Source organism: Pteronotus mesoamericanus, unplaced genomic scaffold (genome assembly GCF_021234165.1).
Source record: "Pteronotus mesoamericanus isolate MK-2021 breed Mesoamerican mustached bat unplaced genomic scaffold, CSHL_Meso_final scaffold_21, whole genome shotgun sequence".
NCBI lineage: Eukaryota > Metazoa > Chordata > Mammalia > Chiroptera > Mormoopidae > Pteronotus > Pteronotus mesoamericanus.
The window spans coordinates 1107846-1251669 of NW_026555310.1; the positions used below are offsets into that span (position 1 = coordinate 1107846).

Sequence of the window (143824 nt, forward strand, 5' to 3'; positions counted from 1 at the left end):
GAGCAGCCTGGGGAGAAAACCTGGCATCTGCTCCCCCAGCTGCCTACCGTCAACAACACGTCCAGAGCCCAGGGGGCCCTTTGCTCATACTCCTAGTAACCTACCCTCATCCTGTCCTGTGGCTGGGGAATTTTCCATCCCACCCCCAAGTCAAAGTCATTAGATTTAATCATTAACAGGGCGGGCGTTAATTAGCAGGGCAGGATGATCATCCATGCTGATGAGGACACAGCTGGACATGGAGAACAGCTGCTCGGACAAAGGTGGAGAGGAGCAGAATGTGGCTGAGAAGAGGCAGAGGTGTCTACCCCCGATTCTGAAAGCCTTGAAATCCTCATTTCTTCTTCCCTGATTCTTCCAGAGTTAAAAGAAAGATTAGCTAAGATGAATGAATTCCTCCCTACTAATGTCTATTTTTCAAGTGTTTAATGGGTGCAAGGCATTGAGCTAGGTTCTTTATGGACACTACCTCATCCACCATTCATTACAATAATAGACATGCCTGCCATTTACAGGTGAGGAAACTGAGTCTCAGAGAGGTTAAGTGACATCCCCCAGGCCACAGAGCTACTCAGTTGCAGAGTTGGGATTTGAACCCAGGCAGACTGTTCCAGAGGCTGGGTTTTTAATCCCCATCCTGGAAGGAGCTGGATGCAGGGGGCAGTGTGTATCTGACCAGTCAGACGTCATGTTCCCCTTCCTTCCTCCTTCTCTCATGTGCCTCATTCTTATAGTACTTCTACTTTTTAAATAATTTATAATTACTTAGTCATCATTTATCATTATTTAATCATCCAATTCCACACTGACCCCTGCCAGGCTGTAAGATGCTAGTGGACAGAGATTGTACTTGTTTTGTGCTCCACTGTATCCCCAGGGCTTAAAGTAATGCCTGGCACATATGACTACCCCATAAATACTGGTTGGAAGAATAAATTCAACCTCTTAAAGAGCTGGAGGTGGAAGGGGCTAGCTAGAGGCTAGCTAGGGATTGGGTGTCCTAGACCGGCGATGGCCATAGGGTTAAAGGTGGATCTCAAGGGGCCATCTGGTCCATGCCCCTGCCATTGCCCTGCCACAGCCACCAAATCTGGTGGGAAAGTGTTAGAATGGGTTCTAGCCCTTGCGAGAGCTGCGCTCTCTCTCTCTCCCCCTCTCTCTGGGACTATTTCCCTTCTTGAAGGGGGTGGATTTGCTGATTTTTAAGTCTCTTCCATCTCTACCAGTTTATGGTTCAAAAAGAGGCAAAGCACTCGGGAAATGAGCATCCCCTAGTTTGAATCACCAGCTCTGGACCCGTTCCCGAGAGTGCCAGCTGCAAGGGGGTGTGCACCCAAGTCTGGCAGGGTTGCCACGATGGGCTTTTTCAAGGGCAAACCAGGACGTGCATAGCTGGGGGAGGCTGGGCCTTCCAAGTTAGCACCTGAGAGACCGCACACCTTCTCTAATGGTGCTGGGGGGCTCACAAGAAGCTCTGGAAACTTCTCTTGCAGAAAGGCCTTCTAGATGGGCTTTGGAGCCCCAAGGGACACAGACCCTCCCCACAGGGTACCCACCCCTCTGTTCCAGATCAAGTTCCACTCCTCCCTGGCCTCCTTCCTTCTTCACACAGCACAGCCCCCAAAGACTCTCACTCATTTCCAGAAGAACCAAGCCACTCTGAAGGACAAAGATTCTCTCCCCCATGACGACACTCAGAGCATATGCCACAAGCTCTGCGATGACTCCAAAAGAGTCCAGGAATGTTGGATAAACTGCAGCAAAGCGGTATAAGCGTATGGCTTCCCAGGGGGACCACTTGGATGGGCCATCGCTCCTCTGAGTGTATAAAATCAGTCTTTAGACTCACCTGCTCAGAGCTGGGTACATACAAAAGTGTGCACGCATCTTGCATTCAACAAGCAGGAGTTTACTCCTGCCACGTGGGCCTGGCAGGCAGAAATGCAAAGGTAGAGGCAAGGGCCCAGCCCCCCTGGGGTTCTCAGACTTTCTGCCTGTGTCACTGGAGCACCCCAACTCAGAATGACAAAACATTAGAACAGGAAGAAACCTATGCAGTCATAGGTTTCTTCCTGTTCTAACCTGGCCCCCTCTTTTCACAGATGAGGAAACAGACCAGCGTGTGCGCATTGGGGATGGGAGGAAGTGATTGCCCTAGGGAGGCCCAGACAGTTGGTAGCAGAGGGAGAGGTTGAACTCTGGCCTCTCAAACCCCAGGCCAGGCAGCCCATCCCAGCATTACCTCTCGACAGGACTCTGCCCTTAAAAAGCAAAATAAAGATCACACCACCTGCTCTCCTTCTTGGTCAGTTTTAAGGATTAGTGATAATGCATGAGAAGGCATGAGAAGGTTCGTGGGGGGTGAGGAGGATAGATAAATAAAAGCAGAAAGTGCTGAGAGCAACAAAGAGCAGCCTATTAGAGCAACCAGAGTCCAGCTCTGAGAGTAGGGGCAGGTGGGAGCCCTTAAGTGACTGCATCACTAAGTCACATTTCTGTAACCTTAAATATTTCATTGACCCAGAAGTGTACCATGAGGAACAGCTATTGCTCCTCCAGAAGGGGCTGTGACTGCGCTTGCACACATGAGCACACCTTGCACAGACACGTGCAAGCTGGGGGAGGGGACTGGGACAGGCAGGCTCCAATTCTCACTCGTTCTAGAAATGACTCCAACAACAGGCATGAGGCACTCAGCAACTCCCCAGCCCTGCCGGTGAGCCTCCCACACCTTTTTCCGCCCACATGCCCAAGAGACACTCAATCACTCACCCAGCTCTGGGCATAAAAAAAGTCAAAATGTCATCCTCACACCTTCACAGACAGACCCATGACAGCTCACATAGAGACCCCAGCACCAAAGGCTGCAAGCCAGTCACACACCACCTCCCCGCTACCCAAAAACGCTTTGCCACCCACCCCCAGCCTCCTCCAGAAGCCAGTACCAGGAGCTGTCTCTCCTCCCTCTCCCTGCTCTCTCCTCCTCTGCTTCCACCCCAGCACCAGCTGCTCCCCGGGCCCCTCTTTCCATGCAGCCCCCTATCAACCATCTCTCCAAGGCCTGAGCTCTCTGGACCCCTCTTCTGACCTACAGCTTTTGGGCCAAAGAGTCTGAGACCCTGGAGCTTGAGAAAATGGCATGAAGTATGGTGTGAGACTTTGGGAAGAACTTCCATGACCAGACCGAATTTGAGAGGAGGAAGGGACTAGGAAAGAGGCCTAGGCAACCTGGATGGCTAGGGTGGCGGTGGAAGGTCTTATGAGAGCCTGGAGAGGTCATTCTCCTAATTCTGCTGTCCTTTGAGGAGATAACACGACAAGGAAAACTGCAGTTATCCATTCATTGAGGGCTCTCTGTGCCAGACCCCTTACCTTAAACGATACTCAACCCCACCAGAGAGGGACTCTTCTGCCCGTCGTACAAATGAGGAACTCGAGGCTCAGTAAGGAGAGTCTGAGGCCCCAGAGACAGGGGTGTGGGAATTCAAGTTCCAGTGTCCTGATGGAAGCAGGTAGGGGATAGATGAGTCAGCTATTTAAAGGATACTTTGGACCCTGCTCTGTGTATATGTGTTTAGGAGGTGGGTGAGTGGAGAAGTCACAGAAAGCACCTGGGCCCTTCTGGGCCCTTGTATCCCCCACCCCATCCTTCTCTCGGCATCTTGCCCTCACACCCTTCCCTCTGCTGTCACATCTGGGGGTGGGTAGCAAATGACCTGAAGAGGGGCTAAGGACTCCGATCAGCTGTTTCCCAGGCTGGCCCTGCCATATCACAGAGAGAGCAAGGGAACCCTGCAAGTACAGGCTGGGTGTAGGCGGTCCTAGAGTCCAAATGACAGCAAAACAGGGGCCAGTTAACAGCAAATGGAGGTCTGGCTTGCCCACTGGGTCCCTATCACTCCAGCATTGGCCTGAGAAAACTGAGATGGGCCTGGCATGTGTAAAGTGATATGGCTGGTGGGGGCAGAGCAGATGAGGTTATTTTGGGAGGTAACAGGGGAAGGGACCATATGAAATCCAGGCCAAGGAAGAGCTGCCTGGGAGAGGAGGCAACTGAGGGTTGAAGCTGACCCTTTACAGGAGAGGATGGCCATAGGGTCCCCAGAGAAGCAGGCGTTGAGTGATACAGAACTTCCCAGTTGCTCAGTTTAAAGCAAAAGAAAGAGATCTCTGGCCCTGGTCCCTACTGGGCCCCTCCCTCAGAACTCCCTGTCCCTCCTCCCCTCCACCCTCAGTCCTCTTCCCCCGAGAATGTCCAGCCCTGCCCCTCCCCAGCACCTCTCCTCTACCTACCCAGTGGCCCTCCCCAGCCCCTGCCATAGTGCCACAGCTCCTATGAATATTCTATCTCCTTTACTCTCTAGCATTGATTGACACCTTGGTCCTACACCCAACTAGTAAGTTCTTCACATAGTTTAACTTCCATTCCTTCAGTTACAGTAGATCATTTTGTTATTCTGTCCGTGTGACATCAGAAACCCAGGCCATCTGTAAACAAGCCACTCCACCAAAGGAGTTTCCCTCTTCATTCCCCAGCATCCTCTTCTTGCAGGCCTTTCACCTGCTTTCCCATCCCATAATTTAGCAAGCAGAAAAAGAAATCTATTTCACAAGCATTATTGGCTTGCCATCCCTATTACGCCTTCTGCTGAGTCCCAGATGGTTCTCTCTCTCTCTCTCTCTCTCTCTCCCCCTCCCTCCCTCCCCCCCCCCCCACCAGCCCTCCGACCACCGCCAGCACTTCAAGAAGAGGCTCTGTCCTCAGGAGTCCCTCTAAGGTCTTCAGATCCCCTCCCTGCAGCCCGGAGAACACAGGACTGGTGCCCATACCTCACACCTCCCCTCCAAATTTCTGTCTCCGCTCTAATGTGTTCTTCTCAAGAGAAAGTCCTTCTCCCTGTCTAGCCTTAATCCTTCCTGCTGCATGCTTAAATCCCCTTTCCTTCTTTTCTCTATGAGACAACTCCCTTTAATGTTATAAACGAAATCTTCCTTTTGCTTTTGCTGCCACCCTTCTCGCAGTGTCCTTCCACCTTCCTAGCCCCTAAAACCTGCCCAGGCTTGGAGTTCTCGGTAGCCGCTCCTCCACACCCCTCCCTGCCCAGAACTCCGAGGACACCTGCACGCCCGCCGCGCTGTCCACCGCGACTGGCACCGGCCACACCCCGCTCTCCCGCCCGCGGGGCGGGGACCCCCGCAGCCCGCCGCGCAGCCACGACGGGGTTAAGGCTCGGGGCTGGGGGAGGGAGGGGGGCCTAAGGGGCGGGTGCGGAGCCAATAGGCGGCCGCAGAGTCCCGGGGGCCGCGAGCTAGGAGCGCGGAGCCGGGAGCCCGGAGCCGAGCGCGCCGGGCTGGGGCCGGAGTCGGAGGGGAGCGGAGCGGAGAGGCAGCGCGGCCGCCCCAGCCCCGAGTCCCGTCGCCTTCCCTCCCGCCGCAGCGCGGGCCAGCGGCCGCCGCCCAGCTATGGAGCCGGACAACAGCCCCCGGAAGATCCAGTTCACGGTCCCGCTGCTGGAGCCGCACCTTGACCCGGAGGCGGCAGAGCAGGTGCGGAGCAGGGCGGGGCGGCGGTGACTTGCCCTGCCAAGGACGAGGGATCCCTGGACTGCAGGATCCGAGATCTCTGCTTGGTCCTCCCCTAGCCGTGCGCCACTGAAGGCGGAGGCGCCCGGTTTGGGGGTCTCCTATTCCCTCCCCCACCGTCGGAGCCACATGTCCTTATCTGTGCTTCTTCGAGACAGAAGGACGAGCGCCTCCACTCGAAGCTTGTCCCCGCGAGAGTCGCTCCCTGCCTCCCCAGCCTTGCGCGAGGGGGCTGCCTAAGGACACGACCCCTCCCACCTTGGCCACTCCCGCATCCTCCACCCAGGCATCCCCGCCAGAGTTTCTGAGCTCCGTGGGGGAGCTGAAGGGTACTCGCGGCAGCGCGGGAGGGGTGAGCGGAGAGGGCAGGAAATGGAGGGAGCCTGGTGCAGTAGCAGTGGAGAGAAGAGAAATAGCCCTGCCGGGCCTCTCCTAACTAGGGGCGACCCTGCTGGATCCCAGAGAGTGAGAGCAAGCAGGGGCTGGGGAACACTGAGAGGGCTGGAGCTCTGGGAGGGGAGGTGGTCCAGTCTGCAGGCTGAGGCTCCCCTTTCTGCAAGTCTGGACACGTGGGTCCTTTTTCCCAACTACTGCCTTTTGGAGCAGGGAGTGGGGGTGGCATAAAGAGGATGGCACTGGGAAGGCAGGGGATTTTGAGGAGCTGGGGTTCAAGTTGAGCGATAGGCAGGGGAGAAGCACTGTGCTGGCCTTGGCTCAAGGGGTGGGAGTCCAGGGCCGGGGCCCAGCCTCCTGGCCTGGACTATTTTTAGCTCAGAGCAGCCTGGCAGAGGCGGCAGCAGCGTGTGAGAGTGTGTGAGCAAGTGTGTCTCAGGGAGCGTGAGCGTGAGTGGAGACGGTGACCACCTCGGTCACTACTACAGCCTGTTTGCCAAATATCTGTTCGTTTGCTCGGTTTTCCATCTCCTTTGTGTTCTCTGTCCATTTGCCTAGATAGCCCTTTTTCTCGAGAATGCCCATTCCCACAAGGTCAGTTCTCTACTTCCCCCAGCTGGCTGCCAGGGCTCTGCTGGGCCTCCCCACCTGAGAAAACACCGCGGCCTCCCAAGATGGGCTGAGACAACGTTCTTTCTGTTGATCCAGCTGTTTGGTAGAGTAAGGTCTAGATGGGAAGAGAAAGGGAAGGTGCACACTCCGTCCCTGTAACTTCAGCCTCCCAGGGGTTAGGTACCTGCCTCTCCATCCTCTCCTCGGCCTGTGACAGTCACATCTCCAGACCTCTGAGGTGGGACAGTAGAGAGATTGTGATGAGACTTCAAAGCTCCTGAGGGTGAGGAGGGTGGAGAGCCAGCAGCATGGGGAATGTCCCCTGCAGTCTGCAGAAAGGCAGCTGTGCCTGCAGGCAGGGGACTGGCAAAGGGAACCTCAGACCCAGGAAAAAGGGCCCAGGAGTGTGGACTGTGGGGGTTAGGGATGAGGTTTCAGGCAGAACTGCTTTCCATTGGCACGAACAGGTATCACTACCTGACACCTGCATCTGTTTGGTGTTAGAGGAGGCGGGTATAAGTGTATGTTGAGGGGGTAGGCCAGCTGGTTCGGGGAGGCTGGGAGACGGGAGAGGCGTGAGGCAGTGCTAAGGAGCCACAGGGACCAAGAGAGCTGGGACTTGAGCCTGCTTTTCTCTAATCTTCAGAAATCTGTCTACCAAGCCTGAAATTTTACCTGCAGTCTAACCTCAGCCCCTCCTGCTGTGTTACCCAAGTGTGCAGGCAAAAAGCTCCAGGTTTGGCAGGAGCTCCTAACCCAGACGGACATGGGAAGGCAAAAACAGGTCAGAAGATCTGATCTGGGAAGCACAGAGTGTCAGGGGATAGGGAGGCGGGTCACAACTACCAGGTCCTTGGCATGATTCGTTTGGAAATGAATCAGAGACAAAGGCACCAGGTGTCCTTGAAAGCTAGGATTTGGGATAAGTACAAGAAAGAAAAGAGAGCATCTACTAATTTCCTACTAGTTCAGGTGCCTGGGAAGTGCTTCGGGAAGTCTTACTTTGTTCCCTCGCAATTCTCAAGGACACTGAGTGCTTAGAAATTTTGTCCAAGGTGGGGAAATTGGCTAAGGAAGGGACCTGTGCAAGATCACAGAGCCCTACTGTCCTTTCAAAGGCCCTTTCTGTCACACTTGGAGTCTCCTTCTCAGGCTCCCAACTCCCACTAATCTGTACCCCACCCTCTCTCTGTCTCCTCCACAGCCAGCCCCCTCCCCCAGGGCAGGAAAGAAATAGGAGTTCCCTCCTAGGAGAAGGATGGCCCACACCCACCCACATGAAGCACACATGCCTGCCTGCTGGCACCCAGTGCAGTTGCACCAGGAATAGCCAGAGACAGGCTCAGCTAATGTTTGTGCAGTGCGTGCGTGTACGTGTATACATATACACAGGACTGTTAGTGCCAGGGACCTTGATATGTCACCAAAAACAAATGCCACTGGATTCTGCAGAGAAAACAGTGCCCTACCTCAACATACCCCCATTCTAGGCAACCCATTTCTTCTTTGGGGAGAGTCCTCCTCTCAGACTGACACTGCCTCTCTTGCTATGGCCGGTACCCATTTTCTGGGCATAGAGAAGGGCAGGCATCCTACCACCCTCACCCCCAATGGTTATGATACTAAATAATGGATATGCAAAGATAGGAATTTGATCATTCAGCATTCTCACCCTACTCCTCTCAGCCCAGGATAATTTTAACCCCTTTCCCAGTCCCATTAGCCTTCCCTCCCTTCTGCTGCCCTGGAGGGAGCTGCTGAGACTCCAACCCCACCTTTCCCCTTACTCTCAAGCTCCTAAACCCCCCAAATAAAGGGCAAAAACTACATGTCCCAAGAGTCCTTAGACCGACTTCAACAACAATCAACTTTATTGGCAGCATGACAAAAGAATGGCAACAGGAAAAGGGCTCAGAAGCCCAGCAAGTAGCTCTCATATGTTAATTTAGCAGGAGACCCAGAGCCCAGGATAAGATTTTTTGGCTTAGCTTTAGGCCCTGACCAGGCTCCAGCTCATTTATATTTACCATGACAAGGATTTCCACAGACTGTATTTCCTGATCAGTCAGAAAGGCAATGTGTCCAAACATAGGAAAGACATTAGAGAGTGAGGAGTAGAGGCCCAGGGAATGAACACTCGGACCTACAATTTCTGTGCTGTCTTCCCAGGCTTGGGGGTGGGGTGGGTGGATGGGGGGCGGGGCAGTCTGCAGGTGCTTGCCCACAAGGGGTTAATGTCTGTTTGAGGGGTGGGCTGGGAGACTGAGGGAAGAGCCTTATGCCCTCTCAGGTTATTTCTGACCATTGATCCAGGATGGACGGAAGGACAGCGGGCCAGAGATCGATATGCTAGAGCAGATACAGCTGCTGAGATGGAGATCTGGGGCCAGGACTGAAGGAGATGCAGAGACAGAAAGGGGGCAGGGGATGCAGAAAGTGGGGGAGGGCTTTTGGGTCCCCAGCAGAGAGGGATGGGCCCAAGAAAGTTCACCCTGAGATAGTGGGTTCAGTGTCACATGACATGTTTTGAAGTGTAACTGACTGACCTGGATTATGTTGCTGAGTGGTATTGGGTGGGGCTTTGATGCTTCCGCATGTACTTGACCTCTTCCCTCAGATTCGGAGGCGTCGCCCCACCCCTGCCACCCTCGTGCTGACCAGTGACCAGTCATCCCCAGGTAACCTTTGGGATGGCTCGCTGAAGGGGGTGGGGGCTGCTGGAGACAGCTGGGTCTGGTGAGAGAAGGTGGGCATGGTAGAAGAAGGGCAGATCTAAGAAGTCAGCGATCTCCTCAACCCTGGAAGCAGAAAAGTGGTGGCTGGATTAACAGGAGGATTTCCTTCGCTCTGGGAAGATGAGCAATGCAGAGAAGGGGAGGGAGACCACCTGGTTCCTAAGCCTCCCAGGAATTGGGGTGGTCAAGTGAGTGCTGGTTGCTTCGCAACAGCCTTCCAGGTTTCTCCCGCAACTGAGACACTGCTGCCCCCACCCCCAGAGGCAGTGACAGCTGTGGGGGGAGGGACCGCCTCCACCAGCTATCTTCACAGCCCCTAGAGGGGGAAGGGAAGGTTAGAAAAAGCTCAGGGAGCAGCTGGCATTCTGGTCACCAGTGTCCCCATCAAGGTCTGGGGTGGAACAAGGTCTCAGAGAATGTCATGGGGAGCTTGACGGGAGAGTGGAAGCGAGGTGGTCATGCTAATAAACTACACGGGAGTTCAGGATGCCTGCAACTCCAGCTTTCCTCCAACTATTGAAAATGACTGTACCTTCCTGGCCCCTACACAGGATAAATTTGCTCTTCTTTTTCCAATATTTCCTCCTTGCAGGGTTCAGTTCAGGACCTGGAATGAGGGAATGGATGGAAGGAGAAAGAGATATGCATACTTCAGGGGGAAGCAAAGTGCAAAGGGATCACAAATCCTGCAACCTCCAGGTCTGAGGCAAGATGTAGACACAGATAAGCCTGTAGAGTCAAGGACAGAATTAGATGCAGGCAAAGCCAGCCAGCGGAACAGGAGGAAGCTGGAGGGAGTAGGTCTAGGGAGCCACCAGGGCTAACTTCCTAAGGGCAGATGTGAGGGACAGGTCAGGAAGGAGCCGATTTCAGAGGCTCCTCCCCTTGGAAGTCTGCTCTGTGGGGACCCCCTGGGTCTCCCATCCTCATCACTTTCTCCTCTCCTTGTTCCCCTCAGAGATAGATGAAGACCGGATCCCCAACCCACTACTCAAGGTGAGCTGGCCCCTCCCACTCAGCCCAGCCCAGGAAATCCACAGACTTATTAGAGGATTATTGATCAGAACCCTCCATCTGTAGAACCTTAGACTCCCTCTTCCCTGCACGCCCAAACGTGCATGAGTGGACATACACACGTATTTTTCGCAACATAACCCATACACAGTCTCCTTGCTCACCATTGTAGGGGGGTTAGAGAAGCAGTAATTTTCTTCCCCCACTTTCCAAAGTCCATGCCCACCCCCATTTGCAATCCAAAAGCATGGCAAGGCAGAGGAGGCAGGTGCAAGGGCTGGCACCCACCTGTGTTCTGTCCTTCACAGTCCACTTTGGCCATGTCTCCACGGCAACGGAAGAAGGTGACGAGGACCACTCCTACAATGAAAGGTTTGGAAGATCCTTCCCATCTCTTTCTTCCCTTCTGTGCCTGAGGTTGAGCATTTGACCTAATGACCCTTTTGGAAGGAATCCTTGGGAAGTATTAAGTCTGTCTCTATTATAATGGGGTTGTTGCTGGACAAACTGGAGCTGGATTCCAGCTCTGCCTCCGACTAGCTGGGTGGCGTTGGGGAACCTGCTTAACCTACTGAGCCCCAAATACTACCTCACTATGGCAGTTAAGTTAAAGAAAATATATGAACTCCCCCACTATTTGAGAAAGTACTCAAATATTTTCTCAATTACCGTTGACATTCAATACTATTTTATATTGGTTTCCAGTGTACAGCATAGTGGTTAAACATTTATATAATTTACAGAGTGATCCCCTGATAAGTCCAGTATACACCTGGTACCATACATAGTTATCACAATATTATTGGTTATATTCCCTATGCTGTGCTTGACATCCTTGTGAGAATTTTGTAACTACCAATCTGTGCCTTTTGATTTCTTCACCTTTCTCACCCATCCCCTCAAACCCCCTCCTATCTGGCAACCATCAATTTGTCTTCTGTATCTGTAAGTCTGTTTCTATTTTGTTTATTTGTTTATTTTGTTCTTTAGATTCCTCATATAAGTGAAAGCATATGGTATTTTTCTTTGTATGACTTATTTTACTTAGCGTAATACCCTTTAGGACCATCCACATTGTCACAAATGGAAGATTTCATTCTTTTTTATGGCCAAGTAATATTCCATTGTGTATTTGTACCACATCTTCTTTATCTGGTCATCTATTGCTGGACACATAAGTTACTTCCATATCTTGGCTATTGTAAATAACACTGCAATGAACAAAAGGGCACATATATCTTTTCAAATTAGTGTCTTGGGTTTCTTCAGATAGATACCCAGAAGTGAAATCGCCAGGTCATAAGCCAGTTTCATTTTTAATTTTTTGAGGACCCTCCATACTGTTTTCCACAGTGGCTGCACCAGTCTGCATTCCCACCAAGTGCACAAGGGTTCCCTTTTAGCCACATCCTTACCAACACTCACTATTCATTTATTGATGCTAGCCATTCTGACAGGTGTGAGATGATATCTCATTGTGGTTTTAATTTGCATTTCTCTGATGATTAGTGACATTGAGCATCTTTTCATGTGTCTGTTGGCCATCTGCATGACCTCTTTGAAGAAGTGTTTATTCAGGACCTCTGCCCATTTTTTAATTGGATTGTTTGGTGGGGGAGGGGGGTGTGTTTAGTTGTATGAGCTCTTTATAAATTTTGGATATTAACCCTTTATTGGATGTATTACTGACGAACATCTTCCTCCATCCAGTAGGTTGTCTTTTTGTTTTGTTGATGGTTTCCTTTGCTGTGCAAAACCTTTTTAGTTTGATGTAGTCCCATGTGTTTATTTTTTTTCTTTTGTTACTCTTGCCCAAGGAGATATATCAGAGAAAAATATCACTAAGAGCAATGTCAGAGAGTTTACTGCCTATGTTGTCTTCTAGTGTTATGGTACATTTAAGTCTGTAACCCATTTTGAATTTATTCTTGTATATAGTTTAAGAGGATGATCTAATTTCATTTCATTTTGCATGTGCCTGTCCAGTTTTCCCAACACCATTTGTTAAATAGACTGTCTTTATCCCACTGTATGTTCTTGCCTCCTTTGTCATATATTAATTGATCATATAAATGTGGGTTTATTTCTGGGCTATTTTGTTCCATTTGTCTATGTGTCTGCTTTTATGCCAGCATCATGCTGTTATGATTTCAAATATTTCTTGACTCTAACTTGAGTCTTTTCTCCTCCCCTCAAGGGAGACCAAGTATCCTAGCAAGTTAGGATGATCTTTTGTTCTTAAAGGCTCCTTACACCTTTTTTTTTAACCTCTGAACGAAATATGTTCTATTGTCCAGCTTCAGTCCCTCCTAATTGCCTAGCAAATGTCCCTCCTTTTTCAAGTCACATAGGATGGGAAAGTCAAACCACACTGGCAGTGTGTGATGGCCATTTGGCGGGGCTGTTGAAGTTGAAGGTCCACAGAGGAAGCCCTGAGCAATCCTGCCCACTGTCCCCTCCCTTTCTCTGTGACTCCAGAGCTCCAGATGATGGTTGAACATCACCTGGGGCAACAGCAGCAGGGAGACGAGCCTGAGGGAGCCACTGAGAGCACAGGGACCCAGGAGACCTGCCCACCTGGGGTCACAGAAGCGGAATCAAGGCTGGGCGCCTCCAAGAAAGTACAAAGTATGTTCAGGCTGGGGAGGGACCAGCCCAGGAGAAGGCCAGCCTTATTATTGTGCGAGGGGGGGAGGTCTAGTAGTAGCCACAAACTCTTCAAAATACAGATATATCTGCCTGTATTGCATATATTTGCATCTCTTCACCTTTCCTTACTAAATGACCCCAACCCCTCCCACCTGGACTTCAGGGCTCCCTGTCGTGGCCGTATGGGGGCAGCCCCTCATAATGGGGACAGCCCTCACAGGCTAGAATCCCCACGCTGTCCCCTTCCCACCCCAGAGGCCTTGGGCAACTTACTGAACCTCACTCTATAAAATGGTAATGATGGTGCCTATTTCACTGGGTTGTTTGTGAAAATTAAATGAGACTGCCCAGTAGCTGACACAGACAAAGTGTGCAATAAATGCAAACTGCTGGGGGTGCTGTTAATACATGTCCATAGTCACTTATCCCAATTATTCCAGAAGTCAGAATTTCTGCAATTTTATGAAGATGATACAGTACGTATCCTGTGTATTACATAATGCCCCCAGCAGAGCACCCTGTAATCAAACACATTAATATTTCTACAGTGAAATGAATTGTCCCACTGAGTGGGATAAATAAATAGCTTCACATCAGTTCAGGTTAGATTTAGCCATACATTGAGATGGTACCCAAACTTTAAAACTTTGTTTGAGGGTTTTTTTCAATTTATGATTGCAGATAAATTTTAAATAAATAAAACAGTGATCCTAGAGTAAGAATTGTGGTCAGAGAAAACCCTGTTGGTCTTGCCCGCTTGCTCCAGCTTGGTCTTGGCTCCTCTCTGGTCACTGGAGTATGGGATGGGGTGAGCAGAAGCACTGCCCCTCTCTACAAGCCCTCATGAATACCACCTCTCCCTCCCACCCACCATTTTCCCTCCTTAGAGCCTGCAGAATCCACCCCAAAGACTCAGGAGAGGGACAGTGAGAAACCCAGCACAGAGGACCCTTCAACCCATATACCACCATTGGATTCCCAGGGAGCCAACTCGGTAAGCCACCAGGGCCAGACTGTGGGTCTTGCAGGAGAGAAGGCCGTGTGGGAAAAGGCGAGGGCTGAGATACAGAGTCAGGGAAAGGAGGACAAAGTACCAGCTTTAGTTGCTGAAGGGTTATTCTCTATGGGAAGAAGATGGAAAAAAAGAGAAGCTGCAGCAGAAGGGATCGATGTTAGCCTCTGTGTGAGGACTTCTGGCTCCTAGAATAGGTGGTGGAAATAGACCATGGGTTTTCTGATAAAGGGCATTTGTAACCCACAGGAAGATCCCCACCTGTCCGGGTTAGGTGAGCAGTGGTCCTGCCTGGAGTGGAGGCATTGATAAAATTACCTTGGGAGCTTTGATTTTAGTCCTTCCTCCCCTGTGCAGACTAGACAAGGGGCAAGAACTGGTGTCAGACAACAGAAGTAAGATGCTTGACTAACAGGATAGTTGGGCAGGCCAGCAGGGGAGGGGACGACAAGCCCTCTCGCCACTCACTCAGCCTCTCCTCCTGCCTCCTTTCCCCACAACAGGTCTGAGAGTGAAGGGGATATCCTGGATACACGACTGCAGTTGGGAGTGTGTGGACACTGGATTTGTTTCTTATTTCTCCACTTTTGGGGGGAAAATCTCTTGTTTTTAAAAAGTGATAAATTTGGTGTTAGGTCCTTGGCATTTTCCTTCTTTCCCGACTTGGAGAATCACTTCTCCCTCCCCTCTTGTCCTGCCCTCTCTACAGCCCTCTACCCTTCTGCCCAGCTGCCTCTGGAAGGGAGAAAATAGGAAAGCTGCGCAGAAGACTTGAGAAGAGGGTTCTTTTCCATCCCTGCCCTTACTTACTGCAGGAAGGGAGATGGGAGTCAGAGAGTTGGAAGGACTAACTTCCAGGGTGCCAAGAAGAAATAATGGCCCCAGATTCTCTTTTCCTGTTGAAAAAAATGTATCACCACCTGGCAGGGCTGCCCTGCAGCTGTGAAACCTAAGAGCTCTAAGGTCGGTCCACCTGTGACTTTGCTGTGGGCACCATCTGCTGGACAAAAGGGGGAACTGCACCCTGGCACGGCCCATGGGAAAGGTGGTGGTGTGTTTGGGGGATGCTTCCTTGTCTGCCCTCCAAGCTCCAGTGATTCCCAAACTTCAGGATGTGTTCTCTCCTCCACCTCTGAGGAGACCACCACCCCTATTCCAACCCATTAGCAAAGATGTATTGAGATCACAATGGCTATTAACTAAGAGGCCCTTGCTGGGAACAGGGCAGGTCACCTCTCCTTGTCCTAGACACAAGGAGCCAGGGTAAGAGACAAAAGCCAAGCAAAGGTGAAGGAACTTCCTCAGACCCCATAGCCAGGCCTCTCCTGCCCACAGCTTTGATTTTTCCAGTTAGTGACAGGGAGAGGGAAGGAAGGAAAGCTTCCCCACTCCTTACTTAAGAAGCAGTTTGATGGAGAAAAGAGAGCGTAAGTGTAAGTGTGCACTTACACTCAGAAATGTAAGGTCCCACATCTGCCCTCCCTACTCTACGCCCCCAGGCAAGACCTCACCTCTCTGGGCCTAAGCTTGTCATATATATATATATATATATATATATATATATATATATATATATATATATATATAAAAATAACGGGGGGAACACCGACCACACCAGGGTTTTACCGAGCTTAAAAGAGACAATGTATGAGAAGATACGCAGTGGACTTCCACTCAGTGAACACTAAACACAGCAACGCCTGGTCTCCCTTCTTTATTGATCTCTGACTATAGCAGGGTTCTGGGAGACCAAGGGCAGGGGTAAGTCACATGCATTTCTGCCCCACTCAGGGTGGGGTAGGAGGGACAGGTGGCAGGGTGGCAGGTCTAAGAGACCATGGATATGGACTTCACATGAACAGGACCCACTGTACAAATGCATGGTTGGTATTCACAAGAAAGGAGAAGGGAAGTCACCTGGTCTTGAGCCTTTCCTGGGACAAGGTGGGGCAAGAGGAGCCTGAGGAAAGGAAGGGGCAGGGGGCCTGGCTGGGCTCTTCAGACTACAGGACAGCAGCAGCCCTGAGCCCCTCCCATCTGCCTTCTACCCGCCACTCCCCACTTGTCCCAGAGGAGGGGCCTCTTGGTGCCAGAAGGTGGGTGGGTGGTGGAGGGTGAGAGCGGACGGATACTCTGTGGGTAACACAGTATTACTGGATTATATCTCACCCCCACCATGTACCCTTGACCCTGACCCACCTTCTCTCCTGCCTGTGCTCATAAGGTGCATCCTGAAGGTGCTTTGTTGGGGAGAGTCAAAGCACTTTACAGACATTGGTCGGATGGGAGCCTCTCAGCCCCAGGGGAAAGGAAGGAGGCAAAGGGCTCAGGCATCAGCCATAGCAGATGGCAAGCCCCAGGGGCCCAGACCCCGTCCCAAGCTCTTGAGCACCCCAGGAAAGACCTCCTCTCATCCCCTGGTCCTCTTCTCCAGTTGCCATTACAGAATGGGAGAGAGGCAAGACTGCAAGGGGTTGAGCTGGGGACGGGGCTGAAGCAGCGCAGGTCTGGGGTAAAGAGGCTGTCCCCTCGTTCCCAGGCCCCAGAAAGATACCATGCCCTGAAGGAGCCCTCTCCCCTCCCCATATATAGGGCTCTAAAACCCCCCAGCTTTCTATCCTATTCCAGCCCCTCCCAGGGGAGGAAAAGGGGGACCCAGACCTTCCAGCTAAGATCTGGGGTGGGGGGCTGAGGGAACCCCCAAAATGTATTGCTTAGAAACTTGGAGGCAAAAAGGATGGGGGAGGGCCCAGGGGCTGGCATCTCTGACCCTCCCCACAGGCCCTGGGAAGCCTCCAGAAAGCTCCCCTTTCCCACACAGCCATCTGGCCGTAGGGGGAGTCCAGAGGCAGGGGCTTGGGCACAGTGACCATTGGGAGCCTGAAGTTCCCCAGTCTTGCTGCCGGGAGATTAAAGTGCGACCCAATGGATATCGGGTGGGGAGGGGCCGTCCCCCAACCCCACAATCTCTGGCATTTGGCCTTCGGGTGGGTTGTCTGTTCCTCGACCTCCATGCTGCCTTGGAGCAGATGGGGGAGCCAGTCCCGATGGATGGTGCTGATGACATCAAACATTTTGGACTTAATGAGGACCTGGGGAAAGAGGGAGAAATCTCAGTGCTTTGATCTTTGCCTTTACCTCCAGCCTGACTTACCTTCTCCAAGTCCCACTCAGAACCCTACTCAGTCCACATATAGTTGTATAAAAACATGCCCTGCAGAAGGGTGCCCAGCCAAAGTATAAGCAGGAGCTGCCATTGAAGTCATGCCAACTGACCTCATAGAGCCTTGTACCCAGGCTAGTTCCTTTTCCCAAACCCTCACAAAGGTGCTACACAGGATGGCTGTACCCTTGCTCAGGACCCACCCTGCTCTAATGAGCTACCTGCTTTCAACTGCAGGGAATGGCATAGAAGAGCTGGAAGTATTTATCTGCTTCCCTCTCATGCCCTGAATCAGTTCTATGTGTTCACTCCTCCACTTTGTTGCCTGGAAGGAGACCGAAAGAACCTCACATCCACTGAACTCCAGAGAGTCTTCAAAATGCCATGTTGGACACACAATTCTCCCTACTTCCTGCCCAACATCAAGACCCTCCCCACTCCACCATGACAAGCTCACCTGGGCCAGCCCCAGGCTAGTCCAGATTCCCATTCTGGTTGTGTTCATCTTTGGCAGGGGAGGGTGGGGCCTCCTCCTCAGAGGGAGACAGCTCATCAATAGACATCTGGTTGGTGATGCCTGCAGAAGGGCATGAAGGAAGTAGGTACCAGACCAAGAAGTAGTTTTCCACACAACCCAAGGAGTACGTGGAGAAAAGTAAGGGATTCTCGAGCATCCTCCTGCCTTCAGGCTGAGCTATATTCAACCCCTGCCCACTTTGCCCACTTGGGGAGAGCCTCCCCAGCCTTGCTAAAATTCACAATCCTCAGTTCCCACACGAAGGAAGAGATTTCCCAGACAGAGCCACCAACTGAGCCAAATCCACAGGAGCACGCTGTGAAGGGCGCTCCTGGTCACACCACAATGTGCATAGGGCCCCTGGAGTTGTGAAATATGGTTGTCTCTGTTCTCTCTCCATCCCTCATTCTAGAATAGTCTAGGCCAAGCAGCTAGTCAGTCTTTCCTGTGATCTAACTTCAGTCTGATCAGCTCCGTTCCCAACTCTAGGAGTCAAAGGGCTGCTCCAGGAGCTGAAGGAAAATGGATCTGCTCCTACTCCATTAGCCACCCTCCTCCCAAGGCTTCATTCCCCACAATGGTACCCACCACTCGCTGCCTGTTCCTTCCATTTCTGCTTGTTCTCCTGAATGTATTTGGTCCAGGTGGAGCGGAAGCTGATCACATCAGGGTTGGGGTCTCCTACTTCCACATCCAGAGAAGGCTGGCGCCACTGGAAGCTAGAAGCAGGCCCCCCCCACCACACACACAACTCCAGAGGTGAGACCCAGCCCACTCCAGAACCACCTTCACAACCCTCTGGGTGGAGGGGGTGGAGCACCAGGAGGAGGCTTAGGGAGCCTCTTCCTTCTCTTTTCCCTCTGCTAGGTACTCTCCAAGTCCCTGTCCCTCTCCTCCCAGATTTCACCCCTCCCTGATTTCACCCCTCCCTTTCCACAGCTTCCCTCTTACTAGAAGGAAAATAACAAGATTAGCAGAAAGGCAATAAAAGAGCTAATGGAAGAGACAAAAACACGGTGGAGAGAAACACAGGTGCAAGTCACATGCTTCTGGTCCCATGGTCCCTTCCGCCCCATGTGATACACTGCAGAGGGGCTCCCATGTTTTGGAGGAGCCTGCTTCTCCACCACCCCCACCATGGCTGCACCTCCTCCTTGTGAGTTGGACCTGTCTGTGAGCCTACCTTTCCTCCCCCAGAACCAGGAGACCTGGCTATGCCAGTCATCCTCACCTGGGCTGATTTTTTGACTTGGAGTCCTCATCCACCAGGGGCTGGACACTCTTCTCAGCCACATCGGTCAGCACAGAGAATGTGGGCTCCACAATGAAGTCAATAAAACCTGCAGTGAGGGGGGTAACACCGTAAAGGTGTCTTACCCAGAGGGCTGGGAAGTGGATATGGCTGGCATGACTGTGACCCGTCTGCATATAAAACAGCATAACCTGTGGCTGAAAAGTTCCCAGTGGAGGCAGCGTTTGCAGTGATGTCTTCATGACCCCAGAGAACTCCTTGCCACCATCGCACCCCCAGGCCCTCCACCCCAGGACCCCACGCTCTCGCACAGCAGCCTTGCCTCTGTAGGAAGGATAGTTTTGAGGGCTGGGGACTTGGTCCAGTCCTGGCCCAGGCCAAAACAGCATTCTTTTCCCTTCCCAATCCTCCCCTCCCTGCAGGAAAGGACACTCACCAATCTGGGACTGTGCCACGAGAGTGGAAGTGCGATCACACAGGGGAGAAAAGGGCAGACCCAGCTCTGCCTCCTTGTCACCCTGGGGGAGAAGACACGGGGGGAGGCTGGAGAGGGTACCTCAGAACACCAGATGCAGAGGGAAGCTGTGGGCGGCAGGAGGTTGTTGTGGGAGAAAAGGAATTTCTTTGCCTATCGCCTGGAAATGAGTGGTATGCAAATAGGGTGCACCTGTTGTTAACTATTGTTCAGCTTTTAGGGCGATGACATTTTATCCCACGGGTTTGGGGGTCAAGTCAGAAGCTGCAGGTAGCTGAATGAAGATCTGGAGTAGGAGTATGGAAAACGTGGAGAACTAAGGGGGCAGAAGGGCCCACGGGCAGCAGCTGGGCAAAGATGCCATGCTACCTGGCGGAAGAATTCCTCCATGAGAGCCTTGGTCCAGCGGCTGTGAACTGACCACTGCTTGGTTGGGTGGCTGATATCTGCAGCGTGCAGCAGCAGAGACAGGGCCTTGGACTTGTCAATCCTGGTTGAAGCAGATAGCAAGAGAAGGGAGATTGATCTTTTAGGAAAAGGAAACCTGGACCATTTCTAATTTCCCATCCCATGCCTTCTCTCAGATTCTCTCAGGCAACTTCAAACACCCTCTGAGGCTACACACACATGAACACACACAACTACATACATATAGCAAGCAGCCCAGGCTCTTAGAATCATAGGTCTGGGTTCAATCCCCACTATAGCTATCACACACTAGCTGTGTGACACAGAGCAAGTTACTAAATTTGCCGTATTTCATTTCCCTCAATCCTAAGTGGAAATAATGGCAGAATCTGCCATGTAGAATTGTTCTGAAAATTAAATGACATACAACACTGAAGTATTTAGAAGAGTATCTGGCACATACGTAGTACTCAGTAGATGTTATCTGTAATTATTGTAATTATTATTTTCCAACAATGATATGCTCTGACACTGCACACGCTCTCACACATAGACACATCAACACACACCTTCAGGACACACACAGAGTCCGTTCTCTCTTACACATTTAGATACTCCCACACATTTAGGTACTCCCACTTTTAAGCAACATTATATGTAATTATGGCTTTTGTTCTGGGTTTTTGTCTTTAACCTCACATGACTCTCAATAGGCTTCTTGGAGTTGGAACTGGTGGCAAGCTGTTAAGGAAGGAGGCACACCATTTTCACGTTTCACAGCTAAAGGAATGAGTCCAGAGGGCTGAATGATTTTCCCAACATTCCGGAGTAAACCTGTCCTGAAGCTGAGATGACAACATCCATCTCAGACTCTCAGCCCAAAGTGCTCTCCAGTAGACCAGCTGCCTGGGCTGTACATAAACCCAGGGCCATGTGCGTGCACACACACACACACAGATACGATCAGCTATCTGGCGCCAGGAGGGCTTGTACATCCAGGTAAAGACCTGGCACACCGGTTACCCATGTGTATGCCCCGCAATGCACACTCCCCTCGCTCTGGCCTAGCCCCGGCCACACCCCACCAGATGCCACCTCTCCAGCTGCTGCAAGGCTGTCTTCATGGATTTCACTTGCTGGAAGTGGCAGGACATGTCTGTGGCCAACACCATCTCAATGACCAGGGCCCGTAGCTCTCTGAATAAACAGAAGCAAAAAAGTGATCAGCCGCACTGTTGACAGGAGGTCCAGGAGGTAGAAAGAGAGGGTTGGGGTGAGGGGGTCTCTTCAGGATGCCCACTCTTGGCTTCTGCTCACACAAACTCATCCTTGGTGAGGTTGATGAAAATGTTCATCTCGTCATCCTGCATCATTCGGAACACAGAGCTGATGTGGTGATTCTCCAGCACTGAGCGATCATTGTACAGGATGGCACATTCTGACCTGCAAAGCCAAAGGGGATTCAGCCCGCTGTAAGTGCAAATTCAGGCAACCTCCCCATGTCCACTCCTGGTCTGCCACATCCCCGCCCCCCTCACTTGGTCTGGATGTGGAAGCTGTTGGTAGTGCCTGTGTGCTCATAGTCGTGGATGGCTGCTGCAAAGATGATGGCCAAGATCTCGATCTCTGACAGGCAGTGCTGGGAGAAAGAGACAAAGGATGAGAAGGGGCCAACGCTCTGTGGGTCACTGCCCAAAGACCTCCACATACAGGCTAGACCGCTCAGGCCATCCCTTCCATTCTTCAAGGCCAGCTCTTAAGCTAATGCAGCCAGGTTTCTCAGCTCCTGGAATGGCCAAAGACCCTCCTCCATCCCAACCTGCGACATTCCCACTGCATCCTGGCACACGTCCCATGAAATTATGGTCCACCCAGGAATTCTCTAGAGTAAGTCCAATTTGACTCTGAAGGCTGTGAGATGCCAAAGGAGAGGAACCAAAGAGAGGAAGAAGGGAATTTGGAGTATAGCCTACATGTCCGATTATGCAGCCATAAACCCTGCATCACAGAAGAGAGATCTCCAGGACACCTACCACCATCCCTGTGCGAAGCAAGAAGCAATGAACTGTCTGGGTGACGTCAGCTGCATGGATCTGGTTGTGGTAAGGGTTCTTGTACTTCCCATAGCCTGTCTCCAAAGCATCCAGGAAAGTCATCAAAAATACCGTGGGAATCTGCAGTAGGAGGGAGGAAATAGAGATACATGGAGGAATGCTTCTGCAGGAATGGCAGGAGGCCCAGGCCTGTCATCAGCAATGCCATCTTTCTTTAGGAGGCGGCATGGCTTAAGGGGAGAGCGCTGGCTCAGCAGTCAGGTGAACCTAGGCTCACATCCTGGCTCCACCACCTGCTGGCTGTGCAACCTTGGGTATATCACGTGCCTCCCCGTACCTCAGATACTTAATTGCAGAATGAAGATACCACCTCCTACCTTGAATTTAATGAGATAAGTACAAGGCACTTAGTAAGTGCTCTCTAAAGAGTAGCTATAATTATTATTATTTCCCTAGAGATTTTTAAGAAAAGGAAAGACAGTTTCCCTCCTACCTTCCAACCACCCCACCCCAACCCAATCCAATATCATGGAGAAGGGCTCAGAAGTACAGAAACGGCTAAGATAATAAAAGGATCCTTCTTCCCCTAAGAAGCCTCCTCCCCACCCCCACCACACACACACATACACACAAGCACCAGGAGCCAGAGCTTTATCCAGCTACTCATTTCTGTCTCTGTCCTGCATATGCTCTTGGGGTATGTGTGCCTCCTTCAAAGGTTCAAGGCTCCTGGAGGGCAGGGCTGGTGTCTGCACCTGTCCCTGGAGGCTGGGAGGAGAGCAAGACCCAGGGAAGCTTCTGTAGAGATGAGCAGTAGCAATGAGACACAGAAGATGTGCCACTCATCAGTCAGACCCTAATATCCCCCACCCCCACCCCTAGAGGGCTGTGCCCCAAATTCAGGAAATTTTAGAGGACTGTTTCCATGACAACTGCCCTTGCTTTTGCGTTGCCATGGCATCCCTGGAGGGAAGGGAAGGGAAGGGAAGGGAAAGGAAGGGAAAGGAAGGGAAGGGAAATGATGGAGCAGGAGAGGAACTGGGTGCCCAGGAAGGGAATGTGGAATTTGAGAAGGATGGCTCCAGCTGTGGACTGTACTATGAGTGAACACCAAAGCACTAAGCGCCCTCTCTCTTTGTCTTGGAGCAAGGCAGACTGGGGCTGGGCCAATCCTAACCTGATGTTATTACTCCTAGGGTCCCCCCAAAACCAGTCCTTCCATGCAAGAAGCAGAGTTTAAAGAAAAGCTGTTTCCTGGAGTATGTCTAAGAACCAGTTTGAAGAAACATGAGCTAGGAAAAGTCTTAGGAAAAAGAGGACCCTGCTGTTCCCTGCCCAGAGAAAATCCCAACTGAGCATCTCAGGAAAGATCTGGAAACCCCCTTGGGAGTTATTGTAGAAGGAGGAGTCAGGGCAGAGGAAAGGCTTACATGCACTATTGGTCTGATATCGTGAAATGGAGACACAGGATGGCAGGATAATCCTCCAAAGCCCTCGGGAGGGGCCCCTTCAACTGGACTCCTTTGACGCCCTGCCCCCCCCAGCTGCCATGGACCCCTCAGAACCCAGTTTCTTCTGCTCTAATATCTACTGCCAACCTATCCCTGCTTAAGTCCCCACTGCAACTCTTCAACCCCCCTTCACCCTCTACTTCCAACTGTGGTTTTTCCACATGGAAATGGTTTTTTCCAGCCTGAATTCCCAAAAGAAATTCCTTCCTGGCACAGGATCTGGAGAGGACTTTAATCCTATATTCTTCCTGGCCAGCCAAGCTGAAAAGCAAATGGAGTTCACATACCCTCCCTTCCCTTGTACAGTCCTCCCCAGCCCTGCCAAGAGCTGATCCTCTCCACAAATTTCCTTGGACAGACATGAGCGTGGGGGCAGGGAGGAGGGGGTGGTGGCCAATTTCTTTTTTAAGATTTTATTTATTTATTTATAGACAGAGGGGAAGGGTGGGAGAAAGAGAGGGAGAGAAATATCAATGTGTGGTTGCATTTCGCGCACCCCCTGCTACAGGCCTGGCCTGCAACCCAGGCATGTGCCCTGACTGGGAATCGAACCAGCGACCCTTTGATTCACAGGCCAGTGCTCAGTCCACTGAGCCATACCAGTCAAGGTATGATGACCAATTGTATTCCCTTCCTCCCCCACCCCAAACACATAGAGACACAGTAGTCCCAAAGGACTGACAGCATCTGGACCATAGGCCTCTTGTGTCCACAGGCAGGAGACAGGACAGCTGAAATGGAGAGGTAAACATCGAGCCAGCCTGGAGAGGTCAAATTAGGGGAAAAAGCAAAGGGAGAGAGGACAGAGTCCTAGGCTAGACAGTTACAGACCTAGAATCTTAGCCTAGGAAGCAAAATAAGATCAGAGGCTGGGACTGCAGCAAGTGAAAGAAAGGCTAGACTGGGATGGGCATGAGGAGGCTGCCCTGATGGTGACAGTAAGTGAGGGAGCCTGTGGAATCTACTTGTTGGGAATCTTCTAGAACAGAAGTGATGGTAGTGGAGAATCATGCTCAAAGGCAGGGATAGGATACTGCCCAACCTTAAAGCGACTGATGAGGTTATGCCGAGTCAGCAACTCAAAAACAATGGTCCTCAGAGCGTGGTCATCTGCTGCCCGGTTCAAGGAAAAGACATCAAAGCACCAGAGGTCCAGGTTCTGTGAAGAAACAACAGGCTAGGCAGAGAGGTTTCCAAGGGGAGCATCCAAGCAGCAACAAGGGTTACAGTTAGACTTCAAGGAGGACTTCCCAATGATTACAGAATCTTGGGAAGCAGGTAAACAAAGAGGTGATGAAATGGGCTTCTTTCTTCCTGAATATCGCTCAGTATTAGACAGACAAAAAGGCAGGCATTTGCCTCTAGAGTGGGCAAAAGTTGTTTTGAGGAACATGACAACAGTGGTTAAAAGGGAAGGCAAAAATCACCCCATAAACAGGGTCCAAAAGTCTCAATGGCTATTTTCATCCCCCAACCTTTTCCTTTTTCCCATAAACCCAGGAATCACCTTGAGACAGTTGAGGACAGCAGTGGAATAGGTGGGCCCCACAGAGGTGTACGTTCTCCGGAACATCCTAAGGAAAAATAGTGAAAAGATGCCCAGGTAGGAAGGTCTGCAGAGTAGGGTCTGATCAGGTGGATATGTGGGGCCAATACCACTGGTGGGGCCTGGAAGACCAGGGTAGCTGGGAATGAGGGATGAGACTAGAGGCAGAGGGAGGCCGAGTGTGGGAAAGCCTCACCGTTCCACGAAGATCCCAGCCTGCACAGCGTGCACGATGCTGCGGAACTTGGGCTTCTCCTCTGCTCGGCGGCCTTTGGCTCGGGCCTGCTGGGTGAAGGTGGAGGCCAGCCAGTCCCGCACCTCTGAAGGCACAGCATCTGACCGGAGCTCCTGAAGCTCGTCCTCTGTGTCCAAGATTTGCCTGAGGCCCAGAAGGGGCGGCACAGAGGAAAGACAACAAGTGCTTCCACAACCCACAGCTCCTGGGCCCAGCCACACCCCACACCTCAGTAACTCTCTGGCCAGCTCTCTCCCTTCTCTGACCCTCCCTTGCCTTTCTCTCACTATGTCTTTTTATTTCTGTTTTTCTGTCTCATGTCCCCACAGTCATAAAACAGGTCACTACATGAGGTAATGAGCAACACTACTCTGGAAGTGTTCAAGCAGACACTGGAACACCACCCATCAAGGGTGCTATGGATCAGCAGCAGTGTCCAGCAGAAATAAAATGCAAGCCACATCTAAGTAACTTTAAATTTTCCAGCAGCCACGTTAAAGAGGTAAAAAGAAACAGGTGAAATTCATTTCAATGATTAATTTTCTTTAACCTATTACACTCAAAATATTATCATTTCAATATGGAATCATATATCGATGAGATATTTTACATTCTTTTTTCTAAGTCTTGGACATCCAACATATATTTTACAAATACATACACGTCTCAGTTCACAGTTGCCACATTTCAAGCCCTGGGAGCCACACAAGACCAATAGCTCCCATATAGGGCCGTATAGGTCTGGAGGGATTCTGCACTGAGAAGAAGGTTGGGACTAGATGAGCTTTAAGGTAACAGTCTCCTCTCCTTTTTGACACCTGTGTTTGCCTTTGTCTCTACAACCGTGTCTGTCCCTGTGCCTCTTTGTCTCTGCTGATATTCCTACCTATACCCCTTCCTCTCTGCCCATCCCACTCCTCCTTCCTGCTCTGGCCCTGTCCGCATCTCTACCTCTGGCTCTGTCTGACTCCCAGTCCCTGGGTTACCGTGTCTATCTGGTATCTTTCTCCTCTGTGGGTAGGTCTCTCCCCGCTGCCCAGCGTCACCACTGCCACCACTCTCACCGAGTCTCATCTATATAGACAGCCTCCAGCAGGGAAGCTGTGTACTCCAGGTTCTTCTTCAGCTCCTCAATGTTGACCTCCCCATTATCCAACTGCTTCACCATGTAGCGTAGCCTGGAAAGGGGTTGGGGGCGGGGGGGGCGAGAGACATCCTGCTTAGGCACTGCTGCCTAGGACAGGATACCTTCTCATAGGATGTGTTTTAGAGAAATAGCTTCAATCTTCCATAAATCATTAATCATTCTAACAGTAAGACTAATAGCAGCTAATGTTTTTCACCTCAGGCTACTGTCATTGCCTATATTAAATTTATCTACCCCGTCCCTGCCCAAGTTGAATACCAGGCTTTACCTAACTCCACTGTCCCCATCCACCTCTGACCTCTTAATTCTTCCCTTTGGTCAGTGTTTCCTGAACATTCTTATTTATAATATCACCTGGGGCTCAGCAGAATTAGACAGGTACTGGCCCCTGGGGTGATGTTTTGGGGATGGTCTCTTTCATAGTCTGAAAAACCAAGAGCTGGAACTGCTTATTTCCCCCAGGAGAGAGGGCTCTGGGATCAACAGCAATCAAAATCAGTACCCAAGATTCTTTCATTATGTCTCTCAGTCATGGTGGGGAGGGAAGTCCAGGTCCACAGCCCCTCTGTCCCTGGCAGAGATGGCAAAGACACAGAACAAAGAGCAATCTGAATGCTTTCGCCTGGCCTCGCTCCATCCAGGCAGAGCTAATGGATTATGATTCGAGAATCCATCAACCAGGAAAAAGCAGGATTAACCCCTGCCTACCCAGTATCAGAGAGAACCTCTGGCAAAGGGTGACTGTGCCCATTCCCTACCTCAGCCCTGCAGCAGCTTCCCCCAGAGCCAAAGCAGGGTGGGGCGGGGGTGGGGCAGGGGTCTCACTTACTGAATGTGTTCCCTGCAGGGACAACTCCCCATAGTTTGCACTCATGAATTCTGGGGGGTGGTGATTAACTGGGAGGCTTCTTAGAAGTCTGAGGAGTCCAGCCCAAGCAGGTGCAAAGCAAACAATGCTTTCTGACTTTAGATGGTGATGTTAAAGAAAGCAATTAAACACTCCCCTCTCGCTCTTCCCCCCAGCTATGCCCCCACTGCACCTAGATGGGGGTGAGATGGTGGCCATTACAACTCCCCCCCCCAGAGGGGCTGCAGAAACCCAAGGTCACCCTCTGAGTCAGGGAGGAGAAGAGAATGAGTCAGGGACCAGAGGCTGAAATTAGCATCAATTCCCAGGGATGCCAAGGGAGAAGAACAATGGCATTCCTGAACAGAAGCAGCTCTAGAATCCCAGGGTCTCAGCAGCTTTGGAATAGGGGTACCCAAAATAGCCAGCTCCAGGAAGCATCACAGGCCAACTCTTACCTCAGGGACCAGCAGTCCTGGCCGAAGACATGTCTGAATGCACGTGGGGCAGAAGGGTAAGGGGGGATATAGGAGGGCGACACTGCAGCCTCCTCAGTGGACTGTCTTCAAGCCCCATTTCCAGCTTTCCTGCTGCACCCGTTCCATGTGCAAACAGTGGGATCAGTAAAGCTCAGACACAGCTGGGGTTTCAGTAGATAGGTAGGAAGAATAGAGGCTAGACAACAGAAAAAGCTTTCCAGGCCAGTGAGCTAGAAAGGGGGGCCTGAGCCAGAATTTCCCAGGGTGCCGCCCAGCCCTGGCAGAACAAAGAGGTGCACTCTGCTCCTGGGGCCCAGGCTCAAACCAGCCTTCCCTCTCCTGGTCAGTCCCTGTGGCCAGGAGCCTCAAATCTAGAGACACACTACCAAGGAAGAAAGACCTATTGTCCCACCCACAACTAGATTCCTCTACTAGCCCTAATCTTCCACTTTGGTCAGCTTTTTACAACAAAAAACTCTGCCACAAGGGACCAATGCCCTTCATCAAAGTTTTTCCTCGACCAACCTCTTGAAACTGGCATCCCAGCTCTCTAAGTGAACAGTCAGGCCCACGAGTGCTCATTTGCATATATTCGCATAATCACTAACAATGCTGCCAGCTCTACATTTGTAAAAGTGCTTTCTCCTACATTATCTCATTTTGTTCTCACAATGGGCCTGGAAGGAGGGAGGGAGGCGGGAAGGAATTGCTATCCCTATTTCCAAAGCAGAAACCAAGGCTCCAGGTCTGGGAGGCAGCAATTTTGGATTCAAACCTATCACTTCTTGGCTCTGAGCCCTTGAGCAAGTCACTAAATCTTTTTTTTTTCTTTTTTTTTTTAAATATTTTATTTATTTATTTTTAGAGAGAAGGGAAGGAAGGGAGAGAGGGATAGAAACATCAATCAGTTGCCTCTCTCATGCCTCCAACCGGGCATCCTGGCCTGCAACACATGCATGTGCCCTGACCAGGAATTACACTGGCAACCTCCTGTTTTGAGGGATGATGCCCAAACCACTGAGCCACACCAGTCAGGGCAAGCCACTAATTCTCAATCAGTAACTATCAAAATGTGACCTGTAGACCACTGGCATCAGAATCACCTGGGATACTTGTGAAAAATTTAGATTCTAGGTCTCCCGGCACACTTATGAACCAGAATATCTGAGGGTATGGTCCCGGGATCTGCATTTAACCAACATCCCAGATTCTCATGCACATTAAAGTTTGAGTTCCTTTAAGAGCCTCAGTTCCTTCATCTGTAAAATAGTGAAGATGATAATAAACCACCTGTGAAGGGCTGTTAATAAGAGGATTAAATGAAATAATGTATGCAAAAGGCCTGGCACATACAATGGGTCTTTATAAATGTGATCTGAATTGGAATTAACTGACCGGCATCATGCTGAACCTACCCAGCTCATAGCTCACTCCCTTCAAATACAACAGCACCTGCCTTCTCTATCCCAAGTCCAGAAAAGTGAGCCTAGTTTGGATGGAGACTGGTAATTAGAAAGTCACCTAACAGAAGAAATGGAAACGTGAAAGTGGTCACGATCTCTCCTTTACAATTGCAAACCTCATTTGAGCCTCATGATCACCTGATGAAGGAGGCTGAGTGACGTGTTCAAGGTCACACAACTTGTCAATTTCAGCCAGGTCAGCAAGCCTACAACTCTCTACTGGAGCTTTAACTGTGCCCTAAACACCAAGGCGTTGGGCAGAGGAAACTCAGTCATGTAATTAGCTTGGAGGAGGCTGGAACCAATTCCATGACAGCATCTTCAATCTCAGTCATCCATCCTTCATGAAGTATTGGTGTCCATCGACCCATAGTAGACTGTGAGTGTCTTGATGGCACTGACAGTGACTTGTTTATCCTGGTTGCTGTGTGCAGAGCACATAGTACGTGCTCAGTAAATGTTCGTTAAACAAATAAATGGGAAAGAAAGCAGGTTGATTAGGTGACGAGCTATCTGCAAAAGCTCACAGCTGAGATCTCTGAGCCAGGGTTTCTCTCTGATGGAGAGCCTGGGGAGAAGATGGAGATCATGGGCTGGCTTTCAACATACCCCTCCCTCCAAGTCCCTCCAAGTCCACTTCTAGATCTTGTTCAGGAGCTCTTTAATAGCTCCTGTTGAAATCTGAACCCAACACAATCCAGATACCACGAGAGAGAGGAAAAGAAAGATTAAAGAACATATTTGACAAATGGGGAGTCCAAGAAAGGGAGCCTGGCCTCAGGCAGCTGGAAGGATCCAAGTGCTGAACTTTATCTTCCTGAAGTTCTATAGTCCCAATACGGCACTTTCTGGTCTAGCTAGCAGCCTCTCTGATTCTAAAATCTTCGGAATTAAGATGTCCCCTGACTCACCCAAAGTCCTCAGCTCACCATTCTTCTGCAGGAAATCCTACTCCCTACTCCCACATCAGTTTTAATCCAATCCCTCTGATTCAATCCTCAGAAAGTCAGAAAGAAAGGGAATGATCCCTTAACCTGCATAACAGGATGCTCAACCCTGTCCAGTTCTCATCCAGACCTAAGGGAAACTGGAAGCTTCCCCCACATTTCTTCCACATCCACCCCTAGCCCTGTTTCACTACCGCCACTTCTTTCTCCTTTACTTTCAGTCCCTGCCCCATGGGAAAAGCCTCAGATCCTGACCCTTGGAAGACCCCCGTGATTTCCAGCTCTGGGCAGCCAGCTAAAAGAGAAGATGCCAGGCAGTAATAATCCCAACACCCCAGGAAGAGCTGAAGTTTCCTCAATCCCTGCCAGTTTTGTTTTTTGTTGTTTTTGTTTTTTGTTTGGTTGGGTTTTTTTCTTTCTTGGATTACCACATGGCTGATGATCTAGCCATTTCCAAATACCCCTGCTACTTCTTCCATAACCCACACTCCCAAAAAGGTCACTGTAAGTAGGGGGTTCAGCACAGGGCAACCTTAAACCAAGGGGCTGAAAGTTGTGAGGAATCCTATTTCCCTTTTTGGTTCTTAAGACCAAATGAGATTTCAGAGGAATGTGAGGTCTTAAGGATGCTGGGGGTCAGGAAGGAGAGAAAGGGGGAAAACTCTGCTAAGTCCTCTATCGTGGTCAAGAAGATGTGATAAAAAGGAAAGGGAGATGGATAAGAAAGAGAATAAGATGAAGGACAAGATGGATGGGGTAAAACACAGAGAAGTACACACGCGTGCGCACACACACACCCCCACAAGATATGGGGAATGTCAAGTCTTGATCCCTCCCCTCCACCAAATTACAGCTGGCGGACCCACAATAACCTGTCATCCTCTTTCCCTCTCCCTTCCATATCCCTGGTGCCTACCGGAGAATGGGACCGTGGAGGTGGCTCCTCTGCACAGGAATGGGGTTTGCCATGGGAATCCAAGTTTCCTACTTTCGAGCATCAATATGCTGCCCCCAGGGTCTCATAGCCCCTGATGGGAATGAATCCCACTTGGGCCCCTGACTTAACTCCTCCAGGTCTCAGCAGAATTGACTAACCCGCCAGAGGGAACTTTGTGGAGGGAAACAGGAGGAGCCCGGCTGGAGAAAGAAGGGAGTGATGAGGAAGAGACCTAGACCACAGCAACTGGGTGAGAGGCCAAGGGAAAAGTTTCACATCTGAATCAGACTGAAAACAAGAATCTGTTCTCAGAAGAATCCCAGAAAGGACAGAAATAGCACAGGCCAGCGCCCTGCTCTGAGGAGGAGGGGCTCCACTTTGAGGAGAAGGGGTTAGTAGGAGGCTTAAGGGAGCAGAGACTGGGAACCATCTTGAATCTGTCCTAATAAGAAGTCTGTAGTGGGAGGGGGAGAGACCCTGCAAAGGCCCGCCAGAGGGGCCAAACTCAGCTCCCTCCCAGGGCCTTTTCCTGAGGCCATTCTTCCAATTGAGTTTTAACCCACCTGAAAAAAAAAAAAAAACGGAAGCAAGACAGGAAGAGAATTATAAACTGCAGGGGAGTGGCTTGCTGAAGCTACGGATCAGGGGATCTGTGACCCTTTCAACCAGGAGGGAAGCCCCCATCCCCCACGCCCACGCAGTGAATGAAAATCAGAGGACTTGCTCACAGAAACCAAGAGGTTGGGCAATTTACGTTAACACTCCTAGTCCCAGTTTTCTCATCTGTAAAACGGGGGTTGGGGGATAACTGGACTATGTAGAGAGGGAGAAGAGAGGTGACCAAGGAGAGACGTGGAACCAGGACCCCCTCTACCGCCTCCAGACTTTGCTCTTGCTCAAATTGGGCAACAGAAGCTGGCCTCTGCAGAGTGAAGTAGACGTGCGCACACAGCCCCAGTCCGCCTCCGGATTGGCTGAGAGATGACGTCACGTAAGTGTATTGGGGCTGCGATTGGTCATCTGAGGGGCTGGGCGGGGCTAAGGGTGAGAGCTGGAGGTGAATCCCAGCACATTCAGGGAAGAGGGTTCTTCGCTACTACAATCTCCTTAACCTGGGGTCCAGGGGCTGGGGTTTTATGGAAATGAGGAGAGGGAACTAGTGGGGGTGAGTAGGACAGGAAAAAGAGAAAAGAGGAGAAACAAGCCAAGAGCTAGGATTTTATGACAGGAAGTCTTCCCCCAACACCTCCCAAAAGCAGGGAGAAATTAAAATACCTTCTCACTGTGCCAAAGCCTTGAAGGATTGTAAACAAATGAAGCTTGGGAGCCTGCTGTTATTCAGCCCCACTGAGTACTGGGACAAGTGAAAGTGGGCCTCAACAGCAAGGAGAGGAATAGAGGTTAAATATCTACAAGTTGTTTTCTAGTGAACTCCTGGTAGCCATGAGGCTGGGCTGCTTCAGGGTTTGGAACGACTCTAAACCCACACCCTCTGCACCCATCTCATTCTCTCTCAGCACACACACACACACACCAGCCGGTTAGTGGTTCTTGAAAGAAAGGACTGGACCCAGAGTCAGAGACCCACAACTGCCACCCGGGAGATGAGGGACAAGTCATTTGGCCTGTTCTGTGGACAGGCTTGCTTGGAGGGACAGGGATGGCGGTGGGAATGGAGGCAGCTGCACACAGCCTAGTGCAGTAACAGACACCAAGCCAGGCCAGCTCCCCTCGCTCTCCTGACTCCAAGCCCTCACTGCAGTGTAGGCACTAACCTCAATCCTCCTACTAAAAAGCAGAGATTTCTTATACTAGAAAAGCTTTGGAGGGGATGTCCATCCCGCTACTCTCCTGCCCAGTAGAACCAAAGCTGGCAGGACAAATGGCTGTTTACCACCTCACCCCCAAATACATACATGCTGCATCACTCATTCCCAGCCTATTATTATTATTGTTGTTGTTGCTGTTGTTGTTAATTATTCCTAATAAGGAAGGATATCAGTAAACTACCATCTCTTTCTGGCAAAAAAAAAAATTTCACACATATCCACTCACCCACATATATAAACACACACTACACTCTACCTCTGTCCAAGCTGAGGAGACTGTCCCCAAGGTGGTAGGCAGGGCATAAATGTGATGACTCCAATGAAGAGTCCAGCATGGATTTTAATTTAGCCCTTAAATTTAGTTTTAAAATAGCAAGGAGCACAATGATAATGCCTCCCTCCTGGCCCATCCCCACTTGCCCTGGAGGCTAGGATTTGAGAGATGGGATAGACAAAGGATAGGAGACACTGCCTCTGGTCAGAGAAGAGGGATGTAAGCAAGGGTTGGGGGAGTTGGAGAGGGATGGGGATAGGATGGGGGTGGAAGTTACAGAGGAGGGGTTAACTGGCTGATCGCAAGGCTCCAAAACCTCAGAAATTGAAAGAACCAAGGAAATTATCTGAATCCACTAGAAAGAGGATATCAATTAAAATTAGGTTTCTTTTGCCTGGACTTTATCATTAAGTGTGACCTTGGGCAACACACTTTGAGTTCCAGCTTCTTCTTCTGTTAAATGGGTAAATAATACATGCTTCACAGAATTCTCACAAGGATCAAATGAACTCATGTAAGAGCACCTTGGGAATTATAAAGTGATGCATGAATACGAAAGGTTGTTCAGTCCAATCCTTTATTTAGTTAGTTCAGCAAATGTTAATTAAGAGTCCTACATGAACAAAGTCCCCTAAGCCCAGACCTGTACCCAGAACCCATGATGTGGAAAAGCCCTGCTACCACCACTCCAGATGTTGGGGACTTCTCCCTGGCTCCTTATTCCACAGGGTCCAGGCGGCAGTGGAAGCAGAAGCTGGGGAATATGCAGAGCATGGAGGTCCAGAAGCCAAGAACCACCAGATCTGTACCTTCTCCAAGCACTGGTGCTCCCCTCGCTCCCCTAGCTTCCCATTGCTGTATAAGCAGCCCCAATTCCTGCAGCTGGCTGAGCACGCTGGCGGGGGTGGCTCCAGAGATAAAAATAGCCCCCTAGTGGCAGAGCTAGGGTGCCATCCTGGGAGGTGGCAGGCTTCAGGTTGACATGGCAGCAGTCTCTAGGCACTGGCCAGAGGATCTGGGTGGCGGGAGGGTGGGGGAGAGTGGGGTAGGGCCTATGGAAGTCAGGGGATTAGTGGGGGAAAGGCAGAAACGAGGTGAGTGGAGGGAGGTGAGGGAGAGGAGCAGGCATTACTAGGGGACATGGAAGGAAGGAAGGGAAATTTGAGAGGTGCTGTAGAAGAGAGTCTGAGGAACACCGAAGAGGGAAAAGAGTCAGCTCACTCCCTGCCTGTGTCTGAAGGCAAGGCCCCTCTGCCTCCTGACCAGCAGCCCTTTCTAACACGTGTTCCTAGCAACAGCCCAGCACAGCTCAGGTCAGAGGAGGAAGAGGGCAATCTAAGCAACCTGAGCCTTGGTCCAAACTAATAAAGACCGAGTACCCTAGCTCCTAGCCTATCACACAGATGAGTCTCTTCTCCCCCCAGGCTTCAGCCCTTGAGAGAGGGAGGATCTGGGAGGGGTGGGCAAGAAAGTCAGAGGAAAGCAAGTCAGAGAGGAGGCTCCTAGGACCCAGTCCAGAAGAATTCTTTCTCCAGTTCAGTTATCCACCCCTCTTCTCCCTCTCCGCTCTATTTAATTCTGCTCATTAACCACCTCTACATGAACCCCCCTACCAGCCCTCCAAACCACATCCCAACAGATGTTGCTAGCAGATGCCCAGCTTCCAGGGGCCTAACAGATGTTAAAGGCAGCCTGGGATGGAAAAGTGAGTTGGAAACTTGGCAAGGGACAGACTGCAGGTGTTGATAGGAACAGCACTAAACAGTGCATCAGCGGCATTTGGGTCTGGTTCCAGCCCTGCCCCTCACCTTACCAACTATCTCTGGGCATCAATTTCCTCCTCTGTAACAGCACCTGGGTTGGACACACTAGGAAAGTAGGATGCCTGGGTCTCAATTCATACTGGGTTCAAGTTCATCAATGCTTCCCCCAACTCAGCCATAACCTGATTCTTAAAGGACAGTGGCTTTCTTCTTCACCATAGAAAGGTCACATTCTAACCTCCTTGAACTTTCCACGAAGTCCTTCTGCATATCTATCTTTAACCCATCTTGCTGCAATCAAAACAACAGCAAATTTTCTTGGCATCTCAAAGAAAAACAGAAAGGAGGAGAACAGGCAGGACAAAGAAGTTTTGGGAGGTGAGTCTGGTACAATTTGACTTATTTTATTTCTTTCAGACTGGAATTTCTAAAGCTACTGCTTGGTAGAGAGCGGATCTGGGTTTAGGAAGCTTGGCAATACTGCTGGCACATGTGATCACTCAGCCCAGACCCCAATAAGTTTCCAAACAAGGTGGGCATAGAGGAGAGAACCAGGGAGATAGTGCCAGGTTACATACACAAGAACTGATAAAAACGGGGAGCAAGGAAGCCAAGGAATAAGAATGAAAGGAAAAACTTCTCCAGCCCCCAGGTCCCGCCTGCCAGAGAATCACTAAGCCCCCTGGAAGCCAAGCTCCCTTCCCAACCTAAATGATGCCGACACCAGCTGGCAGCCTAATCATTCCACTGCAGCCACCATAATTATTTGCAAATCTACCATTTCATTGCAGCTGTGGAATCAACTGACCTGGGAGCCTAGCTGTTATCCAACAGCACCACCTGAAGCCCCCCTTTCTAGCTCTTCTCCCAACCTATGCCCCCAGACCTCCCCCTGGATATGCCCTGGCCCTTTGCCCACCAAGCCTGCTTCTCCACCAAAACCCCATTCCCACTCCCTCAGAGGATTTCTGCCAGGTCAGGATGCTGAAGTAGAAGGCTAACCTGATGTTTTCTTCCCAGACAGGGATAAGCTCCATAGATGCAGCAGGAGCTGAGGGGAGAGGAGCAGCTGCAGGACTGGGGGTGGGGATGCTGTTAGAGACAGAGAGGTGAAAGCACTGGCATTAGGCACCTTCCTGTGCTGAACAGATAACATCTCGGTTTTCTCCTTTTCCCTTCTCAGGAGCCTTTCTTCCTCCTCAGTTCGCATCTTTGCCCCACTCAGTATTCCCAGGATTCTCTCCCACTTCTCTCGGACTATTAAGTGTTCCTCCCTTAGGGGGACAATCTCGTTATCTAACAACTTCCAGTCTCCCAGCTGTCTCACCTGCACCCCACCTGCTGCCCTGGTTTCGTCCCTCTTTCTCTGCTGCTGTCCTGAAGAGAGTTGGAAAATAGCTACTCAACTTTGGTACCTGAGAAAAATCAGCCCCCAGAGATCCAAAGGCAATTACTTGGCTTCCTTCCCAGAGGTGCTGGGAGGATGAGGTCACTGGGAAGGCAAAGGAAAGGACCTACAGAATGCAGGGGTTGAGGCTGGGCTCCTAAGGTGGCCCCAAAGGGCGCCTGCAGCACACTTACCCTGCACCATCACCACAACAGCACCGGGGTGGGGGGGGGAGCCCCTGGGGCCTTCTGACTCCTAGCCAAGGGGAGGGCGGAGCAGGAGCGCTGAAGCTGAGAGTGAGAGGGTAAGTCAAAGGGAATGGGAAGAGAGAAAGTGGGACCGGGGAGGGAGCAAAATGAAGCCTATCAGAGACCAGAGAAAGATGTGAACAGAGGAGAGAACAGGCAGAGGAAAGGATGCATGAAGAATCAAAGAAGAGGACAACAGAGGGAGCAAAGAAAGTAAACAAATCTTCAATGATTCCTTTAAAGACTTAAGAGAGGAAAGGTGTCTTGGCTCCTCCATTGCAGTCTCATGAGTGACCCAAAAAAGAAAGGAAAGATGGAAGAAAACCACTCACTGCTTTGATTTCAGGAACTCCCTGGGCAGCAGGTAGGTAGAAAGGATCTAGAGACATCCAGGCTTCCCTTCTACTCAGTCTTTCACCCGGCCTTCCAGTCCGGTAACTTCCCAGCCTACTTTGCTCCCCTTCTGGCAAAGGTGATAAATGCAATCACGAATGTAGGAGGATCTCCTCTCTGTTTTCCCAACCGGCCTCCTGGGGCTCCTGAGCAGGCAGAGTGATATTTGGGTTGTAAGGGACTTCAGAGATTCTCTAATACAGGATGCAGCATACGTGGTCATATTATATGCAGAGCCTAGGGAATTAGGATAAATGCTAGAAGACAATTCCTCCAATGCTCACAGAACCCACCAGGAGCAGCCCCTGGGCTCCCCACACCCACCATGTCTTAAAACTGCAATTGCTCCATCCACTTCTAGTTTTCTGGTGGGAAAAGAGATGATAAGAAGTCAGACCCTTTCTTTCTTTCGACCTCAGTGGCCCACTCTCTTTCTGGAACAGTCCTTCTCCAACCCCACCCAGCCTTCTATTCTCTAAGCTCAGACATCTGCCTCACTGGCTCCAGACAACCATTCATCAATAAGACTCTTCTGAATCATGTCTCAGACACCAGGACTCAAACCTACTAAGTAATTCATATTCCTGCCTCTTGAATCTTTACTTTCTCCCCATCCAAGCCAATGGTCACCCTTTCATTCCTATTCCCCTGCTTCTTCACAAGGCACACTCTCCCATGCTAAAAGAACTCCAGACTGTATCATTTAAAAGCCACTTTCATATGGATGATAGCAAATGAAGAACTGAGATTCAGAGAAGCTGTGTGACTTCAAGATCATGCAGCGTGGGAACATGAATTCCACTCAAGTCTCTCAATATTCACAATGATCTTCTACGACCACCAGCATGTCTCCCTGATTCCCTCCAGCCACCTATTCTGACCAGAAGTTTACGGAGTTCTTTCTTTGTTCTGAATTTGATTTCCCCTATTTTTGCACCTCCTCTCAGCTTAGTGCAGAAATTTTCCACCCTCTACCACCAAGGATGCTCATTCAAGACAAAGCTGATGGGGGAAATAGAGAGATGGAAGCCATCTGATGGGAGAGGGGGGTATAAACCTAAGGGGGAGAGAGTCCCTCTGCTATGATGGGAAATAAAGAAGGAAGGGCTGATCAGGGGAGGAAGGCACTAAAAATCATTCCCCCCAAGGCCTGGGAGAAATGATGCTCCTTTTTTCTCCCGAGGTCCAGGGAGCCCTGCAATCTTCGCAGCAGCTCCACAGCCATATGCAGGGAAAGGAGGACGGCAGCACGGTTTTCAAAACTGGTAAGAGCCACAGGAGATCGCTCATGAGAATACACAGAATAAGGACAAATGGTGGGATAAATCCCAGACCAGTCCCTCAGCTTCCTCCTCCTACCCATTTTTCTCCCCAGAACTGTCAAAAAATGTGAGCGTCACAAACACATACACAAGATCACTCATACATATTATCCCATTACTTACACACATACTCACATACATTCATACATCTCATTCATAGATAGAACAATTTCAGGTATTCAGCAGACCTTCCCCACATATTTATTATCAGTGTGCCATTTATAAACATAAAGACAAAGAGACATCGTCAGAGAGCCCTGACTCTATAAACTGTCCCTGGCATGCACATCAACCTTTACCCAAACACATATGTATACATGCCAGGCATTCACAATCATTCTGATACATCTCATTCACATGTCCAAATAATGTCGTTTATGTATCCTCTCTGTAACTCCTTCAGTCCCAGGTTCTGTTTTAGGTACTCAAATCCCACACCTTTTAAACATCACCTTCTCAAAAACAACAACAACGTCTCCCTTTCTTCCACCTCCATTTCCTACTCCCCGCACCACCCCTCCCCCCCCCCGAACGCAGGAACACACGCACCGCAGAATCAGAGATAGAATTGGGCTCCATGACATGTACACATATAATCACTAATTCATTTGTGCATTCTTTTATTTATTGAGTGCTTATTATGTTTTAGTTACCACACTAGACTCTGACAAAACAAAGATAGGCAAAAATAATCCCCAACTGGTCCTTGCTCCAGCTCAGCTGTAATGACCTTGAACCACAGCTTAGGACATTGAGCATAGACCTTGAGAGTCCTGAGTGTGTACCATATGAAGAAAGAAGAAGAGAAAGGGGCTGTGTCTATACTTTCCCAAAGGAAGAGGAAAGTTCTGTCTGTAAAATTCCAGGATAAACTGGAGCAGAGAGAAGAGAGTGATGCTAGTGATGCTTGTACTATCCTGGAAAAGAAAAGGGAAAATATATATATATACACTTTTTATATATGTATATATATAAAAAATATAAAATATATAATATAAACATATGATGTATATGTGTGTATAAAACATATCATGTAATATATACATATATGTATAGAACATATATATCATGTGATGTGTGTGTGTGTGTGTGTGTGTGTGTGTGTAACCCCCAAAGGAAAAGATTAAGCAGAAACCAGAGTGGTAGATGGTAGAATTTTACCACTTGAGTGGGTGTATTAAAATGAGGAACAGGGTACTTCCTCCACTTGATGGAGTTAAACAAAATTACAAGCTCATAGGCACAGGGACTGTTCCTTTTGTCCAGCGCCATAGCCCCAGCATCCAGCACATCACACGGTCAGCTGGAGACAATGAAGAGTTGTTGAATTAACAAATGAGCTAACGATAGCAAATCTCTGCTCATGGTTTTTCTTGATTCCCAAAAGACAGAAGAAACCCCTTCTACTCCTACTGACACTCCCCCACACTCCTGAAAGCTCTCTGGTCTCAGAGAAGTGGGGACAGGCAAGTCAAGTCCTTTATCTTGCAGTTAGAGATGACGAAAGTCATCCTGGTCAACCCATCATCTCCAGACTGCCTGTCCCAGCCTCTCTCCTGTCTCAGCTTGAGTCTGCTTAGTTAGGAAAATTTTCCTGCTATGTAGAGTGAAATCCCACAGTTAGAGACTCTCCAGCTCATATGCTCCTGAATTTATCTTGGCAGAGTGCTAGTGTGAGAAGCAGAATTCCTGAATGCCCTTCCCAAAAAGAAATTGCCCTGCACAATTATATTACACGGCTTTTTAATCAGAGGTAAAAACACCCAGGCCTGGCCTCCCAAAGAGAGTCTAGATGTCCTAGATTAGAAATGAAGAGTATGGGGGTGGGGGTGTTGAATAGGGGAATCAAAGCCTTTATATACTTATAAATACATTATTTATAAATATATATATATATATATTCCATCTGCCTTCATTTCTGATCTGTACTCAGTCCTGAGATAATTATGTTCACCATTTCCAGCCTAAACAACCCCCTCCCACACAAGCCCTTTTGGGAACAGGTGGAACTGGGATTCGGGGAAGGAGTGTTCTATTTCTATTTAAAAGAGAGAATGTCTTTTTGTTCACCTCTTCAGACACTACTGGACCATGAGAGTTGGGGACTTTCTCTCTCCTACCCAGCAGAAATCCTAACTCCTTTTATTTCCCTTCATCTGATTGGCAAAGCCTCCCAATATTCAAATAGGGACAAATCCAGTAAGCCATCAACTTGGGACCTCCCTTGACACAAAGATCTTTCTCTGCTTTGAGAAAGTGAGATTTGGAATCTATCTTGGTGATTAATAATGAGGAGATGGTACTTTTCTGGTTAAATTAAGGTCCAGAATGCTAAAGTGAGTGAAGACCAGAATAATCTAATCAATATGATTAGTGATCCTTGTTCACCATCATCCCTCTAAGGACATGTCAACTAACATACTTTGTAGGGGAAGCGGCCTCCGCTCCCTTCTTTCCCCAGGTTTCAATGCCGCCTCTGGGGATTCTCTTCTCTCACTTCAAAGGAAGAAATCACAACCCAGGAAAGACTCGAGTAGCCAAAGAACACATATGCATGGCCCATGGACATGGACAACGGTGGGGGGGGGCGTTGCCTGAGGGACTGTGGGGGGGTGGCTGGGCAGAGGGCGCAAAGGGGGAAAAGTTGGGACAACTGTAATAGCATAATCAATAAAATATAATTTTTTTTAAAAAGGTATGACAAAACCTGCTCTTTTGCAGGACATGTTACCTGGAATAGAGGCAGGAGAAGCATACGAAGACCACTAGAGCTTGGAGGAGTCATCCCAGGACACCTTGTATTCTCCCATTCATAAACCCTGGGGCCCCTTCTTTGCCTTTCAATCACTTCCTTGCCTGCCTCTCTTCCCAGTTTAGTTACCATTAACAGAGCATCAGTTTTCTATCAAGAAGCAACCAGTGCTCCTCCCAACAAAAACCAATTCAATCTGGCTTTCCATTTCTTCATCCCAGAACTCATTCCAAGGCTGTGCTTCATAGATCCCACACCTGCATTGGCTGGAGGCAGTAAAAGGGGTGAACCGCGAAGCACATTTGGATTCCAAGCCTTGTTACCACTACGCCTCAGTTCTCCCTCAGGCCTCTCTAAGCAGCTAGTATATAAATCAGACCCACCAATCCAGTAAAAAAGCATCATCTTATTGCCGCAAGTGACGTGTTTTTTTAAACAACACTATTATAAGCATCTACGTCTTACCCCATCTCTCTTTCTCTCTGCCAGAGGCCAGAAATGGAAAGCTTTGGTGCTCACTCTTAAGGATACTGGGTAGGAACTGGGTTTAGGGGCTATGTTTCCTGTATTTCCTCATTAAACATCTACAGCATCTTTGCTATGTCCATGGGGAGTCATATCAGGAACAGGAGCACCTTCCCTTGTTCTCTGCTTAAGAATCAACAGACTGCAGAGATTACCCACTGGCAGCTGACTGGGAGGTAAACATGGTACATGGCATGTATTTGACCAGATTCTCTCATCTGAGGAGCAAGAAGAAAAGTTCCTTTCCTCCCTTGGGACTGGAGTATGGGATGCCTGAGTCCTTACTTTCCTCATTTATTCCTCCCAACATGCCCTCATCCTGCAACAATAAAAAAAGATGGCTAAATGTGCTTGGAGATCCTTGAAATACCCGATAGCAACAAAAAGGCTTTGACAGTTACCTTGCCCTTGTCAATTATTCCTCACCACTCAGCTCCCAGGTAAGGGATTTACCCACCCCACCCCCGCCACTTCCTCCAGATCCCAGATAGGGGTTCCATCACTTCTCCAGATCCCAGGAGGGTCCCCCATCATTAATAGGCACAGTGGAGTTCCAGGCCCCTAGAGAGATAAGCATCTCAGGTATGGGACTCCCCCCACCCCCAGCCCATTTAGGATGTAGGGGGCAGAAACCACCAATCCCAGCAGAGGTATATATAACCCACAGGTTGGCACAACTATCCCCGAGCACTACATCTGCAGCTGTGTGCAATCATTCTACAAACATCTCTGTGACCCACAGACACTCATGCACACACATGAATATGTGTGAGTCAGCCTGGCACCTGAATGCTGCCCGTCTGCAGCCCTGCCACACTGCACCGCACATTCTGTGCCGCCTCTCCACGCTGCGTGTGTCACGGGGGGTCCACAGGCACATCGTTATCTTTGCAACTCCAAAACCTGCTCTAAACAGCCAGCTGCTCCGCACATGCCTTGCACATGTGGCCTGGCCACTCGTGTCAAAGCAGCTTATTTCCTCTCACCTGCCAACATGTGTGCCAGAGAGAGAATCCACCAGCCCGACTTCAGCTCCACCACCACCCCCCCTCCACGTTTCCAGGCTCCCTAAGATCCCTTCCCCCCCTCTCCGTGCCCGGGGACTCACAGCGACCGAAGCTTAATCCACATCTTCTTGCTGGGGGCTGACTTCAGCTCCAGGGGAGACGGGCAATCGGACTCCAGCATCTCGGGAGGGCTGCGAGGGGACAGCTCCATGCTCAGCCTCTGTCTGTGGAACAGAGGAAGGAGACAGCACCGAGGCTCAGCCTTAGCCCCTAACCGAAAGACCCTCGCCCCTATCCCAGCCCCTTCCCACCTGCGGCTGGCGTGGACCAGCCAGGCCGACGTCTCTAGGCTCGGCCCGAGCTGGCAGAGCTGCAGTTTCTCTGGCTCCTCCTCTCCCTCTGCCCAGCCGAGCTCTGGGCTCCCAGTCCGAGCTCTCCGCGCCGCCGCTGCCGCCGCGCGCTGCCAGAGCCGCCTCCTGTCTCTCCTCCTCCTCTGGCCGGTTCCCCCTCCCTCTGCTCCCCCTCCCTTCTTCTCTGCCTGCCGGCTCGTCTCTCACTCCTCGCAGCCACTCCTCCCCCTCCCAGAAGAACGATTGGAAGCCGGGGGCACACCCAGACCGAAGCGCCCAAGGGCGGGCACAGGCACCTAGGCGCCCGGGATGAGCGCTGTGCGTGCCCGGCGCAGTGGTTGTGAGTGCGTGTTTACAAAGTGCAGCACAGGCGGCGGCCGCAGGACTTCGGTGTGGGTGTTGCGTGGGTTCTCTTAGTGTGTGTTTTGAGTTTCTTTGTACGTGCAAGTGGCTTCATGTATTCACATGTGCCTAGCGTCCCGTGTGAGAGAGAGGGGTAGCGGAGGAGTTCATTTCTCTCTGCTTGGGGGCCTTCGCACTCTGGCTCAGTGAAACCGCTCACCGTGCGACCCTAGTCCCAGACCAGAACCTCGCACTTGCACTCCTGCTTTTGAAGGGAAAAAAGTTCGGGGTCTGCTCTGAGTTTCGACGCCTTTCCTCGGTTCCAGTTCCGTTAGCTTGGACTTCCTGACCTGTCCCCATCACCGTGGCCTTCCCTGTGGTGTCACTAACTTCCCTTCTGGAGGTGGAAGTTTCTCCCAAGGTTAAAGCTTTCCAGAGAGAATCCGCCACTGCGGGCAGCACCACATCTTCTTTTGATTAAATAGAGCTCCCTAAGAGCCAGGAAATCATTCTCAGTATCTCAGCCCCTCCTGTAGCCTTTCCAGATTATTTCCTCTTATTCTGTCTTCAGTGAAAGAAATCCAGCAAAAAACAGCTGAGCCGCCTAAAACATTTGTAAAATGACCTGGAATTTGAACTCAAGACTTTGTAAGAGGACAAATAATCTTCCATCAAACTAAGTCCTACTTTGGACTGACAGGAACCACTTCAGCCTTCCTTAGAATTGTTCTCTTTAATGACCACCTGCTTTGGCACTGAGGAGAAGCCTATGTAAACAGAAAGTGGAGATGTATTCACTAACTAATCCAGGATCCCAGAATGTGTGTTTTAACTTTAAGGACACTGGAGGCTGGAAGGAGACTCCCCACTTCCCAGGCAATGGAGTAGAAAAGAACAGATGTGAAGTGGCAGGGTAAAGACTCCCAACATTAAAGAGTTGGTTTTGAGGCAAGTTAAGCCAGGCCTTCAGATCTGGCAGAACAGAAAATTATCAGGAGAACCAGCTCCCAGAAGTACAGAGTCAGAAGGAGATGGCAGAGTAGGAGATGGAGGGAAAAATTGAAAAGAATACCGGGACTTCCCCTCTCTGCCCATCTAACTTCAGCGTACATGCCCCTTTCCCCCCCTTACCAGGAACAGTCCCAGCCAAGATGTAGCTGTATCCGAGACCCCCAGTCGGACTGCTACACAATCTAATTCTCAAAATGTGAAAGCAATTGACTTCCTTATCAATAGAAAGAGAATGGGCTGGCAACGGCAAAAGAATTGCAAATTAGAATTAGAGCTAAAGAGCTCTAATTAGAAAACTAGGATTAGAGCTAAGGAGATTCCCAAATTAGGCAGGTATTCCAACTAGAAGTGGGAAAGAGGCCATGATGTACTTCCAGAGGAACCTCTCAGCACTTCATGTGGACACAGTGGTACACCCTGTCCCTGCTCTCCCAGGCCTCCATCTCCTAACCCATTTTAAGAAAAGAAAATTTCATACTCCCCAAAAGTTATTTGCAAAAGGAACTTTAGACTCCTTCGTTTAACAAATGGGAAAACTAAGGCCAGAAAAAGTATGTGGTCCCACAAAGAGTAAGCAACAAAGCCTAGGCTAAGTCTCCCAACCTTTTTCTAGATCTTTTCCGCTCCGTGGCTCTTTCTCTTTCTTTAGGCACCAGTCCTGGTGTTTAACTTCAACCCCATTCCTCTTGCTGAAATCCAACCCCATTTCTGTCTTACCATCCCTCTAGTCAGGGTATATCTGTTTCATTCATAGGCTCAAAAGACCCGCTATTCTTTTCTCCCTCTTTTCCTCCTGTCCCCTGCCCCAACCTTTCCCAGGCTCCTTCTGCCCAACCTCATTTCTCTCCTTTTCAGCTTCCAAACTGCCCCTGTCCCTTGGAGCCCATGCCTCCTCACTCCCCTAACCCCACAATCCTTTCCAACCAGCTTGGAGTTTGATAGAGACCAAAAATGACATTTTGGCACTGGTGACGGATGGATGTGATCTGCCTCCTACAGGAATGCTATTTAAAGGGGCAGCTTCACAATCCTCTCCTCCCAAAGTGACAAGAGAAAAGCCTGCTCCTCAATCTCTCCAGAGCTGCAAACTCAGCTCAAGTTAACTTGTGACTTCCTCAACCTGCAACGTGGCCTGCTGCTCCTGCTTCCTGTTCAGGTGGGCGGGAGAGTACTTGACAACTCATTGAGGTGTGGGGGCTGTGGGGGGGTTCATCTTCATCTCTTCTGATGACAGGTACTTAAGAGGAGCAGGAGGCCCTGTGGGGAGGAGGACTGGAAGAACACTCTTCCCCCCAAACCCCGTGAGTGCATTTCAGCCATGTGCCAGCCTCTTCTCAAAGTGAAACTTTGTTGAAGAACTGATATAGGCATGAGGACCTAACATTAAGGAAGCCTTGTCCCTACCAGGGACCTCCTTCTCCTGGATTAGAGCTCAAACAGCAGCTGTTCTCTACCTCCTGGGCAAAGTGCCAAAGGGTAAGACCTCCCCCACCTCCCGCCCCTGCATCAAGGCCCCAGACCCACTGCATTTAGAAGCTTCCCTCACCTGCCCACTGAACTGAACATCATAGTGTCTTTACTGCCCAAAGGAATGGGAGCTCCTCTGCAAGCATCTCGCCGCAGGCCTGGTAGGAGGGATAATTCCATCTCTTTGCTGCAAACAAGTTAATGGAGATTGTAATGAAAACACTGCACTAATGAAAATGCTGAAGCTAAAACCTACTCTGCCTGTAAGACAAAGCAATCAAAGTCAGAATTTCTCCCTGATACTCATTCCTCAGTTCCTTTTAAGCCTGAAGAAAGCAAGCTGGGGATCTGAGAGCAGAAAGCAGTTCATAGTTGATTGTGTCCTAGGCTGTGAGGGGTCTCTGACAATTTAGGCAATTTAGGAAGCAAATTGCCTAAAGTGCTGATGGGCCCTGTTACCCCTAGACATTCACGTTTTGTTTCAGGTGGTTAAGGTCATCATGTCCTTACATCCTCTTATTTTTGCTTATTCAAGGGTCTCTGGGTTCTAACAACTAAGTCTGTACAGATGAAGAGGCAGTCTGTTCAGGGAGAAAATGGCTAGGACTGAATATCATACTCGGCTCCCAGTCCTGGACGTACTGCTAAACATGTGACCTTCATTAAGTCATTTAACATTTGTGACCCTGTTTACTGGTCTGAAATAAGGAAGCCTCCTCTGGCTACCTTGCAGAAATGTCATAAGGATAAAAGAGCACTTTGAAAAAGTACATGTCATAGATAAATGTATGTGTAATTGTATATTTACAAAAAAGATATTATAACAAATGACAAAATTTTAGAAAAAGGGAACAGATTTGTGTTGCCAGGGTTAGGGAAGGGGAAGAAGGTTGCAGGAGAGAAGTGGGTGTGGTTACAAAAGAGCAACCTGAGGATCCATGTGGTGTTGGAACTGTTCTGTATCTTGACCAAAGTGATGGGTATACAAACCTACACGTGATACAGCTGCACATAACTAAATACAGACACACAGAGAAATGAGTATAAGTAAAACTGGGAAATCTGAATAGGATCAGTGGATTGTATCAATGTCAATATCCTGGTTATGATGGTATACTATTGTTTTTGCAAGACATTACTGTGAGGGAAACTGGCAAAGATGCACAGGATCTCTCTCCATTAGTTTGTTGGATTAGCTATCTCAATAAAAATTTTAATTAAAAAAATAAAGTTACTATGTCTACCCTCTACTCTCCTGCAGCAACTTGTCTTCTGCACTCTGGGAGGCTCCTATTAAGCATTTCCACATGCAGGTGAAAAAGAGGTCTCCATCTCCTCAAGATGATGATCCCAGCAGAGATGTGTTGAAGAGTTGTTCAGACAGTTTTGATCCTTCTTGACCTCATCAACTTTGCCCTCAGTCTCAGTAGGTCTGATCCTGAATCATTCCTTAGAACACACTGTCCTTTCCATAGCAAGGAAGGACAACTTGCTGAGGCTTGAAGCAGGATCCTCTGTTGCTTCTATCTTAAAAGAGCAGACAATTGTTGCTAGGAAAAGCTCGTGTATTGATTAGGGGTGCGAAGTTTAAAAAGTAGGGACTAAGCCTGGGTCTCAAGAAATAAAAATCAAACACACACACAAAATCCAAACACAGCCATTAAATAGCTTGAATGAAGGCCAGACGGTTTTGCTGAAAATCAACAATTGCTTCACTTTATTATGGAAGTATGAACATGACCCTGATTAATCAGCTAGTTAATTATTTGCCCATTCCAACCACTCTAAACCTGTGACATACATGATCTGTTGCTCCAGCTTCCCTGGCAGTGGGTGCACAGAAGTGATAGATGGAGGCCACTGTTTCCTGCCATGAAATGAACTAAACCTAGTTTAGTGCTATCTTGAATGCCCCAGGCTTTGTGACACTTGAAATTCTAATTAGTACGGAAAAGGCTAAGTTGAAACAGCTTGTACTCCCTCAAGTATACCCACTCTCCGGGCCCTACAACCTAATGAGGTCTATGAAATTTAAGGTCTGGAAGAGAAATCCCTGCCTGGAGCAACAGCCGCACCAACGATGACAAAGGGATTGGGGTTAAATCCAGATCGGAGGACGAGTACCCCAAATGGTCCCAGAAGGAAACCATGTGACTCTGGTCCAATTAGTTGTCTTGTGACCTGGAAATAACTAGACTGACCCTCTGCTGTGGGTTGTGGCAATGTCAGAGAAAAAGCAGGAGGGGTGAAAGTTAAGCAGGTGAGAGGACTTACTGTCCCCACAAGGTATGTAGGGCAGGTGAAAGGGTTTGGGGCTGTGAAAAGCTCTCAGGTGTACTTCCTCAGTGCCCTTAGAGCCACTAGAGCTGGAGGCAGAGGAAGAGACCTATGACTCCTAACACTGTCCCCACAACAGGGAAAAAAGGGGTTCCTTTGCAACAACTTTGTAGTATGAGAAGACTGAATGTTTGCTGAATACATTTGGGGGAAAAAAGAGAAGAGATAATTGTCCTAATAAATGTGCAAGAGACAACAGCAGCTCCAGTGGGAGGATTATAAGCTCATTATGGTTTAATATGATGATTGATCACCTCTGCCCGCCAGCATTATCCTAGAATAGTGATGAAGGTCGGAGAGGTCCATGCCAGTCAGAGCTCAAGCTCCAGTCACCAAAAGATAGAAAACATATTTGTACATCACTAAGTGTTTTCATTGTAAAAATTCACACACTCGGCCCCAAGCCCCCAACTTTCCCTATCAGCTGTCCTCCATCCCCCCAGCCTGCCCCAGTTGTCTATGATTTCTCAGTCCTGGACTGTTCGTCCATATGCCTGTTCATCTGCTCTGGCTCCAGACTCCACCCCATTCCCACCCCTTGAGAAAAATGACCACAGCTTCCAGAGTGGCGTGGGTTCAGGGAGGCCCGAAGGGCCCTTCAGTGGGCACTGGCCAGCACTCGGTTCAGGAGGAAGGCCCGAGATACCTCCCGGTAGGCATTTCGAAGCAGGACATAAGGGAAACACGACTCCAGCATGTCTAGGGTCAGGAAGGAGGACTCCTCCACCACCTGAAAAAGAAGAGGCAAGAGATGAGAACCTCAGGCATGGCGTACCTCCATAGCACCCTGTTCCCCTTCATTCAGTCCCCTGGGCCTCTGAGGCCCTCAGAGTTACAAGGAAACAGGGTTCCAAATCACACTCCCCTTCCTCCCCCACTTGGCGTAGCTCTAGGAAAGCAACGTGTCCTCCTCACCTCCCTTATAATGGCCCCTGTCCCCCTCCTCAGGGTTATATGAAGGGCTCAGAAGCAGAAGGCAGGAAAGAATGACTTCCCTTGTGGCAGACAAACTCCCATTTTCTCCCACTCTGGATGCTAAAGCATATGTGGGTGGGCAGCACAGATGCAGGTAAGGATGAATAAAAGTGATAATGACAGAGCTTGGCAGAGAAAGAAACCATTGCCACTGCAGGCCGAGAAAGACGGGCCTAGAATCCACATGGGTCCTCTTGTGCTGGGCCTCAATATCCTCCCTCCCTCAGTACAGTGCTTGTGGAACAGTAAGGATGCCGAATAAAGGAGCAGGCATGATTAATTAGTTTAATTAGAAGCCTGTGTACTGTGGTAGTCTCAGCAGCCACCACAGCCCAGCAGAAAGATAGATCAGGATGCCTGGATAAGACTGGGTCGGGGGCATATTAGCAAAGAGCAGTGCAACCTCGCATTATAAACTAGAGGGTCCCCACCTCTGAGAAAGAAACAGGGTGTATTTCCTTCAGGACTCCTCTCATCAAGAGGTTTGGGACTAAAAGGCACACTCTGGAGAGAAGTGTCCCATATCCTCTGGCAATTTACACAGATGGGCCTCCCCCAATATGGCTGGTGTTTCAAGTCCTGAAAATTCACTCAGAAAAGAGAGCCTACCGTATCCATATCTATTCTAACATGTTTCTCTCTCTGAAGTCCTTTCGGTTTTTAAAATTTGTAACATTCTGCTATTCCCAAACACATACACACACAATACACACAACAGTGCCAGAAAAGCAGACATCGCAGGCTGAAGGGAAGGAAATCTGCCTTTAAAACCGTAGCTCTGATCTAAGGTTGGATAGTGGAAAGAATTCTTCCTAGGCAAGACTTTCAAACCTTAAGCCAGGACAGAGATAAGATCTCTTTTCCTCAATACAACCCTCAGGCACCCTGGGATGAGTGACAGCTTTAAGAAGGGTTCACAGGCCCAAGACTTCCTATTCTTTGCTCCATTAAGCACAGAAAATAACAGGGCTCCTTGCTGGTTCTTAGCAGTGGAAACAGCCGTAGAGTGAAGGCCAAATCTGCCCGTATATTTTGAGGGAAATCTTGAATGTCATCTTTCCCTCTCTGTCCTCGGTTTCCTCACCTATGGATTGTAAGGACTGGACTAACCCCCAGGATCTGGCCTCATTCTGACAAAGATTACATGATTCTTTCCCCTGTGAAATGGAGGGAACTGGCTGGCAATACTGGGGTGGGCACTGCCCAGTCTTGACAGCCAAGACAGAAAGACTCAAGGGACAAAAGTGCCTGGCTAGAACTTGCGGGGGGTGTGGGGGGGCGCTATATCAGTAGCCTCTTAATAATGCAGCTCTTTCCCCTTCGGTCATTTCCAATTTCTCTGTGGAAACATTTGCATTTAAATTGCTTTGCAGCAGCTAGTCCCTCTGTCACTCCAATAAAAAGTGCCTGGTCTTAGCTGTGTTTCAGCCACTCTGCAGGCCTCACTGCAATACTGCAAGGGACAGACACCTCCTCTCACTTTGGGGTTAGTAGGAGAGGGTGAAGCAAAGCAGAAGGAGAAGGTCAGGCAATACAGAATCACCTCCAACCTTACAGAGGTGAAAACTAGGCAAGGAAATGGAGAGGCAAGCCTATCCATCTAGAAACTAAAATGAACAGGAGAGAGAAGGAACTACTAACATTTCTCAAGCATCTGTTACGTACTAGGCACTTTCACATATCTCATGAATCCTAACCACTCTATCATAAGGATTATTGTCCATTGTTACGGATAAATAATCAGAGCCTCACAAAGGTCAATTAACTTGCCGAAGGTCATGATGCTCCAAGAATTGTTCTCCCTCTGGCCACTACTGGCATTTGCCTTCATTTGCCTACTCTGGCCCTCACCCCTCACCACACACACCCCACACACATACTCTCATGTCCATTCTCTTCTTTTCTCCATCATAATCCTTAATCAACTCAACCTAGGCTTTTCTCTAAGAAGAGAAACTAAAACACAGATACCACCCAGTGCCTGTGTAGTTAAAGGAAACCAGGCACACTCCCAGGCATGCCTTCTGCTGACATTTATGGTCCTGAGCCAAGAGTCCAAATGGAAGCCCACATAACATATGACAAAATAAATCAAATAAACTATTATATTCTATATTTCAACCTTCACGATATACTTTTATAATTTTATGGAAGGCCAAGTTTGAATTAAGAATTCTTAGGCCCTTCAGAGATCTGCACCAGGACAGAGGAGCAGGAACCAGCCCCATTTGAAGGGTTTTATATGCATACGTAGACTGCTATCTGCACAGCTAAGCTCCAGCCACGTATTCCTTGGGTAGTAGAGACACATCCACCCGCAGCAGTCTGCCTCAGTAGGGCAGACTTAGGGAAGAAGTTCTGCACAAGCCCCACAAGTAGGCTCGGGCTGCTTAACAGAGTTCTGAGGTCCCAGAAATCTTTAGTGTGGACTTCTAGGTGGAGCACAGCCTCCAGGTGGGCATCTCCCAGTGGCCCAAGGGTGGACCTCTTAAACACAAGGGTCCAGGGCAGGAGACTCTCCTATTCATATCTCAGTACAAACTTGGAGAATGAGAGTTTTAGAGCAAAACAGTGAGTAACTGTGTTGAGGAGAGAAAACAGGATCATGAGGAAAAGATTTTGTTTTTTAATTAACTGAGTCAGAGTTACCAGAAGTTTCTGCCAAAGTAGGAAAAGCCCATAGCTTGGGAAGAAAGGAGACAAAACAGCAGGAGCTGCCTGATGCATGGTTCACCTGGCTCCTTGCCTTACAGCTTTTCATCTAAAATCCCTTCTACCTCTTCCCTGGCTGGTGTGGCTCAGTGGACTGAGCGCCAGCCTGCAAACCAAAAGATTGCTGGTTTGATTCCTAGACTAGGGCACATGCCTGGGTTGCAGGGCCAAGTTCCCCAGTTAGGGGGTGCACAAAAGGCAACCACACACTAATGTTTCTCTCCCTCTCATTCTCCTTCCCTTCTCTCTAAAAGTAAATAAATAAAATCTTTTCAAAAATAAAAATAAAATCCCTTCCTCTCTTGAGCCCTGCTGCCCCCTCCCTCAAGCTCTGTGCTATTCAGCACCCTCTTCATAGTACTCTTAAGGACAAGAAATACAGTGGTAGGAAGTGGTCGCATAAAACCAAGCATGCACTGGACAGGTATGAGGGACACAGCTGCCCCACCAGGTCAGACTCGAGAACATTGCAGGAAAAGGGACCCAGTCACTTAAGGGTCAGGAAAGCCCTGTCCTTCAGAGAAGCCCTCAAAGACTCTACCTTGAGATTACAGGACAAGTCTAGAAAGCTAACCAGGATATGAAGACTAGGCCCAGAGGGTTAGACAAAATTAAGTTTTTAGTTAATGCTTTTTAGTGATGACAATACCAGGAACCAAAAGATCTTAAAGACAGTCTCACTGACATGGCCAGGTGGCTCAGTTGCGGGGGAGCATTGTCTGATACCCCAAAAGGCAGAGGGTTCGATCCTCAGTAGGGGTGAATACGAGAAGCAACCAACTGACGTTTTTCTCTCTCACATTGATGTCTTTCTCCCCCCTTCTCTCTCTCCTTCTTCTCACTCAAATCAATAAACATATCCTCAGGTGAGAATTTTAAAAAAGCCGGGAGTTTCGTTCTGGCTCTCCCTCTCTCTTTCCCCAGAGCAAATTAAATAAGATACATACCAAGCGCATGAGCAGAGAAATGGATTCCCGATTTCTGGTTTTAATCTTGTCAGTCTCCTGGCCCAGCTGCAGGAGGCTGACAGAAGCCACCTGTAAGGGAAGAGTTTATAAGGGAAGCAGATTTTTTTGGAGGTCAGAGTAGGACAGCCTCAGGCTACAGGAAGTTAAAAGATCAAGGAGGAAAGTTAAAAAGTGCTGGGATGTTTCTGGAAATTCAGGGCGGAAAAAGTGGCAAATTCCCTAGGCTTCAGAGACACACATTGCCTGTAAACTAGCCAGTTTGGACAACAGGAGGTTGCCTGGGGTGCTGGGGGAGAGGTTGCAAGGGCGAGGCAAGAACTCAGGACAAAGGCAGGTAGTACTGTAAACCAGGAGATTAATCTCTTTTCCTAGGCAGCCTCCAGACACCACACTTCACCAGGCTGTTTACAGTTGACTCCCCACCCACCCAGAGACATTGCTGGGTCTCTGATTCAGGCACAGTGCTCTTGGTATCCTCCTGCTTTTTTCAAATTTTTTTTCAAACAAACTGGACTTAGCCTACAGTACAATTAGCTGCCTGGTTGCAAGTACCAGTCCCTAGAGATGTAGACCAGTGGCTCTCAAAGTGAGATCCCAGGATGAACAACATCAACATAACCTGGGAACTTAGAAATGCAAATTTTCCAGCCCAGCCTCTAATCTACTGATTTAGAAATTCTCTAGGGAGCTCTGATTTATGCTAAAATTTGAGAATCTGAAAAAAAGTTTGGCTTTTTATCAGTCTTAGAGTTGGAAAGGGCCTTATGGATTATAAAACTCAGTGTCTCTCCAACTTTATTGTGCTTCAGCTCTCCTGGAGATCTTATTAAAAACAGAGGCCTGGACTCACCCTAGGATATTCTAATTCAGTAGAACGGGTATAGGACTGGGAACCTGTATTTGAACAAGCTCTTTGGGATTCTAAGGCACACAAAGATAAGCGAATCATGCATTCAGTTTATTTAATAAATGGAAAGACTGAGGCCCTAAAAGTTTGGCTCTTCAAAGATCATACAAATTCTTAGTGGCAGATCCAGAACTAGAACTCAGATTTTCTGACTCAGTCCAATGCTCTTTCCAAGTATTTGGGCAGAGGCTGACATACTAGCTGTTGGGGAACTTAGAAGAAACTCTTGTCTTTCACAAAGTGGCCTCTCACTACTTATTGAATTAGGTGGGAGGTGAGACTCCAAGTCCTGCTGAACAATGACTGTCTCTAAATTTAAGTCAAACCATTTCTCACCAGACTTTGCAACCTTCCATTTCCTATCACCTAGACCCACTCACCACCAGAAATTCCTTGAGGTGAGTTTCAATGTTCTTGTTGTAGAGTGTGAAGAGGGCAGCAGACACCTGGATGATGGCTTTGGTCAAGCAGTGAATATTGTTGTTGTAACCTATGTTATTATTGGGGGGGGGGGGGGGGGGGGGGGGAGAGAGAGAGAGAGAGAGAGAGAGAAACAAAAAGGAATAACAAAGTGAGTCACTCCAGCCCTGACCAGTATGGTTCAGTTGGTTGAGCATCATCCTGTAAAGCAAACAATCGCTGGTTCAATTCCCAGTTAAGACATATGCCTGGGTTGCAGGCCAGTGTGTAAGAGGCAACCAATTGATATTTCTCACCCTCTCTTTCTCCCTGCATACCCCTCTCTCTAAAAATAAATTTATATATATATATATATATATATATATATATATATATATATATATATATATATATTTAAAGTGAGTCACTCCAGGCTGACCCTAACTGGGAAGTTTTCATTTTTTCAGTCTGGGCCACCCCTATTTAACACCTACAGGATGCATTTGGGGATTAGGAGAAGGTATTCCTATGAAATTTCACTGGAATTTAATTTTATGGATAGCCTTCTCAAGTGTCTTTTGAAATAGAACTTTACACCTGAGTCAGAAGTCTCTATTTTCCAGATAAATAACTGCCTCTATCTCATCTCCTTAACCCAGGACAGTAACCTAAATAGCACTGGTTCCTTGAACCTACTCCTTACTTACCATCCTTCTCAATGCTATAGAAGGAAGAAGGATCTGTGGCAAGGAGTGGGAGGGAAACTGCAAGAAAGATCAAGAGCAGGCAGGCCACCTTATATTCTTCCTCAGGGGATGAAGTATCTGGTAGGAAGGAAAAGAGGAGAAGTAAGGTCAGCTGATAGGAATCATCCTCTACACGGGTCCTATTTCCAGAAGTATGGAGAATCATATGAGAAAATATCTATGAATACACTTTATAAAGCAGTATAGGCAAGTCATTATTGCTGGAGGGGACAGGACTAGCCTCCACTTACAGCGAGGGGCCTGAGTCCTTGGAGGCCTCCTCTGGTGTCTGAGCAGAGCTCTTAGCAAAGAACTCTACTGACAAGCAGTCCGAGAACACTGTCGCCTGCGATGGGGTGGAGAGGCAGGGAAGAAAGGAAAGAATCTCACCAAAACCAAGAGAGAAGAGGGAGGATCAGTCTGGAAATTTTGAAAGGGATTAATAGTGGCCCCTTGGTTTCATCCTCTTCTGAGTATATATAAGTATGAACATGCTAATCAGAGGAAATGTGGAATGGAAAATACGAGAAACAAGTGTGAAAGGTGGGGAAGAAGTGAATAGTGTCATGGTGATTACACGGGAGGGGTGAGCACTAGATCAGTCTGGGGAACTCAGATGCTATACCACACCATTCAGCATGAAATTATGTACTACTGTGTATTGTCCTCTTATTTGCATTCATCTTACTTCCCCAACCAGATTGTAAATTCCTTCAAGCACTTGCTGAGCATCAAACAGACTCACTGAATACTTCTTAGCTAATTGACAGGTCAACTGACTGGATTCTGACTAGAAATCTAAATTGCCTACGTAACAATTGATATTCTGTAGGGGTTAGAGACCACACTTTAGTTCCCAGCTTAAAGCTTCTGAATTCACAATCCCAAACAAAAGACATCTTTGCCATTGGCATTTTCCACCCAGAAATATGGCCCAAGCCTTCCCTTGCCCCCTCTCCCCTACTTTACCAGCTTTCAGATTAGCAATAGCAGCCACCAGGGCTGGGTCAATGTCACAGCCCACTCCTGCAGCAGATGCCAGCTCAAAGATACTCAGGGTCACCTGGTAGAGAAGAAATCAACATTCCGGAGGCGATTCCCAGGAGAGAAGTGCTTGGCAAAGCTATAGTACGTCAGGATTACTAGACCACAGATTTTAAACTTTTGGTGTACTACCACCTTTTCTAGGTATTCCTTTCATAGCTTTCCCTAATCTACAGGGAGGGAAAAAAAAAACCAAATGCTTTAGCTTGGCCATCTCATGAGCCATCGTACAAATTTACTTTCTAAACCTTATTTCCCCAAACACTTCTTACAGTCAATGTAGCCAGGGTAATTTATTTACTCTTCAAATTACAATTTTTTGCCTACTTCCATACTTTGGTTCATATGCTTCCCTCTTCCAGAGTATCCTTTCCCCTCCTCTGCTTTTATCGAGGTAGAACCCATTCCTTGAGACTTACGTCAAATCTCATATTCTCTGTGAAAGCCTGAGTATTTTAACCCAAACCCCATCTCCCTCCTTAAACTGGTACCACTGACTTAGCACTGGTCACGTACAGCACCTGGTAATTTCAGTTGTCTTTTCAGATAGGAGGTGAGACATATATGGCTTATCTCACCAACTAGATCATAATTTTAAAAAAAGAAAGAAAGAAAGAAAACAACGTCATGGCCTGGAGAAGAGAAAAAAGGCTTTGTAGTGAGAAGATTTGGGTTCAGATTCTAACACCACCAATTACTAAATGTGTGACCTTGGTTAAAATTTACTTAACCTTTTTTGGGCCTTAGTGTTCTTATCTGTAAAACTGGGATAATAGTAATTACCTCACAGAATTGTTGTGAAGATTACATTAGACCACGTGTATAAAGCATCTACTTTAGAGACTAAGGGAATAGCTAATAGACAAACATTAATTTGTTATCTCAAAGCTAGAAACTTTACATTTCTCTTTATCCTTTCTAGTTTTTAACACAATGTTAAACATACAGAAGGCACTTGATTAATATTTATTGATTGATACCTGAATCCTTCATTGTTCTTAGAATCAGGTTCCCAGGATGTAGGCCCTAAATCCCCTACTCCCACACCCATTTGTACTTGTATTTCAAGTACTTGTACCCATTTTGAGGTTTAAAAAAAATTTTTTTTAATATTCTGAGAGAACACAGATAATTGTTTCAATAGTAAACAACTAAGTATTTTATGCAAAGATCCCCTCAAACAAAACAATATACACACTTTGCTTATGGTACGCAACACAGAAGGCAAACCTTAGCCACATTCTGCCTTGTCCTTTGTTTAAATTCCCTACTAAGCACCTTGGCTGGTGTGGCTCAGTGGATTAAGTGCTGGCCTACTAAACGGTCACTAGTTTGTTCCCCAGTCAGGGCACATGCCTGGGCTGTGGGCCATGTTCCCAGCAGGGGATGAGTGAGGGGCATCCACACATTGATGTTCTCTTCCTCTCTTTCTCCCTCCCTCCTCCTTCTCTAAAAAATAAATAAAATATTTTTTTTTAAATGAAGGTCAATTCCCTACTAACTAGATGACCCTGCTCTTGGCAGCCATGGCTTAGGAGATCAGGGACCTGGTCTGTGACCTGTGGTTTTCTGGATGAAGAAAGGGTTGATTGAAGGGGTCTTATTTTTCTCTCCTCCTAATTTTTACCCCTCTGAAGCAGTGGCAGAATCTCTGATGGACAGGTTATCCACCTCTCCACCTCCACCTGCTTGTTTTCACAAGCAAGCAGAGCCTAAAGCCCAGAGCTGTCCAGGAGACATCAGCTAGACAAGCTCATGACACACTAGAGCATTCTACCTCAACATCAGCAGCTGCCAGAAATCCAGGCTCACTGTAAAACTGTAAAATCAAAGATCACTCGAAAGGGGCAGCCATCCAGTGAAACATCCCCTGCTCAAGGCCTCCATGACCATTTGACCCTTATCTGATTTTACACAGACAGAGGGGGATAGTTCTCAACTCTTTTGATCTGGAGGTAAGGATGCTTTTCTTAACATCTGACTTTAATTCTTCCTGCTAACCAGTTTCCTCTTATCACTGTCCTCCCTCTGTTAAAAGAATCAACAAGAGAAGTAGCCTTCTCTGTGCATTTGAAGGCCCTTGTTTCCAACCTTCAGCTGCATTTCCTGCATAACATATTTGTTCCAGGCAATTCAAAAGACAAGATAATGCGAAGTAGGGGAAAAGAGGGGAAAGGGATGTTTAACTTGCAGTGTCTAGAGAAGCCCCTCTTTCTTTCACCATGTCTGTAGTGAATGGGGCCTGAGGCAGGTGACACAGATAGAGGAATCAGAAAGTTTCAGAATTAGGAGGAAAAAGGCCAGAAAAGGAAAGGAAACTGACAGCAAGCTGTGGGGGAGGGGCAGGAGGGAGAGGTGGAAGGAACAAACCTAAGCTCCTGGCTACACTGAGAACTTGTGTGTACATACGAAGGGAAAACCCGCAGATACTGTCCTAGAGCTTTCCCCTCTTCCTCCTGCAATCTTTCCTCAGCCCGACAGGCTCTCCCGGGCTCCCACGTCTCTCCTCCCCCCCGCCTCTGCCCGTCTCCCCAGTTCTGCCCTCTCTTTCCAAGAATATTTGTCTGAACAATGTCCCTCTCTTCATAAAATCTCCCCCAGTGTTTTCCTATTCTAAGCCTGGTTCTTCTCCCTACAGTATTCTTCAGAGCTCTCTCTCTCTTTCAAGGTCCTAGCTACATCCTTTTTCAACAACAAATCTCCTAATTGGATTCCACTTTGTACTCCCCTTTACCTTGATGTCTGTGTCTGGAGTGACAAACTCCTTCAGGCACTCTATGGGACCCATTAGAAATGGGCAGTGGGAGGAGAAAACCTGGAGGGAAGAGAAGATAAATGAATCCACAGGACAGTGGCCAGTGCCTTCAAAAATAAGTGAACACAAACAAAAAAAAAGGGCCTCTGCTTAAATAAGAGCATCAGCTTAAATAAGCTTCCCACCCATCCTCTCATGAATCTTGGTTCACTCAGCTCATCGATCCCTAGAGGTGTTCCAGGACCTCTACTAAATTAAGCTCCTTTTCCCTCAAAGCTCACCAACCCTTTCCACAACTTCTCATCCAAGCTGTATCCACAGAGGTGTCCGTGTTTCTGTGGCAGCCCTCTCTCCTGCTACTCACCTCCCTAAGTCCCTCTTGGGCCATAGCCCTAAAACTGAGGATAACTCCAATGATGGTCATGCGCTTTAGCACATTATCAGCCCCTGAGGAGAGAGAAGAGTGTTAGAGAAAAGAACTTGGGAGAATAGCAATGGTTTTGCTTCGTCAGACCCAGCCTAGCCCCAGATTCCCCAAAACCCCTATCATCCACAGTTCTTTTCCCACATTTCTTTCTCCCTTCAGGGGAAGTGCTCACCCGTCAGCTGTGGCAGCAGAGAAGCCATCAAGTCGGCCTTGCTGAAGTTAGACCGGATCTGAACAAGCACATCCATGTTCTCCACCACCAACTTCTGCAGACAGGACACAGAAAGATTCAGCAGGAAAAGACAAGCCCCACGGTACATCTTCCGTACAACATGCTACTCCTAATCCTCTTCCCCTGAGGCTAAACTTTTCACCGGGGCTTGCTTCCACAGTACCTTCAGCTCCACAATCTGAGAGGTCACATGCCACATCAGGTTTTCGCTCAGGAACTTCATGCCATAGGGGCCCAAGAGTTCAGCCAAGGCCCGCATCTCTGGAATAGAGTTAACAGACTTCCCAGGTCGGACTCAGAAGGTACTGGAGCATTTGCATAATGGCTATAGGGTAATTTGAACATTTAAAATGTTTTTCCTCGAGGAAAGGAAGGGGAAGTTGAGGAGCAAAAGTGACCTGATACCCTGCATTCAGGTGATAGGTCTGGCCTGCCCGGGGGACAGTTTACCCTCTCCCCATCGGTACTCACACCGAGAATTACCACAAATGATAACTATTTACTTTACATTCTTATAAGAATTTATACTTTTTCTCAAGTCCCTAAATGTGGTACCTGGGTTTCACTCTTGCCAGACCAGCCACTGTAGTTTTCCTAGATATAAGCCCTAAAACAAGTCACTGACCCTCTCTGAGCCTAGTTTATTTTTCTGTAAAAGGAAGAAAGTAATGTCTGCCCTGAACACCTCACAGAGTTGATATGAGAATAGATACATTTTAAAAACCTTAGAACATTATAAAATTGTGTGTGTGTGTGTGTGTGTGTGTGATTCATATGTAATTTAACAAACAAGGATGGGTTAAGTGCTTGTTCAAGGTCACTTAACCAAGTCAAGAGCTGTACCAGAAACCTAACACAATGCCTTACTGCCCCTTCCTGTGTCCCAGCAGATACCACAACTAGTTTCTTACCTAAGGTCTGGCTTTTCTATGTTCCTCCCTCCACTTCCCTTATTTAACACCTCACTGTCCAAGTTTTCCTCTCCTTAAGCTACCTTTTCTTTTTTCATAATCAACCTACATCCCCAGAATTCTAATTGTTTTTTCTCCTAACTTCTTCAGTTCTTTAGTCTACCCCAATGCTTTATCCCTCCCTACCCAGCCTTCTTCTGGCCTTTTGTGAATCAAATAAAGCTGCCCGGGGAAATCCCATGTTAGAAACACCAGTGACAGATTCAGACAGGGAGAGCTATAGCTACCATCTTTGGGTATGGGCTATCCCAGCAAAGAAAAGCACAAAATACCAGAAGTAACAACAAGAGACCAGTATAAAAAAGGTGAGTGTACCATAGTTAATGTAAGTCCAGAGGAAAGAGAAAATAAAGGCTCCACGCTCCAGTCTTTGAAAGCAGGGCCAGTTGACCTACACCTCCATGAATGGCTGAGGACGTGGAACTGGTCACAGCAGCTGACTCAGAGCCTTATCCAGAGCAAGTACATTTTTAGAGTCACCTATTTACAGTAGGAAAATTAAGCTGACAACTGGAAAAGGATTTCCTAACCAGTCAATTTAGATAATGCTAAAACGGCTGACAAAGGGGGAGAGGGGCTGAATTTCCTTCTCTGGAGTGGATGGAGAAGAGACACACTGATCTGTCAAGCCTCTTTACTCTAGTCTTCTCTACTCAAGGCTAGTAACCCTAGGGCCTCCTCCTCTTTCCATCTATCTATTTTTGGAGTAGTATTGTCCCATTACCATGGTAACCCAGGGAAATTGGGGTGGGGGTGGTAGAAGGGGGAATCAGCATTACCTCCTGCTGCTTGTCAGTTGTCAGCAAGACCTAAAGCTGATTTTAGATGCTGCCTACAGTTTGTGGGTGGATTGATGAGAAGGGGACATCTGAAACCTCCAGCAGATGAAGAGTAGGGTCAGCTTACTGATGGAGTCAGAATGAGCATGGGAAGAAAACAGAGCTGGAAAAGAGAACTGCATACTCTGACTTTCGTAACACCTCCAAGAAAGGGGCAGGATGGAGAGAGCAGGTCACTGAAACATCTCCTACCTGTCCCAGACACCATGTAGGAGCCATGATTTATATGGAGGTGACAGGAAGGAGGAAGCAGTAGGAGAGTTCATCAGTCTATAAAACAAATCTATGAAAAAGGAGCCCTGGCTGGTGTGTCTCAGTGGATTGAGTGCCGGCTGGATCAGCAGTTCAATTCCCAGTCAGGGCACCACAGGCCTGGGTTATGGGCCAGGTCCCCAGTAGGGGGCACATGAGAGGCAAGCACACATTGATGTTTCTCTCCCTCTCTTTCTTCCTCCCTTCCCCCCTCTCAAAAAATAAATAAATAAAATCTTTTAAAAAAAGGAAAGAAAAAGGATCTGTATGGCTTAAAGCACTCTTTAAAAAGAGAATGATTTCCTAACTCATTTACTACACACTTATTACCTGGACTCCCTTGAAACAAAAAAGCACTTCTGTACACTGGGAAGCAGCACTACATAGTGATTAAGCACCTGGGTTCTGAAATTTGACTGTCTTGGGTTGAAATCCCAGTTTTACCATTTATAAATGTGTGGCTTTAAGTGAGCTCCTTAACCTCTCTCTGTCTCAATATTCTCATCTGTAAAATGGGGGTAATAAGAGTATCTACCTGAAGGCTCTTGTGAGGATTAAATGAGTTTATACATGAGAACATTGATAACTTAGACCACAACAAATTCTATCCATTATTTCATCATAATTATTAAACATCAGTAATCTAATCACTGGTTAAGGCTCTAAAATGTATCCCTAAGAAAGAAGATCATAACATCAGACCAAGGTTTAATAATTCCAAGCATGAGAATGTTCTCCTTACATTTATCTTTTACCCTTCATCATATATCCTACTGTTTTATTCTTTGCAGAGATGAAAAGTAACCATTTATTATCTGTCAAACAATAAATCCTTTCAGGGACTTGAATACCCCTGCCCAACTCCTAACACCCCTCATTTCCCCATTTTCCCTCTCCACCTTCAACCCCCAGGCCACTCCTCAATTCTCAGTGTTGCTTAGAATTGCTTAGAATCTTTTCTTTTTCCTTTTTTCTTTTCTTTTTTTTTTTTTTTTTGGTTTTGTTTGTTTGTTTGTTTGTTTTTGTCCCTAAAGTGGAATCTAGCAGAGTAGTTAAGAATAGTGTAGAATGAGCTTCTGGGTAGGTAAGAGAATTTATTAGATAGAGACCATAGGCTGAGATACTGTATTGAAAGGAAAGGCTTAGCTCCTTGATGAGGCGACGATGCCCTGGGCTCACCAGAGATGTCAGAGAACTCCTCTGCTCTGAAGTGTTGCTCCTCCTCTCTGGGGAGGCTGACGAAGGCCTGCATGGATGGGGAGAAGATGATGGCCCCACTGCTCGCCTGTCTAAGCAGACTTTCTAGGTACCTACAGGTTGGCCAAGAAAACACAGAAAATTAGTGTTTAATCCTTTCTCCCTACCATTGCATCCTACCGCTACCACTGGGTGCAGAAAGTGAAACTCCACCAAAGGCTGGGGTGGAGAGAAGAGACTCAAAGAAGACAGTAAAACACCCTAATTCACACCCCAAACCTTGGCTCAAAAACAGGTGGCAGTAATGTAATTCCACTTCACCTCTAACCTGCAGGGCTGTCAAATTCAAATACAAGGGTGTGCTCTCCCCTCCCTCAGCCTTTGCTTTTTTCCAACTACTGCACTTGGCCTTTCTCTGTCAGGTAAGGTAAGCCCAAGGTGACAGGGAAAAAGTTCATACTAATTAGACTCTTCTGAAATATACCTAGCCTTAACCTCCCTAATGAGAATGCTGGACTGGTGATCTTGGAAGTGGGTCTCAAGTGAAACCTCCTGGACAGAGAGAAGCCCCAGGAACACTAGCCATCCAGTCTCCAAATACTCCCTCCTGACCTCTTGGCAAGCTGAGAAGCCCTCCAGCCAAGTGTCAGTAGAGGAGGACTTAGCCAACCCCTGCCGCTCACCCAGGCACTAGCTCTGGGCTTAGATTTTACTGAAGTCTCAAACTAGCCACTAGAGGTGATTTTTTTTTTCTTTTAATTTGAATTAGTTGTTCAAAAGTTTGAAACTGAGAGATGTTACATTAAAACTAAGGATTTAGTAGGGCAGCAAGCAAGATGAGCTAAGTAACGGCTGCCCTCTTTAAAGAGGCACGCCCTTCCCAACTACCCAAAGTTCCCACCTAGCCCACAGCACCCAGGTCCCTTATCTCTTGGGTCCCTGTTGGTATTTGCATTGGCAAATCTTGTCTGTTTTTCCCCCTGCTCAGGGAGTTCTTTGCAGCATGTTTCCTGCTGAGCTGATACTGGATTAAGAGCACCACCCAGTGGCCTGGGGGAGTAGAAATCTGGCTCTTTTCCAACCTTAAATTTTAAAAGAAATATTGCTCCTATGTCCTTTGATTTGGGGGAGGAGGGCCTCTTACTATTAAGAACAACCTACTAGATAAATGGTCATGTCTGGGGTTGAAGAGATGGTGTTCCTGAGAGTAATGTTAGAATGGTTTTCAGAGAAGCTGGGTGAAAAGAGAAACAAGAGAACTTCAAAAAGTAGAAGAGACATCACTGGAAATTAAAACAGAATCCAGAAAAGGAAGGTTGCGAACTAGAAATTAAGAGGAAAACTGTCAAACTGCTACAGAGTAGCTCAATGGGTGTTATAGAGAAGATTAGAAAGAAACCTCAAGGTGTACAGAAGGTGCCCCAGCTTATTGCTCCAGTCCTCAAGCAGAAATAAGCCCTCATTTGAGGGTCTGTAACCCTGGGAGCTAAAATGCCTGGACCTGAATCCTGCTGTGTTAAGGAAAAAATATGAACAAAGAGGTAAGACAGAATGAAGATAAACAACACTGACCAATTTGTGTAGAGAGTTGTGATAGTCTGTTCCCCACTCGAGTCCAGTGGCTGTGTCTGTTGCAAGAGGGCACTGCGGATGACTCTGGAAACATCTGTACCCAAAAACTGAGCCAGCGACTGTATGAAACTGATGTATGCTTTGACTCCGGCCAATAGCTCTGAAGGCCTTGCAATCTCCTGGGTCGTGGCGTTGTAGCCAGCCAGCCACACAATGGCTCTGGGTGACAAAAATCATAATTAAAACCATAATGGTAAACTTAATAACAGTTATCACATTTACACCGTGTTCCCGAGGCTGTGCTATGATTTTACTACATGCATTATTTTATTTAAATCTCATAGCAACCCCAAACCATAGGTGCAATTATTAACCCCATTTTACAGATGAAGAAACTGAGAAACAGAGAGAGTAAGTCACTAATTTTCTGTGAAAACCACATAGCTGGCAATTGGCAGAGCTGGGACTTGAATCCAATAACATTTGATTCCTAACCACTATGCTCTTCTGCCTCCTCTGGAGAAATTAGGTCAGGTGGTAAAAGGCCTGGGCTCCCAAATGTCATCTAATTCTACCTGAGGGTTCATACCACTGCATTCTCAGGGCCAGTATTTTGTCTTTACTCCTTGGAAAGAATTAGTTCCAACCACTGTCAGAAATAGAAAATCACACCTAGGAATCCTTGGAAGTGCAACGCAATCCCTAGGGGCCATGGAATGCCAGAGCAGAAGGAAGAGCACACTTGGCTGGCATGCAGCTATAGCCAACCCTAGAGAAGACAGGATAACTGTTCACACTGAACAGCAGGTCCTTGGATAGCAACTTTTCATTGTAACATTGATCTTTTCATTTAACATTGATGAGATGTCATAGGAACTTAACTCATTTTTATACAGTAAAATTGGTTTTCTTATATGTTGTTTCACTTGAAGCCACAGAACCTATCAACTATGTTAAATGAGGACTTACTGTGTTATTTTAGAGGCACACAGAAACACCCCTTCCCACTGTACCCCCATTTCCTTCCAAAATATCTTCCCAAGGAACCTGAGAATTCAGAGTCAGTCCTCTGACTTAAGGCTTTTTTTCTTGTTAAAAGGTAGGGGGAAGAGAAACATCCCACTTGGCCAAAGCCTTTGTCAGTCATTTGCACCTCATTAGGAATGAATTAATCAGTCTTCCTAAAACCACAGATGTTTGGGGAGCTTTGTGTTTTTGTTTTGGACAAAACATTAATAGCAAGGGAGAGGAAGGAAACAGACAGGCCTGCTCCCCAGAGGAAGAAGAGAAGAGAAACCACTTGAGGGAAAATAATACAGAAGGGACAGACCGAGGGTAGGCCTAGTCTATTTTAGAATTTTCATTGATGCCAAACCTCCGGGCCATCATTGGGGCTTTAGAAACAATGATGCTAGTGAATAAAGTATTAGAGATATTCAGGGGAAACTAGAATATCACCCCCATGCTGCTCCAAGGCCTAGAAGCCACTGCCAGCTTCTGAAGGTTTATATACATGGATAATTATCAACTTATCTTCTTGATGGTGTCTATGCACCCGAGATACTTCTTTCCATATAGCTAGTGTAGAGAATGAAAACAAACTAAATTTACTGTTACACAAGCAAAAACCTAATTGAAAAATAAATGTGCATCTCCTACAATGAAAACACAGACTCCTAACTATTCTCCCTGCTTCTGTCTCTGAGCTCTCAGTGCAGCCAGAGTGATCCTATTGAAATATGGAGTGAAATCTTGTACTGCTCTGCTCAAACCCTGCAAGGCTCCCCATCTAACTCAGAATAAAAGCCAAAGTCCTTAAAATGACACAGGAGCATCTGGACAGTATTTCCCTCCTGCAATCTCTCTAACCTCTTGTCCTACCAGTCTTCCTCTAGTTCATTCTACTCCACCTCACTGGTCTCCTCCATGTCCCCTGAATGTACCAGGCAAGCTTCCACCTCAGAGTCTTTGCACTTGCTGTTTCCTCTGCCTAGACTGTTCTTTCCCTAGTCACATGCTTGGCTTCCTCACTTCCTTCAGGGGTTTACTGAAATGTCGCTTTCCTAAGCAGGCCTTTCCTGGCCACTCTATGTAAAACTGCAACATACCAACATACACACGCGCGCGCGCGCGCGCACACACACACACACACACCCCATCTCCCTTTCCTGCCTTTTTTTTTTGATTAGCACTCATCATTATATAATCCAGCATATATTCTACTTTATTTTGTTCATCTATCTCCCTCACTAAAAGGTGAACTTATGGGATCAGGGAATTTTATGTTTCATATACTGCTGTATTAATAGCCTTCTAACAGAGCAATGCTGACACACACAGATTGTTCAATAAATACTTTTTGGATGAATTAGTGAATATACTACATATTCCCAAATAAAACATAGAAGACTAGGAATTATTCACAATAATTCATCCCTTCATTCCCCTAATTTTGGACTATAGTACCCAATTCCAATATAAGGAATGTTCCTCCTACTTTGGGGGAACAATGGAATGAGGGTTAAAGTGAAGGAAAGAGAATCTATTTTTATGGAGGCCTATTATACATATACATGTCAGGAACTTGGCACTCATTTTAATCTTTAAGTATCTACCAATTCTCAGTTACATGTAATTCTCAATTACCTATCTATAAGGTAAATGTCATTGTCCTTATTCTACAGGGTAAGAAACTAAGGCCCAAACAAGTTGAATAACATACTCGAGTATTTTAGCAAATGTCCAGGATCTTGTACAGTTCTGCTGACCGCAAAGGCTCCACTCATTCTACTAAACCAGTAGTGATCAACTCTGGTTGTTCATCAAAACCACCTGTAGAGGTTTGGGGTTCTTTTTTATTTGCTTTTAATAGAGATGCTTGAGAACCTATGCCAGATTGATGACATCAGGATCTCCAGGGCATAGTATGACTGCCAAGATGAATCTAATGGAACCCAACTCTGACAATGACCATACTATACAAACATAGAAAACAAAGAGAGAGTGATACCTGTTGAGCCTGGCCTCCAGATGGCTGCTGAGATACTCAGAAGGGAAGATAGTGTGTTCAAATACAGAGAAGCTGTATACATGATTCATTGTCAGTGCCAATTCTGTCAAGTGTACATGTAGCTTGTCCATGCTGCATAAAATTGAGAAAGTAAAATGAGCCTTGACTATGGGTCTGGCACTGCCTGCTATTATCTGGAAAGGATGTGTTGGGCCATGACCTTCAGACCCCTTTCATGTTCTAGGAACACTCGGCCTAGAACAGTATACATGGAGACTGACTACAAAGGCAAAGTAGAAAATTCACATGTAAGTGCTTTCCTATATTTGTCATTCCCCACCACCACTTCTGCATTCTTTTGCTATATCACATTCCCACACCCTTATACTCTTTTCTTTGATGCAGTGCCCAGTTAGCCCTCTAGGGCCCAGACTCTCACTTGGTGACAATGCTGCGATTCTTCCGGTGACTTTCTGTTCCTGGCTTGTCCCTCTCAGGTTCTCCTTTTTTGGGAGGCTGCCTCTGCTTCATGGTTTTCTTGTTCTTGGCCTTGCTGATAGTAGTGGCACAGTGCTTAGGCAGAAGCTTTGGAAACAAAGACCCATGAATGGCGAAATGAGATTAGTTCTTAAAATTGCCAAGTAGCCCATATAACAGTAGCCCATGATTGTCTGTCCTTTTATCTTTCTGCCTTTCTCTCTTTCCTTCTAGCATCTCTTTCTCTAATGGGAGCCTATTTTCAAAGTGCTCACCTCTTTTAGTTTTTATTAAATATCTCTTTATGTTTAGGCTCAAAGTCTCAATATGGCAGTGTCTTTCAGGGATCAGATCACCAATCCCCCACCCACATCCTGAAAGACGGTCTCTCCTAGTGGAAAAATTCAAGTAAAAAGAATACAATCTAAGAGCTCCACTCAACTGCACTTACTAAGATCTTCCAACCTGAAAAACAGTTGTGTTTTGCTGGCATAGAACAACCATCTCACCTGCTGCATTCCTTCATACTCTGCCTGGTGGGGACAGTTACCCACACTGCCGCAGCCCACCAAAGACTCAGAGATCACAATGTGGCTGGCTCTCTCTACTACTTTTGTTTGTTTTTTAAAAATAAGATATCATATTTTTCTTGCTAGCTAGTTTAAACATCAATTCTGCATCTCTTCTCTTCCCCCCAGATACCCCAGTTAGCCTTACAGAAAATCTAAAGTAGACCTTACATATTCAGGTATGTCCTTCAAGGTAATCACCTCAGAATTCTCTCCTTTTAGTCACATGCTGTTGAGCATGTACAGAGAGCATGTCTGGAAACTCCTCATTTGGAATTACTTTTAGAGAAGCATAAGAGCCATGAGAAAACTCGTTTTGTTACTTTATAATCACACTTTGTTTTTTTAAGTCCAAACTCTTACTGTTTCAGAAAAAATCAGATCTATGTTGACGGATAAAGATGTTTCAACCTTGTAATTATGAGAAAGTGTCTGTCTTTGATTCTGAGAGTAATGCCAAAAAATGTAATTCCATTAGTAATGGGAACATCACTAATTATTTATTCAAAATGATAACTTTCATTTCAGTATTCATTTGATTGCAAAAATTCCGGTGTGTGTGAAAACAATTGCTCACATGTTTTAGTCATCCCTGACTCAGAACTGAGCAAAACTGTGTCCATTGCATGTAGTAAGTAGATACCCAAATTGAATGATGAATATATCCATATATGTACTTTCTTGCACTAATTATTTATCTTTTAAACGTGTTTTTACTCCCTTTTTCCTTAAACTGGGACATTCCCCTAGGGCAGGGATTGTGTACTTTCCTTCCAAAATCCACCTTAGTACCCAGTAAGTACCAAATAATCTAACAACTAATATCGTTTGAGAGTTGTATACCAAATACATAACATATATTACTTCATTTAATCTTTATGATACCTCTATGAAGAAACTATTTGTATCCCCATTTTACAAATGAGAAATTGAAAGGTTACATAATAATATAACTGCACATAGGTACATACACATGCACACACACACAACCTGACTCGTCTTCTGCCAAAGTTGCCTCAAAGCCTAACTCAAATTCAGGAAGGAGTGAGTAGTCTGGGCAACCTAAAAGACTCCAGGGCAACAGTGGAACAAGCTCCTCATTTTCAAATTTTCTGAAATGTAGGTTGAGCTAATCAAGACCAGGTGCTGTGAGTCAGTCAAGGGAGGGATGGGGAGGGGGAAACAAGCAGACAAAAACAAGAAAGCAGCCCTGAGGATAAAGACAGAGGAGGTGTCTAAAAATGTTCAGACAGCCACAGATTAGGGTGCAGATAGACAGAAAGGTGAGTCAAGACAGATGATCTGGGATCACTGTCCAAGTATATGTGCATAGGGCAGAGAGAAGAGGAGAAGTAAATAAGAAAGTTAACTCATCTCTCAGAATTCTTCAAGTGACAGCACAGATTTTGTTGGAGTGCAGCTGTTCAAATAAGTATTTTTAGATACCTCTATCTAGTCCTAAGAGAGTAAAGACTTAAGGGACTACACAAAGCAAAGAATCCTGCCATACACTCAAGTACACAAAAGCTCTAGCCCTACTTAAGAGAAAGTGTCTAAAGAACTTGACAGTTGAGAGGAAGACGAAGGTAGGTAGATGAAAAGGCACAGAGGGATGGCAACAGAGAAAGTTAAATAGAGCGAGGACTGAAACTACCTGTTCACTCAAGTTTCGCTGCTCAGCGCAGATCTCCAGGACACAGTTACTGGTCTGCTTGGCCAACTCTTCCAGGAAGGAGTTGCAATGATGAAGACTGTGGTTCTTCAGGTGGGGGTACTTTGGGAAAGAGGAACCACAGAAAAAATTATCATCACCAAGACAGCCACTTCTTCCTCATAATACTGTTCCGCTTCTCTGGCCTGAGCTATCCACTCCTTGTACAGAAAAAGAACCTAAGACCCAGGGAAAGGACATAATCCACATAAAGCTGTGACACTGAGGGACTCATATTACATACCTATGTTTGTGCCCTTTTTTGGACCAAAATTAACCCTTGGAATTGTGTGTTGAGGGAATATGAATGAGCTATTATTAGAGAGGCGACAGGATTTGGAGTTCAGGGTACCTACCTCTTCTGGGCACATCTCATGAGTGCAGTGAACAAAATGAGCACAAATCAGGGGGAAGGCAATGGCATAACGCAACATTGTGGGTTCCTCCAGGGTCATAGTGAACATCTTCTCAAAGGTACGCAAGTGAAAGCTGCAGAGAAAGGGGAAGTAAACTTAAAACCAGAGTTTAGGATCTGGTCACTTTGAAGCGGAGAAAATATTCATTCTTTCAACAAATATTTGTTGATATTCAGCACTCCATTCACAATTTTCCTACCCTTAAGGTAGACAGGAACTCAAGAAACTTAACTCTTTTATACTTCTTCCCTTTTGTTGTACAAAATTTGCTATTCCTCCCTCAGAACCTCTGCATGATTTGGGCCATTCCCCTTAATTTAGAATATTTCAGTACTACTAATTCACATTATTCCCACAGTTGGACACTCAGGCTCCAGAAAATTTTCTCAGATTAATTCCACAAGACTGATCTTTCCTCAGCCCTACATCCTCTCAACATCATGCACTCTTTTTATACTCTCTTACATTTGCAAGTATTATGTTGATGTCCCTGTCACACATGGGTGTTTTCTCTCCCCATCTATTAAATGTAGAGAGCAGAGACAACATACTGTGTCATTTGTTATGAACAACAGTAGTCACATAATAAATGCTGAATGATACTAGGGAAGACAAGCTAATTTTTATTATCTAAAGGCCCTATTCTCCAGCCCTCTAGATTATTTTCAGTTCTCCCCACTAAACCCCCAAGTTTTGCATATCTCTTCTAAATCACAATGTCCCAAGAATAAAAGCATTCCAAAGATAACAGTAAGGAAAAAGATATATTGATTAATTATCCCAGAAAAAGGAGGGCTGTGTAAAATCCAAATGGTATTCCTAAGGAAAACCAGAAAAAAAGGGAATCACCTCACATTCCTATAACTTAGTAGAAGCTGGAATGAGTGAGCAGTAAAGTTTGAGCATCTATCTTTAAGGAGATCTCAAAGAAAACAAGACATTTTCATCAGCCTGGGCCAATTACAGTCCTCCACAGATGCCATGCAAGAGATCGGGTAAACTGATAAAGAGCTCTGAATCAGGACATACCAGAAAGTAGACAAGTCAGAAGTTTCCACCAGCATTTTCTCTACTGAGTCCAGCATTCGGGAGTGAAAGACAATGAGGTTCATCACCTTGGCTAAGTCAGGGTTCTCATACAGGTGCAGGGGAGCCTTAGCCACACTGGTGTATGCCTATGGTTGGAGTTGGGAAAAGAGTGAAGAAAGAGAAGATACAGTTAAAAAAAAAAAGCCATAGGGCTACAGTTTGGCTGTGGTTTTTCCTGTCCAATTAACAGTTTTCAATGTTGAATCGCTCCATACAGCAGAGCTTAGGAGATAAAGAGAGAAGGGATTGTTGGGGAGGAAAAACCTGAGAATGGGGACCATTAACAGGAACAGACTTACCTGTAGACGGAACCAGTCCAGCCTCAATCCAGAGAATTCAAATTTCTCTCCATTATCAACTGCAAGAAAAACAGAAGTTTAAAAGGAAATAATAAAGCAGCTCTCTATACCCAACTGCATAGAATGGTAGATACTCTTCAGGTCATCTTGTCCCATTCTCTGGCAAGAGAAACATCAATATTTCGGGCGGGGGGCAGATCTTCACCCTCACAGACACCCTGCCTCCTCCACTTCCCTTCAGTTACCTTGTTTGAGATTCAAGGAAGAGAGAGTACTGACGAATGAGGACATGATAATGGACTCTTCCTCAGGACACACAGACAGGTTCTAAAAAAGAAGTTGGAGTTACTACCAAGTGGGCATAGGTTTTACCAGGATAGAAATGAGGACCACAAGGTTCAGTCAGTGTATGAAGGTAGAAAGAATTGCTAATGCCACAAAAAGGTAGAAAGAGCCAAGCAAAAAATTGAAGAAATTTCCTGGCTTCCCTGCCATGCTAACACCTAATTTCTCTTTATTTTTCTCTCCTATTTCTCTGTAGCTTCACCTTGGGCCTTGGGAGAGGACTGCTGAGATAATTAGCTGTTTTTTCTTTTAACAAATGTAATGGGGGAAATTGGGCTTTTTGAGATTCAGCCAGAGTATTCCCGAAGGGAAATGACCAGAGACCACGCTAAAATTTCCAAACTATAATCAATTAAACGTACTTGAATGATGTCACTGAGCACAAGAGCGTCAAATCTGGCCAGGTACTGAAGGTGGTATTGCTGTATCACTTTGATGTGTCTTCGGACCAGAGCCCTAATCTCCTCCAACAAGAAAAGCAGTTCTGCAATGTTCCTACAAAGTCGATGATGAAAACAGAGAGATGTATGATACTAGAAATATGAACTGAGACAGAAGACAATGGTAAAAAGGCAGAAATTGAGACCTTCTAAGCTTATTTGATGCCTCCCTTTCCCTTTTCCCAATCCATCTAAAGTCAAGATTTTTTAACCAGGTCAAGTACTAACGAGTCAGTGTAGTCCTCAGGTGTCTTTGTCTTGGTGATATTTTCTGAGTGGCGAACCAGCCAGGTGACCTCATCACGAATGAAGGACATGGCCATGAAAGCATAAAGAGCCTAAGGAGAGGAGAGGGACTATGAGAATTTTCAGCTTTACAAATGGATTTTAAAGCATAGACAAAGCTATCATGATAATATGTATATGGACACAATTGTGTAACCAACAATAGTATCCAATAAACACAGAAACCCACAAAAAAACTGTGACACAAAATAAGACATGTTCATATATTGACATTAGCTCACAGTCAATCCTTTTTCCTCCCTATCAAATTAAGTTTTAGAAATATTTACTAGGCATTGATGTTGTTTAAAAAAGTAAGCTCTGTCTTCAATTAGTGTACACTCAAATAGGGGATAAGTACACAAATAGCTAAAATACATGATATGTTATGATAGTACCAAAAAAAGAGATACAAGAAGTTTGGGGTACTGCAAGGAGATTCAAAGGAATTAGTATATACATATACAAATAGATATTAGAAGGCTCAAAAAGGCAAAAACTCATGAATGCCAAGTCACTCCCCAAATAGAATCTCTTATCATCACCATCCTTCCAACATTTCTTTCTCTTACCTTGGGACCCAGTAGTCCTGGTTCATCAGTTAACACAGTCCCCAGCTCCTTCACTGCCATCCGTAGAAACTGGCGTCTTTGACAGTGAAACTGGCCACTGGGAAAAAAAAAAAAAAGTGAAGGTGACAACATGACCTCTCCCACCCTTAAAAATCTTTCAAAGGCAGCACAGAAAATAGCTGCATTTAGGAAGGGGTGTTATAGTCAGAGGAAGATTCAATGCTATAGTTAGACTTTGTAAGAAAACACAAGAATCTGGAGAGGAGCAGCAAATTATTGGGTTGAGACAGTAAGGCTGTACAGAAACAGAGGGTGGCTTAGGTAAGAACAAAGGTTAGGAGAGATTCCTATTCCATCCCCTCTTGGAGAACCCATTCCCCACCTTTACCTGTTTGCAATTGCATGTTCCTTGCTTTCTTTTATGTCTGCCACTCGCTTGCCATACCTGAGGATTGACATAAACAGCAAGGTTGGCCATATCTCTGGTTAGAGGCCTTGTCCCACTTACCCAGTCCTCAGAGATTCCAAACTACAGCCTCGGGGGCATGGACAGCCCTCATTATCAGGATTTTTCAAAACCCTACTTTCACCCTGGCCTATTAATAAGAGACTCATAGACCTTAGAGATGATTCAGTTTCCATTATTTTAAAGATGAAGAAAATCATACCTAGGGGGAAATGAGTTGCCCAAGGTCAAATAGAGTTTTAGTGGCAAAGCTGGAAGTCGACTTCTTGTCCTATGCTCCTGCCTTGACAACTTCAACCCAAAGTACTCTTCCAGATTTGAGGAAGATAAAAACAGCAGTACATAAATATGACACAGACCCTACTCTGAAGTAAAAGAGTTACTCCAGCTCTACCTTGGGTCCCCTTCTCACCCCCCACCTCTTAGAATTTAACTTTATCACTTATCCCTCTGTCATTTACATCTCTCCCTCTGTCATTTACATCTCTCCCTCTGTACTGGCTTATTCTCTTCTCCCAAAAAATAAATTCAAAGCCTCCCTTATTCTAAAAAGATCTTTGCTTGACCATGACAATCTGCTAAACTTTAGCCGTTCTACACCACCAAACTCCTTTGAAGAGATACCTATGCCCTTTTACTTCTTCACTTTTCACTGATCCTTGAATTTCACAGGACCTTGACACTAAACAAATTGCTCTCTTTAAGGTCAATGTGAACTTTGGAATCACCAAATTAAATGGCCTTTCATTGTTCATGATCTGTCTGTAATATTTAACTTTCCTCACAATACCTCTTTCTTCCTATGAATATACTCAAAAATCCCATATTACCTTAGGTTCTTGGCTCTCTATGTTCCTTACATCTGTCTTCTCTTGTCCTGTATCACTGTTGCCACCACATTAGTCCAACTTCATAACCTTTTATTTCTCTTCTCCAAACCACTCCCTTATTGATTGCCAGTCAAAGACATTTAGAATTAGAAGTTTCTTAATTAAATCAGTATCAACTCCACTGGCAAATAATTATTTCAACCTCTATGTGGTACAATCAAAAGAGACAGGATTAAGAGTTGAAATATCTGGAATTATTACCTAATTCCAACTTGTAAATGAGTGACATTTAGACTGAGTTTCCATTTTGTCATTTATTTTTAAAGACATTAATACTTATACCTGATTATAAGTATCATGAAGATCAAATTATACAATTTATGTCAAAGACTCCCTAAACTATAAATATTATATGTTAGTTGTTGTACTTAGTGAAAAGGAACTGAACACTCTTCAAATGTCCCTTCAATTCCTCAGAGCTGGTAATCATTAGAAGTTTTTCTCTGTGTGTAGACCTATCTAGGTATATAGATATAGCAAGATCTAGATATATAGATATAGATCCAAATCTACTTTCTAAAACTTGAATAATTAATCTTATATTTACTGTCTCTTAATTCTGGCAATGATTTATGATAATACCCAGTTGTTGAGAGTATTAAGAATAAATATTCAGATAGACTGTAAGTAGTATATCTATTTAGAGAGCAATTTGGTAAGCTATTAAAATTTGAAATATGCCTTTACTCCAGAAATTCTACTTCTGAGAATTTACCCTATGGAAATGTTCACAAAGACATATGTCTCAGGATGTTCATTACAGCATTGTTTGTAATTTTTTTAAAAGTTACAAACTTAAAAATGTTTATTGATGAAACATTTCAAACGTTCATCAATAAGGGACTGGGTAAATAAATTAGGTTACAAGCATATAATGGAATATTATTCAACTGTTAAAAAGAATAAGATAAGTCTCTAAAGACTGATATGCAAAAATATCCAAAATACACGAAGTGAAAAAAAGAAAGCAAACTGCATAACACAATGTAGAGTGTGGATCCACTGTTTGTTTGTTTGTTTTTAAATGCTTATATAAGGTTCAAAAGTACATGCACATCTTTACATGTTTATATATAAACACATGCATCTGGAGGACATGCACCAAACTATTCTGAGAGGGAGATTGTAGTCAACCTCTATTTTGTATTCTTTACATTTCTCAGTTAGTTTTGCAATTATAAAATATAATAAAGATATTTGACCCCTTCCTTAATCCCACACCTCTTTCTCACTATAGCTCTCCCTCTATTCTTCCCTTCACAGTCAAGCTTCTTCAAAGAGTTACTTATTAAATTCCTTATCTCTCATTTGTTCCTAAACTTATTACAACCCAATTTTCAACCTCACAACTCAACTGAAGTTGTTCACAAGAAGGGTGAACAACTCCAATAAATATTTTTATATACAGCCAAATCCAATAAACATTTTTCAGTCCTCACTTTATTTGACGTCCCATCCTCATCTAATATAGATAAACAGCCCTTTTATCTTGTAATGTTGTCTTCCCTTGCCTTCTGCTCTTCCTCTTCTTCTCAACACCCCTCACTGATTTCTCTGCTTCTGCTGACCCTTAAATGTCAATATTCCTAGAGGTTCTCTCCAAGTCTCTTCTCACTCTACATGTGCCCCTTGAGTAGTCTTGCCTACTCCTATAGCGTTGATTACCATTTCACCAATCTTTATCTGAACCCAGTTCTCACTCCTAAATTCCAGAACCACAAAGTAAAAGGTCTAACATGCATCTATATTCAGTGTCCTATAGACACTTAAAATTCAACCTCTCAAAACTGAATTCGCAGTGCTTCTGCCACGAACTTGCTTTTATTCCCTACCATGTTTTCTATCTTAAGGAATAGCAAGTATTCATAACAGAAAGCTTGACTTCATCCTCAAGTCCTTCTAATTTACTTAATTGATCTCTCCCTCTACTTCTTCCTCTACCTTTCTTTATTGGAGCCAGAGTGATTTTTTTTCTAAAATGAAAATACAATATGATCACATCACACTCCCCTATCTGAAACCACTCAGTGACTCCCTATCCTTTTTAGAACAGGTTCAAACTCTATGAAAGGACATACAAGGCCAGAAATTACCTCTATAAATCTGTCTCTTGACATCCACACTTTTGTAACCCAGCTGCCCAGGCACTGAGAGCTACATGCATTTCTTAGAGTGTGACATGCTCTCTCTTGCCTCAAAATTCTGATAGTTTCTCTGTCTCAGGTATCTTTCTCTGTCTTAAGCAACTTCCCTGACTTTAAACACACACACACACACACACACACACACACACACACACACACACACATTTCATGGGTTTAACTCTTTCCAGGTCTATATGTCTCCATGGTTTCTGGATCCTCCAAAGCCAGTTTAAGTGTCCTTCTTAAATGCCTCTATAGCACTTTGTATCTATACATCATAATCCCTTACTATATCACAAGTTTGTCTATCTCTCCCCAATTTGTAATATCCTTGAGAGCAGAGATTCTGTCTTATTCTATGTAAGCACTTACAATATACCAGGCAATTTTCTATTTGCTATAAAGAGTAATTCTTTCAATCCTCATAATAACCCTGTGAGGTAGGTCACAGAGAAGTGCTATTATTATCCCCATTTTATAGGTGAGGACATTGAGGTATGGCATGGAGAAGTTAGGAACTTGACAAGGTCACACAGTCAGTAAGTCGTAGAGCTAAAATTCAAACCCCAGTAGTCTGTTTCCTAAGTCCATACTCTTAACTTCTATGCTATCTCATTTATTAGTGTATCCCTAAGACCCAGTGAAGTGCCTAGTGCATAGTAGGCATTCAATAAGTATTTCTTCAATAATTAGAATTAATCCTTACCACCCATACTGGGGACACTCATGGAGACTGAAAAAGCTTGTGAGGAGGGAATAAAAATCCCAAAAGAAGATGAGTTTGGTTCTCATGTCTCACCCTTTAAAACTGCTAAACAGGTCCTCGGTGACCTTGTGCACCTGCAGCACATCGTCCCGGATGAGGGTGATGTACAGGGAGCCCTGCAGACACTGTTTCCACAGCTTCTGGCACTGGTTATTGGAGTTGAGGCACCCATGACAAAGAAGAAACCCAACTGCAGGTGGGTAAAACATTGCAGAGGAAGATTTCAGAAACTGCCATCCATGTAACGTGCTGCTATATCTCTTCCCACCTAATGCCACAAAACTTACTGATAACCCAGCGTTCCATTACTTCCACAGACAGGTATTCACAGGCCATCTGTGGGAAGAGAGGCAGGGGTGGTCATGCAATTATTTTACTTGATCTTTCTCTAAAAGCAAATGCAGTCAAGCTAGAATGTGAATACCAAAACCAACTTTTATTTTACCAGGCTGGATTACAGCAGAGTGATAAGCCAATAGCTAGGAAACCTGCCAATAATAGAGGTGAGGCACTGGGAGTGAAGTAAAGGAAAGAAAAAGGAAAGGAGCTTGGGAGGAAGTCAGGACAAACAAAAGTTTTAACATAATACTTTTAACAACAGGAGAGCCAGACTCAAAACCTTCTCATGATTTCTCCCTCCTTCAGGTTCTTTTACCACTGAAAGTATAAATCACTCATTCGGTACTTTTCATTCATATTGTGCAATCAGTTGTATTATTATGACTACATGGTACATCTCCCCTACTAGACTAAGTTTTTGAAGCAAGGGCCCACAGTAGTCAAATGAAAACATTTCTTAATTAATTGATGCCTATGGTCAAGTTCCTACTGGGCTGAATAAATGCCTAATGACTCAGCTTTATCCATTCATTCATTCATGCTTTTCATGAATATTTACCATATTCCTTCTATGGGCAGACACACACTAATCCTGGTCCAAACAAAAGATCCAACCCACCCACAATTGCCTTTTTTTAATCCTCACCTGAGGATATGTTCATTGATTTGAGAGACAGACAGACAGACAGACAGACAGAAACAGCAATCAGTTGTCTCCCATACCTACAACCTAGGTATGCGCCCTAACTGAGGATTGAACCCGCAAATTTTTGGTGCACAGGATGATGTGCCAACCAAATGACACAACCAGCCAGGACCTAACCATGAAGTTTTAGCTACAAGAGCTGATCAACTTACAGACATGTACTAGAAGAGAGCTAAAGCACCCTTTGAGTTGATATTTCTTGAAACACCTTCTACAGAGATTGTCTTGGTGCCTCCATTGCCAAGAGGAAACAAGGACTTACTGTGTCTGAAGTAGCAGGATTAATCATGGCAGGGGGGCTGCTGATGAGACTTAGAAGCTGGGCACTGCGCCACTGCTCAGCCCCCTGGTTCCTTCTGACAAAAAGGAAGTGCAAAGAGAGGAGAGCTCCACTCACAGCCTGTGGGGAAAAGTGAATAAATCCTTAATGTCAACAATGGGGAAAATATGCTTCTTCCTGAGGAATTCACTACTCTCTCAGAGAACTTGCCTTTGTGTGAGGTCCAAACTCTTCTGTCAGTTTCTTCAGAGGATGGTCATACTCCAAGATCATCTGACTCAGACGGGGATAGCTGGGGTCACTGGAAGGAGGCAGAGGAAAGAGGACCACAGGCCTCCCTTAACCATGATATAAAGTCTCATGTTTGAGAGAGGATAAAGATGTGTGCATAGGCTGGCTGGCATTCTCTACCACCTCCAAAGATATACATACTAAACTATGAATTACACGTAATAATAATTCATTCCAAGCCCAGGTATATTGTTATGATTAGATAGAACCACATAATTTTTATTGTATTTTTTCCGTTACCATTTATCCCCCTTAACCCCCTCTCCACCTCCCCCACCACCCTGCAGAATCACATAATTTTGATCAAGTCCTTGAAAATATCTTCCACATAAGCACCCAAAATAGGATTGGACACATAATAGGTACTCTACAAATTCATGTTGATTAGTAGTAAATCAAGTAATGTGCCTAGACCCAAATCTGTATACAACCCAGAAAAAATGGAGATTTTATACACACACTCACACACACACACACACACACACACACACACACACACACAAACTAATGGGTAAGGCATGTACCTAGGTCTTCATACAGACACATGGACATGCACACCATGCATGGAACAATGTGCCACATCCTACTCTGATCCCTCTGGTCTTCATTTTTCAGCCCTTAAATACTTTTATTTGTACTGATGGAAGAGTACATAATTGCAGATAATCCAAAATCCATTTATCTTTGGCTTCAAATGTATTACCATACATTACTTACTTCCAATGGTGTTACCTTGCTAATGTTATTCCTACCGATACTAAAAAAAACCTTTTTTCTTTTTTTTTTTTTTTGCCTTTTGCAATAACCTGAAAAGCAGAGGGGAAGCCAGCCCAGGATTAAAAACTGATCAGAGACAATGCAAACTGGATAACCCACTAGGAGATATTCAAGATTAACTATATATAAAACTGCACTTGTTGGTGTTTGCACTTAGTATTCTAAGTTGCCTTTTTGGCCTCTGTCATCATGTAGATTACAAGTTTTCATATGAGAAAGCATGGCATCTATTTTTTTGTGTCCACCCCCTACCTCAGAGCACCTATAGCCCCTTAACTCACGTATGCCCTTGCATCATCTCATGGGCACAGTTGTACAAGCCAATTAGTACTCGTCGATCCTCAATTCTCGACAGAAGTAAAATAACTGAGGTGTAAGTCACAATCAAGTCCAGGTAACTTCGAGTGAAGTCAAAGTTGAGACTCTAGAAGAAAAATACATAGGAACCCAAGAAGATCAAAGCCAATTAATCCCTACTACCCCAACCATTCCAGGCAATGCCAAATCAACTCTGAAAGGGTCTATTTAGAAGGAGGAGCTCACAGGATTGAAAATTCAGAAGAAAATAAGAACAAAAGTCAGGGGCCAGAAGCAAGATCAAGATACAAGAAGGCCAGGAAGTAAGATAACATTTAGGGGTTGGAGGAAGCGGAATAAGAATATTTTTGTGTAATGTTTGTACTAAATAAATCACATTGCTGATCTGCTTCACATGTAAACACACTTTAACTTCAGCACCTTTTATGAAAGAATTATAGTCCTGGAAAAAATAGCCATTCATTCATTATATAGTGTATTATATACAGGTATGGGCAAAAGTAGGTTTACAGTTGCAATACAAATAAATAATACAAAATTAATAAGTAATAATACAAGAATAAACTTTCATGCACTCACAACTATAAACCTACTTTTGTATATATATTATATATCAGATAGTCCTGGAGGAACAGCTGTTCCTCTAGTCCCATCCCACCCCACACAGTCCCAACTGAGACAATTTTCTGTAGATAGGAGAGAATTGCAAAGAATCTTACAATATCAAAATGGCACTGGCAGGCATCAATGGTGTTGAGAAGTTCATATACATGATCCTGGGGGTAAAATCGGAGATAAGAATAAATAAAGAATACAGAGAAGATGACTTGTACTACTAGAATTTGAAAGGAAGAATTTTCTCCCTTGTAGGTCCAAGGAAGCCACTGAGTAACTCAAGAGAGGCATTGCTGAAGAGAGGGTGCCCCTTCTCAGTAAGTTGTCAGTGGATCCCTGTCGGGCTTACTCTGCCAAATGCCCATGTTTCCACAGGCACAAGTCACTATGGAATTAGATACACTCTCCCTGATCTTATCATCCCAGTGACCCCTTTCTCAAAAAAAAAAAAAGTTACAAAATGCAGATCATTTGATTGGCTGTTTCTAAAGTGCCAAATATCAGACCCATTTTTATTGATGAAGCCCAAAGTCAGTCTGTTTTTGGATTCCATCTCCTGGTCTCAGAAGTTAATCATTAACATATGGGAATACAACCCAACTTTGTGTTTCTATTTATTGACATCCTACTATGTACTAAATTACTTACCAGTTTAACAACCTCATATGTGCTTTCTTAATTTTCTCCCTATTTATATAATCCTATTTAGAGAGAAGAAAAAGAGCTAGAGATAGGTATTTTTGGTCATCATCTGTGTCGCAAAATTGATATAGTATTAATCCCTCCTTACCACTTTGTTTTTCTCATCAACCTTACCTGATGAAAGTCCTCAGAGCTTTTGGGTAGAGCACTAGTGCATTTCTTTTACATGACCACATAATAACCCACGGCATGGCCAATTCATTCAGCCTCTTTCCCACTGAAGGATTTGCCTTGTTCCCTATTCCTGGCCTATCCACCGCATTTTGCTGCTTTTGGTTCTACAAAAGTGAAACTGCCAGATCAAGAAGTATACATATATCTGTTTATTTTTAAAATATGTTGCCAAAATATTTGAACAGTTACTTTAAAATATATATAGACAAATTCCCATAAAGCACATTAAAAGATACTCAACACTATTAGCCATCCAGGAAAAACCAATTAAAACTCCAATAAGATACAACTACATATCCACTAGAATGGCTAAAATTTAAATCTGATAGCAGCTAGCACTGACAAGAATGTGGAGTAACTAGTGGAGAACACTAATATATTGTTGATGGGAGGGAAAAATGGAACACTCATTTTGGAAAAAAAGATTTCTTATAAAATTAAACACACACAATACCATATGATATAGAAATTCAACTTCTAGATTATTTACCTAATAATAATGAAACTATGTCTCCACAATGATTTGTACTCAAATGTTTATAGTAACTTGTGCATAATGGCCAAAAATGGATACAATTCAAATATCCATCAACAAGTAAATAAACAAATTGCACCGATACAATGGAATAGTAGTGATCAAGAATAGGAAATGAGTTGCAAATACATGAAACAACATAGATAAATCTCAAAAAACTTTGTACTGAGTGAAAGAAGCCAGCCACAAAAGAATATATTCTATGGACCTGGCTGGGTGCTGAGTGGCTCATTTGGTTAGAACATCATCCTGTACACCGAAAGGCTGCAGGTTCAGTTCCTGGGCAGGGTATGTACAGGAAGCAACTAATTAATGTTTCTCTCTCACATTCATGTTTCTCTCTCTCTCTCTCCCCCACCCCCTCTCCTCATGCTCTCTCTCCACCCTTGACTGACCCTACCTCTATCTCTAAATTCAATAAACATGTCCTCAGGTGAGTATTAAAAAAAAATTTAAAAAGAATACATGCTGTATATATTCTAATTGTATGAACCCCTGGAAAAACAAATATCTAATCTGGAAATTAGATCAGTGGCTACCTGGGACCAGGAGTTGGGGAGGTAGAGAGTGACTGAGAAAACAAAGGCACAGGGGACATACGGGGTTTAGGATACTTTCTGTAGCAACCAGAAAGTGTCCTAAAATCTCTTTTGGATTCCAGCTTTCCTAGTAAGAGGCTTTTTCTTATATGCTTCCAGCATTCTTTGCACTACCTCCACCAATGTCTACCTTCTTCCTAATCACTACTCTCAATTCCAAGATTAATAACCTCTGGCCTGACCCTCCATCAGACCTTACAGGTTTCCATGTCCCCACTTTTCTCTTTATTGTGTGGTCTGATCAACGGCCTGAATTAGCTCGTTAGGGTAGATGCGGGGTCCTTAAGGCAGGGTTCCCAAGGCAAGGTCCCATGCTGTAGTATTATCTGAAGAAATTCTATAATACCATCACAAACTTAGGTTGCTCAAATGGCTAAAATTTGTGTTATTTCTTGAATGCATTAAAAACACATGTTCATTGCAGAAAATACAGAAGCATAATTTTAATTTGCCTTTGAAACCATTCATAATCTCACCAATCAGAAGTTCTAATCTTCAGTATATACCTGTTTGTGTTAATATATATTTTAGGAACATCCTACGTCTTAAGCTGTATTATAATTTGTTTTTACACTAAAGAACATATAAAGAACATTTTTCCACACTGATTAATATAGATATATATTCTCTTTAACAGCTGCATAATATTCATTTATAGACATATACTCTGAACTTTTAACCAAACTTCTATTTATTGGATATATTCAAGTTGTCACATCAAAAATAATGTAACAGAGTACATTCTTGTACATATATCTTCAAGCTTCTATTTTATTTCTTTCTTAAGACAAACTTTAGAAGTATAATTGCTACATTAAAAAGCATGTATTTTTAAAACTTTTGAAATACATTATCAAATTGCCTTTCAAAATATTGTGCTAAATAATTTTAGTTTGTTTACATTCACAAAAATAATATATTCTCATTGTTTAAAGTTCTAATAAAATATCATTTATGTAATATTGCTATCAAACACTGTTAACAATCAGACAAGTCTAAATTGAAGGATAGTCTCAAAAATAACAAGCCTGGACTCTTCAAAATGTCAGTGTCATGAAAGACCAAGAAAAAAGAAAAGCTGGGAACTATTCTAAAGACTAAAGAGACATGACAGATAAATTCAGCGTATGATCCTTGAAACAACTAGAGGAATGTGAATCTAGGCTATATATTAACTATTAATACTGTAAAAATTTTACATTTCCTGAGTATGACAATTGTATTTGGGTTATGTAAAAATGTATTTATTCTTATTCTTAGTAGCTGTATGCTAAAGTATTTAGGGAGGGAAATGCCCTTATGTCTGCAACTAACTCAAATGGTTCAGAAAAAAAATTAAGATAAGCAAACATGGCAAATTACTAACAATTAGAAAATCCAGGAGAAAGTAGAACAATATTCATTATACTACTCTTGGAATTTTTTTGTATATTTGTAATAAAATATTGAGGAATAGTACTTTAAAATTTTTAACTCAAATAATGTAATAATGTATAGCTTAATAAGTTAATATTTTTTATTTTAATGTATAATATTCCAAATCTTTTCTATGTATATACTAACACTATGAATAGTCTATAAGCTTATGTATCTTTTAAAATAAAAACATAATTGTATTATGCAATATTCTGCAACTTGCTTTCATTTAACAATACAACTTAGATACCTTTTCATATCAGTACATCTTATTTAAGAAAAAAGCTGGGGAGAGGGAAGTGTAAGGGGATTAAATGGTAGTGGATAAAATATAATAAAGATTATATATTAAATAAATAAATAACAGTATTAAGCAACACAAATGAGCATTTATTAAAGAAGGAATGGTCTCAGAAAGACAATGCCCACACTTAGACCTGAGCTACAGAGAGCTTACCCGAAATTCCATGACATCCACGAATGACTGGTAGTAGTTGGTGAGCAGTTTAATAATCTCAGCTTTTTCCCGATGTACTGGTCCTAAATGTTGCTGAGAAAAACACAAAACAAAATTTACAAAATATAAGAAGACAAGTGATCAAAGTGACCCAAGAAGAATAGGAGTTAAACCGAAAACATTCTTGAAGACAGTTGAAATACACTGACAGAGGAAGTTAAAAAATCTCCAATGTTCTGAGGGTCTTTAAATAGAGAAGATTCTCTGTCTAGGAGGTGTGGTGGTTGCATGTGATTGTGACTAGATATAGAATGCTAAATGAGAGGAAATTCCCAGGTCCCTAGATGTTTATCAAAGTCGAAAGAGGCAGAATGAGAAGATGCTACTGGTGAGATGGTATGAAATCTACTGCTAACATGTCATAAGGGAGAAGGAAGCAATATCCCACCAGATACATAATTCTAAGACAATTAGCAAGGAAACACTGAGTGGAAAACGGGAACAACAATAAAATATATATACCCTGCTGGTTTCATAGAGCTGTCTTCCTCTACTAAAAAAAAAAAAGTGTCCTCATGAATTTTGCAGTGGAGAAAGGGTCAATGCTTTGCTCTAGCTTATCCTGAAAAAATTCTATATTTCTCAGAATTCTCAAGATTACGATAACCTGAAGCCCTATGATTGAACCTAGGAAAACAAAAAGAAGGCTATTCCATCTCCTACCAACCAAGCATAAGAGTTATTTCAGAGAAAGGAGAGAAGAGATCTCATTCTCACCGTGCTGTTTCGGACATCGATGTTGGGAAATTTCTTGTTGATGTACTTGAGAGATGATTCCATGGACTTTTCCAGTAGGAAAGGTGGCTTGGATTTGGAGTCTGAACAAGTCTGCACAGATACACCACACTGTATTTCAACACTTTCTCCTGCCCCTCATAAACATACCTTTTCCTGCATCGTTCATTCTCACAAAATCTCTCTTAGGGAAAGGGAATTCATCATAAAAGCATAAGAGTAGATCAGGAACAAGTTCAAGGACATTTAGCCAACTATCAGAAGAGCTAAATAACCTGGGCATCTTGTCTTGCCATATTAAGTTTAATGTCTGCTTGGCCCCAGCACAAAGAGGAAGCTCTCCCCACCCTTCAGCTGAAGCAGGAAGGAGTAAAAAAAACAGCTGCTCAGGAGTTAAACTCGATAGGAGACTCAGTGTCACAGTTATATCCATTATCTAAGTAAATCATCCCAAAAGGCTATTAAAGAAAACATGGGGACAGAGAAGCCATATTCCTAGCGATTTGTTGTATTTTTTTTAATGCTCAAAAGTTCCATCCCTAGGCCCACTATTTTCTCTTCCAGAAACTTCCCACTCTCACCCTTGTCTTTATCTTTTGCTTCCGTTGTCACCAGCCTCTCTCAATTCCACAGTTCCTATTCTAAACACACAAATACACAACCAACAGTATGAACTGTCTCAGACTCTAAGTATCTCAGAAAGCACCTATCCTTTTTGTTTTAATGTAAATATCACACCTTTTTTTTTTTTTTTTTTTCCTTTTTGAGACATACTTCCATGGATGTTTTTGCTGAGACCCAAGTTTGGATATTTTCAGAGTGTGGAGGATAAGCAATAAACAATATGATCCAGAATTCTAGACCCAGACCATTATCCAAGGGACTCAGAACACAATTATTTACCACTCCACCCCTACCCCATACCCAGAAGGAAGCAGATACTCTCATGGGGGTGAGAATCATACTACAAAGGGGAAGCCCCAGAAAAAAACCTCCCTTTCTGCTTAGCCTATATAATCCAAGTCACTGAAGGCCAGTTAAGCCAGCAGGAAATTGAAGAAAATCTAACCGCTGGACCTGCTGGCCTCAGGGTTCCCTGCCCAACTGTTAGAATAATCCAGGTGCTCATGCTTACCTTCTTGATGTTATACATACGAATGAGAACTCCCTGACCTCGATCATTGAGGATAGTGAGCTTTTCTGCTAATTTATGCTGATAGGCAGAGGTCAAAGACATGATGGCCACCAAGAGAGCAAAACATCCAGACAGCAATGCCTGATCTCCCCAACACTTTCAGCTTGGGTAGTGACACCCTCTGGGCGGAGGGACCCATCCTGGTTGGTGCACTGGTCTTCCTGTAACCTCTACAATTGGCTCATGAGTAAAAGCAGTCAATACAGCTCACAAGCCCTCAGAATCCTCTGTGCTTCCTCTTACACATTCAGCAGAGACTTCCTCTTTCTAACTGTACAGCTAAGACTGTGAAATGGGCGGAGGCAGGAGAAGGACAGGCTTTGAAAGCTCTTCATAGTCTGGCGTCAACATTTTTGGCCTTACCCCTCCACTACTGTCCTATATAAAGCTCTATACTAAACAAACAAATATTGACCACCCCACTCCTTTACACCTTTATACAGGGTCAGGCAGAAATAAGGCTTAGAGTGTGGTTGGTAGGGTGTGAGAATGTGTCACATGAGATGGACAGCAATTTGAACATGACACCTAAAATGTCATACCATGTGCTTGAGTGTGATATTGTTATGTTACAGAATTACACACTTATGATTTTCTGATAAAAGACTTTGTAATAAAAAGAGGGTGTTATTTGTCAGACCCTATAATTTTCTTCTTTTATATCCCCTCAAGAATGCCTACGTTACTCTCTCCTGAACCCCAGCATTCTTTAGGGCCTAAATTAAGTCCCAACTCCTCTTATTTATTCCATCCAATGTCAAATATTTTATATATAACATTGTATTTCTTGTTATATTTTTAACTGTATGTATTATTTCCCCCAACTACTTAATGAAATTATTTCCCCCAACTACTTAATGAAATTAAGTAGTCATAAGCTCCTTAATGAAAAGAATTGTATCTAATACTTCTTTATAACCCTTCAATGCTCTCGTACAGTGATTCTCAAACTGTGGTTACATAACATCACCTAGAAACTTAGTAGACTTACAAATACTGAGGCCCCACCCAGACCTACTGAATCCAAAACTCTGGGGCACTGTTTTAACAAGCACCCAGGTGATTCCAGTGCAGTTTCAAGTTTGAGAAACACTGTTGTAATACAATGGTTTTTACAGTTAGGTATGAAATGGAGATCAATTCCTATCTCAGAAGATTCAGAATTGGTAGGTCTGCAGTGGGGCTAGAAGTCTGCATTTATAAGAAGCTTAGGGGGTTTTGGTGCAAATGTCCAATCAGATACGTATTGAGAAATACTGATCTAGAACACCATCTCCTGGACACAGTAGACACTCAATAAACATGCTGATTTATTTGTTGAATTAGTAAGGCTAAAAGGGGAAATAGGCCCCATGAAGAACAACCAAATTAACTGAGATTAACAAGGAGAAATTAATAATAGACTTTAAATTTTAGAAGACTTCGTGAATGTTAGCACTAAAATATTAAAACCAAGCTATAACTCCCGAATTCAAGAAAACCAACTCACTTTCAAGTGCCTTTCAAGGCAGAAGGTCCTTGGAAAAATTCTAAATCAAACAGAACTATCTTCATATTTGCGTCCTTTCTAATACCTTTCTCCCACTTTTCAACCATTTTCACTTTCCATATCTCGGTCTCTTACATTGCCTTAATATATCCTGGGACTGAGGGAGGGGGAGCTGATTAGCATTATTATTTAAGGAACTTAATATATTTTCTCCCAAGAGAATGTATTTTTTAAAGAAACAAGAAGTCCAGCTGGTATGACACAGTTGGAGTGTCATCCCATGCACCAAAATGTTGCAGGTTTGAGTTCTGGTAAGGGCACATGCATAGATTACAGATTCGGTCCCTATTGGGGTACATGCAGGAGGCAACCAACCAATGTTTCTCTCACATTGATGTCTCTCTCCCTCTCTCTCTCCCCCCACACCAAACCCTCCCATTTCCTCTCTCCCTCTCCGTTCCTATCTCTCTCTGGAATCAATAAATAAACACACACACACACACACACACACACACACACACACTTATTTAAATTTTCTAATAAAAAATAAATAAAAAAGAAGATGGCAATGCTTAACACATGAAATTTTAATCTCCAAGAGAAATTTTGCATTTTTGAAAAATAGAATTTGCCTTCTAGTTTACTTCCTGTGTGTGTCCCTGGAAACCTATGGGCATGGTGTTAGGAATACTTGCCCTGAAGATTTGAACCACATGCTATTATCAAAGAAACCCAACCCAAATTCTACTAAAGAGATTTATAGGTTTTCTATTGGTCTTTCGCCTTGATAGAGGAGAATAAAGAGCAGGCAATAAAACACTATAATCTAGGAAGCTGAACAGCAATGTAACAGTAGGCTTCTTACAAGTTAGTGTAGTTCTTTTGGATCTTTCTTACTTGCATTTATCCTCATCCTTTAATTTGTGTTGAAGACTTTCCATACCAAGATAATCTTATTTTCTTCTGTCTCCTAATACGTACTTCCCAACCTAGTGGGAACCATGTTCTCAGTGTACTGTAAATATGCTATGTTCACTTCTGCCTTTCTCTCTTGTGTATACTTTCCCTCTTGCTGACCCAAATCCTAATCAATCTTCTGGATCTAACTCAAATAGACCCAAGTTCAGCCCTTGCTGAACTCGTACACATTTGGTCTAAAGTACATTTGGTGTAAAGTACATACTTTACATCTAAATTCAAGTCCACCTGTAATTGTCCATTTCATATTATACTTTCTCCCCAGCCAAACTGTAAGATTTCTGGAGCTACTTTTTTGCCTGTACTTGGTATATGAGAAAAACCTACATTTTGGCATCAGACAAAATTTTGGGTTCAGAGGTAGTTGAATACAGTGAACTAAGCCTTATGATTAGAAGCTAAGAGTCCCAGTTCTGGAGCAAGATAGCTTGAATTCACATTTCAACTCTATCACCAACCAGCTCAGTTTTACAAACCAGTTTCCCTGTCTGTAAAATGGAGCTGATATTGCTAATATTTCCGATCTTGAGGAGTTATTGTATGTGTTAAGTAAGTTACTACATGTAAAGTAATAACCTAGCTATTTACTATGAACCAGGTACTTCAAATGCTTTACATGTATTACCTCAAATAATAATAATAATGCTACTCAAACTCATACCAGCTTTGTAACTTTAGGCTACCTATCAGCACTGAGTCAGTTTCCTAATCTGTAAAATGGTGGTCATCCCTCATATAACTGTGGATGTGATTAAATCATATGGTATATATGAATATGTGTCTCAAGACCCATACATTGAATTAGGAATGCCAACAATAAAGAAAAATTTTGATTTTTGAGTATGCATGAGTTTGTCACTTTCTGTGGAATTCTGTGGAATTGGCACCCCATAAAGAAAAAGCCCAAGTGTAGGCCCTAGATGGGTAGGTCAGTTGGTTAGAACGTAGTCCCAATATGCCGAGGTTGCCAGTTCGATCTCCAGTCAGGGCACAAACAAGAATCAACTAATGAATGCATAAATAAGTGGGGAACAACAAACTGATGTTTCTCCCTCTCTCTCAAATCAATAAAATAAAATAAAAATAACTTTAAAAAATAAAAAGGCCAGGTTTAAAAATGGGATTAATCATGCCAAATGGTAGTCTTTAGAGAAACTTCATTGGAGAGATCATGTGGCAGTTCCTCCTAGAAATGAAAGGAGCCCTTCTAAGTGTAGCCTAATTACCCCCGAGTAGGGCCTAGTAACCCTAGCTACAAATCAGAATCTCCTGTGGAGTGCTTTTTTTTTTTAAATAGATAATTTCTTTTTTTTTTAATTTTTTAACAATTTTATTTATTAATTTTTAGAGAAGGGAAGGTAGGTAAAGAGGGAGAGAAACATCAATGTGTGGCTTCTTCTCGCACACCCCTGACTGAGGACCTGGCCTGCAACCCAGGAATGTGCCCTGATTGAGAATCAACCCAGCAACCTTTTGTTTCGCAGGCCCACGCTCAATCCACTGAGCCACTCCAGCCAGGGCTCCTGTGGAACTCTTTTAAAGCCACAGTTAGCCAGATCCTACTTGTGAAGATTCTAACCTGAGAGTTCTGGAACGGGGCCAAAGGATCTATCACTTTACAACTACTCAGTGTTTCTCATACACAACCAGCATTGAGAACAATTTCCCCAAAACTTAACTTCAAAAATGTCCAAACCACTGAGAAACCATAGAACATTTGGTGAGAGAAGAGGAATTTAGCAGACTGAACAGAAAGTTGACTCATATCACTTGACAGAAAGGTACTGTGCTTTCCCTCTCCTCAATCTTCAGCTATTTGACTTGTTTTGCCTTACAGACAACTATTTTCCTTTTCAAATGAAACTTTCCTTTAGACTCTTGAGAAAAGTGCTTCAAGAATAAGGTAGGTCTCAAAATCCTTTAGTGTTAAGGTACATCAAGATCTTGCCAAGCCTGCAAAACATTAAACAAATTGGCTTCCATTATAATCTTGGCCTCCCGACTTCGATATTCAGCTATTAATAGTCAGATGAATAATTCAAAGTTGCCAAATCTCACTGCCTATTCTGAAGCATTCTTAGTTTATTGAGACCAGCCTTACTAAATTTCTTACTTTTCTAAGCTGCTGACTAAAATAAAGGTTTAGGGTTATCTGAGGACAACATTTAGGTATTGAAGGTCTTTTCCATTATCTTTAAGAATAACTATATACAATATTGGATTATACTGCAGCCTTTATTTTTCCTGATAATTTTTTTATTTTTTTAATTACAGTTGACATACAATATTATATTAGTTTCAGGTGTACAACTCAGTGATTAAACATTATATAACTTACTAAGTGATCATCCCAATAAATCTAATACCCATCTGACACCATACATAGTTATTACAATATTATTGACTATGTCCCTATGCTGTACTTTACATCCCATGACTATTCTGTAACTACCAGTTTGTACTTCTCATTCCCTTCACTTTTTCACACATCCCCAAACCCCCTTCCATTTGGTAACTGTCAAATGTTCCCTGTATCTATGAGTCTGTTTCTGTTCTATTTGTTCATTTATTTTGTTTTTTAAATTCAATTGTTGATAGAAATGTGTTTATTGCCATTTTACTATTCATATTTTTTATCTGTATTTTCTTCTTTTTAAAGAAGACCATTTAATTTTTTTTTTTTTTGTAATACTAGTTGGGCGGTGATGAACTCCTTTAGCTTTTTCTTGTCAGGGAAGCTCTTTATCTGTCCTTCAATTCTAAATGATAGTTTTGATGGGTAAGGTAATCTTGGTTGTAGGTCCTTGTTTTTCATCACTTTGGATATTTCTTGACAATCCCTTCTGGTCTGAAGGGTTTCTTTTGAGAAATCAGTTGACAGTGTTATGGGAGCTCCCTTGTAGGTAAATAACTGTGTTTCTCTTGCTACTTTTAAGATTCTCTCTTTGTCTTTAAACTTTGACATTTTAATTATGATATTTCTTGGTATGGGCCTTTTTGGATTCATCTTGTTTGGGACTCTCTATACTTCCACCATGGAATTTTATGTCTATTTACTTTACCAGGTTAGGGAATTTTCTCATCATTATTTTTCAGATAGGTTTTCAATTCCTTGCTCTTTCTCTTCTTTTTCTGGCTCCCCCAAGATGCAAATGTTGGTATGCTTGAAGTTGTCCCAGTGGCTCCTTATCCTATCCTCATTTTTGGGGGTCCTTTTGTGTTTTTTGTTTGTTTGTTTGTTTGTTTGTTTGTTTGCTGTTCTGATCGGATGTTTTCTGATTCCTTGTCTTCCAAATCTCTGATTTCACCCACTGCTTCACTTACTCCCACTGTTGATTCCCTGTAATGTAGTCTTCATTTCAATTATGTATTTTTCATTTCTGACTGGTTCTCTTTTATGTTCTCTGGTTCTGTTTTTTATGTTTCCTATCTTTTTGTTGAAGTTCTCACTAAGTTCATCTACTCTTCCCCTAAGTTCATTGAGCATCCTTATAGCCAGTGCTTTGAACTCTGCATCTAGTAGATTGCTTGTCTCAATTCTGTTTAGCTCTTTTTCTGGAGTTTTGTTCTGTTATTTCATTTGGAACATGTTTCTTTGTCTCCTCATTTTGGCAGTCTCTCTGTGTTTGTTTCAATGTATTACATAGAACTACTACATCTCCCAGGCTTGGTAGAGTGGCCTTATGTAGTAGATAATCTGTAGGGTTCAGTGGCACAGTCTCCCCAATCACCCAGGCTGGGCACTCCTGATGCACCACCCCCCATATGGGCTGTGTACATCCTCCTGTTGTAATTGAGCCTTGATTGCTGTTGGCACATCAATGGTAGGGACTTACCCACAGGTTGATTGGCTGCAAGGATTGGTTTCAACCACAGTGATCAGCTGTGCAGGGACCAACCCCACAGAGCTACTTCAGTGGGGCTCTAGTACCCACTGAGTCTGCCCCCTTAGTGTGTCGTTTGCAGAGGTGGTCGGAGGTGGTCAGGTGGTGCTTCAATGTTGTCTGAAGCTGTCCACTGGGTGCCGATTCTGGGGCCTCCTGGGAGGTGCAGGCCAAGGTCAGCCACAACCTGTGCTCTGCCTGGGGCCACCCAGCATGAACCACAAAGTGATTTGCAGATGGCTTCTACTTGTGCTTGGCTTAGAGGTTCCCAAGAGAAGCCAAGCTGTAAGCCAAGGTTGGCTGCTGCTAGTGCTAGGCCTGGGGTCACTTAATACAGAGCACACCAAGGCCAGATGCTGCTTGTCTGAGATTTTAGGAAAGCCTGAGGCAAGAGCCAAGACAGGCCATTGGTATGGAAAAGCCACTGGAGATAGCTTGAGTGGGCCCACAAGCTGAGGAAGGCAAGGGGTCTCAGAGAATCACCAGGGTGGGGCAAAGTGTTAGCTGGGTTGACAGAGCCTCAGAGATGGTGCCCGCTTGCTGGCTCTGTGGGGGTGGGATCAGAAAAGGAACAACCCTAGCTGGTATGGCTCAGTGGGTTAGGCATCCTCCCGCAAACTGAAAGTTGGCTGGTTCAATTCCCAGTCAGGACACACACCTGGGTTGCAGACCATGTCCCCAGTTGGGTACTTGCAAGAGGCAACCAATCAATGTTTCTTGCACATTGATATTTCTCTCCCTTTCTCCCTCCCTTCCCCCTCTTTAAAAATAAATAAATAAAATCCTTTTTTTAGTCTTTTAATTATTTTTATAACTCAAAAAAGCTTCATTTTTTTAAATTTATCTTTCTGACTCTGAGCTTGTGCCTTCATTACTTTCACAACAATTTCCTACTCCTCATTAAGGAAAGCACACTTGATCCTGTCATAGACCCATTCAGCACACATGTATCCACTGTAGGCCCTGCAGATATTTTTTCATTTTAGACAACCTCATTAGAACTTTAGGTTTCACAGCACCAACTCTGAAAAGTCAGCCTAGGCACATGCCAAATGCAGATTTTGGTGTTTTCCCAACCTTCTTGGTATAAAGATAAATATTTCTTTCACCAAGTGTTCAGGACAGCCTAGTTTTGTTAGAGGCTGTGTTGTAGGATAGCTGTCAACAGTATGTCAAATGCTGGACCATTGTGAATGCCTAACAACACCATTCCCAAAAGAGTAAATAAATAAAATCTTTAACAAAAAAAAAAGAAAGGATGGAAGGAAGGAATAATGGCCTCTGCCAGCACTTCTGTCTAGAAGAAAGCTACCCCTCTCTGGCTCTCATCCTGATGCCAGGCAATTCAGTCCCTGGCATCAGGACCCCATATATGTCCCTGATGCCCTTCAAGCAACCACCCCAGCACTGGGGCTCAGAGCAAGAAAGTCCAAGTCCATGTGCAAGCCTGGGACTCCAGCTGCCATCCAGCTCACTCAGCCACAATTCCCAGTAATTTTTACACCCAGAATTTATGGGGACTTCTCTTCCCAGCACTGGAACCCTGAGCTGAGTCTGGGACCCCTCTCTTCTCAGGGGGGAACTCCACAGCTGAACTATCCCCTCTGAATTTTTATGCACCACATGTGGGTGTGGGACCAGCCTGTTCCACATCTCTGCCCCTCATATAAGTCTTGATGTGGTTATTTCTTTACCTCCCTAGATGTAGAACTTCTCTTCATCTAGAATTTCAGGCAATTCTCAATGACAGTTGTTCTGTAGTTTAGTTGTAACTTTGATGTGGTTGTGGAGGATTTGCATACCACATTTACTTACTCTACCATCTTGACCAAAAGCCCCACTGTAGCCCTTATTTTTCTTATTATCCAGTTCACTTCATAATATGTTCATGGCTCTAATAGAATCATTAATATGCAGTGTAAGCTTTAAAGAACCACACTGGCTTGTGTTCCTAAGAATCTAAATCCTTGGACTTAATCACCTAAATGCCCTCAGGGAAACTGACATTTAACAGTATAGTTCTGTGCCCTTTCTCTATGCCCTAGGCATGATGCAAAGCAGAATTGAAATGGAGTATTCTAGGCACCTTTCTATCTCTAATGCTTATGCCAGTCTGCCTTGATTTCCACCTCCTTATCAGACTATGCTGTCCCTGCTTTGCAGAAGTCTCAGCTCTAGCTGTTGCCCGGAAACTTGGGAGTCCTTGAAGTGAAAGTCTGCTAGGATAGCTAAAGGCAAGGGAAAGTAGTCCTCCTACAGGCAGTAAAATGCAGTATATTTGAGATGGTGTGTTCTTAGTTCACTTCTGGGAGTCTTCATGTGTTAATACCTACAACATTAGAGACTTCAGACTGGCATTCTCAGATACTTATTATGAACTTGAACATGGTGTTGTTCATTCTTCCAATCCTCTCTCCCCAAAAGTTGCTATGCAGACCTATCTGACAGGTAGCATTCTCCTCTGGCAAAGAACTTAATTTAGATACATTTGGTAAAGAGTTGGAAGAGAGAAATGCTAAACAGGTAAAGGAACCAGCCGCCCAGCCTTGCTTTCTCCAGCACTCAAGCTTATGACATTAAACTTCATCTTACCACAATACTGTGAATATTCCTAGGAATCATATCTGTTTAAAATTCTATTTGGGAAAAAACACTCTACTTAAAACAACCTATAAAACTAAAAAATGGGTCCCACGCCTATGAATCTGGCCCTGAGCTCCTCTGCAATCCTGTCTCTCAATTAAACAGCCCAGGAACATCAAATTCAAAAACAATATTTTTAATGCGTACAATTGTTAGGTTTATCTTGGTCTTCCAATCCATAAAAGCAGTGAGTTTCTCATATTATCTAACTGGCTAAGCTATTCCTTTAGTTATCTAAAAGTTTCAAAGGTAGGACTTGTGATACCATATCTTTCATACCACTCTTCTTTTGAGAATAGAAAATAGGCCTATGTCAAGACTAACTGATCTCAAATGTCAATATTTTCTTTGCCAACCTGAGGTTTCTGCTATTTAGGCCTCATGGAACCAAAAGCCTTAGAAATATGTCCTTATGACCCAATCCACAGGATACCACCTGGCCTCATGTAGAAAGGTAAGTTTTCCCCATACGAACTGTTAAATCACTGGAGGGAGAAAAATAAACTCAAAATACAAAAGGTGTAAGACTTGAAGATGGAGAAGAAGAAAACGACAACAAAGAATAAGCTTCTGACCATACATATAGCACCTATCGGTTCTTAATGTTGGAACATGGTATGTCTTCAGCATTTCCAGAAAGGAATAAAGGGTGGAATACAGGCAAAACCTGATAGCCATTTAACAAGAAATTTTGCCTTTTAGAAAAACTCAAAGATAGCTAAAAAGATGGCTATCTGCAAATGTAATGCTCGTCATGTAGTGCTAATCAAGAGGCTCAAGGAACATGAGGCTAATGAGCATGTCAATAGAATTGCCACTGGTGAAGGTAAGTTTTTCATTTGAGGAGCAGATAAATGGCATCAAGTTCTATTGCTCCCTGCCCTCCATATGTCATAGCTATGGGAGTCTTAGACAAATGAGAGGAATAAAACACAAAAGGAAGATTCTACTCTGCTTCTACAACTTCTAGTCTGCTTTCCTTCAGAGCCATTTAATATTCCAAAAGTGATTTCTTCAAGTTTGGGAACAAATTAAAAACTTTTTAATGCTGCCAATCAGATTCCTGACACTGATGTCTGCAACACAGGTGAGCAAGGGTGAAACAGTGAAAACAGTCATAAATGGAGACTTAACCTTTATAATTACTAAAGCCCTGTATAATTGGCTTAACTAGTCCTCCCACAAAATCCTTCACCAAAATAATCACAACAGTGAATCTGAGAATTTCATTCTATCTCTGGAGAGACAACCCAATAAAAGGGAGTCTAATTAAAATCTAAATTCACTCACAACAATTAAGAGCCTCCTTATCTTACCAATACCTTGTCACTATCCATAGAAAAAATTACTGCTATAAACTGCAATTTGTAATCTGAAAAGTTAGAATTTATCCTATCTCAATTAATAACCTTTCTCAAAGATTCAACATGTTATAATGGAGAACTCATTAGCTTTTCAATAAGATCTGCTCTGACCTAAAGGGAAGTTACTTCTGAAACTATAAAAGGAATAATACTTACTTTATAATGTAAGGTTAATATTAAATTAAGATGTACATGTGTATTAGAGCAATGCAAGCTATTTTAACAGATAAAATACAACTTGTATTAATATCATGGTTTAATACAATACAACAGAAGTTTCCTTGTATACAGTAGTCCAAGTATTCAGTGGGGGTGGTAATTTGATAACACAGGCTCTTTTCATCTTGTGACTGTCACCTTCCACACTTGGCTTCACAAACTGCCACAGAAAGAGACTGGAGAAAGTACAGCTGCCTCTTAACCACCTCAGTCCAGAAGAAAATACTTCATTCATATTCCATTGGCAAAAACTAGTCCACCCCTAAGTGTAAATAAGGGAGAATGTAGACCGGCACAGATCAGCCACTTCCCAGTAACAACTATGGAAGGGAGACTCGAATTGTGTGCTGCCAGCTAGCCTTTTATGAACAATATAAAAATGCTTGGTACATGTGTTACTTCTTCCTCTTTCCAGATAACACATATCATTCTCCTTCATTTGTTCTTAAAACATTCACTCTCAAAATGCTGGTTTCTGAAAGGTAAGATAAATCATCTTATAGAAGTTATTGGAATAGAAAACAGCTGGACCGTAAAGCTGGACACTCAAAGTGAGCTGGCCACTAAGTCAAAGGCATGGCAGAAGCCTAAACTTCAATTAAAAATTTTAAAAGAGCTGTATTCATGGGCTCTTAGTACTTCCATTCCTTCCTCCAAGGTTCCACTTAGGATTTTAATTCATCAAGGACTTGATTATATAAGATTCTCAATTTTTGTAAGATTCTCAAGGTATAAAAAAAATTTCTTAAAATGATGAAGGAGAGAGAATTAGTATACATGAGCCAGATGAGGATCCCCAACCAAACAAGCTTGAAAAGCACATCCAAGAGTTACAGGAGCCATCAATGGAGTGAGCCACCACACACACAGGGGAAGGGATGGTGCAGAGGAACGATGTAAAACAGGAGCTAGCACAAAAATTAGTAAATCCTATTCTTGCATTCAGTAATATCAACTATTTTTGATAAAGTAACTTCAATCTCCTAGAATTGGTTATATAGACTCATTCTCTAGCTCTGGTTTCCAACTAACTTTTTCTCTTTTGGTCATCTTCTACAGAGACTCAAGAGACATAAAAAAAAGAGACTGGATGAAAAACATCCTAACAACTCTAAGTCCAACAGAAAAAGTAAAGTAACTTTTTAAACTAATATCATAGTTTTAACATACATTAATATGTGAACATAATTCATCAAGGATTTGATTATATAAGATTATTATCATATAATAATTTTAACTATTATCACTAATGTTGTATTCTAAATCTCCAGAGATCCTTATTCAAGATTTTCTTCTTAAAAAATAAACTATATTTTCTATTTTAGTCCTCCTCCCCCAACAATAGAATACAGGAAAAGTCCTTATAGCTTTAAATCAGACATTGGAGAAAGAACTGCCTAAAACTCTATTTGAAATGCTATTAACACACATCATTGCACAAATAGCAAGAACTCATGGACAAAACCAAAGGGGTAGAGTTGAGGGAGTGTGGGAGGGAGGGAGGGGGCAAGGGAAAGTGGTGGGGGGAAGGCAGAGACAAATGTAGTTGAAAAAAATTAATTAATTAATTTATTTTAACAAAAAACACACACACATCAAAGTTAGGTCTTCCATAAAAACACTTGCTGTCAAAATGACACTACCTCAATGTACTCTTTCTACCCACAGGTCAGAAAAACTGATGGAGAAGTGAATTAAAAAGACAACAGATAGAAGAGTTATTAAATCTTTTTTAAAACTTTGGAGAAATCTTAATTGTCATATTTTAGGCAACTGTTGCCATCTTAACATATTTTTATTTATTTAAATAAAGAGCATTTTTCCTATGACAAGGTTCATTTGGTTTTTTATTCTTCCTTCTTTTCCTGTCCTCATTTGTAAACTGTAAGGGTAGAGGACTTATTTGTCTATTTTCCTTAGTAGGGGAAGTACAGTCATCATGTGGACTATAATGTTGTTCCTTAATTAGGTTTTTTATCCTCCAATTTCTTCCTTCATACCTCAGAGTCGTTTACTATATGACCATCAGATGAACTTTGTTCAATCAATTCTCTGTACAAAACTTCCATGTTTAAAGGATATAGTTTCCATGACAAGCGAGTTTGGAACACAGCTCCAAACTCTGTAGAAATCATTTTACTCCCATTGTAAATATGCCTTATTTTTTCTCACTCTGTCATTATATAATGTCACCGCTTTGCTCTTCAACTATTCAAAAATCAGTTCTAGCTTTTTATTAAGTCTCATTCTGAATCCTCATCTCATTTAAACTTCCCTGTCAATCATATCACAGTTACTTCTCTCAGTTATATCATAAATCTTCACGGAGGAAGTCAGAATCACATGCTCCTTTGTATTTGCTACCCTACTAGCCTGGTGCTGTGCATCTGGTAAAGATTCATTTGGTGCTTAAACTGAACCAAGAGCCATTTTATAATGGGCCAAAAATTAGTTCTTCTTAAGCTGTAATTTTTTATTGCAGCTAGCTAATTTTAAAATAATGAGTTGGGTCCTGACTGGTGTTGCTCAGTAGATTGAGCACCAGCCTGTGAACCAAAGGGTCGCAGGTTCAATTCCTGGTAAGGGCACATGCCTGGGTTGCAGACTGGGTTCTAGTTGGGGGCATGAGAGAGGCAACCCATCAATGTTTCTCTTTTGCACATCAGTGTTTCCCTCTCTCCCTCCCTTCCCCACTCTCTGAAAATAAATAAATAAAATATTTAAAAATAAAATAAAATGATGACTTGGCTGTTGCTAGTTTACTGATTAGTTCAGGTATAGTTAGACTTACAATTAAAAGTACAAGTTGTAGCCCTGGCCAGTGTGGCTCAGTTGGTTGGAACATCATCCCATTGTGGGTTCAATTCCCAGTCAGGACATAAACCTCAGTTGCAGGTTCTATCCCCTGACAGAAAGCCTATAAGAGGCGACCAATTGATGTTTCTCTCTAACATCGATGTTTGCCTCTCCCTCTGTCTCTCTCTCCACCCTTCCCCACTTCCTCTCTCTCTAAAAGCAATGGAAAAAAAAAAGTCCTCAGGTGAGGATATAAATAAATAAATAAACGAACAAGTAAATAAATAAGTAGAAATTGTAGTCAAATCAATATTTTCTGCACTAGGCAGAAAAAGACTGTAGGCAGTCTTTTCCCTACGTAGTATTTTCTAGGTCCTTTTCAAATAACATTTTATTTCAACTAAAGCAGAAAACAGGAGGGAGTAAAATTAGATACTTTTAGGATCTAGCATATTTTAGTATACTTTGTACAAAGGAGGGCTACTGACTTTCTCCCTTAAATTTATGTAATATAAACAAGATTTACTTTTTTCTCTTGACTAAGGCCTTACACATATTTTGAATTTTTTTAGTTACACTTTGGTATATTAACATCAGACTGCATAAAAACAAAAGAATGAAAAAAACAAATAGGCCCAAAAGATGCAAGATGTCTTCCCTTATCCTATTTTAGGTATATGGAACCTACCCCTAAAAAGCCATACTATCTCAGTTGGGAGACCACATAAATTTTCCTCCAAATCAGGATACTACTGAGCATGAGAAGAAGAACAATAATTATCCTGGGACAACCAAACAAACCAGGTCAGTGACCCTAGTCTTAAGGGATAAAACATCACTTATTTGGCAGGTGTGTCATTCAACCTACAGGTGCCAGCTCTGTTCAAATCTCACTTTAAGAACTTTTGAGCCCCTTAGCAGAAGACACAATAGAAAATAAAACACATTTTTGGTTCCTAACATAACATTTGGTCAAAACTTCAAGAAAGGCCAAACAAACTTATGGAAAAATACTTACTTAAAAGAGCAAAGTTTAAAAATGTCTCCACCTTCATAGATTTCACAAGGCCTAACTATTCCCCCATGCTCCCATATCAGATGGCTTGTGTCTCCATTTAACCTCCCTTCATTATGATTTTTTTATTATTAAACAATAATAATGCTTTGAAAGAGACATGATCTTGACATGTACTGGTCATGTGCCCACAAAAAGAATCAAAGTTGCCGAATGTAGACAAACTATATTTTATAGACATGGTGGGGTAAAAAGAGATTCAGGGCTCTGGGATAAATATTTACACTGAATAAATCAACCTTTCAAAGTGCTTGGTAACCAGGTTTACTCATATTAACAAAAAAATCCCATCAAAGCAATTTAAATTATATTTATATTAGTAAAAACTTTCCAATTACAAAGTTTCTTCTCTAAAATCAGGTTTTAGAGTTTCTACCCTTACACTCACAGTATGAACTGACGGGGGGAAATTGCTAAGGCCTATTACTCATATCCTAGATACATACCAAAATATATCCCCTCAGTTCCACATCTTTATCCTACTGTTGGTCTATGCTTTATAGCCCTTTTTGCACAAGCTTTCCAAGAAGCTGTGATATAAAAACAGGGAAAGAAAAAAAAAACTCAAATATTTTAATCTCTCCTTCCCACATATTCCCTTATAAGACATATGATGTCTTACAGTTGCTGCAGCTCCTGACAAAATATACCTATGCTCTCAAGTCAAATAATCAACTATGTTTGCAGTACTATGTTAAGAACTGTAGTGGCCATGGTCCATCATGAGGGAACAATATTGGCAACTATAGTGTAAGACAACGGTTCTCAAACTCTAGTGGATATCAAAATCACTTGGAGGTCTTGTTAAAACACAAACTGTAGACATCCCACCCCTGAGTTTTGGATTCAGTAGGTCTGTACTAAGGCCCAAGAATTTGCTTTTTCTTAAGTTCCGAAGAGATGCAGATGCTGTTGGTCTGGGGACCATACTTTGAGAACCAGCCCTGGCTGGTCTGGCTCAGTGGATTGAGTGCCAGCCTGTGCAGTGAAGGGTCGCTGGTTAGATTCCCACTAAGGGCACATGCCTGTGTTGTGGGCCAGGTCCCCAGTAGGGGGCCCTCAAGGGGCAACCACACATTGATGTTTCTCTCCCTCTCTTCTCCCTCCCATCCCTTCTCTCTAAAAATAAATAAATAAAATAGTTTTTTAAAAAAGAGAGAACCAATGGTATGACGCACAGTTTAAGTGCTAGGAGGGAAGGAGGGCAAAAGGAGGTCACAAGAAAACGTAAGACTAGTCCTCTATACAATTTTTAGTAGGTAAGATTTCCTTAGCACAATTTTGCCATTCTACCACCTTTCGAAAATTAACTTTTTAGAAGTTTCCATTTTATTTCCTTACCTATCTGTTCATTAAGCATTGCCAAAGTGATAATAACAATGGTTTACAAACTTTGACTTACAATGTATATCTTAGATGCCAGTACCAAAAAGAATACGAGGGGCTATTTATTACTGAGCCCTGGGAAAAGGAACTACCTAGAAGTCAAGGAAAAACATATAGAACTGATTTCTCAAGTACCCTAGTAACTATTACAAGCAATGTGGGTTACACAGATATATAACATTTACATATTAGGACACAGAGGAATTTAAACTACAGGCAAAAAAAAAAAATCACTACTGGTTTTTCCATTCATCTTGTATCATCCTATACTTCTAGAGCTGGATGTTGGCTATTCTGGGAACAAACTCCTATTAACTCTTTTCTAAACATAAATTTATTTCCATTGGTAATATAATGGAAATACTATAGAGGGAGAACCTCTCACTGCTACTTTGCCTAAAAAATTGTAACCAGCCCCAACTGTTCACCCTCCCCTAAAGCAACACTTACCAATCTATTCTCATCAATAAAAGCATCTATTTTGTCCCCCTATAGATCTCTCATTTTGAAATATTTTGCAACTGCATTTATTGAATAATTTTTCTATTTTTAATTATGCTCTTTACTACCAATCAGCAACCATAATTAGATGAAAGAACCAGGACTTAGCTGACAACATTCAAACCAGAAAAAAATAAACAATATTTTAGTCTTCTGATGCATTAAAGTTCACGTTTTAGTGGGCTTTCTGAAAGACTGAAAGTTTCTAAAGAATCTCAAGGACTACTGAAATTCTTTCAAATCTAAAAGCTGAGAAAACTGATTTGCTAACAACAGTCTTTTTCCAATCGCTACAGTAGAGATCTGTCATTTTACTCAGTCCAGAGTCTTTGTTTTTAACTAGTAATTATTAATTCCAAAATATAATGTTAGCATATCAACAGACAGAACCACCACAGATGAGGTTCAGTTTAGGGTTTTAATCCCAGCTAGCTTCTTGGATGACCCTGTGTAACTGCTGTGGTCTCCCATTGCTTTTTCCTTTTCAAATATATTCAAACTGCCTTAAAAAAAAAAAAAAAAAGTCTGAAAGAAAGCTCAGCAGGGATCTCAGATAAAGTAGGAACTTTCTGCATTGGAAAGAAATAAAGCATCTTAGAATACAAAGTATAAATGTGTGGTACATTTTTATTTTAAAATCTGCATTCAAAAACAGTTTGGGTTTTTTGTTTATTATTATTTTTTGACGGTTGGTGAGTTTGTCCACTGGTGCTATATAGAACAGTTTTATCAATTGAGGATCCTGTCACCCCAACAAGGCATTACTGAATACAGTGGAACCTGACTTTTAGATTCTGATTTGGTAACCACTTCCCATCCTCTCAAGCCCTTAGCTCTTTCTTCCTCAGGAATTTTGATCTGCCGGTGTCTGAATGAAAAGTACTTATAGGTCACAGTAAGTGTCAACAATTTCACCAGCTTACTGCAATTTAAAAGCCTAAAAAAAAAATTACATTTTGCTTCAAATCACACTGGCCCCACCAATCTGCATGAATGATGTGCTAAATTCAGAGGTTTAGGATTTCATAAAGATTACTTTGAGATATTCCTAACACTCTAAAACTGATTTGCCAAAACAGCTGCTTTCTCTAAAATGCTTTGTGTTAAACCTGAATTGAAGCTTTTATTTTTAGCAATTATCTTTCAAGAAGCACTTTAACAACTTGCTCCTTCTTCACAGGAATCATCCTGGGCACCCAGGTGAAGAATAGCTTTTGTAAATGCAAAATAGTGCCTAGGTCAGTGGTCCTCAGCCCTGACTGCACATTAGAATCATCTGGGTAGCTCTTTAAAAATAGGTATGCTCAGCCCTTTCTGATTAATTGGTATGTGATGGGAAATTGGCATAGTATGTCTTTAAAGCTCCCCAGCTGATTCTAATGCGCAGACAAGAACTATCAGTCTGACAAGAATGGCTTGAGCCCAGCTTCCATTAACACATTTCTTTTTAGGATCTTAATATGAATCAAAGGCTGTGGAACACACTCTCTTCACCCCAAGGGCTGATGAAAAAATATTTGTTTACAAATTATTAATGTAAAAATTAAATGTCTCCCACCCCCCATGATCCTTTTCACTAAAGCCCCATTCAGATCTTGCTGTCAGGATAGATTCTCCTGGTCACAAGTATGTTCTAGAAACCAAGGAACTATTCCAAAAATCCAGTATTTCAGCACCCAGACTGATCTCACAGAATGAGTGATCACCTACACCTTGGACAGTATAAAAATTTTTATCATACCACGTATCTATTTCTTGGTCTTGAAAAATAACATCACCAAATTTATCTGCAGTGTCAACACCTTCCTTTCTCTTTTTATTTTTTTCCTGTCTAATCTTCAAAGGCCACAAATCCCTTTTCTCCATAAAGCCTCCCCTGGTCACTTTGGGCCCCACTGATTTCTTTCTAATATGAATTTACAATCTTGACCACTTCTTTAGCATTTATTTCCATTTAACCTTTCATCCACTTTGGGGCCTGTTTGCCTAACTACCTTAGGGATAGCAACTATTACACTTTTTTTGGTATCAGTCCTCATAACAAAGGCTCATAATAATAAATGTTTAGGTTTCCACTCTCGAGCTGTAACTTTCTGACCCTCTTTACCTCTCCAACTCTTTCCGTTGAACTCTCTCGTCAACTCTATAACTCCCTTTAGTTCCACTAGGGCATCTGTCCTACCAAGCATTTTCTTGCTTGATACTTTTGAATTTTGAGATTCTACAACATGTGCTAAACATAACCAACTAGATTCCTGTCCTTAGTGATTATTGTTGTTTTGCTTGGTTTGCTTGGCTGGTCTGCCTGCTCATCTCCCTTACAATTTTCCTCTAAAATTTCAGTTATCTTTCTATCTGGACAGTTCACACAGACAAGGCTTCTTTGCAACCAACATCCCATTTCTAACGGGCCCCATTCCCTCCTGGAGGGCCCATTTCTAAGCCTCTCGTTCTCTTTTCTAAGATGGCCGCCAGAAAGCACAGGGAAGGCAGAGCGAGTTCCACCCACGCAAGGCCTCGATCTTTCTTGAGGCCACAAGAGGATGGGCTAAAAGAGGATGGGCCTGAAGGGAAAAGGCGTGGCCTGAAGACTCGGAAGGGCCAGAGGAACGAGAGCCCTAGAGGAACGAGAGCCCTAGAGCCCCAAGGCTCTGCCTCTAGCCTACGCCAGAGGCCAGACCTCCATCACAGGACCCATCGGGGCCCCACCCCCCGCCTAACGTCAGGGGCCAGGAGCCGGAAGTGAGCGTTGCTGGGGCGCGGATGTGGGGTGGCGACGAATCTGTGGAGAGCGCGTCTTGACTCAGGTAGGGAAGACATCCCGGTTCTGGCTTATGGTATTCAGACAACTCATCTTTAGGGTGCTGGGGTACCTTCAGCAACTATTATCCTCCCTTTCAAGCCCACAGCCTTCGGTCTGGTGGGTTCTCAGCACAGGTGTTTCGGCTACTGACGGTTCGCAGCTTCGTCCCCTCGAGGGCCTTCCCAGTTCCTTTGCCTACAGGTTAACCACCTTCCTCCTCTTCTGCTGTGTAGTTCCATAGCTTAAACCTACTCTGAATGTTCTTTTTAAAGAAAGAAAAATTTTTTCTGAACCCCCAGCTCTGTTGAGTTTAACCAGTTGTTTCAGACAACATTCAGCTCCTAAGCTAAACTCCTTTGTGTAATTGGCCGTTTCACCGCATCTAGTACTAGGGAAAAGATAAAGATCACCTGTTAACAATTTGATGTGGAAAATACTTAGAGACAACGCTGACTCATGAGGCTATGGATTCCAGTGCCCTTTATCTACCGCACTTAGTCTTTTTGCCCCCAAAGGATAGGGTGGCATCCTACAGCTTGCTGAATCTAGTGCTGATCATTTCTTTAAATGCCTTAAAATCAAGGAACATAATACTTGTTTCTACCTTCCAAACCTCTTTTATTTTTATTGAAAAAGTATAAAGGGACAATGCATAAGTAAAAACAAGTCTACAGGAAGGTCAGATTTCTTAATCCATATATAAAAAAAATATTTTTATGACAGCTTCAGTAATGATTGTAATTAACAAATGGGCTCTGCAGCAAATTACTAAATAGGTTTCCAGCTGATCACTTGTATTTTCTATAATGGATTCCAAGACTGCTTATGTCATAGAATGGGGGGAAGGGGTGTAGAATTGTATGAGAGGCCAAAGAAGAGCTTGCTCTAGACACAATAACTGTAAGTCTAGTCAATTTTCAGAAGTTTCTTATGGGGATGGTTTTATATAAAGTTAGTTCTTTTCCCAAAATGATAAATTTACTTAATCATAGTGCTCAGTATGGGCAAATCTCTGATAGAAGAGAATTCAAACTACAAAACCACTTCTTTTAATCTTCCACATTTCTGTTACAAAACTGTTCTTATGATTCTGTTATCCATAAAATGGGCCGTTCTCAAGTCCTAACGTTCAGAAGTTTTACCTGCATGCCTAGAGGGAATGTCTAATAACTGGAGAGATTAAATAACCAAATCTGTCCATTTTAGCATAGGAGATTGGAGGCAGGACAGAGGGGAGGTGAAGGGTCATTGGAAAAAGTGTGGCTGGAATGTCTCTGGGCATATTGGATGGATTGAGTCTCACATAGGCTTCTACCATTCCCGGCTGCCAAGGGGAAGCAAGACTGGCAGCCTTTCCATCCTGTATAACTTGAGAGGAGAGTTTTAAAATTATGCCCTATTTCTATGTTTATCCTGAGGTTTCGTGTGCTCTTGATTTGCCCTCTCTAAAGTTAAATAGCATCAAACCCTAAAAGGTGGTAAACAGTGACTGGCCATTGTAGTGGCACTAAAAGTAAACTGACATCACCTCAATTCAGTTTAAATTAGTAGTTAAGTGTGATTTTTCTTAACGATTAGGAGCCCTAGAATTTATTCTAAGAAAGTGAATTAAGCAGTGATGTTGAAATGCTTTAAAGGGGAAAAAATATTTGAGGGAAGAGGTCTCTAAGGGTTTCTTTCTTTTTTAATTTATTTTTTATTGTATTTTTTTCTCATTACCATTTATCCTCCTATATTTCCCTCCCCCCACACTTACCACTCTGTTGTCCATGTCCCTGAGTCCTTTTTACCAAGAGTTTCTTAGATTGAACTTGGGTAGCTTCAAATCCAGTTTGATTCTACCTCTTAGGGCCGCCTTTAGGTACATTTCATTTCTGATTCCCTGAACCACTGTTTTTCCCCCCACAGCACTTGGATTCAGCTCCTTCATTTCCAACATGGAAGAAACTTACAGTATGTACTTCTTATTGTTTTTAGAAAATAAGTTAACTTACAGTTTTATGTCTGACAGGACTTTTAATGTGTGGCAAAGATTCACATTTCTCCTAAACTGCTGAGGAAAAATGGCCTGTGCAATAGTAATGTAGAGAAGTACCCAAATTTGAAATAAGATACCTGAAATTTAAATAGTCAAAGAGGTATGAGAAGTCATCGAGCTTTGAAAAGGAAGGCTGTAGTTGGGACACCTGTGTCAAAATAGGTCTTTATTAAATGACGCATTTTAATTCCTTCTGTTTATCCTGTTAATGACACAGGTATAGTAACCTGTTTTCTTTCTATTTTGAGGGATAATATAGTATACATAATATTGTTGATGTAGGTTGAGTTTTTAGGATTAAAGAAATCCTAGGAAGGATTCTTGTATCTCAAGTGATCCAGGAACCTTACATGGCCTAAGAAATCAAAAAGGAGCCAGCACTGGAATCACACAAGTGTAGAAACAAAAAAGACCTGAAAAATCACTTCATTTAACATTCAGATTTTACACTGATAAAACAAAACCTCAATTAATTGATTTGCCCAGGGTTACATAGTTAACAACATAGTGAGAACCAGAGTCTTACACATTGCGTACATGGCATGCCGAACTTGATACCACAAGGCACCCCGGTTCCTAGGTGCTAACCAAGTTTGAAGAACATCTGAGTTGATGAGTAGATGAAACTTGTCAACAGGGCCTACTTTGTTTGCTACTTTTCAGTCTTGTTCAAAATCTCTTTATAATTAGTAAGTTCCAAGTAAGGGGTATTGTAGTCCCATTCTACCTTCAAAGGAGTTTCTCATAGACTCTATTACCAACATATAGAAATTACATGGAAATAGTCTTTATTAAATACGTACAACAAGGTTCTCAAACTTGAGCATGCAGCAAAACCACCTGGGGGCGGGGGTGGGGGATTGCTTTTTGAAACCCAGGTTGCTGGACCGCACCTCCAGAATTTCCCATTGAGAAAGCCTGCGACCCAAGAACTTGCATTTCTAACATGATCTAAGGTGATGCTGCTGTTCTAAGGACCACACTTTGAGAATCACTGATCTAGAATCCTGATTTTCCTTGATCTTCCCTAGGGCTCTCTCCCCCAGCCTCTTAATTTTTCTTAAAATGTTTTCATTAAAGTCCGAAATTCCTATGTGAGATAGACTATTTATGTATTCTTAAGAACTTACTACTCTCTATTAAATTAGAAAGCAGCATCTCAGATTCCCTTTATGTCTCTCATTTTAGTTACTTTTTTCAGCTATAAGTTTTTTTTAAGAAAAACATCACCTGGGAATGTGTTAGAAATGAGTAATTTCAGACCCCATCCCAAATCTACTGAACCAGAATCAGCATTTTAACACAGTCCCCAAAAGGTTTAACACCTGGGGATCATGTTAAAGTTTGAGAAGCACTGCTTTAGAATATACTTAACCTTTTTCCAAATTGGCCTAAAACTCTAACTTAATCTGATAGATTCCTGAAGACCTTCAGCTTCTGTCTTTGGGCTGGACCTCTTAGCTAATGACACTTTTGTCAGGTCTAGTTTCACCAAGTTTCCTTCGTTTCTCACCATGGGTTCTAGGCCCCACCCAAGTGTGAGGAACATCCAAGTCTATCCTTTGGAAGGAAGCTTATCCACAGGGCCTATTTTGTTTTCTAAATTAAGTTATATTCCTAGAACCAGACAACATTATTACTGAGCAGTATGATAGGTTATTTATTATAACCTTAAATGCACATATACGTCAATGTAGCACTCTTAGGTATTTGCCAAAAACAAGTACTCATACAGTGCAGAAAGAAGTGTATACTAGATTGTTAGTTGCAGCATTGTTTATAATAGTAAACAACTGGAAACAACCTAAATGTTCATCAGTAAGGGAAATGGGTAAGAATCTATGGTACATCCATTTGCAGCAATGAAATATTCCTTATATGTGCTGACATAAAAGAAGCGCCAAGACATACTAATTAAAAAAAAAAAAAGCAAATAGCAAAATAGGTACAAGAAATCACATCACATGCTACAGTATAAAGGAAACTTGAGGGCATTGTGCTAAGTAAAATAAGTCACAGGAAGACAAATACTGTATGATTTCACTGTATTATGAAGTATATAGACTAGTCTGACTCAAACAGAAGAGTGGTTGCCATGGTTGGATCGAGTAAGGAATGAGGAGTTGTTTAATGAATATTAAACATTTTTGCAAGATGAAAAAATTCTGGAGATTGATTGCATGACAATATGAATATACCTAACACTACTGAACTGTACACTTAAAATGGTTAAGGTGGTAAATTTTATGTTGTACATACTTTATTACCATTTAAAATTTGTTAATTAAAAAGAAAATTTTAAAAATTTAATATTAAAAAATAAACAGATTAGAGCTAACCTAAATTACTAGAGACCAAAATGTAAAACATTATGGTAGGAAACTATTATTATCAACTCTGATGTATGCCACTGTATGGGCAGTACAATGTGTATGAATCATAAGGTACGTCCGCTCTGTCAGCTGCTGACGTTGCCTAACATTTGCTAGTGATGGAATGGATTAAATGAAAAGAAACTAATAAGAATTTTGTCTGTAAATTCTCCCTGGGTGTCCTGAAGCTTCAGAAATAGGAAAAGGCTGCTGATCAGGATGTGCCTGGTTGGCATAATAAGCCTGCCTGTCCTCTAAGATGTTTTCCTTCTTATTCATTCTGTCCTTCAGGTCACCTTTCTGGCTCATTTGCATCACGATCATGGTTATCAATTCCATGTTTACCACTTTTCCAGTGAAACTGTTTCAGTTCCCTACTGGCCTCTGATTTTCATTGCAGTCTCTTGGTTTATAAGCTTCTTATCAAATGTGAATTGTTTATCTTACTTCGCTTTTATCATTTCCTTCAATGGGGGCAAAAACATTTTATTAGGTTGCCTCTTGTCCACATAATGTACTGAGAATGTGCTTAACCGTTTAATTTTCCTTCCTTTACCAGGCTTGTTAAAATTTGGGGCTTAGCCAGGGCATCTTCTAAAGCCTAAGGGTAGTTTTAAATGGTCATAAATTTCCAGTTCCAAACTATGGAAATAATCCCTGAAAGTATACCCTTCTAAGGGTAGTTTTAAATAGCATGATATAGGTTAGGGGCTTTCTTTCACACAGCAGCTTCATATGTCTGCAGTTATCTTAACCTCAGGAGGTTCTCTGTTTGCAGATTATTCTATTTTTTTTTAAGCTGGCAAATTTGATAATCACTAGATTAAAAAATTCTAGTTTTTTTTTCCCTCATTTGTGTCAAAATATAAGTAAAACCACCTATTGCCCTGACCAGTGTGGCTTGGTTGGGCCTTGTCCCCCAAAGCAAAAGGTTGCAAGTTTGATTCCTACTCCGGATGCATGCCTCGGGTTGTGGGTTCGATCCCTGCAAAGCAACTAGTTGATGTTTCTCTCTCACATCGACGTTTCTCTCCCTCTTTTTCTCCCTCCCTTCCCCTCAAAGATGAATAAATAAAATCTAAAAAGAAAAAAACCCACCTATCTGATAAAGGTAACTGGTTTCATTTGAGAGGTAGAATAACCAAGATCAGGAAATACTTGTAATAAGTTAAAGCAGACAGATGAAAAAGTCATCTATCAATGAATATTTCTTAGTCTTCCATAGACCATATCACTGATACAGAGCAGTGCTTACCAACTTTCTTCATGTCATGACATACTAAATAGACAGGGATGCTGGTGAACTTGGAATGGTAGCGCATGGGGGTACATGTGCAGTGGACCCCTGCGTCTATATAAATTGGCACACCATCGATTCCAACCTTCAGAATACTGGTTGGAAAGCTCTGGTTAGACTAGTTAGAATAGAAATGATTTTGAATTAGCACTTATTAGAAAAGGAAAAGCGAATGTCATTTCATTTAACTTTTTGTTTTATAGTAAGGGTAACCAACAATGAAAACAGCAATATTTAAGTTAAACCAAATATGAACTAAGACCTCATCCCATGATTGCTGGGTTTGCTGGACTTACTGAGGTTTGGTGATAACACAATTTTATCTTCTCAGGGTTACATTTTCATTTTTAGATATTTAGTCACCCTTTTTGAAAATTCCAAATTTTTATCAGACTGCCCTACTCTATTGTTACAGATTCTGTTGCAAAATACAAAGTGCCTGGAACACTGTAGTTTTCCAAAGACCTATTAAGCTTTGTACTTATCCTATTTCTCTTTCTTTCAGTCGATTCCCTGGACCCTGAAAAGCTATTACAATGTCCCTATGACAAAAACCACCAGATCAGGGCCTGCAGGTTTCCTTATCATCTTATCAAGTGCAAAAAGGTAGGGTATTATTTTCATAATTTCCCCTGTAATGCCCTCTTCAGTTCTTTAAAATGCCATATTTTGTTAATATCAAGTAATTTGAGCATAAATGTTTCAATTAAATGCCAGAATTGTTTTGGGACTCTACCTTTGTATTAAATACCAACATTTATAGAAAGAAGTTTGTTTATTTCTTGGGTACATAAGTTTTTCCTGTTTTGATTCCTCCTTCCCCCTCTCGCCCCCCCAGCTAGAGACACAGCTTCTCTAGAGTCTTTTCACCCTGTGTAAAACAGAGAAAACACTAATTTTTGCTAGCAATGAGAAAATCTCTTTTGCCTTGTGAATTTGATGTGTTCATTGTCCTGATAAGGACTGAATCTGTAATAGTTTTCTGATATTTTTGGTTATAAATTTTAGAGAAGTTAAGCAGTTAGAGGTTAGCCCAAGAAAATATTACTCCCAAAAATACCTGTTTTTCAAAATTTCAACAGTAAGCATCTTTGAAAGAGAAAAAAAAAAACAACGCAGTAGAGTTTCTTTTCTGGTCATTCTTTTCTAGACTTAGCTGACATAAACTGCTTTAATGCTGGTATGTTAACTGAGGCTCTTTGAAAAGATTTTTACAGTGCAGGTGTCGTACAGAGGCCAAAGTTCTGCCAGGATTTATGCTTGGAAAACAATTTTGGTATTTAATCCAGACTACATACAGTTTGTTTGCATTAACATCCTTTAAAGGATGATTTTCTTGCAGTCCTGGAGATAGGATTATAATGCCATTTTTTATTATTTCTCCACCTTATTTTAATCTTTCGAGCAAAGATACCTTAAGAATGAACCTGAACAATATGGATTAGAAGATACCACCACAACTTCCTCCCCTAGGCTGACAAACATGTCAAGTGTAAAAGTTGGGAAAGGGAGGCAAGCAATGTAAAGACATTGTCATAACTCCCCTCTTCTAATGCTCTTCGTCTTTGGCCACAAAACCTTTGCATTGGAATGCCCGATATCCCTTATGAAAATCATGGATACAAATGCCCTCACAATTTTCTCCATCCTCTATTTTTTTCCTGTCTTCTTCCCATTTCACATTATTTTTACTTTTTTGAGTATTATTTGTGATATGTCTTTTGCTTCTCCTATTAAATAAATTTCATAATTTCTGTTATCTCTACCATAAGATTTGAGTGGCATTAAACACTATTTATTTTAAAATAAGGAATTTGGTCAGCAGAGTAAACTCTATAATTTCGGCTTTTCCTTAGTGAAATAACTGAAATAAAGGTCAAATTGTTCAGAGCCTCATTTCAGGCATCATTACTTTAAATAAGCATTCCTGTGTTAATCTGAAAAATCATTGGTTTGCTTCTTCTGCAGCTCCCTTGTAACAGTTATTTTCCAGCGCTATTGTATTGCAATAACAGGGGCACTACTGCAGTGCAGACTAAGAGTGGTTTTTAGTGTTACTATTCATCCAGAATATCAGCTTTCAAAGCCATCCAGAGAGCTCTGCCATTACATGCTGTGCCACCTGGACCTCGTGACCCTGAAGAACAGGGGGAGAAGATGTGGTTCAAATACCCAACTCTAAATTTGCCGTTTACCTCCATATCAGCCCATTTAACCCCAATATCTGGGTTATCAGTCTCTACAATCATAACAAATAGGCTAACATTTTGAAGATTTCGAGGTACTATGTGGTCTCTGTGAGTGATAAATAATTTCTAATTTTCTACTGTAAGCCCTGGCTGGTGTTGCTTAGTGGATTGAACACCAGCCTGCAAGCCAAAGGGTCACTGCATGCCTGGGTAGTGGGCTGAGTCCCTAGTCCGGAGGCAGGGGGGACAGGTTGGCACACGAGAGACAGTCACACATTGATGTTTCTCTCCCTCTCTTTCTCCCTCCCTTCCCCCTCTCTAAAAATAAATAAAATCTTATTTTAAAAAATTTTCTGCTATGAGTTTACTTATTATAGTTAAGCCGCAAATTTATTGAGAGATTTTAGGGAAGCCATTTATAGATAAAGCTGAGCCACTGAGCCATTCCCCCTTGAACTTTTAAGAGATCCAAAGATTTGACAGAACCCTTAAATTTTGTTCCACAGAATCATCCTGATGTCGCAAACAAATTGGCTACTTGTCCCTTCAATGCTCGCCATCAGGTTCCTCGGACCGAAATCAGTCATCATATCTCAAGCTGTGATGACAAAAGTTGTATAGAGCAAGATGTTGGTAAGACTGACTAGTTAAAATGTTACAGTGCTAGAGGTTAACCCATTTAAATTTATATTATGCTACATTGTCACCTTGACTTTTGGCTTTCACCATTTAAGAACAATACTTTGAGCAGGAAAAGTTTGTCAGATTGTATTGTTTAGAATGCTTTCTCTTCTAAACAACCTGATTCATTTTATTAATAATTCATCTAACTATAAAAATCCTTTTATTGGCATAAATATGGTAAACATCTTTGTTTCTACTTCTTTTTCATGTCTGCAGCAAGGGGGTAAGGACTCTCTGTTTATCCTCCATACCATTCATTTTTCAGGAACAAAGACCCATTAGGCTACCCTGCAACCTCTTTAGCACTAACCCCTTTAGACATAACTTAGCAATGCTCTGTTCTTATGTCAGAATCTCTATTGTCTTGCAGTCAACCAAACTAGAAACTTTGGACAGGAGACTCTGGCTGAGAGCACATGGCAGTGCCCTCCTTGCGATGAAGACTGGGATAAAGGTAGGTGCTTCTGCATCTTTTTCTTTACCATATCTAAATCTCAAGTCATTTGCTTTAGAGAAAAGGAAGATTTTCATTTTTTATAAACATACCATGTTGTCTGGAATGCTTTTTTATATTTATTGAGCCCCAAAACAAGCACATTTGTATTGCTGTGCAGACACGTGGAACAGCCGATGCCTCTTGATTGGAAAAAGCACTTCTTTTACATCTGTTTTTTTCCATAAATTGTGTTATACCATCTGTGTTTGGCTGTTACTAGGCACATTTATTATTATTTATGTCATTTGTGTTTATATCCTTCAATTAAATTCTTACTATTGTGTCACTTAGGCAGGGTACTTGATCAATTTTTACTTCTTTCTCTAAACTTAGATGTATCATTTCCATCTTACAAATTCAACTTGCATGAACTGATACCTGGTACCACAAACTATGTTTCGCTTCCTTTCACAGATTTGTGGGAACAGACGAGCACCCCATTTGTCTGGGGCGCAGCCAAATACTGTGGCAAGAACAGGTAAATGAAATGGTCTCATTCCCAGCACTGCCTCCCATAATCAGAGGGCTTTGTTATTAAAAAGAAAAGGGAAGAAAAAAGAAAAGCCACCAAATCATGAATTGACCTCTTTCCTTGCTGATGTTACTTGATAGTAACCTAGTCTAGATATTGTTTTGGTGGGTTTTTTTCTTATTTATTCCTTGATTCATAAAAAGATCACATGCTTTGTGTTAATCATTGTGGGAACACAAAAATACCATATAGTTAACAAAGGAGACAATGGTGCCAACATTCTTATGTCTCAGTTGGGTTTTTTGCTAGGTTCATACTATTTTAATGCTTTCAAAAAATTCTCCAGCTATATACCACATGGATCATTTTTACTCTTGGTAACTAGTACCTAAGGAAAAAATAATCTTAAAAGGAAAAAGTAATCTTAAAAGTGTTATATTTGAGCCCTGGCTGGTGTGACTCAGTGAATTGGGCATCAGCCTTTGAGCCAGAAGGTCACTAGTTCAGTTCCCATCAGGGCACATGCCTGGATTGTGGGCCAGGTTCCCAGTTGGGGGCATGCAAAAGTCCACCAATTGATGTTTCCCTTCCTCTTCCTCCCTCCCTCCCCACTCTCTTAAAATCCTTTTTTAAAAATTTTTCTATTTGAGATTGGGGGATCTAGAATATCTATTGGGTAGGGAAGAAAATGCACCTCTTCTTCCCACTGATTTTGCATATAATGTTTAAATCTGTAAGATTTCTCATTTGATCTTCAAACCTTAGAAGATCACATTTAAAATCCAAATGAGTGTATTTCTGGATTAGAAAATAAAGGATGTGGGAGACTGGATGAAAGAAGGTGAAGGGATTAGTCAAAGAACATATATGCAAAACCCATAGACATAAACAACAGTGTGGTTATGGCCATGGGAAGTGGGGGCAGGGCCCGGGTAGAGGCAGGAAAAGCGAGGCGGGGGAATGGGGACATCTGTAATAGTGTCAACAATAAAATTTTTTGAAACAAAAAGAAGGAATGTAATGCTAGGCTTCATTTTTTTTTCCAAATACTTGCCAAATTTTATATCTTAGCTCCTGAGTTCAGTTAGTAATTGTAAGTGTACCTTATTTTGTGTGTGTACTAAAATAGGAAAAAGATTAATTTCATCGGTGCAATTTTAATTTTACCTCAGTTCTGTGAGATTTGTTGCCTTTGGTTTGACGGTCTTGGCATTTGATTTTATCTCTTGTTTATTGAGTGAGTTGATGAGCCTGTCATACAACTGAACAGTAGATGGCATTGCTGTTTATCTCAATTTCTGGAAAATGAAAATGCTTAGACCCATCTTAATGCCTGTACAGAATAGTGAGCCTTCCAGAGAAATGGTAATCATTCTAATTGCAAGAATGTTTTGATGGAAATGTGTTTACATTTTACAATGTAAGTTGTTGTTTTCCCTCAAATTACAAAAACACATTTTGATTGTCCTGTGTGTGCCTGCCTGAAGAATACAGATATGCTGGCATGGTCAAGTTTCTCTTTCTTTGTGCAGCCCTGCAAGCAACCTAGTTATGGAACATAAGAGTAACCTAGCTTCAGGCATGCGCGTTCCCAAGTCTCTGCCGTATGTTCTGCCATGGAAGAACAGTAAGTGAAATGAGACAAAATGCTTTTGTTCTTTTCTTTGTACTAATAAATACAGTTAGTCTTGATATTCAAATACGTGTTTAATCTGAATACTTTACCATCCCATAAGCCTAAGAGTGAGTACTTCCTTAAATTTTGCACCCTGAGCACCTCACTCACTTCACCCTAGTGCTGGCCCTGGTTAGTAACGGGAAACAGGAAAGTACAAGATCACAGAAACTGAAAGAATATTTTCAAGATGGGGTGACCACTGATATCAAATACTATGAGTAAATTTGGGGGCCAATAAAAAGACTGTTGATTTTGCCTAGAAGGAAGCTACCCCTGACTTTCAAGGCATAATATCAGTAGAGAATTGGCATTAAAAATTGGATTTCAGAGGCCTAAAAGGAAATGTAGAGAGAACATGAAGGTTATGAGTCATAAGAACCAGCATAAAAATAGTACTTAAATGTCTTCCCTAGACATCAGAGGTCATGCTGAGCAAACAGATACTAAATTTGTACCATACCACTCTGGTAAAGAAAGTCCCACATATGGAACACCCAAGATATTGTCATATTTAATATAACCTTTGTTCTAAATTTGCCCCTAAATTCAGATTCCCTTGGTTTCAGTCTTTGCTGCTGTTTGTGTTAATTTTCAGTGGCTAGAGGATTTCCTTTTAAAAAGTTTCCCTTTGGAGACTTGCCCAAAAAAATGAGCTCACCAAATCATATGCCAAAAGGCTTGATAGGTAAAGGACTATTTTCTTTTCTCATGCTCTTGAGTAGAAGCCAATCACTAATTTTAAATTCTTCTACTTTTATATTGCAATTCAGTATACTCCCATAATAAGTCATTTGTGTTTAGTAAGAATAGAGGATGGAGTGAATTTCAATTGACATGGTGTATTTATTTTGAAATATTTCTATTCTATAGATGGAAATGCACAGTAACTGAGTATCTCATCAAGTAAGTGTTTGTTTTATTTCGCTATCTCTTCAGATGGTAACAGTATTTAACTGGACATAAAACAGTTTGGGTACAATTTTTTTTTTTTCAGATTATGGTACCAAATTAAAGCTTTGTGTGTGCCTATGTTTTTTAAGTATATAGTTTCTGTTACAGCTTTACATGCTAATGAATAGGCATTTACTGATTAAATTAAAATTCGGTTAACATACCAAGTTGCTTTCCCTAGAATTAGTACACATTGCCTTTTCCCTTTTTCTTTTATTTTTTTAATCAAAGTTGCATTCTAGAGCTATCATGCCTCTTTAATGGACTGAGATTAATCAGACAGCTGTGCTTCACTGCTCTGCAGTTCTTTCCCTGTGCAGTACAATTTAACACATCAAAAAATTCATACTCTTTTTTAATGAGCCCTTAAAAGTTTTGGGTCTCAAGAGTCTTGCACTATTGATCTTATCTGAATATTTGATTTACCAGAACCTCACATAATCTATATAAAGAGAGCAGAATCTTCCTTTTCACAGACGAAGCCTTTCCTCGAGGTTTCTCTGTGTACCCATAGCAGAGCCAGATTTAATACTCCAAATGCTGCCTTGGCTGAAGTTGCCCAGCCACATTGCTCCTGGCAAAAGGAATATTATTATAAAGGCTAGAAATGGGATTATATTCCCCAGTGTCTTTTTTTATTTATTTTTACTGTTGTGCAAGTACAGTTGTCTCCATTCCCCCCCACCACCACCACCTTTTTTTAATTGTATTTATTGATCTTTAGAGAAAGAGAGAAACATCAAGTTGTCATTCCACTTATTTATGCATTCGTTGGTTGATTCTTGTATGTGCCTTGACTGGGGATCAAACCCTCAACATCGGCGTATCCAAACAATGCTCTGACCAACTGAGCTACCTGGCTAGTGCTATCCCCCACTGTCTTGCGGATAGTAAGCCTTCAGTGAATATTTAGTGAATGAATAATTGCCCTGTTGCCTTCCAGTTCATTCTCTTCCTCCGGACAGTGAATCAGATGGATCTTCTGCGAGTTAGGGTTCATTTTGTACCAAAACTGATGTTTCTTCTGGTGAGAAGTAAAAAAGGGATTCTAAAAACAAACACCACTTAGCTGTGGACAATAACTATCAGTTGCTTCCAGGTACTGGCCATTTTCTTGGTAGCTTCTGACTTGGAATTGTTAAATACATCAGGAAGGCATAAAATTGCATTTGGCCCCAGAAGGGAAAGAGAGACAATAACACTGGGGTGTGTCAGGAAAGCACACACAGATCTGGATAAATCATGAACTTTGAATACGTCTCTGACACACTGTACAAAATGTTTGGTGCTCTTATACTATGGACAGTCACTTAGTAAAAATGACTACTATTAAAGTGAAAGCCTAGGAGAATCTTATATCTCTATCACTTAAGAAAAGACACCCCTCTCCTTTGGAACTTAACTCTGCTATTAAACTCCTTAAGTGCTGAAAATAAAATTGCCCCTGAGGAATAAGGGGGGAAAAAATTATCCTAGGTTAGGTAAGAATCCTTAAACAGCCCTGGCTAGTGTTGCTTAGGATTGAGTGCCAGCCTGCAAATCAAAAGTTCACCAATTTGATGCCCAGTCAGGGCACATGCCTGGGTTGCGAGCCAGGTCCCCCGTTAGGGGTGAGCGAGAGGCAACTGATCAATGTATCATTGATGTATCTCTCTCACATCAATGTTCTCCCTTTCTTTCTCCCTCCCCTCCCCTCTCTAAAAATAATAAATGAACAAATTTTTTTTAAAAAAAGAATCCTTAAACAGCCTCAGGACTTCTTATCCTCTTAATAAATATAAAGTATAATTTTTTGAATGCCTGTTGTTGCAGAATTCTCCCACTTCTTTAGAAGGATACAAAAGAAATAGAAGACATTATTTATTCCCTTTAAGAACTTAATTATGGGTAGAGAGTTTTTTGAATGCACAAACGTGAAAAGGGTTTGTTAACCTTGTACTCAGTATGCTTTATCCCATTTGTATTTTTATCAACTCCACTTTTTATTAGATAAGAGCCTCCAAAGCAGGTAATATTAATTTTTGTTCTCCTAATGTATATTGTAACCACTCAAAAAATATTGTTAAATTCATGAGTAGTAGAGTGAATGAAAAGAAAAAATTAATACAATTTAATTGGAATTAATCCGGAATTGTCTACAGGAGTCAATTGCGTGGATAGTCTATTCTGATTTTCTCCTTAGTCATGAAACTGTTGACACAAGGAGTGTACCCTGATCTCTGCACAGAATGCTTTTAATTCAGTTAACCAGTTTCTGTGTGCTTAGTAGTACTAAAGAGCTCAGGGTCAGATGGCACTCGGTGTTCTGCCATTAACAACAGCAGATTCTTCCAGCAACCAAGAGATTTTAATTGGATTGTAGTTGCATGGCCCTTTGTCATATGTAGTTGGTGTGTTTGTCTTGAAAGGAACTAAAAGTTCTTTTTTCTCATTTCCTTACAGATGCCTGAACCTAGAAGACTCTTGCTTCTTCCTGCTACCAGTGGGTTCTTCATTTTTCTCCTAATCTAATTATAGAAAAATAAACCATCTGTGACTTTCAAACTGACAAGTGTCTTTTTTCCCCTCCCCCCTCTTGAGTCTTCACTCATTTGGTGCAAGAAAGAACCGTAACACTTAGAAAAACTGTTTCAAATAAACCATTGATGTAGAAAGCTCGAAAGTTTGTTTAAGTACCTGCAGCCCCAAGATCAGAAGTCACATTCCATTCCACAGTAATGAAACGTAATTAAAGTAATCTTTAAAAATCCAGCAACAGCAGGCAAGAAACTTGGATTGGGAAAAGTAACTGTGTGTTTGTGTTTTCTGACACACATGGACTGATTCTTCTTAGCATTAGCAGGAATGGACGGATTTGATTAATGCATCTGTATATACAGAGTCACCAAGATAGTGATAGCATTTATAGAGCAAAATACCCCATTCTTGTTTAGAATATTTAAGATAACTTGCTGCCTAAGTATTTCCAACTGAGGGTAGCTTTCTTTTATTTACATTATCTCTCCCACATTCCAGCTAGACATGGTACTACCTGTTACACTACATGTGGATTATGTGGAAGTGAAGATTGGCATGGAAGAGAGGAACCATGTGTACATGTGGAAAAGAGGCTTCCAAACTTGTGTGTGCAATTTAAGTTTCAAAGCTTAAATATGTGAGGGACTTGTTGACTACCCTGGGACTTATGTATAAGTTAGATTTTGAAACATTCAAAACTCTGGCTATCCTAGCATCTTGTTGGTTTTTAAAAGGAGACTTCATAATCTCCCCAGAGATTGTTTGGATCGTTTTTGTGTGGTTGTTTTCAAGTTTGGTTTGGTTTGGTTTTAAAACTGGCTGGCATGGGGAGAGATTTGTGATCTGATGTAAATGGGAACTTAGGTACTTAGATGAAGCATACTGACAGGTAATTCCAAAAATGATCTCTCTAGCAGGGTAACAGATAAGGGAGAGTAGACTCTTGCGGAATGCCTCCTATGAGTTTTATACAAAACAGGATTCTTCCCTGATGAAGCAGAGCTGTTTGTTTAGTTCTAAACTCTAAAAACAGGTTCAAGATAAGCCCCAGCACAACAGTAGTTCTGCTTAGCTGCATGATCTTAAGTGAATAACTAGGCCATTTCTTCTGGAGAGGGTGATGAATATATTGAGGATGAGGGTAAAAACACCCTTTATCCCCTTAATTCTGGTCACTTATGTTTGTATATCAACACCTCACAAACACTTTATTTAAAAATAGTCTTACTACTGGAAAATAGAAAACCTTTTTTATTTCATTTGGGTGATGACAAAACAGAACTATCATCTGCTACACTTGTAAACCAGAACTCTACCTAGTTCAGGAAAAACAAGCAGGAGGGTGAGTCTTGTTGCAAAGAACTAGCTGCTTGAATACAGCTCAACAAATGAATTAAACAGAAAATAGTTCCTTTGTGTTTTTTAAATACCTAAAGAGGTGGGATAGGCTAACATCTATCATTTATGAAAACTGATTGTGTTATTACAGGGGGACACCTCTTTGCTCATGCCTACTGAAACAACCACAATATATCTAACCTTTTGGAATATAACAGGAGAATGGCTGCCTGTGTTAGCTCACAAAGACAATCCTGTTTCTTTAGTGAATAATGATTAAAGCAACCAATTTGATCCAGGAGCTTTCCGAGACTGGGATTTTTATTTGGCCTAGGATTCACTAGTCTGGACTTTAGTTTGCTGGAGATTTTTAGAGATTCCCAAAAACTGGAACAAAGAAGTGACTATTTCGCTCTACTACTACCGTCAGAGATTGGGAGAAGTTTACTTACTTTCGAGACCGTTTTTTCAGATGATATCCTCCCTTTGGAATGTGAGCAGTGGAAGGTAAAGAGTTGAATATTCTACCCTAATTTCAGTTACAGTCAGATGTTACAGTTCAAGGTTCAGTGCAGAGGTGTTTCAAAACCTTAGCCCAGATGTTGAGTCCTGCATTTTGATCTTCCGTAGATCTTCCAGACTACCCCAAAGAGAGGATTTGCTTTTTGGAAGATTGCCTTTCTCTAGAGGGATTCTAAAGGGTTGCCATTGTGATTTGCAAATGTTATTACCAAGAATAAACAAATGCAAGTAATAAAGGATGTTTAACTCTCCTGGTGGCTATACCTGAAATAGACAAGGAGAGTATTTAGATTTAATCTCAAATAATGCTCCACACTACCTTTTATTGATGAGGCAGAACAGTAGCTGCGTGCGTTAGTTTCTTAGACAAAATGTGTACACCTACACTGGTATTCTTAAAGTCCTTCACTTGTATGTCTCACAGTTCACATTAAGCTTGAAAGTAGGCAGAAACCAAGGAGATAATGTTATGCTTCTTATTGCCATTTTTAAAGATGCAACTGGTAAAAATAAAGTTGATTTGTATTCTGTGGGGGACTCCGTCTGGCAGCGTCCTCCTATTCACCACGAATGAAATGACAAGTCGTTACAGATGCCAGTTGTCTGTCAAGGAAAGGGGAAGGTGATTCTCTATAGTGGAGAATGCCCTGAGCCCTTCTCTGAAGTGGCTTTTATTGAGAACTGATATGCGCAGGGGTATACAGCAAGCATGCAAAGGCTATACTGTATCAATCAACGTCTCAACGTATAAAGGCTATGTTTACAGGTAGAGATCATAGATAACAACTGAAGGAACACAGAGATTTGCCTCAGGACAGGGTCTGTAAGACATGCTGACATGGTCATTAAGGTATGGCTCCTGAGTTCAGGAATTCACTCCTTCTGTTTGGAGCTTAAACATCTAGTTTTTCCTTATCAGGGCAGTTCAAAGCAGAGCAATCTTCAGTGCATACAATGCACTTTAGGCCAGATTTCCCACAGGAACCCTTGGTGTTAGCATCAGATCATGCCTGCCTCCCAGCATTCTCAGTTTTCTGGCTGAGACTTAGAGGCCCTTTTTCAAAGCCTGACTCATGCAGGGCTACAATTCCCAAAACTACACAAAGTGGTCCCCAAAATATACTATATTTTAAAAGATCAAAGCCAAGACTGGCCTTGCAAAGAAGAGACCTTTAAGAAAAAATTAGTTTCTTGTATTAATACAATGGGTGGAAAAAGGAAAACTACCTAAATACCATTAGAAAAATACTATAGTGACAACTCATTCTCTTCATCACTTGTCTTCCTGGTACTTTTAAGCTTTGGAACATACCCATATCCTACTTTATAGTCAAGGCCTTTTCAGAGACCACTGAAGACATTAACCTGTTACCTCATACCAACAGAATCAGCTGACTTTCTATTCCAGCCATACCAGTCAGAAGAATGCAGACCTGTATATGAACAGGGCATTTGACCTTTACAAAGCTATTCTACCACCTAGTCCAACTCACTTAAACTTTATAAACTTGATAACTTGTGAGACAAGTATAAAATCTAAAATTGTATGTAACTAGGAAGAACAGCATCCTAGGCCAACAGTAACCCTAGAGAACAACCATGTGGTCAGCAGATTTGCATTTGTATTTACCTTAATTAAAGACTTTTACATCAAACTAAAATAGTGTAAGAACCTTTGAGAGAACATGAAGAAGTTGGTTTATTTTATATTATATATATAAACACATGTAATAGAGGAAATAGGTCCAGGTTATATGAAAAACTGCATATGAATCCAACCATGCCTCTTAATTTTTATTAAAATACCTGTTACAGAAATAAGGTATGCTTTCCCAGTTCATCTGTTTTGGTTTCATTTCCTCGGGATTTGGTTTCAGGTTTTCATTGGACAGGGTCAAAATTATTTAGTTCCTTATGTTGGTTTTCTCTGGTGTAGAAATTTATAGCAGAGGTGCAATTTAAAGTTACAGAAAGTCTTTTTTAAAGATTTTATTTAATTTTTAGAGGGGAAGGGAGGGAGAAAGAAAGGGAGAGAAACATCAATCTGTTTCCTCTCACACACCGACAGCCCAGGCATGTGCCCTGACTGGGAATCGAACCAGCGACCTTTTGGTTCACATGCTGGCACTCAACCCACTGACCTACACCAGCCAGGGCTGAAAGTAATGGAAAGTCTTGATCTTGAGGTTAGAAGCTCCACTGAGATATCCTTTTGTTGAATTGGTGATTTCAACAGAGGAGTCCATGTTTTAACTTTATAAAACCTTTGAAAAATAAGCATTGATATGGTTCTGCTAGCTATGTATCTTTTATATGTTAAAGCTGGAAGGAAGCTTAGAGAGCACCTAATCCAAAACTTCATCTTACGTATGAAGAATCAGACCCTGTACAAATGGGCAACATAACCATTTTTTTTTTTAAGTAATGAGAATTATAAACACAAAGTTCAAGATAGTGGTTATCTCTAGGGGAGAAGTCAGGAGGATGGGATCAGGAAAAAATACAATGTATTAGTAGTATTCTGTTTAATAAGTTGGGTGATGGGTTTCCCAGTGTTTATCTTATTATGTTTCATATGTATGTATCAAATGCTATATAATTTAAAACATTTAAGAATAATTGCTAAAATCATTGTTCAGTGTTTACTGTAGGCAAGCCACTGTTCTACGTTTGCATATTACATATTTTAACCCAGAGAGGGGAGAAAACAGGCCCTGAAAATATTATCTTTGCCAAGGATACACAGCTTGTTAGTAGTGAGCTGTGACCATAATGTGGGACTTCTGGTTTCTAATTTACCGCTTTCAGCTTCTATAACCATCCTCCTTCCCCAAAAGTTGATTTTGCATTTAACCTCTCATTCTTTCAGGTTATGAGTTTCTTTCTGAACTCATTTCCATGTCTACCAGCTTGGACTCCCTGGTCAGTCATTTCAGTAGCCTAAGCTATCACCCCGAGTTCCCTTGACCCCATTGTTATTCTTTTTCCACTTCACAAATTCCCAAGTCAAGTAAAACCCACCACTTCCTATTCTGTTTCTTTTAGGTTATTGTGCATAGTGATAGAAAATCACATGAATACACCAACTGACTCTGCTGCAGATATATGATCTCTTAACTCAGGCGCTCATTCCTATTTGGCTGTTTCACAAGATGCAGCTCCATATGGACGCATCTTGTTTTAACACCTGCAGGCTTCAGAATCAAAGTGATATTCTAGTACATCTAGTGGCAAAACTTAAATCACATCTGAACCGCAGTTACAAGGTAATGTGGGACATGTAGTCTTTTTAGCTTTCCAGCTTTTGTACACTGGAAGAGCACGTGTGTTCAGTAAACCAATACACAGATCCCTCCACACTTCCTCTTGAGCTATTGCTTGCTTATTTCTTCCCTTCAGTGCCGGCATTTCTTGTAAGAATTGATTGTACAAGATCTCCAGTTCCTGTTTATTCCTTAATCCATTGTAGTCTGCCTAATCTGTTTTTACCTCTCCATTCAACCTCCTATTTTGCAAGACCAGTGGTCTACTTTAGTCCAACTCCCTGAAGTATTCTAAAAGCAGCAGGTTGTTACTTAACAATGCTTGTGGGAGGAGCCAGATCAATGATATGCACAAAAAGATTACTTAAGACCACTTTCCTCAAACAGGCCTTGGACTTAGAGGTGCTTAGAGCCTTCAGCTTCAGCTGCCACCTAGAACTGCTCTTCCTCGAATGTCAGTCTTCATCCAGCTTTTCAGAATTCCTTCACATTCAATTAGCCACAAATCTTGGCATTTCAATACCAGAGATGACCTCTGAAACCAGCCAGTTCTTTGCAGTCTTCACTGCCTCTCCCTTATTTCAGACCACCATCCCTGCCTGGACTGTTAGAGCAACTTCCCAGTCTTTTAGCATTAGATTTTCCCCATTTCAGTTTACCCTCCACTGCCTTAGCATAGCATTCAAGGTATTTAGTAATCTGTTCCCAGTTAACCTCATAATAATAGAAAAGACTTTTTGAGCATTTGATACATGCCAAGCTCTGTACAAAGTACTTTATACGCATTGTCAATTTAATTCCACATAACCCCATGAAGGAGATATTATTAGGTCTCCATTGATAGTTAAGGAAACTAAGGATCATAAACTATACAAAGTTACCTAGTTACTATATGGAGGAGCCAGGATTGCAGTCAGGTTGGCTACCCCAAAAACAGTATTTTTATTCCCACTGCATTTTACAATTGCTCCAACATCATCTCTCCCCACCCTATACATAGTCTAGCCTTGGAGAACTCACCATCTCTCTAACACATTGTACTTTTTAATCAACATACCTTGGCACATCTTGTTTCCTAAAATGTACATGTTCCCCCCACCCCTTCCCAACACTTATCTGTTTAATAAATTCCACCTTCAAGTTCCAATTCAAATGTTACCTTCTTGGATAACTTTTTCAAACTCTCTGGTCTAGGCTCCTGCTGGTCCTCTGTTACAGATGACACTCAATATCATTTTATATTAGTTTAAAGTTTACAGCATAGTGATTAGACAAATACAATTTACAAGCAATTCCCCTGATAATTTTAGTAACTACCTAATACCATACATAATTATTACAATATTATTGCCAATATTTTCTCTGCCATACTTTATACCCCCATGACTATTTCATGGCTACCAATCTGTACTTTTTAATTCCTTCCCTTTTCTCAACCAGCCGCGCAACCCTGCCCAATCTGGCAACCATCAGTTTGTTTTCAGTATCTATAGGCTGTTTCTGTTTTATTTGTTCATTTATTTTGTTCTTTAGATTCCACATATAAGTGAAATCATATGGTATTAGTCTTTCTCTGTCTTACTTATTTCACTTAGCATAATACCCTCTAGGTCCATCTACATTGTCACAAACGGTAAGATTTTATTCTTTTGCGGCATAGTAATATTCCACTTTATAGATGTACCACCTCTTCTTTATCAAATTCTCTCTCAATGGGCACTTAGATGGCTTCTACTGCAATGAACATAAGGGTACATATATATTTTCAAACTAGTGATTTAGATTTCTTCAGATATATACCTAGAAGTGGAATTGCTGGATCATAAGGTAGTTTTATTTTTAACTTCTTGTGTACCCTCTATGCTGTTTTCCATAGTGGCTGCACCAATCTGCATTCCCAGTATGCAACAGTACACAAAAATTCTTTTTCTCCATATCCTCACCAACACTCATTGTTTGTTGATTTATTGATGAAAGCCATCCCAACAGGTGTGAGGTGATATCTCATTGTGGTTTCAATTTGCATTTCTCTGATGATTAGTGACATTGAGCATCTTTTCACATATCTGTTTGCCACCTGTATGTCTTCTTTGGAGACATGTGTATTCAGGCTCTCTGCCCACTTTTTTATTGGATTGTTTGGGAGTTTTAGGTGGGGTGTTTATGTGTCTGAATTCTTTATATGGGGTGTTATGAATTCCTTATAAATTTTGCATAATAACCCTTTATCGGATGTATTGTTGGCAAATGTTTTCTCTCATTCAGTAGGTTGTCTTTTTGTTTTGTTGATGGTTTCCTTTGCTATGCAAAAACTTTTTAGTTTGATGTAGTCCCATTTATTTATTTGTTTTGTTTCCCTTGCATAAGGAGATATATCAGGAAAAAATATTACTGAGAGAAATTTCAGAGTTTACTGCCTTTGTTTTCTCCTATGAGTTTTATGGTTTCAAGTCTTACGTTTAAATCTTTCATCCATTTTGAATTTATTCTTGTACACGGTATAACAAGGTAATCTAATTTTATTTTTTTGTATCAATCTGTCCAATTTTTCCAACGCCATTTATTGAATAGATTGTCTTTACCCCATTTTATGCTCTTGCCTCCTTTATCATATATTAATTCACCATATAGTCATGGGCTTATTTCTTAGCTCTCTATTCTGTTTCATTCATTTATGTGTCTGTTTTTATGCCAGTACCATGCTGTTTTGACAGTTTTGTAGTATAATTTGATATCAGGTAGCATGATACCTCCAACTTCATTCTTCTTTTTCAAGATGTTGATAGAGTCTTTTCTTTTTTTGAACTGAACGAAGTTTTATTATATTTTTTCCATTACCATTTAGTCCCCTGATATATCCCTCTCCCCGCACAATCACCGCACTGTTGTTCATGTCCATGAGTCCTTTTTCCTCTTTTGCTTAACCTGTCCAACTCCACCCTCCCCCAGCCTTAGCTGTCATCCTGCTCTCTGTGAGTCTGTCCCTATTTTGCTTGTTAGTTCAGTTTGTTCATTAGATTCCACATATGAGTGAAATCATATAGTATTTGTCTTTCTCTGACTGGCTTATTTCACTTAGCATAATGTTCTCCAGCTCCATCCATACTGTCGCAAGGGGTAAAATTTTCTTCTTTTTTATAGCTGAGTAGAATTCCATTGTGTAAATATCTAATAGTTGTTTTATCCACCCATCTACTGATGGACACTTAGACTGCTTCCATATCTTGCCTATTGTAAGTAATGCTGCAGTATACGTTGGGGCACTTTTGTTCTTTTAAATTAGTGTTTTGGGTTCCTTCAGATATAGTCCCAGAAGTGGGGTTGCTGAGTCAAAAGGCAGATCCACTTTTAATTTCTGAGGTATCTCCATATGCTTTCCACAGTTGCTACATTAATCTGCATTCCTACCAACAATGCAAAAGGGTTCCCCTTTCTCCACATCCTTACCAGCAGTTGTTGTTTGTGATTATATTCGCTGAAGCCTATGTTACATGCTTATGGTAGCTGCTAGTGTTTCTACTAATTTGTATTCTGGCTCTTCCATTACAGGATGGTATGTAACATGGGAATTTTTCCAATTCTAATCAAGATTCTGTATTGGAAGTCCAGGATTAAACTGGTTTTCAAGACTCTCATAAATCTTCCAACTTTGTCCTCCTCCCTCTAAGATGCTGGGATGTTTACGCAGTGCTATTCTTCACCATGAAGAGAATAAACTCAGCTTTCTCAATGAGTTGTTCAGGTAATATTTTGGGAGAGCCAGCATTCAACAAAAATTGTGACTAAAAATGGAAAAACAGCATCAATCAAGGCAAGAAAGCAGTTACAAGAAAATCCAAGCATACCTGAGAAGGTCAGCATAAGGATGAGGAATGACAAGGTGCATTAAACCTGAAGGCAAGTCTACAGTCTTTTCCTTTCCCATTTTGGCTTAGACTTAGCAGTGGTTTTCATGATACCTATGTTCTGGTGGCAAATCTGATGCTAAAACGGTTATTCCTGATCTTATGGAAGATGTTTTTATCTTTTCCCCATTAAGTACAACGTTAGCTGTGGGTTTGTCATACATGGCCTTTATTATGTTGAGGTATAATCCCTCTATTCCCACTTTGCTGAGAGTTTTTATTATAAATGGATGCTGGGTTTTGTCAAATGTTTTTCCTGCATGTATTGATATGATCATATGATTTTTATTCTTCATTTTGTTTATGTGGTATATCACTTTAAATAATTTACAGATATTGAACCATCCTTATTTACATCCCAGGAATAAATCCCACTTAATCATGGTGTATGATTTCTTTTAATGTGTTGCTGAATTTGGTTTGTCAGTATTTGAGGATTTTTGCATCTATGTTCATTAGGTATACTGGTCTGTAATTTTCTTTTTTTTTTTTTTTTTTTTTTTTTTTGATAACATTTTTGTCTGGTTTTGGAATCAGGATAATGCTGACCTCATAAAATGAACTTGTCAGCCTTCCCATCTCTTGAATTTTTTGAAATAGTTTGAGAAGGATAGGTGTTGAATATTTGGTAAAATTCACCTGTGAAGCCATCTGGTTTTGGGGGAGTTTTTTGAGTACTAATTCAATTTCATTGGTAGTAATCTGTTCAGATTTTCTGTTTCTTCTTGATTTAGTCTTAGAAGATTGTATGTTTCTAGGAATTTAACCATTTCTTCCGGATTTTCCACTTTGTTGGCATATAATTGTTCATAGTATTTTCTTATAATCCTTGTATTTTTGTGTTATCAGTTATCACTTCTCCTCTTTCACTTATGTTTTTATTTACTTGGATCCTCTCTCTTTATTCCTTGATGAATCTGGTTAAGGTTTATCACTCTTGTTTATCTTTTCAAAGAACCAGCTCCTGGTATCATTGATCTTTTGTATTGTTTTTTAATTATTTTATTTTATTTTATTTTTCACTTTTATTATCTTTTTTGATTACAGTTTATGTTCAATATGCTATTTTGTACCAGTTTCAAGTGTACAGCTTAGTGGTCAGGCAATCATATACCCTACAAAGTGCTCCCTCTGTTATCCCAAACACCCATCTGGCACTATACATAGTCACCACAATGTCACTGACTATATTCCCCACGCAGTACTTGTATGGTTTATTCAGACTCTATTTCATTTATGTCCGCTCTGATCTTTATTACTTCCTTTCTTCTACTCACTTTGGGCTTTGTTGTTCTTTTTCTAGTTCCATTACATGTAAGTTTAGATAGTTTATTTGAGGTTTTTCTTCTTTCTTGAGGTAGGCTTATATTGTTTTTTATGTCTCTCTTAGAACTGCTTTTTCTGTGTCCCACAGATTTTGGGTTGTTGTATTTTCATTTTCATAAGTCTCAAGGTACCTTTTTATTCCTTCCTTGATTTCATTGTTAACCCATTCATTTCCTAGAAACATATTATTTAACTTCCATGTGTTTGTGTGTATTTCCATTTTTTTTCCTTATAATTGATTTCTAGTTTTATACCATTGTGGTCAGAGAAGATGCTTGATATGACTTCAATCTTAAATTTATTGAGACATGTCACCTAGCTTGGAAAATGTTCCATGTGCACTTAAAAAAGAATGTATATTCTGCTGCTTTGGGGTGAAATGCTCTGCAAATATCAATTAAATCCGTCTGGTCTAATGTGTCATTTAAGACCGCTGTTTCCTTGTTGATTTTCTGTCTAAAAGATCTGTCCATTAGTGTCAATGGGGTGTTAAAGTCCCCTGTTTTGACTGTATTACTGTCACTCTCTCTATATATGTCCATAAATATGTGCTTTATATATTCTGGTGCTCCTATGTTGGGTGCATAAATGTTTACAAGGGTTATAACCTCTTATTGGATTGTCCCTTTATCATTATGTAATGTCCTTCTTTGTCTTTTATTATAGCCTTTGTTTTAAAGTCAATTTTGTCTGATATAAGTATTGCTACCCCACCTTTTTTTCATTTCTATATGCATGAAATATATTTTTCCTTCCCTTTACTTTCAGTCTGTGTGTATCTTTTGATATGAAGTGAGTCTCTGTAGACAGCATACATGGGTCTTGTTTTCTTATCCATTCAGCTACCCTATGTCTTTTGATTGGAATATTTAGTCCATTTACATTTAAAGTGATTATTGATAGGTATGTATTTATTTCCATTTTATCATTCATATTTACATTCTTCTTTTTTTTTCCATCTTCTTCTTATAGAAGACCAATTAACATTTCTTGTAATGCTAGTATGGTGGTGATGAACTCCTTTAGTTTTTTGTATCCCTGGGAAGCTTATTATCTCTCCTTCAATTTTAACTAATAGTAGCCTTGTTGGGAAAGTAGTATTGGTTGTAGGTCCTTGCTTTTCCATCACTTTGAATAACTTGTGCCAATCCCTCTGGCATGAAAATTTCTGTTGAAAAATCAGCTGACAGTCTTATTGATACAGAGAGATCTGATCAGATCACTGAGGAAGAACAGGAGGAGGTTGCCTGAGGCAATGGTCAACAATCTAGGACAGGATTGGCTGAGAAGCTGAGTGCCTCCAGAGCACATGGAATTATGGTCCAGAAAATTTAAAATAAAAGAAGGGCAGAGACAGGCTCTCTCTCTTCCTTGAAGGCGCCTGGATGATTGTGCTACAGTTGCCTGTGTTTTCCAATGGATTGTATTTTGGATGGGAAAGAACTCCAAGCGCAATCTAGGATTGGTCTGGCCTGGCAGAGGGTAGAAGGATTATTCTTCTTTGGGTGTTCCAGAGGGGACAAGCTCTGAGGCAAAAGCCTGCAATTCTTCCAAAATTCTTAAGCTTTTGTATCTTATGTTGTTTTAGTTTATAAACTAACCCTATAGAAATAAGATAATTAAAAACTAACGGGGGAAGGATTAGAGATTTCAGGTTAATTGATAGGCTTCAGTGATTAAAGTTGTAACTAAAGAGTTAGAGGTTTTAGCCCAGGCTGGTGTGGCTCAGTGGATTGAGTGCTGGCCTGCCAACTGAAATGTTGCCAGTTTGATTCCCAGTCAGGGCACATGCCTGGGATGTGGGTCAGGTCCCAATTTGGGGGCATGTCAGAGGCAACCGATTGATGTATCTCTCACACATCAATGTTTCTCTCCCTCTCTTTCTCCCTCCCTTCCCCCTCTCTAAAAGTACATAAATAAAATCCTTTATAAAATGAGATAAAGATTTTAGCCTTAATTGATAGACTTAAGTAACTAATGCACATAGAAAACTGTTATTCCAAAATTGTGTAGCTTTTGAATAAAGATGCCTTTCCTTTATCACCAAACTTTTGCCTCTGGAATTTTGCATAGAGGGTGGTAGCAGTAGCAGGACCCCACTTGCTATCTGGTAACATTATGGGTGCTCCCTTATAGGTAACCATCTCTCTTTTGCTGCTTGTAAGATTCTCTTTGTCTTTAAACAATCCAATTTAAAAATGTGCAAAGAACCTGAACAGTCACTTCTCCAAAGAGGACATACAAAGAGCCCTAGACACATGAAAAAATGCTTAACATCACTAACCATTAAAGAAATGCAAATTAAAACCACAATGAGATACCATTTCACACCAATTGGGATGGCCAACATTAATAAATCAACAAACAACAAGTGCTGGTGAGGTTGTGGAGAAAAGGGAACCCTAGTACACTGTTGGTGAGAATGCTTACTGGTGCAGCCACTGTGGAAAACAGTATGGAATTTCCTCAAAAAACTAAAGACGGAACTGCCTTCCCATCCAGCTTTCACACTGCTGGGATTATACCCTAAGAATCCTGAATCACCAATTCAAAAGAACCGATGCACCCCAATGTTCATAGCAGCATTATTTACAATAGCCAGTTACTAGAAAAAGTGCCCATCAGTAAATGAGTGGATCAAAAAACTGCAGTACATTTACACAATGGAATACTATGCAACAGAAAGAAAGAAGAGACTCCTACCCTTTGCAACAGCATGGATGGAACTGGAGATCATTATGCTAAGTGAAATAAGCCAGGGGGTGAAAGACAAATACTTTAGAATCTCACCTATAAGTGGAACCTAATCAACAAAACAAATGAGCAAAATAGAACCAGAGACTTGGAAATAAGGAACAAACTGACAGTGACCAGAGGGGTTGGGGGAGGGGGTAACAGGGGAAAGAAGGGGAAGGGGCAAGGAAAGGAACAGGAATAGGGGACTCATGGATAATGGGGGGATTGACTGTAGAGGGGGAGGACAGGGTAGAGGAGAGCAATAGGGGAAAAGGCGGGACAACTGTAATTGAACAATAAATTTTTTTTAAAAGATTCTCTTTGTCTTTAACCTTTGCCATTTTGATTGTGATGTGCCTTAGTGTGGGCCTCTTTGGGTTTATCTTGTTTGGGACTCTTTCAGCTTCCTGCATTTGTATTTCTTTTTCCTTTGCCAGGTTAGGGAAGTTTTCAGTCATTATTTTCTCAAATAGGTTTGCAATCCTTTGCTCTCGCTCTTCTCCTTCTGGTACCCCTATGATGCAAACATTGTTGTGCTTGGTGATGCCCCACAGGTCTCCTAAGCTATACTCACTTTTCTTTTCTTTTTTTTTTTTCTGTTCTGATTATTTTCTGCTACTTTGTCTTCTGAATTGCTGGTTTGATCCTGTGCTTCATCCAACTTGTTGTTGATATCTTCTAGTGTATTCTTCATTTCATATATTGTATTCTTCACTTCTGAATGGTTCTTTTTTGTAGTTTCTATGTCCTTTTTATGCTTACTATCTCGGTGATGTTCTCATTCAGCTTATCTATTCTTCCCCTAAGTTTCTTGGGCATCCTTATAACCAGTGTTTTGAACTCTGTCTCTGGTAGAGTGCTTGCTTCCATTTCATTTAGTTCTTTTTTTAAAGTTTTATTTATTTATTGTTTTATTTATTTATTGGGGTTTTATTTATTTATTTATTTTTAGAGAGAGGAGGAGAAAAGGAGAAAGAGAGGGAGAGAAACATTAATGTGAGAGAAAAACATTGATCAGCCACCCTTCATACATGCCTTGACTGGGGACCAAACCCACAATTCGGACAAGTGCCCCCCAGGAATTGAACAGGCAACTTTGCCTTGCAGAATGACACCCAACTAAGCCACACTGGTCAGGGCTCATTTAGTTCTTTTTCTGGAGATTTCTCCTGTTCTTTCATTTGGGCTGTGTTTTTTTGTCTCCCTATTTTGTCTGCTTCTCTCTTTGTTTCTGTGTATTAAGTAAATCTGCTCTATCTCTTTGTCTTGACAGGGTGAATTTATGTAGTAGATCTCCGTGATGACCTGAGCCAGGCTCTCCAGGGGTGTTCCTTTTTGGGGTCATGTGTGTTCTCCTATTATAGTTGAGCCTTGACTGCTGTTGACACATCAGTGGGTGGAATAACCTGAAGTCTGGCTGGCTATGAGGACTGGCCATGACCACAGTGTACAACCTGATGAGTGAGAGCTGACCACATGGAGTAGGATTCACTCCAACAGGGTCTTGTGCCTTCCAAGGCCTCCCTTTGGCTGTATCACTTATGGAGCTAATTGGGTGCGACTCTGTTGTGGTCTGAAGCCAGCCACCATGTGTGTTGGTTCTGGGTCCTCTTGAGAGTGATTCCAGTGCAGGTCAATGACAGATGCTGCCTATGACTGGCCCGGGGCTCCCTGTTTAGAGCTACAAAGTGATCTGTGGTTGGTAGCTACCTCTGCTGCACCTGAATGCTCATGGGAAGGGCCACACTATGAACCAAGGCCTGCTGCCACCAGTCCTGGGCCTGGGGCATGTCAGTAAAAGGCCCAAGGCACCCTGAGACCTTCTGCCACATGACAGATGCCCATTAGGCTCAGCTGCTGATAGAGCCTTGGTGGGTACAGGAGCTTGTTGAGGCAGGGTCTCAGAGAGTCACCAGGGTGGGATGAGTGCTGTTTACCAGGTTAATACAGATTCAAACTTGGCACCAGTGCTGAGCCTGAGGCCATTCAGAAAAAAGTCTCAGGGTACACCTAGGCTAGCCAACACCCACCAGGGGTCTGTGGACCTTTGCGAAGGGGCAGGGTTTCAAGGAATCAGCAGGGTAGAGTTAGTGGTATTCACTAGGCTAAGGCAGATTCATATTTGGCCATATGGAGGTAGGACTCAACACAGTAACAATAACAGCTGACCATCCAGCCCTTGTCCTGAAGTGACACAACTCTGTTTCTTCCTGCATGTCTCCAGCACCCTTGGGCCTGACCAGAAGTCAGGACCTTTTTTTAATGTATTGATTTGAGAGAGAAGGAGGAAGGGTGAGAGAGAGAAAGAGAGAAACACTGATTTGTTGTTCCACTTATTTATGCATTCATTGGTTGCCTCTTACATGTGCCCTGACCAGGGATCAAACCCACAACCTTGGTGTATCAGGATGATACTCTAACCAACTGAGCCACCTGACCATGGCAAGGGTTTTTTAAGAAAGATCGCGATGCAGGCCCAGGTTGGTTGCTACCGAAATACCCTCAGGCATGGGCTTGGGTAGGGGTGGGTCTCAGAGTCATCCGGATGAAGCTAGTGAAGTTCACCAGACTAATGCAGATTCAGATTTGGCTATGTGGGCAAAGGCCTCAACACAGAAACAATAGCACTGTCCCTCACGCTGAAGCCACACAACTCAGTCTCTCCCTATATGTCTCAGGTGCCCCCTGCGTCACTGTCCCTCCATGGGAGCCAAAGGGGAGTGCTGGCAAGTGCAAGTTTTTGTGTTGACTCTTTAAGAGGGCACCTAGGTTCCCAGCAGCCTTCCATTTCACCCAGACAGACAGAATCCACAATGATTATCACAACCAGATGTTATGTGAGCTCCTCTTCCCAGCACTGGTGTTCTGGGCTGGGAAGCCCAGTATGGGTCTGAGAGTCCTTGCTCCTGCAGGGGCACCTCTGCAGCTGCAATATACCTTGGATCGCAGCTGCTACACAAGAGTGTGGGGCCATCCTATTTTGTATCCTCATCCCACCTACCAGTCTCCATAGTCTCCATGTGGATTCTTTTTTTTTTTTTTTTAAGATTTTATTTACTTATTTTTAGAGAGGGGAAGGGAGGGAGAAAGAGAGGGAGAGAAACATCAATGTGTGGTTGCATCTCACGTACCCTCTGCTGGGGACCTGGCCTGCAACCTCGTCATGTGCTCTACACTGGGAATCAAACCAGCGACCCTTTGGTTCACAGGCCAGTGTTCAACCCATTGAGCCACACCAGCCAGGGCTCCATGTGGCTTCTTCTTTATATCCTTATTTATAGGACTTCTGTTCAGCTAGTCTTCAGATGATTATCCAGGTTGATTGTTCTATAATTTAGTTGTAATTTTGATGTAGTCATGGAAGGAGGTGAGTACAGTGTCTACCTTCTCCACTATCTTGATCAGAACTATTCATGAGTTGTGCTGTAATTATTTTCTAAATGCTGTATAAGGATTTAGAACAAGAGGCAGAAACTACTCTCAGTATCTCAATATTCTTTAAGCAGAAAGGAAATGTAAGATAGAATTATTATTAAGTGCTCACAAAATCATTTGAATAGCTAGAGGAGCAGGCTATATAGGAATGGCTGCTAGAATATTACCAAACTAATCTGCCAAGGGAGCTCCAGCCTCTGGAATATTGAGTTTGAGAACATAGCACGATAACTACAATCCAGGGACCAGGAAGCTGCCACAGGCAATTACACAACATATATCAGACTTTTTGCAGAACTACTGACCAATATAAATATTCAAAAGCATGGTCAGCAGAGAAAGGGAAAAGGAAACTTGACAATCATTACCTGGAGCTTTGAAAGTTTGCTCTAGGGTATGTTGGAGTTTTTGAATGTTTGTTTTGTAATAAGATTGAGGTCAGCCCTTATTTTTTTTAAAGGAAATAAGTTACTTTCAAAGTTCACAGAAAAACGTATCATGACAACCTCACCATAAAAAGTCAAAAATTTGTTGCTGTGATACTTGAGTACTAAGTGGTCATGGGCAGGCAAAAACTACTTGAGAAGAGTGGTTATGAAAGTAATTAAGAGGTAACACTGAACAAGGAGTTTAACAGACTTATCTTGAATCTAAGAACAACCCTGTGACATTGGACATGTCAGTTAAACTCTCTGTGCCTCATTCCTCTCTTCTGTGAAGTGGGGAGATTAAACTGCATGATTAGGACAACTGGAAAATTCTGTTTTTCTAGTTATTCAGTTGGGAAAAAAACATTTTTAAAGTAAAGAGGAGGAAGAGTATGAAACCATTTCAAGGGCTTGCTTTGCTTTTGATCATTCTGTAAAATTTTCCTGTCAACCTGAAAATATTCTTTGAAGCCATCCAGATGAGGTAAGAGAAGCAGTGGGGGAAGAAAGTAACCTAGAGAGTTAAGGGGGTTTTGCATTCACCACGTTGAATCAAATATAGTCTTTTAAAATACACAGAGCAATTTTGGATCTCCCTAATTTCCTATTTTGAGGCTTTCGTTAACCTGTCCCCAGGAGTTAAGGGGGAAAGAAATTCTTCAAAGAACCACCACTGATTCTAGGAGCTAGAAGGCTCATCACAACCTCAGAAGCCAGGCTTGTTATAAAAAGTGCATTAAAAGCATCCTCTAGGCTATGTTAGCTAGGCCAGGGATTAAGTAGTTTTCCACCAGGTTCCCTGCAGCCTCCTTTGGGCTATTTGAGGTACTTGCTGTATTTTTGGCCTGATTTTTTTTTTTTTTCCTCAAGACTCGCCCTTCATTCTATTGCTTCTCTGATGTAAACTGCTTTTCAGAACACCATTTCCAAACAAAAGAAAGGTCAGTTTGCCAATACTGTTTTTTGTTGTTATTTCCTTCAAAATAGGAAACAGCGAGCAGCGACTGGTGCTATCTTCAGAGAATGCTGTGGTGTTAGGGGAGCCTCGCGCAGCCCTTCACTTCTCCCTGCTAAAACGCTTTCTTAGTTTGCTTCAAAGCTTGTTTACCAACTCTAGCTTAGCCCCTGACTCTCCTCCCTTTACCCTGCCCCCTGCATTGTACATTTCAAAAGACAGAGAAAAAAAACATATTCTTCTCAACCCTCTCCAATGAAGACTGCAGAATAACTAGGGCCAATATGTCAAAACTGTACGGCCTTCATGAAACCTTCGCACAGAGATATTTCAAGTTAGCAAAAGAAAAAGCCATTTAATATGCAACACAACTTTTCTTTTTTAATTATTTATTTTTATTGTCTTTTTTTCCATCATCATTTATCCCCTTTATACCTTCTTCTACCTCCACCTGCCCCCTTCCCCCACTCCCACAATCACCACCACACTGTTCTCCGTGTCCATGAGTCCCTTTTCCTTTTTTGCTCAATCCCTTCACCCCCATCTATTCCCCCCCACCCAATATACCCTCTTTTCTAAGGGCCTCTAACAGGTAGGGAGGCCCCAGGGCTGCCTCTTCTTGGTGGAAAATAAAAAAGACCAGAGTGAATGAGCAGCTTCAGTTCTTAGCCAAGGACGATACAAACCCCAATGTTACATCTATTACTACATGCAGCCAAATTAAATGGGATGTACACATGAAGATTTGTTATAGTTACAGCCCTACCCTCAGGCCATTTATAGTCAAAGGCAGTGTTTCTCAAAGCATAATCCAAATATCATCTACATCACAATTACTTGGGTGCTTATTTTAAAATGCAGATTCCTGGGCTTTGGTCCAGATTTCCTGAATTAGATTATCTAAAAACAGCACACTGGAATCTATTTTGCACAATATACCTTCTATAATTCTTATACATAAAAGTTTCAAAAATCACATATCATTTTGAATAGAGGCTTTTTTTAAAGGAGTTAACAAGGAAGACTATTACACTGAGTTTTTAAAGACATAAGTAGGTCCTTTAAAAATCTACACACTAATCATAAAGAAAAGAGTACAACATGGCAATGATTAAGAACATGAGGATAATAAAGTTACAGTGCCTGAATCATACAATGACTTAAAGGTATAAATGGAGGAAATGCATTTAAGTTTTTAAGAGTGTTAACAGTAAGCACTCAATACATTTCAGCTCTAATGAACAAACTCCAGATATCTAGCTGAGATGACATGAAGTACATGCAGCATAAGATTATCTCCATACACTGTCTGAACTCCTTGACTTCCTCCTTTTAAAACAAAATTTGAGACATTTAAAGGATGTCCTTTCAGTCAGGGTTAGGCATCCAAAGAAATTTTTTTAAAGAAATGACTGCTTTTTACTCAACCTGGGTAGATCAGAGTGTCAGCTGGGAAAGGAGAGTAAATATCTGGATCTGATTAGTTTCCCTAGCCCTATAACCTTCACGGATTGGTATTGTACAACTTGATCAATCATAGGGATATTTTGACATTGTCCCATTTCACCAATAAAGCATTAATATGAGAGTCATCACCACCTATAAATGACCTTCACTTTTGAAGATGTAGCCCTGGGGACTCTCAGGATTCCCTAGCTTATGGTTTCAACTGAATGAATGGTCTGAATGATTGCTAATGGATTCTAAAGGGGTTGTCTTTGCTAGTGAGATGGAAAGAAGAGAATAAAGAGAACAATAGAAGATATCCTCAGGCTCTTCCGTATCTGAATCAGGTAAGAACAGAGAGACAAATAAAAGCAATTATTTAAGATTTATTTCTCCCTGCTCATAAATAAGGCTAAAAGGGATCCTGTGTTCCATGCTCAACTATAATCTCACTAACTGCTGCTCTGTCTGTGGGCAGAGTTAACCAGTGTGAGAGGGGCATAGATTTCAGCCACCCTGCATCTAAGGCAACTGAAGCAAGGAGGTGAGGCTCTTTAGCCTCAGAGATGCTTTGAAAAGGAAAAGACCGCATATGAGGGAAAGTGCACCCTGGTCTCCCTATATTTATTCTCCTGAAAAGGCAGTCTCCCAAAAGAGAAAACTATAACCTCAACAGACTCTGAGAAAGAATTTAACCTTGAAATGAAGATGGAGTATATTGGTGAGGTTTTTAGCCTCTGTTCTAAAGAGCTGAGACCAGGTTGTTGATCTCCTCGGTGACCAGCAGGTGGAGATACAGTCTAAGGCTGCCTGGGACTGCTGTGGAAATTATCAGGCAATAGGTAGCTTCCAGAGCCTTCTTAAGCCTATGGGGAGAGTAAGCAGGGTACCTTTGCTGCTTTCTAATCCCCGCTCATCCTAACCCACATATACCCTATTTCTCTTCCTTCCCTTTCTTAGAAACTTTGTCCTGAGACTGTCACCAGTCAGCTTCTTGTATGAGGCTAGGAAGGAGTGATAGAAAGAACTCTATGGTAGGGGAAAGATGAGAAGGGGAGGGAGATCACTGAGATATTTAAAGGACTTACCTGAAATCCAGGAGGTCCTGTGCTGTTTAGCACAGGTTCTAGGTTGGCAATAAGGTGTTCTTCCTACCAATTTAGAACTGCCTTAAATCCATGTCTTAAATCCATGGAGGGGCCACCCTCCTAAAAGTGACACAAACCAGCACCAGCAGACCAGGCAAGATACAGTATAGGTGTCAAGCCAGCCAGCTGTCCAGCATCCATGGAAGCCAGGTATCAAATTAATATGTAGATGGGTACACTCCCTGCCAGTGGGCACTAGGCCATAACCACCAGTTGGGTACTGTCAGCTTGCCAACATGGAGGGTATCCCAAGGCACTGTGCCCATCAGCTTCCACAAAATGAATGGAGCCCAGAACTCCTGAGATCCTTCCTGTGAATGGAGAAATAGACTCAGTTCCTCATTGACAGCAACAAGAGAAAAGGGCACAGAGAAAAGTAGTAATGCTCTACTGTACCTAAAAACAAAGCATAGGCTCGTCACCTTCCAACAGACAAGAAAAGTCTGGAAATGGACCTTTCTGAATATGACTCCGAATAAAGTTGGGAGCTAGTAGGATGAAATGGAATATATGATGAAAGTAAAGTGAAGACAAATGTGGTATGGTAGAAAGAGCTAACTTGGAATAAGGACACCTGGATTATATCCCATATTAGCTGTATGACCTTGGGCAAGGCATTTCTTTTCTCTGGGCCTCATGTCCTTATCTATAAAATGAGGACATTGGACTATAGGTATCTAGAATATCTTCCTCCAATTTTGAGAAGTAATTTACTCTCTCTTGTTGAGGGTTACCCACAGAACCATGTGCGACCTTTGGGCACGAGCCATGTCTAAGCTAAATGGAACCATATACTACAGGAGTAGGGGAAGTGGAAGTTCTGAGTTCACAATGTCCTTACTCCTACTGTTTCTATTTCCACACTAGACACCCACCACCACAGGGATTTGAAGATCAGAGGTCCAGACTTCCTAATCCTCTATACACTGGAAGGTCAGAGGCTCTAATCAACCTTGTAACTAAGAGAATCTAAAACTACAATGTCAAATAGAAAATTATGCTCATCTGGGTAATATCCATTTATTACTCAATAGAGTTTTGTTTTAATGTGGTTCTTTCTCTGATCTCCATGTCTTCGTTGCCCCCGGAGCTGTCCTTCTTTCCTCAAGTCTCTTCCTGAACATTCAAATTCACAGTGGAATGACTCTGCTGGTTCTGGCTGCCTGTGCAGGGTGTACCTGGTCCCTAGGAAGGAACATGTGCCTAAATTTATCCTGTGAAGAGGCATCTCTACTCTCCCTCCAGGCATTGTCTCACTTCCTTGGCCCAAGTGAGTTTCTATGAGATATTGGAAACTCCCCATGTACCAAAGCTTCCCTGTATACCCATGCTTAAGAAAATATTTCACTTAAGAATTGAAAACAGAGAGTTTTAGGAAACTGTAAAATGACAAATAACAATACTCACCTGAGTTCTACTCCCCTTGGCCTCACCTCCACCCTGTGGAAACTTAAATACCCTCAGGGGAAAAAAAGTTCAGAATATAATGACTGACTAACATCTTGCTTTTTTCAAATCCAGTTGTATTATGTTGAATTTCAAGGGCAATGTCATTTCACCTCTCATATTCCACCAGATGTTTTAAGTATGCTCTAATCTCCAATGCAGGGGCGGAGAGGTGGTTGATGCAGTAACCTGAAGAAAAATAAGTATAAGAAGAACCCAAATTTCAAGGAATGTATAGTCTATATTAGTTACCTATTGATGCATAAAAAATTATCTCCTAAATTTAGTAACTTAAAGCAACAATAAACATTTAGTCTCTCACACAGTTTCTGTGGGTTAGGAACTCAGAAGCAGCTTAACTAGGTGGCTGTGGCTTGATGTCTCTCATGAGATGATGATTGCAGCCATGATGTTATCTGGGACTGCAGTTACCTGAAAATTTGACTGGGGTTGGCCACCTTGTATTGTATTAACTTATGGCGCACATAAATTAACTCAGATTCTGACAAGCTGGTTATGGCTTTCGGTGTGAGGCCTCAGTTCCTCTCCACATGGGCTTCTCCACAGGGCTGTTTGAGTATCGCCATGACATGACAGCTGCCTTCCCTCAACGCAAGTGATCCAAAAGAGAGACCAAGGTAGAAATGGCAACATCTTTTCTGGCTTAGCTTGGAAAGTTACACCTGTCACTTCCACAATATTGTTTTGATCATATGGGCCAGTCATGATTCAGAGAAGGAAGAGAACAGAGAAAGGCAGGAATACCAGAAGATGAGGGTCACTGGGCCATCTTGGAGACTGGAATTTCAGACATAATTAAATTATGGAGACATAATACATCTGGAATTTCAAAGTTATCATAAATAGCCCTGAGTGGTGTGGCTCAGTGGGCTGGGCATCATTGCCGCCCTCCCTCCCCACCCCACCACCCCCTTGAAAAGGTCACAGCTTCGATTCAGTTTAGGGCACATGCCTGGGTTGCAGGCCAGTCCCCGGTTACAGGTATGCGAGAGTCAACCAATCGATGTTTCCCTCACACATAAATGTTTCTCTCCCTCTCTTTTTCCTTCCCTTCCCCTCTCTCTAAAAATAAATAAATGATATCTTTTTTAAAACTTATCATAAATAATATATTATGCTAAATAGAAAAGGTAGGATGCTTATAAACCTACAAGAACATTGAATATGCTCATGACAGACCAAATTTCATAGTTTTCACTCTTTGAGCAGATTCTATTTTTGTTGGAACTTGGTAGTTTTATTTTTGAGCTCCTTGAAAACATTCTTTGGAGTAGGCTAATAGATTTCATGAATTACAAGGTGATAATCTTTACTCAAAGAATGTATAGTCCATGTCACTATAACAAAGAGACCCACAAATAGA

General features: G+C 42.9%; 4 protein-coding genes and 1 pseudogene across 5 annotated transcripts; 2 read left to right on the top strand and 3 right to left on the bottom strand.

Moving 5' to 3' along the window:
- Positions 1-5303: 5303 nt before the first annotated feature.
- On the top strand, positions 5304-14625 carry PPP1R1A (protein phosphatase 1 regulatory inhibitor subunit 1A). 2 transcript variants are annotated; one of them, XM_054590733.1, is made up of 7 exons: positions 5304-5547; positions 9206-9266; positions 10282-10319; positions 10646-10709; positions 12816-12965; positions 13874-13980; positions 14502-14625. In XM_054590733.1, the coding sequence occupies exons 1-7, from the start codon at positions 5464-5466 to the stop codon at positions 14505-14507; spliced, it is 510 nt and encodes a 169-aa protein (XP_054446708.1). In that variant the 5' UTR covers positions 5304-5463; the 3' UTR covers positions 14508-14625. The 2 variants fall into 2 exon arrangements, with proteins under 2 accessions (XP_054446708.1, XP_054446709.1); XM_054590734.1 differs by lacking the exon at positions 12816-12965.
- Positions 14626-15726: 1101 nt separating this feature from the next.
- Positions 15727-42935, bottom strand: PDE1B (phosphodiesterase 1B). Its single transcript, XM_054590735.1, has 16 exons — positions 42791-42935; positions 42581-42703; positions 26224-26337; positions 25121-25303; positions 24886-24952; positions 24421-24537; positions 21847-21987; positions 21352-21452; positions 21131-21256; positions 20909-21010; positions 19775-19895; positions 19367-19448; positions 18910-19018; positions 18267-18397; positions 17619-17738; positions 15727-17090 (listed from the first exon to the last, which is right to left on the bottom strand). Exons 2-15 carry the CDS (start codon positions 42688-42690, stop codon positions 17635-17637), a joined length of 1608 nt encoding a protein of 535 aa, XP_054446710.1. The 5' UTR covers positions 42691-42703; positions 42791-42935; the 3' UTR covers positions 15727-17090; positions 17619-17634.
- A 5516-nt stretch (positions 42936-48451) lies between these two features.
- On the bottom strand, positions 48452-86736 carry NCKAP1L (NCK associated protein 1 like). The gene is made up of 31 exons (XM_054591002.1): positions 86601-86736; positions 85448-85558; positions 84671-84763; positions 80892-80948; positions 80136-80278; positions 78997-79087; positions 78769-78906; positions 77749-77797; positions 77495-77651; positions 73584-73640; positions 73196-73292; positions 72567-72676; positions 72261-72393; positions 71799-71880; positions 71554-71612; positions 71195-71340; positions 70106-70238; positions 69693-69812; positions 67432-67577; positions 66993-67124; positions 63983-64201; positions 62393-62523; positions 59315-59412; positions 59092-59185; positions 58857-58939; positions 58472-58552; positions 55663-55756; positions 54655-54771; positions 53929-54038; positions 52621-52710; positions 48452-48716 (listed from the first exon to the last, which is right to left on the bottom strand). The coding sequence occupies exons 1-31, from the start codon at positions 86700-86702 to the stop codon at positions 48585-48587; spliced, it is 3405 nt and encodes a 1134-aa protein (XP_054446977.1). The 5' UTR covers positions 86703-86736; the 3' UTR covers positions 48452-48584.
- Positions 86737-93826: 7090 nt separating this feature from the next.
- On the bottom strand, positions 93827-94199 carry LOC129084797 (60S ribosomal protein L34-like; annotated as a pseudogene).
- Positions 94200-107735: 13536 nt separating this feature from the next.
- On the top strand, positions 107736-116981 carry GTSF1 (gametocyte specific factor 1). Its single transcript, XM_054591501.1, has 6 exons — positions 107736-107751; positions 112011-112111; positions 114201-114327; positions 114749-114832; positions 115289-115352; positions 116879-116981. The coding sequence occupies exons 1-6, from the start codon at positions 107736-107738 to the stop codon at positions 116979-116981; spliced, it is 495 nt and encodes a 164-aa protein (XP_054447476.1).
- The last annotated feature ends 26843 nt before the right edge of the window (positions 116982-143824 follow it).

Bases quoted from the DNA above. Each gene is read 5' to 3' on its own strand.
- PPP1R1A (XM_054590733.1), top strand. From the start codon at position 5,464: ATGGAGCCGGACAACAGCCCCCGGAAGATCCAGTTCACGGTCCCGCTG. The intron at 5,548-9,205 runs GTGCGGAGCAGG...CTCTTCCCTCAG, and splicing joins ACCCGGAGGCGGCAGAGCAG to ATTCGGAGGCGTCGCCCCAC. The intron at 12,966-13,873 runs GTATGTTCAGGC...TTCCCTCCTTAG, and splicing joins CGCCTCCAAGAAAGTACAAA to AGCCTGCAGAATCCACCCCA.
- GTSF1 (XM_054591501.1), top strand. The intron at 112,112-114,200 runs GTAGGGTATTAT...TTTGTTCCACAG, and splicing joins ATCTTATCAAGTGCAAAAAG to AATCATCCTGATGTCGCAAA. The intron at 115,353-116,878 runs GTAAATGAAATG...TTCTTTGTGCAG, and splicing joins AAATACTGTGGCAAGAACAG to CCCTGCAAGCAACCTAGTTA.
- NCKAP1L (XM_054591002.1), bottom strand. From the start codon at position 86,702: ATGTCTTTGACCTCTGCCTATCAGCATAAATTAGCAGAAAAGCTCACT. The intron at 64,202-66,992 runs GTATCACTCTCT...TTTGTCACCCAG, and splicing joins CTGGAGGCCAGGCTCAACAG to AGCCATTGTGTGGCTGGCTG. The intron at 48,717-52,620 runs GTATGTATCTTA...CTTCTTTTTCAG, and splicing joins TTTCTCTGCTCATGCGCTTG to GTGGTGGAGGAGTCCTCCTT.
- PDE1B (XM_054590735.1), bottom strand. From the start codon at position 42,690: ATGGAGCTGTCCCCTCGCAGCCCTCCCGAGATGCTGGAGTCCGATTGC. The intron at 24,538-24,885 runs GTGATTCCTGGG...GTTTCTTCACAG, and splicing joins CTGTCCTCAACTGTCTCAAG to AACCTGGACCTCTGGTGCTT. The intron at 21,453-21,846 runs GTAGGTGTCCTG...TCTTTCTCCCAG, and splicing joins TGCTTCGCACAGGGATGGTG to CACTGCCTGTCAGAGATCGA.